The sequence below is a fragment of the Castanea sativa genome, chromosome 10, assembly GCF_040712315.1.
Source record: "Castanea sativa cultivar Marrone di Chiusa Pesio chromosome 10, ASM4071231v1".
NCBI lineage: Eukaryota > Viridiplantae > Streptophyta > Magnoliopsida > Fagales > Fagaceae > Castanea > Castanea sativa.
The window spans coordinates 12,311,712-12,455,890 of NC_134022.1; the positions used below are offsets into that span (position 1 = coordinate 12,311,712).

A 144,179-nucleotide genomic window follows, 5' to 3' on the forward strand; every position below is an offset into this window, starting at 1 on the left:
CCCTATGGTGTACAAACACAACAGCTTCTTCAAGAACTAGGGCAAACTAGGTTTCCGGTCACACTTGAGGAATTATGCTCTTGTGCAATTGTGCTCTTGGCTGTGCAACCTGATACGGCCCTTAAAATAATCATTTTATATGTCTAGAGTTGTGAGAAAAGAAAGCCCAAACATACAATCACGGATTGAATGAAAAACAGACCTGAAATTCTGAGTTTCATAAACCTCGATAGATACCCTATCTGTCGAGCTGCTGTCGAGCAACGAGCTGGAACAGCTCTTCAAGTCTCGATAGATGCTAGCTGTCAAGCTTTAATGATCAACACTTTTCACACTTAAATCTTGGACAGACTTGCATGACTTTAACACTTGAATTTGAACTCTTATTCCTTGAAGTATTAAATACATTCTAGATCTACCCAATTACAAGTAAAGTGCGTTTTGTCAAAAGATTAGTTAATTACATAAAATAGTGACATATGTTCTTAACATTGAATCACATATGTCCTAACAAAACTTATCTCCAGTAAGAGACACGATGGAAAGAAATAAGGAATAGCAGAAAGTATTAGCAGTAGGAATTGCGTGAAGGAAAGAAAAGTCAAACCAAAGGAAATGACAACATAGCAGGAAGCAAAACCACAACAGCTAGAAATGCATGAATGAAAATAGAGTAAAGAGAAACACAATAAGACAAAACAAAAGCAATAGAAAACACATGAAGGAGAAAGAAAAAAAAAATCAAAGAAAAGACAAAAGCAGCAAGGCAGTAAGGTAAGATCTGGGCTTTGCCCTTCTGCATCCTAACCATGCAAGGCCACAAGGGAGTAAGGCCCACGACCGATGAGGTGCAGAGGGCGTGGTTTGGTGGAAGGGGCAAATGACCTAGATTTGGTATTCAGTCGAGACTACTTTTAGGAATATGCTTTGCTAGGAAAGCATCTTTACCAAAAGTGGGAACCATTTGATGCATGCTAGAAAAGTGAAGAAAAAGAGAATTAATGACGGCTACCGTTTTGGGGAGAGAGAGAGAAGTAATGGTGTGTGGCAGATTGTCCTTTACCAAAAAGATGATGAAGTTTGTCGTAAAGCCAAGTAGTGGGAATGAACCCACTTGCACACGGCTAGAAAATAATGGCCAATACGTTGTGGGTGTTGGCTAAATGCTTGCAGCAGACAAAATGATTGGTGAAAACAAAGGTAAAGAAGGAAAACACCTAGGATTGATCTTGGGTATAAAAGGAACAATACCTATGAATATGGGAACAACTACAACAGCAAGAACAGTAGGAAGAACAACATAGAAATCAAGGAAAAACATATGAAGGAAATCTGAATGGTGAGTTGAAAGTGAAAGAAGAAAGAAAAGAGAAAGAACGTGATATTTGAGAGAAGAGAGAAAGTAGAGAATACATGGAAAAATTAGCATGCATCACTAGGAATCCTTTCCTTCCTTCAAAAAACACCAAAGCACAATCTTTGCAATCCCCAAAGGATGACTACTTTGACTCACATTCCAAACCACATAACTTTATAGCCTTATTTGGTAATAAGGTTGTGTGAGTTGGGATTGAGAACTTTTTAGCCAACATCTTGTTGCAAATACTCTTTACCTATAATTATTTATGCTAAAGCTTTCATTATTTTTTGTTATTACGTGCATTGCTTTTAATTCAAACTAATCATTATTCTGCCATATGTGTGTGTGTGTCTATATGTGAATACGTATAAGTATATATGCGAATATATCTATGTATATATTTGAGAATATGTTAACCCATGTAAACTAACATTTTCTTGATGAGTATTTTCTTTGAGTTTTAGAGTTTATGTGCAGAATGAGGAGAAATATTTTTGCAGCAGAAAATAGGGAATTGTCACTCACATTGTAGAAAAGTGTAGAAAACTAACTGTACAATAAAAAGTTAAGAAAAGTCAGTTTTGCGGCAAAAGTTGGAGAAGTGTTCTTTTTGCGGTAGAAATGGAGAATAAGCCCAGTTTGCAATGTCGTCCCTTGGACTTCGGACTCAATATTTGTGCACAAATTGGCAGCGGCGGAATGAGACCTTAAAGCCCATTCTGCGAGAGCGTCAGGCCTAACTTCCTTCTTAGAAAAAGCCTAGACTAAAAGTTGTCTAATTACATCAAGACACGTGTTTAAGGTACAAGAAGTATAAAAACTCCTTTAACAAACGTCATAGCGTCCATAAAAAACTTACCTTCCATTTTATTGCGAAGATCAATTTTGGTGACATTCATAACTGAAAATGCTAGCTCTATAGTTGCAATAAAAATTGGAGGAGTAGCACAAGAATAACCACTCTACAAACAAGGGGGTAGTATTTTAATTTTTTTAGTTCTCATCATCTACTCCACTAGTATGACCAATCTAGTTCAATTTAAGATTTTTAAAGGGCTTGGTTGTTTATTTTGTGTAAAATTGATTAATTGGTTTTTTTTTTTTTTTGGCTTTGTTATTGGTAAATTTTGTTGTTGGGCTAATTTTTTTTGGCTTGTTAATTTTGTTTTAAATTTTTTTAAAATTTTAGATTTATAAAATTTTTTTTGACATTTGAAAGGATCAATGATATTATTAAGGGGGCTAAGTGTAATTTTATTGAACTAAATTGTTAAAATCAATACATATATCTATTTTTTTAAATTGTTTATGTGCTGAGTGTATATGTGAGGGTGTATTACAGGGTGTGGGAACTATTTTACCAAAGAGGGAGCTTGAGCATCCAACATGCATGGTAGTGTAGAGTGTAGACACTTTTTTCTTTTTTTCTTTTTTAAGAAGAGTGTAGGCACACACTCTAGCCAAGCTATTCTAGAAGAATTAAGGATCCAACAACCGTCATTCAAAATTTTCAAGGAAAATGGACTTAGAACAGGCCCAAAGTTAATAAGGCTTTCAAGGTTCTAGCATTAAAAGATCATGATGTTTCATCAAAAAAAAAAAAAAAGATCATGATGCTGGACTCTCACAATTTCACATGCGCACAAACACAATATTGTACATCTAGTTGTAACTTAACGCCTCCCTAGTTGAAATTGGAGGGGAATAGAAGTTTTGAGGTACAAATGTAGGTCTCATGGGTGTTGTGTGTGATGTATCCCAATTCCCATTATTTATTAGAGTTGTGTTAACGGAACAGTAATGTGCCCATTAATGCCCAATTTTTGTCAATAATTCAGTTTTATGTCAGTATTTTGTCAATTTTATAGGTTTTATGGTCAGTTTTATATAATCTCTCATTTATCCAATTTTTTTATTAAGTGAGCCCTACATTATTTTAACATTTGCGTATTTATTATAGGGAAAGCTTATGGGTAAGAAACAGAGCCGGCTCAACAACTTTTGAGACCTTAGACGAAAATTTTAAGTGATGCTTTTTTATAATTAAATATTAATCAAATAATATATATATTGAATTTTTTTTTTTTAAATCTTTTTTTTTTTTTTGCTTTTTGAGATGCAAAATTACTAACTAAGTTTTTGTATTTAAGTTTTTCTAACATTTCTTTTTCAATTGATAATATAGCTAATCACTTTAAAAATAAATTTTAAAATATAAAATAATAGAACCTGATTATTGCAATTTTTCTAAAACTATGACCACTTTAAAGTCTAAACTTGCACAAATAAAAATTAATTTAATACATGGTTTAATAAATTAGTGTCACCATATTACAAATGAGTTAATATAATACACATCAAATTATTAATTGATATAATAATTTATAATATTAGATAAAGTGTCAGATAAAAAAAATAAAAATAAAAAGTGAGAAACCGTCCAGCTTGTACCCCACTACTCCTATCATCCTAGCAAAAAACGTGTGCTATCAATTATCATAGCAGAAAAGGATCCAAAGAGGGGCAGAAAAGGCATTATAGCAAAAAACGTGTCCCATACTCCCATGATGAGACTCCCATCAAACAATTGTGCAGTAAAAGTGTCAAACAAACTATATATATATATAGTTTAAGTTAAATAAATAGAAGACTCTCACTCTTCATTTTCGGAAAGACAAAGAGAAAGAGGGGAAAAATTGAAGAAGAATACTTCTGGTGACTAGTAGATTGGTACGCTGGAATCAACCAAAAAAATTTTAAGCTAGACTGATTGACTGAGTTTATGGAAAAAAATCAAGAATCAAGATAAAAATGAAGAAAAGAAAGGTAAGATTGTAAGAATATAGATGGAGAGGCACTAAGGCAGAGAGATAGAGAAATGAGAAGTTTTTCTTTTGTTTTGTAAATTTATAATCTCTATTTTAATATATTTCAAGGCAATTATATTGTATTATTAATGAATTTATCTGGTATTAATTTTGATTTTAGCATATTTCAAGAATGAGTTAATAAATTTGTCTCTTAAAATTTAATTTTGTTAGTTGAAGTTTACTTTTTTTTTCATTTTTAATCTTTTGCATACAATGGGGCATTTTAATGCATTTTATTGACTAATAAAATTGTTTAAATTTTTTTTTTATAAGTGGGCTATTTTTTTTTTTTGGAGTCATAGGTGATTGCATTAATTAATAGGTGATACCTGGTAAGAAAAAGAAAAGGATATTTAGCAAAAAAAGAAAGAAAGACACGTAGGATTTCTTTCATGTAGAAGGAAATGACATGCCCATTATTCATCAAAGCGAGCCCATAAAGACGTGCATGGGGCTTTCTTCTTATTCTTTCTTGATTTCTTCTACGGCAGAGCCCATAATGATTTTATGCTTTTATGCTTTTCAGTTTTCACTCTTCTTTTTTCAGTTTTTAATACGGCAGAGCCCATAATGATTTAGGGGTCCACTTCTATCTCTCACTGTCTCTGTCTCTGTCTCTCCTAGTCCTGAAGAATCCATAACCATAAGTATCTCTTATATAAATTTCCTTTTACTGTTAGTCCACGTGGCCTCCATCTCCATTGCAGTCCAGTCCATTCCCAAAAATACTGAAATACATTAATGATTTTATTTTGTGTTGCGTGTGGTTGTAAATTAAAAAATCAACTTATTTTATTATTTATTTTATTTTTACTATTATTTATAAATTTTACTGTATTTTTTGGTACTATTCATGAATCCTACGGTACTATTTCAGCAAACTTTTATCTTTATTTATAGGTATTTTCAATATAAAATTTTTAATTTTAGCAAAATAAGCAGATCCCTAACATATTTTTAGGCTAGTTGAATTTCACATGGGTCACAAGTATCTTTGTGGACGGGTCTTCTGTTATCTACTCAAATGCCTTTAGCTTTACTGCAGGCATTGCCTTCTCACCATGATAGTGAATACATTTCATCTCCATGTGGGTAATCTCTTTCGTACATACACACTTATTTTTCTTTTCTTTTTCTTTTTTCTTTTTTAATATTTCAATAGTTGGGGGGCTTTTAGCATTTCTTAACATAATTAAACTTTAAGCTTAATTGGTTACTTATGTGCTTGATAGGATCTCAAGTGCATTTTTTTTTTAGAAAGTATGTAATTTATTGTAATTCTAGAAAAAGAATTTTCGAAGATATTGAGCTCAGAGTGATTCTCATTTTTTGATAATGGGATGGGTGGGAGACTAGGATTAGGATTTACACAATTAAAGTGTATCACATGCTGTGCAAGAAATGAAAATGGCTCTCATAACAATGCAATTTTTTGGCTGAAGTTGTCACTTTAGCTTAAATTTATTACTGATTCTGTCCTAGAATTTCTACTTTCCCATGTCTTCTGGGCACCATTTTATTATTTCAGTATGTTTATAAGATAAGCTTCTACATTTCCAAAAAAAATCCAAAGTTAAAGCTTCTCAAGTTTCTTAAAAAAAAAGACTTTAGAAGATAATAAGAGACCGTTCGCGTACTCTTAAACACATATTTTCAATTTTTAAATAACATTACACATTTTTTTATTCATACATATTTTTAAAAAAATTAAAAATTATTATTTAAACACAGGTGCCAGGCTCAAACCTCTCAATTAATTATTTGCATATTCTAATGTTTTTGTCCATTAAATAAAAAGTCAACTGTCATCAGATTTGATCTTCAGTAAAGGAAATCCAAAGTAGTCAAAAGGAAGATATTATAATAATCACATTGGAAATTACACTAAAGCTTTAGCTTTAGTGTGTTTTGTTTTTTTCAAATTATATGCCCGCAAATTCCGGTCGGGCTGTCTCCTTGTTCTCCTCAGGCCTAACCCTTTAATTAAAGTAGTGCTTATCTAAGTAAAATCTAAATTATCTAAAGAGCATTCTAGAGAAGTTCGTAAATTGCTACTGCATATGATAGAGTATCAACCAAACCAATGACCAATAAAATATGAGAACTCTCCTCCATTGTCCACTACCGCTGGTTCAACTAAAAGTATATACCATGGCCACCCTCTTGGCCTCTTGTCTCCAATTAAAATAATTGGAGAGAATTGCAGAACAACTCGAGGTTTTGACTTATCAGTCTCATGGTGTTTTAAAAAGATATATGAATAACTCAACTTCTCATATTGAGCATAGGATTCAATTGATCTTATATCTGCAGGAATTTGACCTGTTTAAGTGTCACATTAGTGCGAAATTTTTTAATTTTTAAGTGGTCTGTTTTCATTTCATATTCAACACAAAAACGTGGAAACGATTTCCATCATGTCAAGTCCAAACAAAAACTGACAAAGACACTGGTGATTTGGAAAGATTGGTTAGGTAGATCACTTAAATTATTCTTCCCCCTTTCCACTTAGTGTAAGATTGTGTAATTTTCATGAATAACTAAATGGGATTTCTTTAGGAGGAATCACACTTTAGCAATTCATCATTTTTGTTGAGTTCTAGTTTATCTACCTGAAGTCTAAAATCATTTGCATTATGTTCATGGGTTTTATTTTTTTGATGATCATATGTTCATGGGTTTTAATGTATTCAAATTAAAAGGAGTATTATGTTTTCTGAACTTTCTTTTTGAGGCAAGTGATTTTAAACTTGCAATTAACAAATAAAATTCGATCCAAACCAAAGGTAGGCAAAATTCCAAACAATTGAGAGATCATAATTATAACAAACAAAAGTTTGATATTCTATAAGGCAGACATAAGCAAGATACAAACTTTAACATTAGGTTCATTTTACATTAATTTACACATTAAGCAGCAAGCAGAGACCACCCTAACACAACATCTAGTTCAGGAACAAACCTTACTCACGAAATATATCATGTCACATATACATATTAACCATCAAACCTCATTATAAGACAAACTTTTAAGGCTTTTCGAGGGCTGTAGTAGCTTGGTGTTTAGAAGCAAAACGATTAACCAATGCAAGAGCATTACTGATGACTTGAGCAACATTAGTGACCCTTCTGTTTACAGCAGCCTTGACATTTCCATCCATGGCATGGCCATCAAACCCATCAAGACAAGTGTTCTCATCAGTGAGCGCAGCACTTACCCAAGTCTGCACGTTGCTCATATGCCACATGAAGTCCTGACCTACAGCTCGACCCATATGGCCGAGCTCACGAACCGACTGGCTAAGCCGGTCCACGCTATCACCCATGTTCTCTATGCAGTCTTTGACAGCTTGATACTCCTTGCCCTTAATCCCTCTAACCTTAGTCATCTTGGCTACATACGCAGCAGCTGAACGCACCCTAGCTAAGCTCACTGACAAGGCTGTTTGAGCTAATTGCCTGTCACTTTGTTTAATTGCACTTGCATAATGTGAAAGACATTGAACACAAAGTGCAGGATAGCGAGTGGCCCTGCACGAGGCTTGGATGAAATCTGTGGGTTTGGAATGTCTGGCAACAGTGGACTCTGCCATGCCAGCCATGTAAAGAACAAAGCAGAGAACTAGGAAGAAAAGGCAAACTCTTGCCATGTTTCTGAAGGTTAAAGGTGAAGAGGTGGGCAAGATTTTTAGTTTTTTGGATCAATGAAATGAAAGAGTACGAGGGTAGTAGTGGGTTATATAGAGAGAGAATTTAAAAGGTGGTTGTCTATATTTTCTTCTGGGAATAAATAAAATCAGTGACATGCTTTCTTTCCTTTACCTCCTTTTTATTATTCCTCTTTCCCTTTTTTTCTCTTCATATATATCTCTATTATTGCTTCTCAAAAAAAAAAATATATATATATATATCTATTATTTTTATTTATTTCTCTGTTTCTCCTTTTTTTTTTTTATACCTCTTTCCCTTTATTCTCTTCATATATATCTCTATTATTTTTATTTATTACTATGTTTCTCCTTTTTTATGTTTGGTTGTAGGAAAGTAAAGCACATACGTTTCTTTTTCTTTTGGAACACGTCAAGAACATATAAGTGCCTAAATATTTTGGGGAAATTATACTCTGCCACCCCCATTTAAACTATACCATATATTATACTTTGCACCTCAACATTGTTTAATATACGTTTTGCACACTAAACTATAATATTTGTTATATTTTACGCTCTAAACTATGACATTTTGCACACCAACTTTTAGTTTGTTGTTAATTTAAACGAAAACTCAAAATTCAGAGTACAAAGTGTGATTAAAAATATAATTTAGGGTAGTAAAGATTAATTTATCTTTTGTTTCTTTTTTTTAAGTTTGAAAAGATGGACAATTGGGTCTTTTCAAGTGGTTTCATATTTTTCTATCCAAGTTAATAACAAACTTAATGTCAGAGTGCAATATGTAACAATGATCATAGTTGAGAACTTGCGGGTGCAAATCATGCATTCAAAATGTTCAGGCTATAAAGTGTATTTAGAAATATAGTTTAGAGTGATAAAGTGTAATTTTCATAACACTTTTGAGCTATGATGTGTTTTCCAAATACCTTTTTACACCCACTTGCATATGGTATGGGACGAAAGCATAACAAAAGTAAGATTTGGCAAACAAGCATAAGCTGAGTGTTGGGTCTGTTGACAAACCTTTTCTAAATTTATGTAACTATGCAAGTTATCATAGGCATGTCTAACGAAGATGGTATCAATCAAGTGGTTTATAGAAAAAAATATATTTAGAGTGTGTTTGAATACTGTTTATTTATTGAAAATTTATTACTAAAAATACGGTAGCAAAATATTTTTTAAATAACTTCACATGTTTTGTGCAACTTGATTGGTCCATAAACAGTGTTACGGGACTAGCCAAACGCAAACACAAATGCTGAAGAAGCAATACGCAAACGCACACGTAGAAGCAAAAATTTATCATGCTGTATCTGTAAGCAAACACAATCATATCCTCTCTAGGAAACAGCAGAAGTTATGGAGGGATTTGGAAATTGTGAAATCAATAGCGAGGGTTTAGTCTCTATGGGCGTGTCCTAGAACAGAGGGCTCGGGATAGTTCTTAGTAAATTATTGCATATTGCGCTCACAGTCACACATGGTTATAGTGATCCGGTGATATTAAATATATTATAAGGACAGTGTTTGAAAGATTAAAAATATCAACTCCAAAGTCACCTTTGCAGTTATTACATGTGTCTTCCTCTTAAATTAAAACAGCCATTAGAAATACAGTGCTAATTAATTATCGACACAACAAGCCGACTCCTATTCTGTAGGGCTTTTAAAGTAAAAGAGAGAGCTAGTAACCGATCTAGAGAGAGAGCTGGAAAGTTCTGATAGGCAGTTATTAAGCAAAAAAATTATTAAGGTACTTTTATATACATCGACAGGTTGCACAGACTGCTGTAAAAATATATATACACACACGTACGTAAGTTTCATAGTTAATATTTTACTTTCTAGCATTACATAGAGTTTTAATGATGTGACATTGAATATTCCTTTAAACTTATAGTACTTCATTTGAACTATGTAACGAATTCATATTAAATTGAGAGATTCTTATCAAACCATACTAATGGATGGTCCATCTTGGTCCAACATTTTTACCATAAAATCTAAGCGTATTTGTGGGTTCCAGTTAGTTCAATTGATTATTCTCTTATGGTTGAACAAGAGATTTAGGGTTCAATCTCCACTACACCAAAAATTGATTGATGTCTTAGTCTGGTGATAAAGAGTTATCATTAAGAGTGTATCTCTTTATGCACAAAATGACTAGACAATTCTTTTAGTTTCCCACTTTCATATGGGCATTTGAATTGAGTGTTCACACCTTTATGCTTTTTTTTTTTTTTTTTTTAATTCAGCAAAAAAATAAAGATAAGCAGGCTAGTAGTGTTCATAACACGGTTCCACTTGGAATACCGTTTGTCTTCCAAGGGGAGCATCAGCGAGTAATGGAACAAGTTAGTCTTACACCTAATGGTAAGATCTTAATCTCTTTTAACTTCCAAGCTTAGACTTCTCTATCAATACATCTCCAAGAACAGCTCTCCACAGACAAAAGTCAGAACGCATCTTGAAAAACATATGGTCTTGTTCAAGATATTATACATTTAGGGTTTTATTAATGTATGCCCTTAGAACATCCATTAGAAAACTATTTAAGAAAACCCTTATATGAAAAAATGAAAAAGTGATTAACTATTTTACAGTTTTTTCAAATCCCCATAAAACAATTTATAAAAATGGATGGTTAATATATGTCTTTAGGCCATATATTAACTGGACTCATATATTTATATAATTATATTGCTCTAAAATTTGTGCTTTTTAAGTGTTTTCCAGATCAATGACCACATTCTATGATGACTGGTGCTCAAAAAGGGTTCAAACCTTCAAATGCGTTGTTCCTAAAACAGTTAAAAATCCATACTATTCCACACAGCATCTGAAATGACCCAATTTTTTTTTCTTTTTTCTTTTGATAAGTGGCACTTGAAATGACCCAATTACTGGCAGTGTTCAAATTAGTCTTATCATCCAATGCCAATGCCATTCTTAAATAAGATAATTCTGTTTCAAGTTTTCTATTTTCTCTGGTGATTGATGAGACCAGCTCCATTGATTTTGGCAATAGTGAGGATAGATCTACAATGTCATTGTATATTCATTACTGTATATCAATTCAGGTCCTGATATAAAGTCCACTACTGTTTACAACATTTTGTAACATAATTTTAGCGAATGTGGTATGGCTGCAGATACCTCTCGAATCAAAATCATTATCAATCTAAAAGATTGAAAGGTATACTTGATAATTGCCAACTGGGTACTTGAGCACTAAACTGTCATGTACCTGAGAACAGCACCCCGAAGCTTTTCCATGAACTCTGCTGCTTGTTTCTGCAGGTTGGAAATCAACATTGAAATAAATATTTTGAGTTTAATTCAGTGTATATGGAAAACGAAAAAGTCATCATTAGGAAAATGCAAATTTTTATTCAAACATGAGGACAAGAAACAAACTATCTATATTTATAGCTAAATCTGTCCCAGTTCTGCTTCAAGTACCAGTTGTATAAGCATTGAGGAGGAATTTTTTTGGTGCATTTGGCATTGGAGTTAGTAAAAGTGTGGAAACTATAATATGGTTCTCTGGGTTCACAGTTTCAACAATATAGATTTATGTCATACACTGTCTAGCTTTTTTTATCTTCTGCATATTGTGTCTCCTCAAGGTCAATTCATATAAGTATAACAAAATCTTCTCCCAACACCATCTCCCCCCCCCCCCCCCCGGGTCTCTTATTCCAAAAATAAAGGCTCAAAATTGAAAATGACGAATTCCACATGTTTATATTAGTAGAATAATAGCATCATACATTATTATCTTATATTATTAAAGTGAAGTCAACTTCGGAGGAAGTGTTGAAAGAGTTAAAACTGACTCATTTGGATTGTGAATTATTGACCAAGTACAAGAACTCAGTAGACTGCTAATACTAGTCCCATAATTGGTCAGATGTTTCATTGTTCAAAGACAACTGCAATTTGTAAGTCTGTACAATTGGTGACCATCCCAGCAGTGTTTTCTGTGTACAGGATTGGCTATACCATGCATATGAAGCATTATCTGTTCATCAACGGTCAGTGTGGTGACAGAAGTATGAGTTTAGATGCCATTACTTCAATAAAGTATTTCAATAGTGCTCTCATACATCATCCCCCTTTTTCGCTTGTGGATGTAACTTCAAGAGAATTTGTTGCAAAATGTCTCTGTTTTAATATATGGTGAAGTGCTTATAAGTATAGCATGGTAAGGTGCACAATTAATTGTGAAGGATATCGGGATTTCTCTAATTCCCACCCTCCAGCCCCAGCAACACCTACCCCCCCCCCCCTCCAAAAAAATAAAAGCACAACAACGCCATGTTAAATTCTATTTGGACTACATGGACAGGAATTTCCAATAGTACCTGGTTACCCTCATGTGCATTTGCTATGTTTTCATCAAGAAGGGTCAATAAAGATCTATTGAGTTCATTCCGCTCAACCATCTCCAACAACTGCATGGTAAAAGTTAAAACTCATTTGAGCAATCTATGATACAAACTATAACAAAATAAGAGGCTTGATTATTGAAAAGAGTAGCACGTACAGTGGCTTTTAAATCCTTCGATGTCAGAATTTTGGTTAGGTTTTCTTTTGCTGCTATGAGGTCAGCTTGCAATTTATCATAGGCTTCTGTAACAAAAGATGTGGCCCAAGGATTGTGGGTTTATAGTGAAAGGCAACAACACATATCCTTCAGTACAAATGTTCATGGAGTCTAACATACCTGTTCCTTCCAGCAGTGCTTTTTGCAGTGCTTCTAGTTCAACCAATCTATCTTCCATATCCTAGATACAATATTAGAATTTGGATGTTGTGAGTCAATCCAATCATCAATGCAGGATATCCCCCAAATGTATAGTTTGAAAATGGAACCTGGGTTTTTGAAACAGCAAACCTAAGCTGACCCAGCTCAAATTGTAGGTGTGAAAAAAATTCCTGGTTCAATCTGTCAATATTAAAAGTTATCTCAGTATTTATTAATGGGAAGCTAGAGATTTGGAGACAAAAAATAATATAAATAAATAAATCATATTAATAAATGATGATATAAACATTAAAAACTTTCTTATAAAAGTGTCTTTCTGATCATTGTAGATTCTCTACTAACACTATAATCCATCATTCCACATAAAATAATAAAACTATATATGACCTTATAAATATGTAAATATTTTATGTGAATATTTCTGTTTCCTCTTTTGGGCCACACTTACTCATTAAAAAAAGAAAGAAAGAAGGAAAGAAAAACAGGCTATGTTTTTTCATCCATCTATTTTTTCTCAAGAAATTCCACATTTATAATATAAATTTTAGAAAGCAAACACATCCCTTTTCCAACCTTGTTTGGATGCTTAATATGAAGGGAAAGAAGAGTAATATTAGCATCAAGGAACTTTAAAAAAATTGATTTGACAGGTGCAGATAATTTAGGAAAAGAAATATCACAACCTGAGGTAACTGCTGGCCATATTTGCACTATGCTCTTAAAGGTAAAATTGCAATCAGCACATACCCGATGTGGGACTCAACACACCCTTCTACAATCCAATCCACAGAATATAGGGTATGACAAGAAATAAGAGAATTCTGGGTACTAAAGATAACTCTGAAATTAAATAACTCCATGTTTGCAGAATGTACTTGTAAGATCTTTGATTGTACAGAAAGCATATACTTGCACCCAAAAAAACTAAAGGAATTGACAAGATCACAAGCTACTCACAAAGAGCAAGAGCAAATCACAGCTATTTGGAATTCTTCATTAAGTTCAACAAATGCAGATCTTATATCTATGGTGTGGCAGTGTAATAGCCTTAATAACTCTTAACTCTTACAAAGAGTCTGAAAATCTATTGAAGCAAAACTTTCCACATATCCTTGTTGAGGAAAAGATCTCATCTTTTTAGTTACCACAAACCCCATGACAAAATAATTTGGACAAAAAGGAAGAAAATTTAATTCTTCAATCCACTCTTATAATCATGCTGCAATCAAAATGGAAGCGCACTGATTTTAGTATATGCTGGCCACCCTTCCCCTCTCCTTTGAAAGACTCAACTACAACCGAATGGTTCATAGCTGTTGTATTCCAATTAGAATAAATACTTTCTAGTTAAAAGGCATTGTTTCATTCAGAAACTTGTTGGAGAGCTTGCACTACCAGCAACTACTTATTATGTTTGATTCATTGAGCAAAGAAGCTGCCAACAAGTCTACAACAACCAACCTACATTGCTAACTCACAACACCAAATTAATATGATGATTTATAAACGAAGTACACACTGATATAATTTATAAAACAAAAGAATGCACAATGAACTGCACAATCGGAGGAATCAAAGTACACCACACTAATATGGTTTATAAACTATAAAACAAAGGACACACTCCAATTCCATCTATACACAGAGACGCAAAAATGAAGCTCCATATTGGGTGAATCAAAACCTCAAACAACTGGTACGCAATGTTATCTTCCATGTTATAAAGATGTAACACCGTAAAAGCACATACCGTGTTCTCAACCTTGCGATCTCAACCTCAAATTCCTGAGCTTCAGTGTTCAAAAAGTACTCAACGAGCTCATCAGGAGTATCCGGAATAACCCGAGACTGAAATAAACAACAAAAAACAACCATCTCAAAAATACAATATTTACATAATTTACAAAACCCAGTTCCTCAAAATCAATAACCCAGTTAATTTAACTAAGTTACCTGGCGAATAGCTCGGCGACGCTCCTTTTCTTCACGGACTTGGCGTTCAAATGCTTCACGGGTTTCGGAGTCTTTCTCAAGCCGCTTCTTGAACTCGCGCCTCGCTATGTGACCGGTCTGTGGTGGACCCAATATGCCTTCTGGGTCCTTCCTTTTCCCAAAAAGAGAAAGTTGAAATCATCAACAAGGCTATGAGAAATTAATAGAAGAATTGTATAGGAGAAAGAGTGAGAGAGGTACCCATCCAATGCAGGAAATTCTGGGTCTGGAAGAGTTCGGTGCACGTGATGACCGGAAATTTATGGTAGTGGCGGCGATGCCTATGCTGAGAGCGGCCATTGATGGCCCTTTGAGTGAGGGAGTTCTCAACCTCTGGTTTTTGCTCTGGGTTTGTGTTATCCGTTTGGAACGTGAATGATGCAATAAGTTAAAACCGTGTCATTTTGGGGCTGTTTTTTGGTCTTTTTATTCTTTTCAAATTGTAGTTATTTGATGGCGGGAATCAGAGCTATTGGAAATGTAAATAGATCACTTAGGTGGATTCAATTTTGATGGTTAAGATTTAATTTTATTTTGTAGGCCGATAAATTTGAAACTATAAATTAAAGAGTAAATTCTAATAACACTATATGTTTGTTTCATTGAAAAACATCATGTAAAGATAGTTTTTCATATTTTCTAGTATTTAGTAGCATTAAAAAAAATTGTCAATAGAAAACTATCTTTTAGTCAATGAAAAACCCTAACAAAAATAAGGCTAATTTTCTATAGGTTGTTTTCCATAAATTTTTTTGGGAAAACAATCTCTATCTTGCGTGGCTTACAACTCTTATTCTTTTGGTTGCAGGAAACAATATTTTTTCTCTCTCTGGTCTCTTCTCTCTTCTCTTCCCATAGATTAGCAAACTTGTCAAACCTCATCAAGCAAGACGGAAATACTTTTCATTGGAGAGAAACCCAACTGTCTTATAAATCGTGCAACAGTAGTTGAAGCCAATATTTCAGGCTTCGCAAGTTTCCCTCCAACTGTTGTGATAGCTTGCTGGAAAACAAACCACCGTGGATTGGAATTATTGGTTGGTGTCAGTAAAGGGCGGCCCTTGCAGTCTCTTATGGGTCCATTCTTATTGATTTGCCACATAAATAAAGTAATCAACTAACTATTTGCTGAGAAGATGAAGAATTTTTTTTAAAAAAATTCTAAACCTCGAGTTTTTGACTATAGAATGCTTCTTGATAGAAAATTTGAAAACATTAAATCTAGTGTTCCGCTTCTTAAAACTTAAAAGCAAATATAAATCAAGTGTTTGGACAATTTGGCATTTTGGAATTTATCAAACACTTTGTACTAGACTATTTTGCAAGTTGAACTATTTAGTCTATGTGGCATTTTGAACTATTTGAAATGGAACTTATGGTTATTTTGAATTATGAGAAGTATGGTTGATATATATATATATATATATATGTGTGTGTGTGTGTGTGTGTGTGTGTATGTTACCATCCATAATATATGAGCAAGATGAGTGGTAAAGATTATATAAATTGGAGAACTATTTAATTGTATCTGTTGTCAAAATTTTATTTGAAAACCAAATTCATACTTAGTTTTTTTATTAAAAAAAAAAACTATTTATATTGATTACATTGGTTGAGTTTACACAATACACATGTTATACATATTTTAAATTATATAAAAAATTTGAGCATACCAAACACTAGAAAATGCTCTCAATCTCATTTTCAAGGTCATTACCAAACACAAGAAAATGTGATAGTTTTCTAGAAAAATGCTTTTTGAAAAATGATTAATTTTCCAAAAAATATTAATGCTAAAACAAACAGAGCGTAAATTACCTTTGAGGTTTGGGTCCTGAACATTATTTGGTTCCTAACACCCTTTAAATTCGTTATTTATTTCCACATTCTCTTCTCTCTTCTCAAACCCTTCTCTTCTCTCTCAAACCTCTTTGGCTTTCTCTTTTCTCTATCACCCACGACGGCTAAAGACTCCTTCTCTCAAGCTTTGGCCATGGTCGAAATCCATGTTTAGTCACTACCATCTTGCACTCTTTTTTCGAATTAGTGCCACGGAGACAGTTGGCTAGGGATTTTTGAGCTTTGCCTCACCACCACTATTGTTGTTCCTCTCTAATAGCTCCAATTGGGTGCTACTAACACTAGCTTTTAGTGTTCCTCAACTGCCAATCTTTCTCCTCTTTCTATATTATATTTTCTGTTTTTTATTTATTTTTCTTTTGGTTTGGGTCTTGGTTGATTTAGGGATAAGGTTTTCTTGTAGTGATAAGGATTTGGTGATTTTTGAATTGGGTTTGAAATGTGGGGTTTTGGGTATGGTCATTTGTGAATTTGTGGGTATTTTTCTAATTTGGGTTCGTCTTAAAATTGGTCTAATATGGTGTTTTTGTTGGTGTTTGTATGATTATGAATCTCTATGTGTATTATATGCTTTGTAATCTGGTACAACTTATATTTCTCTAGTTTTTTTTAATAGGATTTTTTGCATTGGTTTCACTTGGTTTGTGCATTGATGGGTTTATTTGGTTTTTTATGATAGAAGAATTTTTTGTTTTGGCTGTCTTGAATCTATGTATAAGAATAATTGGGATGAGAGAGAGAGAGAGAGAGAGAGGAGAGGGACAATTGATGAGAGAATTAGAGAGAGTAAAGGGAAGAGAGGGCTTAAATGACTAACAATTCCTAACAGTGTTTAGAGACCAAATTGGGTTTAAGGACTAAGTTGACCAGTTTTAAAATTTCTTGAATTTGGTTGGCATTAGCCCAAACCTCAAGATAGTTTACTGGAATTTACCCTAAAATAAGCTACATTTGAATTCTCTAGAATTCGTTATCAAACTGGGTTTGGCAAGCCAACTCTAGCCTTGCATTAAAAATACATAGAATCTAACATAACTTAGGTAGACTTGGATGGATTAATAGAAGGCACTCCAATTGGTAACTTAGAAAGGCATGCTGCAAGTGTGAGAGGCTTATAGAGAGGCATGAGGTTCCTTTTATGCATGGATCACAGCCCCAAATCTGACTTTTTAGTGCTAAAAATGGGTTCACTAAGTTGTGTAATGGGACATCTCTCAAAAGAGTAATGCTAGAGACACATAAAATGACACAACTTTGTGCCACAACTCACATGACGAGTTGTGATTGGTAAAAATGTGTCCTCACATGAACCCACCATCACACATCTACCACTCACAATTTGCCACATGGCGAATTGTGCCATTTTATATGTCCCTTGCATTACTCCTCTCAAAATGTCATATTTTGGGCCCCTAATGATAATTGAAAGTTAGTGGCAAGTACTAAAGGTTGATGGGAGGTTTGGTTGGTTGAAGACGTTGATGGCTCTTCTTTTGAGGAACTCTAGATAATTTAGACCACAAAGAGAATCAAAGTATTGTTTTGAATCGTTGAAGAGGTAGCAAAACCATTAGAGACCATAGGAGAGATTTTTTTTAGATCAATAGCCAAAAAGGTAGTGAGAACGATCGAGACCAAGTCAACTGTCAGATTCGGGATGAGCTTAAGGGAAGTAGTATAGTTTTTAGAGAACACCACAACCGCAAACCTTGATGTCTCAATTGCCTTCATTAGTTCAGTCCAGATAAATTCCGATTTATACACATGAATCCCTTTAAGGTCTAAAGCAGTAAAGAGATGATTGGTAAAACTTTTGTGGGTATCTTCCACATGAAAACTAACGAAGACCTCATATTCATAGGTCAACGTTGGGGTCGATAAGTATGGGGCAAAGGTTTTTTTGCCATGGTGCCTGTTAATAGCAACTTTTGACTCTTTTTTTGTATAATTTAATTTTTGTCTTTATCTGCAGCTTTATATTATATTTTTAAGTTTGGGGTCAACTTTATAAAGAGAAAAAAAAAATATTACAATGACCAAAAGGACTAATTTTATGTCATTTTCATTTATTTATTTAATTTTTTTATTAAATGTGACCCACTTTTGTACAACCTTAATAAGCACCTGCGGTACTTGTAATCATTTGCCTTTTTGTTTTTGTCTTTTTTTATTTCTTTTTTGCTCTCTAGAGAGAACGCTTCTTGTGATGTCATTTTGACAATTTGGTATTTGGGAAAAAAAAATCTAAAATGCTAAAATGCAAAATTCAGTATTTACGTTTTACCAAAATTCATTTCAGTTCTCTAACTTTGTTTTTGTTTATTTCAATCATCTAAATTTCAAGTTTATTCAATTAAGACATCTCCATTAACTTTTATTATATACTGTGGTTAATTTTTCAATTTTTTAATCAATTTTTTCGTTTTTATATGAAGAGTAATGCTAGAGACACATAAAATGACATAACTTGTGCCATAACTTGCCTACATGGTGAGTTGTGAGTGGTAGAGGTACCTCTACCATGCGTAATGCTGGTACTACATAGAATGACACAACTTGTGCTACAACTCGTCCACGTGGCGAGTGGTAGAGGTGTGTCCTCACATGGACCCGCCATCACATCTCGACCACTTACAACTTGTCACGTGGGTGAGTTGTGCTGTAAGCTTTGTCATTTTATGTGTCCTTAGCGTTACTCTATCCAAAAATAGATAACATTGTAGCTCAAACAATCTAATTGTTTTTTTTTTTTTATCTTCTATGTTTGCACCCAAACTCTCTGTGTGTGTGTGTGTGTGTGTGTGTGTGTGGGTGTGTGTGTGTGCACGAGTGAGAGAGTAGGTATGTGATCCTTTTGAGAAGATTTCTCAAATCTTTAACCTTTTGATTTCTTGGATTGTACACAACTTCTTCATCTTCTCAAAAGCCAAACTCACACACCTAGTTGAACGGTGATAGATGGACTACTTTAAGAACCAAGCAATCGCTAGTCTTTTCTAGCTATGAATAGTGGAAGAAACTCTCACTTTTTTAATGGTTACAAGTCTTTTTCTTTTGATGAGAAAAATTCCAAATATTTGGCCCCTTGATGTTCTGGCCTTAGCATCTCGTTGAGGATTTCTTTGTTATTTTTATTTATTTAGTGCCCATAAAGATTCTTAATTTGATGGTTGTTGATGATGCGAAAAAAATTAGTAGGCTAGATGCTTCGAACTTGAAAGGACTACTTGCTGCTTTGGTGGTCTGAAAAAGAAAGAAAAACAATCAAAGGTGACCGGGGTTGCCGGCTAAGAACCCTCCGATGGAAAAGTTAGTTTTCTCTCTATAATTTCAGAGTTCCAACTTTTTGGGAAATGTAAACGTACCTTTGTTTTTGTCTGAATGAATGTTTATATAGTGTCCTAAGAACAGTTATCAAACTTATAACCTCCCTTGGATTTGAGGAGGTGTGAGGGTTCAAAGATAACTTCCACAACTGCTTGGGAGTTACATATTTCTCACCTAACCATTATTGGAAGTTACGCATGTAATAAGGAGTTGTACTACACGCTCAGGAATTTTTCCAAGTGTCTAGGGGTCCTCGTCCTGAGGACTTCCAACCGAGCGTACCTCGCATCTAAGGGAGGTCCCTCCTTTATGGACGACCCTTTCCATGGACGAAGTACATGATGACCCTAGACGACATGGCGGGGTTCTTGTGAAGCTTGACCGCGCAAAGCCTCATCCAAACATCTTCCTTCCTGGATGACCTTCATGGACGATTATTGGAGTTTACCTCCCATCAGTTGCCCCCTTGTATATGGAGGTCGTCTAGGAAGCATATAAAACGATGTCATTTTTTTTTGGACGCGTGTTTTTATGTTAGCTGGATGCGGGCCATGTGTCGTAGCTTCATTGGCAATTTGTTATGTCAATTTAATTTCTTGAGGGAAACGCCAAGTGGTGTGTCTTGATTGGTCACATAATTCGAGACACCATTTTTCAACGCCTATAAATAGCGGATTTCCTCTCATACCCTCTGCACTTTTTCAAATTTTCTTTTTTGACATCCTCGTCTTAGCGCCTCGTCTAGAAGTTTCTTGTGTCCGTAGTTCCCCTTCGTCTAGACTCAGGTATTTTTTCCATCCTCGTCCTCAAGTTTTTAGCTTTTCTTTAAAAAATGTTTGAGGTAACCCTTTCTTTGTCTAGCGATAGTGTTGCCAAAGCCATAGACGAGTATCATGACCCTAGTAGTTTTAGTGGGTCTAGCAATAGTAGTAGTGATTGCAATAGCAGTAGCAAGGGAAACACTACGGACGAGTATACGTCCGGCATTCCTGGGGTTCCCATAGAGGTACTTCAGGAAAGCCTTAGGACGAGGGCTGAGTCCTGGTCTAGGGCTGGTACTAGTGGTCCCTCATCTTCTGCTCAGGACGAGGAAGAGGTAGTGTATAGTTGTGCTGTCAGGGTTACTTCTAAGAAAGACGAGAGAAAGTTAGACATTCTTAAGACTTGGTATCAAATTCCTGAGGACTTGAATCCTAGGGTACCTGTGCGTGGTGAGTGGTGTTGTCAACCCCGTTTCGGTGTTGGTATTTATGAGGCTTACCTCTTAGGGGGTTTGAGGTTGCCCCTTAATGCCTTCGCCAAGAAACTACTTTCTATGTTAGGTCTAGGCATATGTCAGTTTAACCCTAATGCATGGAGGCTGATTGTCGCCATGCAAGTTTTATGGAGGGAAGTGTTTGAGGGGGATCGTCCTCTTACCGTGGACGAGTTCCTCTTTTGCTATAAGCCCTCTGAGATTAAAAAATCCCTTGGCTTTTACCAGTTCACAGCCAGAGGGAGAGATTATAGGCTGATTAAGTCCTTAGTCACCTCAGATAGGAAATGGAAGACGGAGTTTTTCTTCGTCTCTGGCTTTTGGGCTGGACGCCATATTGAGGTTGACAGGGACCCATTTCCTCCCTACATAGGAGAGTTAGGGAACCTTCGTCTTGAAGGTACGTCTATGGCTAAACCTTTATTTTTTTTGTTACTTTTGATTGTAGTCGTTTAATCACTTTCCTCTCCTTTCTTTTGTAGGTGCTAGACGACATCACTTGAGTAGGTTTAACCTTGAACGAGTCCAGAAAGCTCGTCTTCATCCTGAAAGGGACTTCCACTCTTTAGTCACTTATCAACGCCTCGCTACTTGGGGACTTGGTCCTGAGCCTTCCCCTCAAGCCTTTGCCCACGAGCGTACAGTCCGGAGACGTAAGTTCTTACTATGAGCAATTCTTTGTCATTTCTAGAAGTGGTTCTAACAAACTTCTCTGCAGGAATGGCTACCATGAAGGAGAATAAAGGGAAGGAGGTTATAGACGAGGATGTGGGGCCTAAGGTTCAGCCTCAACCTCGTCCTGCCCTTGGTGAGTCTCCTCGTCCTGTCCCAGAGGAGTCTCAACCTCGTCCCTCCACTGGGGACAAAAGGAAGAGCTTGTCTCTTGGGGTGGACTTGGAGAACATTCCAAGCAGACGCAAGGAAAAAAGGGCTAAGCATAGGTCGTCTAAGGCTAAAAACGCCCAAACTAAAGATGACCAAGCTGACCCTGTCCTCGTCCCCCAGGGTCATCTCGTCCAGATAGTAGATGTTGATTATGAACCCAAGGACCCCTTGTCTGAGTAAATCCCATCCAAGATCGTTGCTCCTGCCTCGTCTCAACCTTTTCAACAGGTTCCTCAGAACCTTCTCAAGGACGAAGATCTCGCCTGGGAAAGGTTCGAGAAAGCAGTGACAGACGAGGATGTGATGGCATGCTATGACATGTCTTTGAAGGATTTTGAACGTTCTGGCATTCATGACCTCTTCAAGGTACGCGTTTTTTTCGTATGTGCCTCGTCTTGTCAATTACATATAATCACATTCTAATAAAATCTTAATTGGCGCAGGCAATGTCAAAGTTTATCGTCGCGTCTAGGCAAGCAACTGAACTAGACAAGACGAGGATTATTCTAGAGAGGACGGTCCAAAAGGGGAAGGAAGAGTCCAAGAAGTGGGTTGAAGCGGCTGCCAAGGCCAAGGAGGATACAAGGAAGCTGAAGAGCAACGTCGAGGGGTTGAAGACAGACGCCAAAGAAAAAGACGCTCGTCTTGAGCTTCTCTAAAAGAATAATGACGAATTAAGTGCCCTCCTTGCAAAGGCTAAGGAAGACTCAGTTACGGAGTTTCAGGGGTCCAGACAATTCACTGATTTATTGGACTCCAACTACGCAGCTGGGTTTGAAGATTTCAGGGTGGAAGCCATGGAGAAGTTCCTTGAAATTGACTTCAGCCTCGTTAAGCTTAACCTTGGTGGGGCTGCTTCAAGTTTCCTCCTCTAGACGAGCTCAAAGGACGTGAATATTGAGGACGATGCCTCTACAAAGCCAGCTTAGGACGACCCTAATGCTATGCTCTTCCTGCCTGAAGACAAGATTTTTTATGTTTATTTATTCAAAGTGTTTATTTTGTTTCTTTGTTTTGGTCCTCTGTTTTTAGGACCTTCTTTAAGATGTATTTAGATACAATTCTCTCGTCTAGAGTAGTCTGGACGAGTTTATTAACAATTACCTTTTAAGGCTTACTTTGTAAGGGTTTTTGGGCGGTGGTCCTCTACCCTTTTTAATTTTTAATGAATGTCTATTTTTATCTAGCATTGAATTTTATTGTTTGGACGAGTTTATGCTTTGTTTTCACCATTAGATGTTATTGGCTTTTAAACAATGAGCATTCTAAGTGTTGTATGGTCGTCCATGAATTTTTATTATGGACGACCTACCTATGCATGGACGTCTTTGTTAGCCATTTTAATTTTTCTAAGTATGACTCGTCTCAGAAATGGTAACGATGATCATGCGTCCTTTTCCTCGTCCATGGCTAGACAGTTGGCATTCGTCTTTTGTCTAGACATTTGTGGTGTTCACCTCATCCTAGAGCACCTGGGCCTCTTAGCCATATGCTCGTCCATGGACAAGTTTCATTGTATGCCCTTTTCTCATCCGTTGACTTTCAGATGAGCATGCCTTAGCTTATTTTCCTTTGCTTTATCCTCGTCTAGAGGAAAGCTTATGAACGTTATATCCCTGCATCCAGAGATTTTCATTCATCTTAGGCTTTTGCCCCCCTTGTGGGTATTATTATGGAAATTAGATTTATGCATTAAATACATTAGAAATCCAAACCATATTATTATATGAACATTGTCCACAAATATGGCACGTGCTTATAAGCTAGCGCCTTATTAAAATACTTAAGAAAATACATAACCTCGTCTTTCACAAACCGGTCTGTAGACGGTGCAAAAGTTTAAGAACTAGTGCACTTTTTATTCTTAATGCACACCATAGTAGTAATAAAAACACAACAGTAAATATAAGTAAACACGTAGATCATAGCTGTAACTTCGTCCATAGCCGTAACCTCGTCTTTGCTTTCCCTCGTCTCCGCTCATTACTGATAGTACCTCCTCAGGTGCTCCATGTTCCAGAGATGCTCTAACTTCCGTCCGTCCAGAGCTTCCAGGTAGTAAGACCCATGCCTTTTGCAGTTGATTACCCTATAGGGTCCTTCCCAATTGGGTTCCAATTTTCCATGAGCTGGGTTCCTGGTTGCCAAGGAAACCCTTTTAAGAACGAGGTCCCCGACGTTGAAACGCTTGGGTTTTACCATGGCATCATGCTGCCTAGCCATAAGATTCTTGTATCTTGCTGTCCTTTGTTCCGCATCCATCCTTACCTCATCAATGAGATCGAGGTCAAGACGAAGTTGTTCTTTATTTTCTCTCTCCTGATACTTCATCACTCGATGGTTAGCCATATGAACTTCTGCCGATATGACGGCTTCACTTCCATAGGCTAGCTTGAAGGGGGTTTCTCCTGTCGGAGTTCTCACAGTCGTCCTGTAGGCCCAAAGAACACCTGATAACTCGTCTGGCCATATCCCCTTTGCCCCCTTGAGCCGAGTCTTGATGATTTTCAACAGGGATCGGTTCGCTACTTCTACTTGTCCATTTGCCAGTGGGTCGGAGGGTGAGGAATAGTGATTCTTAATTCCAAACTATTTGCAAAAGTCCCTGAAGGGTGCGTTGTCAAACTGACGTCCGTTATCTGATACTAGTACCCTGGGCACTCCGAACCTACATAGAATATTCTTCCAAACAAAATTCTTGACGTTTTGCTGAGCGATTTTTGCAAGAGGTTTGGCCTCCACCCACTTGGTAAAGTAATCAATCCCTACTACCAAAAACTTCATTTGTCTAGTTCTCGTGGAGGAAGGACCCAAGATATCCAGTCCCCATTGCGCAAAGGGCCATGGGGCCATCATCGAGGTCTGGTACTCCGATAGTTGTCTAGGAATGTTGCTATAGTGCTGACACTGGTCACACACCCTGACATAGGCCTTAACATCTGCCTGAATTGTAGGCCAGTAGTAGCCTGCACGGATGACCTTATGGATAAGCGATCTTACTCCTGAATGATTCCCATATGCTCCTTCATGAACTTCCCTCAAAACATAGTTTGACTCGTCCGGAGCCAAGCACCTTAGGTAAGGTTGGGAAAAGCCTCGCTTGTACAGCACTTCGTTTATAAGGACGTACTTGGTTGCCCTAACCCTTAACTTTCTAGCTTCGTCCTTGTCTTCTAGAAGCCTTCCATCTTTAAGATAGATTACTATTGGACTTATCCAATTTTCTCTCTCTCTCCTATTTGTTGTATGTCTGGAAGGTCTATGCTTGGCATATATTGGACCTTGTCGTACTCGTCCGTTATTCCTCCTGCCAAAGCTGCTTTCGCCAAGGCATCTGTTTCCATATTTTCCTTCCTAGGGAGTTGAACAAAACTTACTTCTGAAAACTTTCGTGTAAGCCATTTCACTTTGCTGAGGTATTTCTTCATCCGATCTTTCTTAGCATCACACATTCCATTTACTTGGTTGATGACTAGCTGAGAATCTCCTTTGACTATTATCGGCTCCGCCCCTAGGGACCTAGCCAATTCCAGTCCTTTGAGTAGAGCTTCGTACTCAGCCTCGTTATTGGTGGTTTGGTACTGTAGACGGGCTACGTACTCCAGCTTATCACCCTCTAGGGACTTAAGTATGACTCCAATCCCTCCTGCATATAGTGTGGACAATCCGTTTACATTGATAATGCACCTTTCAACACCCTCGTCTTTGTCCAGCTCGTCCTGGCTGAGGTGAACTCTGCAATGAAATCTGCTAATGTCTGCCCCTTTATCGCGCTCCTTAGAAGGTATCTAACGTCAAACTCGTTAAGTTCCACAGCCCACTGTATTAATCGTCCAGTAGCTTCCAACTTGTTCATTGCCTTCTTTACGGGATGACCCGTTAAGACGTTGATAATATGAGCTTGGAAATAATGCCTCAACTTCCTAGAGGCCATAATCAAGGCAAAAGCTAGCTTCTCCATCATTGGATATCGTCCTTCTACCCCTCTTAATGCGCGGCTTGTATAGTACACCGGTTTCTAAACTCGTCCTTCTTCTCTAACCAATGCCGAGCTTACAGCGTGTGGGGACACCACCAAATACAAATATAATTCCTCCCCAGGTACAGATGGACTTAGCAATGGCGCTGTCATGAGGTAAGTCTTCAGGTCTTAGAAGGCCCTCTGACACTCGTCTGTCCACTCAAATGCCTTCCTGAGGATTTTAAAGAATGGCAAACACTTGTCAGTAGCTTTCGAAACAAACCTGTTAAGGGCGGCAACTCGTCCGATAAGAGACTAGACTTCTTTGATGTTCTTCGGTGGTTCCATACTCAGTATCGCCTAGATTTTGTCCGGATTTGCTTCAATTCCTCTATACGAAACCATGAACCCCAAAAACTTCCCCAACAAAACTCCGAAAGCACACTTGCTTGGATTTAATTTTATGTTATACCGCCGAAGTGCATCGAAGGTGTCTTAAAGGTCGTCTAGATGCTTTCCCTTGTCCAGGCTTTTTACCAGCATATCATCCACATAAACCTCCACATTTCACCCGATTTAAGGATGGAACATATGGTTAACCAGTCTTTGGTAAGTCGTCCCCGCGTTCTTCAAACCAAAGGGCATTACCTTGTAGAAAAATAACCCTTGGCTAGTAATGAATGAGGTCTTTTCTTGATCTGCCTCATCCATCTTTATCTGGTTGTAGCCTGAGAAGGCGTCCATGAAGCTCAACAACCTGTGACCTGCCGTCGAGTCCACCAGCTGGTCGGAAAGCCTTGTTTAAGTCAGTAAAGTCCACGCACATTCGCCACTTGACGTTGGCCTTCTTTACCATGACTACGTTCGCCAACCAGTCTGGATAATAAACTTCGCGGATGAACTTTGCGGTAATTAACTTCTGAACTTCTTCTTTGATAGCATTATCTCGTTCAGGAGCAAAAACCCTCTTCTTCTGACGCACTGGTTTTGAGTAGAGACATACATTCAAACGGTGAGTAATGACACTCAGATCAATACCCGGCATGTCCTCATGACTCCATGCAAAGGCATCAAGGCTTTTCTTCAAAAACTGGACTAGAGTATGCTTTGCCTCTTCTTTCATGTTCGCTCTAATTCTAGTGAACTTCTCGGGTCTGCTCTCGTCCAAAGGTACATCTTTTAACACCTCAATAGGTTCGGCTGCGATCCTTCTCTCGTCTAGGCTTATTGTCTGGACGTGCTCGTCCATTGCTAGCATGGCTAGGTAGCACTCTCTAGCGGCTAACTGGTCTCCTTGTACTTGGCCCACATCGTGCTTGGTCGGTAATTTGACAGACAAATGATAGGTAGAGGTTACCGCCTTCCAACTATTCAAAGTTGGCCTTCCAATAATAGCATTGTATGATGATGCACAATCAATAACAAGGAAATTTACCTCTTTGGTTATTTGCTGGGGGTGCGCTCCAACCATCACTGGCAATGTGATGGTGCCCACAGGTTGCACCTTCATTCCTCCAAATCCCACCAATGGAGAATTCGCTGGTCGAAGTTGATCTCATCCTAGCCTCATTTGCTGGAAGGTGGGGTAATACAAAATGTCCGTCGAACTGCCATTGTCTACTAACACCCTCCTGGTCATGTAATCAGCAATAAGTAGGGTGATGACTATCGCATCATCGTGCGGGTGGTGAACTCATCCAGCATCCTCGTCCGTGAACGTAATGGCTTGCTCGTCTGCTTCCCTCGTCCTGGGAGATCGTCTAGACAGCTGGACGTTTTGCACCACTTTTAGGTATGTCTTCCTCAACTTAGACGACTGCGCTGTCGAGGTTCCTCCGATAATTACTCTAATTTCTCCAAGTGAGGGTTGTGATGACTCCTCCACCTTAGCCTTCAGTTTCTCGTCCCTCTGGTCTCGTCCAAGGAAATTCCTTAACTTCCCTTGTCTGATAAGATTCTCTATATGTTACTTTAAATCAAAGCACTCGTTTGTGTCATGCCCATGGTCTCTACGAAGTGGCAATAGTTGTTCCTATTGCGCTTGTTAGGATCTCCTTTCATTTTATCTAGCCACTTTAAGGATAAATCATCCTTGATCTGCATAAGCACCTGCTCTAGTGGCATATTCAGGGGTGTGTATTGCTGATTTCTCGCTGAGGAACTTGCCTTCCTACCATCCTTGTCTTTTTTCTCGACTACCCGAGCCTTCTTTGGACGAGGGCCCTGATCTGAGTAACGCTGGTGACCTGCTTCCAAGCGCTCTGCTCTCTTTCTCTTCTTGGCTATGATAGCGTCCTCGGCATTCATGAAATTCTGGGCCGAATGGACGAGTTCGGCCATAGTCTGTGGTTCCTGCTCGTAGAGCTTATGGATGAACAAGTCAGAGTTGACCCCGTTGTGAAAGGCGGCCAATAACAACTTGTCTTCCATTTCATCCACTGTCAAGGCTTCTCTATTGAATCGGGTAATGAAAGACCGTAAACTTTCGTTTTCCCCTTGCTCAATAGTCAGCAAACTAGAAGAGGAACGCTTGTGGCGTTGCCCTCCAATAAAATTATTGACAAACAACTTACTCAACTCCTCGAATGAGCCCACGGAATTTGGAGGTATTTTGCTGAACCACACTCGTACTGGTCCCTTAAGTGTGGTAGGGAAAGCTCTGCACATAATCTCGTTCGGGACCCCTTGAAGGTGCATGGTCGTCTTGAAAGTAGCAATGTGATCACACGGGTCACGATTTCCATCATACAAATCCAAGGAAGGCATTTTGAATTTCAGAGGTAGGGGGTGACTATTGATGGAAGTCGTGAAAATGGAGTCCGTTTGGTGAACTAAATCATCCACGGGGTTCGCCCGCCTCATGTTCTCTTTCATCTCATCCATGGCTTTTCTCATCTGGTCCATCTCCCTCTCCAAGTGTGGCACTCTTCTTGAAGTAGTACCCCTGGTCTGATTTTCGGACTCAACATTTTCTCCTCCACCTTCCTGACCCTGGGCTCGTCCTTCCGCGTGCCCATCATGGCGCTGCCTCCTTAGATTGATCTCCCTGTTCAACTCCTAATTTTGACGAGTTAATTCCGCCATATTGGCAGCCATGGACTGTATATGTTGAACAGAAGGCGGTTGCATGACAGGTGCTGATTGACGATCGCGGAGGGGATTACTAGAAGCATCTCTACTCTCCTGGTGGCCTGGGCTAGTAGCCCTTGATCTTGTTCGAACCATTTAGCCTTTTGTCTGGGAAAGGCTAACGTTGAAAACAGAACAGATAATCGAACGAAAAGAACACTGATTTCCCACAGACGGTGCCAACTGATGATGCGAAGAAAATCAGTAGGCTGGATGCTTCGGACTTGAAAGGACTACTTGCTGCTTTGGTGGTTTGAAAAAGAAAGAAAAGAAATCAAAGGTGACCGGGGTTGCCGGCCAAGGATCCTCCAATGGCAAAGTTAGTTTTCTCTCTATAATTTCGGAGTTCCAACTTTTTGGGAAATGTAAACGTACCTTTGTTTTGTCTGAATGAATGTTTATATAGTGTCCTAAGAACAGTTATCAAACTTATAACCTCCCCTGGATTTGAGGAGGTGTGAGGGTTCAAAGATAACTTCCACAACTGCTTGGGAGTTACATATTTCTCACCTAACTTTATTAGAAGTTACGCATGTAATAAGGAGTTGTACTACACGCTCAGGAATTTTCCCAAGTGTCTAGGGTTCGTCCAGGGGTCCTCGTCCTGAGGACTTCCAGCCGAGCGTACCTCACATCTACGGGAGGCCCTTCCTTTATGGATGACCCTTTCCATGGACGAGGTTCATGATGACCTTGGACGACATGGCGGGGTTCTTATGAAGCTTGACCACACAAAGCCTCATCCAAACATCTTCCTTCCTGGACGACCTCCATGGACGATCATTGGAGTTTACCTCCCGTCAGTTGTGGTTAGTATTTGATGGGAATGACTTGGATTAATGTATTTTGTATTGAATGGATTGGGCTCCATAGTTGAATGCTTTGCAATCTTGTCCTCTTCACTTTTGATGGATTGGGCTCCATCATTGAACATTAATGTTCAATGAAAGGTATTCTCAAAAAAAAAAAAGTTCAATGAATGGATTTTTATGTTTCGTTAGGAATTTGGACGAGAAACCATCATGAAGTTTGCTTCTTTCCTTGAAAAATAAAATAAAATCAAGATTCATTCTTAAAAGCTAAAAAACCCATGTTTCAAGAGAAAAATTGTTTAAATTGAGCGTATGTTAAGACGGTTAAAGAAGAAATAAAATTGAATGAAAGAAAGATATTTAAATGAAATAGAGTTTTAGAATAATAAGTAGGATGTAAGATGTTTTGAAAATTGATTTGTTATTTTTTTTTTTAAAGTGATTTGTTATTACATAAGAAGTACGTTTTTTATTCAAAAGTATATTTTTATTCTATATATATTAATAGCTAAAGCTCAGAGAAAATTAAATTAGAATTTAATTGGATTTTTAATTTTGCTCCATGTGTCCTATTTAATATTTAATTTTAGGCGTAAATGCACTTTTAGTCCCTACATTTTGGGGTCATTTTTATTTTGGTCCATACATTTTTATATCACCACTTTTAGTCCCTAAATCAATTAACGTGTTCCATCTTGGTCCTAACCGTTACTCACTTAACAGAAATTGCTGATGTGACAAATGGCATCCACTGTTGGCACATTAAATGCTGACGTGGCCAATAAAATAATATTAATAATGCCACATCAGCTTATAAATAAAAAAATTATTTATTTATTTTAACTAAATAAAAAAATTAAAAACAAATTGTTTAAAAAAGAAATTAAATTAATTAAATTTAAAAAAAAATTCTTTACATTATCTTCTTCCCAGTCATCATGAGTTCTTCCTAAAATCAAGAACATGCCAACATGATACACGCAAAAATCAAAAGTCACAGATTTACAAAATACAAAGAGGTTCAAAGATTCAAAGAACACAAACCCAAACTTAACCCTCAATCTCTAGCAAACCCAGAACATCATATGAAAAATCAAACCCTCCATACAAACATCAAACCCATTTCCCTTTTCAATTTCTCTTCGCTATCACTTGCTCATTCACCAAACTATTTTATCTCCGTTTTGTTTCATTTTTCAGATCAGTGATCACCTAAATCGAATCCCGATTGGCTGATCATTCCCAGACTTGAAAACAAGAAATCTATGTGCGGTTGATTTTGAAATAAGATGTGAGTGAATTATTTCCCTCTCATCGCTCCTCAGCTAGCAACTCTTCCAGCAATCAGAGATGAACAGCCCAGATTTTCTTCTTCTGCCAGTACTAAGTTCCATCCTATTCAACCCAACAGGCCAACGACAAGTAGTATGAGCGGTACCGTCGAGTCGTTTAGTGGCCCTAGGGTTGTTTCAAATCCGGTCACAAGGGTCAAGATCGTGAACCCTGTTGCACCCGATGATTGCCGTAGCGACTGCGACTCGTCGTCCTCGGTGGTTGATGATGATAACGACGACTACTGTGTTCTCACCTCCTCGTTTCGTAAGATCCAGCCATTCGATCTGAATCTACCTCCTCCGATGGATGAAGATTTCGGCATCGATGATGATCTTCAAGCCACCGCTTTGTGTCTCTGATTGCGGATCTAATGGTCAACTTTTTTTCTTTTTCTTTTTTTAACTTTGTATTTTGTAGATCTGTGCCTTTTGATTTTGTGTTATTCATGTTGGCAGGTTCTTGATTTTGAGGAAGAACTAGTGATGACTGGGAAGAACATAATGTGAAGAATTTTTTTTAATTTAATTTCTTTTTTAAACAATCTGTTTTTAATTTTTTTATTTAGTTAAAATAAATAAATATTTTTTTATTTATAAGCTGACGTGGCATTTTTAATATTATTTTATTGACCACGTCAGTATTTAATGTACCAATAGTGGACGCCATTTGCCACATCAACAATTTTTGTTAAATGAGTAACAGTAAGGACCAAAATGAAACGCGTTAATTGATTTAGGGACTAAAAGTGGTGAAATGAAAATGTAGAGACCAAAATAGAAATTACCCTAAAATGTAGGGATTAAAAGTGCATTTACGCCTTAATTTTATACCAAGTAAATTACTAAGTCTAAAAATCGAAAAGTCCAAATCCAATTAGATTCTAAATTGGTTTTCAATTGGAGTCTAATTTTCTGCCACGTGTCCATCTAAGTTTTTAATTTTTGTGGCAAGTGAATTATTGAGTGTAAAAACAAAAGAGTTTAAAATCAATTAAATTCTAAATATCTCTCTCTCTCTCTCTCTCTCTCTCTCTCTCTCTCTCTCACACACACACACACACACACACACACACATAATAAGAAACCCGTACATATTTTAGAAATGTATAGTTTAAAAAAAGTGTAAGTTAATACCATACATAATTTGAATCTCTTCTAAAAAAAATGTATAATTTAAATCATATAATTGTGATTATTTTTAATTATACTCGTACATATGCACGGGACTACACTTACTAGATTATAGCAGTACACTTCCTAATAAGTGAATACCATGTAGGAGGTTGGTGGGACCATCTATGGCAAAAGAGTATAAATTGAATTATATGACATTCACTTGATAGATTATTATTTGACAAATACAAATTTTCTGCACTACTTTTTGTGTTTCATCAATTACAATATGTCATGTGTTAGATTTATTTTCACATATTAAACTTTAATTGTTTTACAAGGAAAATAAAATAAATGCGTAGTAATATGTGATTGGTGGAACACAAATAGTTGTAAAGTATCCGCGACCTGGAGAAATTATATAGTCCTCATGGTGGACCACGTCATTTGTCTAAAATTCCAGCAAAAAACTCTTACATATTTAAAATTGCTGAGTCAGTATTCAGTTTTTATTTAAAACTCCATAATTTTAAACAGATGAGAGCCTTTTACTGGAATGATAGACCATATCACTTGTCCACCATGAGAACCTTATAATTTCTCCATGACCTAGGTGACTTGGTATTCTTGTTACAATGTTGGAAAGTATAATTGAGTTTCCGAGTCATTGAAGGCAATACACCAAGATATTAATTGCTAGAGAAAACCATAAAATATTAGTTAATAAACTAAGAGAGTATTAATTGTTAGAGGAAACTATGGGATTGTTGCAATCAATCAATATAAGATTAGAATTTAGAATTAAGGTTTTTTTTTAAGAGAAGATTAGAATTGAAGTTTTTTTTTTTCGGAGATAAAGGGATGGAGAAGAAGGGAGTGAGAAAACAAGACTTACAACACTAGTACTTACAAAAAGGCCTAAACTTTATAAGTACTAGTGAGATTTATAAACTAAAAACTCACTCTCAAACTGACCGATGTAGTACTTTAGACCAACTGAAGTTGTAATTGACTTTTGTGTGCAGTCTCCACAATAAATATGGATTCTATTGTAATATATTGGAGTATCAAAAACAGTGAAGGAGTAAGTGTTTATCCCTTTAAACTCACTTTTTGTAAATATAAACTATAAGATCAAATCATGTAAACTCTCATATTTTCTTTCTCTTTCTATATAAATATAGATTACAAGGTTAAATCACGCAAAATCTCGTGCTTTCTCTCTTTCTTTCTTCTTCATCTTCTTTCTTCTTTTTTTGCCTCGCAACATCACAAGTTTTTACCAAAAGAGATGAATATCGTTTTGAGGCCCACTAACTTCCAAACCTCTTTCTCAAAAAAAATTAAAAAAAAACCTTCCAAACCTCACATGTATGTCAAAGAATTTTTCCAAATTTTAAAACCAAAAGAAAGTTCTTGTATGAAATACAAATTCTTTCACTATGCCAGGAGCAATGCTATTGATAAGCTATTGATAAAGTACGTTGGTAATGGTAATACTAATGATACCGTCCTACTAATATTCTTATTGCTTCTCAAAAAAGGAAAAGAAAATAATATTCTTATGTAAAAAGAGTAGATAATGATTTTAAGAATAGGAAAAATTATTGATAAAAAAGGAACAAATTAAGGATTAATTACTATATTTAAAATTCAGATTAAATTCTAATTTCATAAGATTAGGACACATTTTATACTCAAAATATAACTATTTGCAATTATAATTTAAATAACTTTTTTTTAAGAAACAAATACACACACAACAGGGAGGGATTTAAAAATAACTTTAAATTCAAATATAAATTTAAAATCCATAAAATTTGGACACGCGTTTTTTTAACTTAAAAATAACTACCGGAGATTACAACTTAAAACTATTATATTTTTTTTTTTAATTTAAAAAAGGAAGAGTATTCGAACAAAGAGTGAAGAATCTAATACCATATTATGCTATTTGGGAGTGAGAAACTAATACTAAATTATGCTATTCAAGTAAAACAAAGAAGAAGAAGGCCACTATTGCCAATAATTTTCGAATTAAATTTGAGGGAAGCCCCAACTCAAAGTTCTTCTTGATCATGACAAGAAGAGCAAAAAGTCATTAGCAAGATTGTCAGTCACAAGTCACAAATATTCTCTTAAATTTTTTTATTAATTTCTTCCCGGTCATAAATCTCATTAAATAACAAAGTGGCTTTAATTAGTCTAAACAGCGTGCACGTGGCTCTAGTTAACAAATTGATATATTTTCCATTTAAATAATAAAGGGGAGCTTAACTACTTTGAATGAGCTCCGAACAAGGTTACAAGAATCCTAGTTTTAAAATATGTTTGTAATTAGACCTGGTAGAAGTTTTGTCACTCAAACTTGTCTGACTTGGTAGTTGTAGGGATAAAGGGCCCAAATGTGGGTATTGGGCCATGGGTTGTGTCCGAGAATATTAAGTAGTCCGAGGATAGGTAATAGTGACGGAGACCTACAGGATAGTGGTTCGTGGAAGGAGTTTGATCATGAAGAACTGGAAATGTTGTTCAAGGAGAAGTGCCTTCTTGGCTAAATAGAGTAGAGGTCATAAGTCCAACCTTTCGTCAAGAACAATGCAACAAACAATCATTCATGCAAGGATAAACATCAAGTGGGGATAAGACAAAAGAAAGTTGGGAGATATCTGAGAAGAAAGCTACTACCACCGCATTGAATGCTCTACAGCTAACTTTTGGGGAATACAAAGAAGGAAAATCTCATTACAAGGGAGGAGAGAGAATTGGAAGATAAATCACTGTACACCCAAGAATTGTAATTATGGTTCAGTTTAAGAGAAATATATAAGAATCACCTTCCTCGGACTTTGCCGAGGAGGATTTTCCTTGTTTAAACTGTTTGTTTCATGCTTTCTAATAACTACTAACCCATTGTGATCATCATACATTTAACTCATTGAAAGTTTAGTTTCATATCCACTCTCTAAAAATTCATTGATTTGGGTTCTTTGGGCCATTGACATTTTCTTTTGGGTTTTGGGAGCAAAACGTGTTCTTACAATAGTTAAGCTTCAACCTTGTTTTTTTAATTAATTCTATTTTTTATATATATAATTTAGTTAAGCTTCAACATGGTACAACTTTAAGCAATATTACACTATCTTATAACTTTTTATTGACTTAATATATTCATGATCTTATTGTTGGATTATATATTTTCTACATTCTTAAAACAAATATTAAATTTTATGTCAACCAAGTGTTATTTACTATTTCATTTATATGTTTTTTTTTATGCATATTTTTAAAATATAAAACTCAAAATTTATATATAATAGAGATGAGATAGTTATTAATCTCAAATTATCTTGAAATTTAATTTGCAAGCATAGAAAGAATATAATTCAACTGTGGTTTTAAAAAAAATTGTATCCAATAATATAAATATATATATATATATATATATATATATATATATAAAATGATAACATTAAATATAACCTGAAATTTTTTTTAAGAGATATTACAATATGCTGCTAATCTTGCAGCTCGAATTTTTTCCCTACCCCCAAGCATTTTGTGCATAGGAGGTGACAATTCAATTATAAGGCATTTGACAATATAACTTGTTGAAGTCATAAACCCAAACTTTTGTACATACAAAATAGAAGGCAAATTAATAAATGAATGTAAACCCATGGGTAGTAACCGGAACTTTGATTTAAGACCACTCAGCTAACAAATAAAATAAACCCAAAAACAAGAATATGATTTAGACTTAGGTAAAAAGTTGATTTAGATGTTATATATATATATATATATATATATATATATATATATATATGATCATTGTTGTTAACCTCTTACAATATTTTTACCCAATTATCAAGAAATCCTTTTACATCATCTACCAACCATGTAACAAGTTGGGATTACCTAAAGGCTCAAGCAGGCTGTTTCTTCCAAGAAATCTGTTTTCTATTCTTTTTTCCTTTCATCCATCATTATGATATTTTCCCTTCTAGTGAGGGATTATACATACATCATTTCAAGTCAGCATGATTTTACGAAAGGATAAGGGTGTTCCCATATGGTGGGGACCATTGATTCTTGAATTTTTATCATTCTTTCGTTTTCCCTTATTGACTACGGCGTTGTCCCTGATCTCGTGGAACCAAAATCAAAATCATACACATCAATCCTAATTCCTAACCTTCTATTCTAAGTTTAGATAAAAATTGTTCCTCAAAAAAAAAAAAAGTTTAGATCAAAATAGCCACATATATAATCTCATAGCTTGATGACGACTTCCATGGATGCAGAAATAGGGGATTTTGAAGGTAAGCTTCCTTGAAAAATAAAAAAGTGCTCTTCAAGTAATTTGAGCAAATGTTGAGATCTTTAACAAAATTATACAACATAACATTTTTTTTGTTTTAAAGAAGTAACTTCACGTTTGATCTTTAAAGTTTGTTCAATATTTTAAACTCATCCCTCAAATTTCAAAAATAACAATCTTATCCTTAAATAATGCAAAATATTTAAATTTGGTTTGTACTTCTTCTTTTCTTTTTGACAAATAAAGGTATCAAAAACTTTTCAAATATCTGAATCTAATTATTTCCTCAGGTATATCCGTCTCACACACATGAAATTATTAGAAGGAGGAATTCCTTAAGAGTAGCTTCAAATAGATAAAACCTCAAAATCTTATTGATATCATAAGGTCTTAGAAATCACTTAGCTAACTCCTTGAAATTGGTTCATACATGTTAATATATGTTAATATGGAGTTTGGTGTGTTTTTTTTTAAATGAGAGTTTGATGTGTTATCTAATTGGACACACAATTACAAAAGAGAGACATTAGATAATTAAAATTAACAGATATATACATATATATATATATATATATAATACTTAAATAACGACCATGATGACTCACTATTGTCACGTGGTATTGATATTGACAAACATTGGCTGATAGCAGGTAAATTGAATCACATGTTAGAATCGATTTCTAAGATTATAAACCTCTTTTTTTTAATCCATTTTTTATATCCTTTTATTTTTCCACCTTTTTTTTATCCACCAAAAAAAAAAAAAAATTCTTCAATTAGTTCAGGTCCATATAATGAACGCTAAAATTTTTAGTGTATTTAAAGGCCAATTTGGTGCCTTTAGAACTCTAAAAAGAGAAGAAGATTGAAATATTAAGAAAAACTTTTAAACCAATTATAGTGATGCTCTTTTTAAAAATAAACAAACACACGACGTACATGCATGCATGCATGCATACATACATACATACATACATACATACATACATACATACATATATATATATATATATATATATATAAAAGACAACACCAAAAAGGCCTATTGGTGCAGTGTAACTTTCGGGGTCTTCTGTGTGTACACGTTTTTATTTTTTTGTTAGGTTCCTTTTGCCTCTCGGACAGTTTTTATTTGAAAACTTTGAAGCCGGCATTACGCACTAGGTTTCGCGCGGCGTGAAAGGTTGAATTTTTTGTATGTGAATGCTACTTGAAATTTAAACAAAAAGTCCTTTTCCGATTTCTTGACTACAGAAAGGTCACAAAGGGATTTGTTATGCATTCACATTTCTCATTTCACACTTCTCAATTGGTGTCTACTTTATAGTTTTCTAATCATAAATTATAATTGTAATTTGTAAATTAAGAGAGAGAGAGAATAGGTAAAGTTTCTTGACAAGCAATAACTGTATTTTCCTTTTTCTTTTTAATGATGTGATAATTGTGACTTGAGAATTAGATATTGATATCGTGTTTAGGATTTATTTGGTCGCAATATTTTCTAATTTTTTAAAATTTATTTATTACTCTAAACTTTTGTACCTAATCCAAAATATTTCAATTTATTATACAATAGGAAGAAGGGGTCTGTTCCATATGAAATCACACTTAACAACTGCAAGTCTGCCACAAATATATAAGAATTTTCATGACTCAAGGATTAGATATTGGGATTAAGACCCTTAGAATATTTAGGTAACTTCATTGCATAGTTCTTAAAATCTTATATTTTCATTTTACTATTAAATGAAATTAATTTTATCACATCATCAATAATTTAAATAGATACTCAAATTACAATAGTTGACGTTCGTTTAAGTGTTAATAATGTGTTGATTAATTCTATTAAAAAAATTTAATATTGTGATAGATTCCAATATGCTTATTTTTAAATAAAGAGTTAGGATTTTAGAACTCCATTATATAGTTACCTTGAGAACTATAAAGGATCCTAATCCTAATATAGTAATATCTAAAAAAAATTAATTGAGCCTTTTTAAGTTTAGATTCATGAAGCTATATTATATATAAAGACACTTTACACAAAATTAAAGATGGAATGACATCTAGCTTAAAATTGAACTTAAATTAAAATTTATTTATTTATTATTATATTATTCAACTTTTATTTATCTTACCTCAAAATGTGAATAAAATTGATATTTCATGTTAATTTAATTCATTTAATAAATTTGTGTTTGTCTTACTTAAGAGAACGAAATGATTCTCTTCTATTCATTTTATAATTTTCATTCCTTCTATTAAACTCTCAAACATTGAAATATATAGAATATATCTTCAAAATTCATTCTTTATATATTCCCTTCTCCCACCAAAGGAGGGAGCTGTTACCTTAACCATTCATCATTGAACAAATATATAATCTCTCTCTGTTTTTTCTTTTTTTTCTCTTTTTTGTTGAGAATCAACATATATATAATCAGGGATTGGCAATATGGAAGGTTGTGTATAGGGGTGGCAAAATTGGACACGACTTGTAAACCCGATACGATACGATACAAAATTAGCAAGTTATGAGTTGAGGCTTAATGGATTAGTATCAAATTCGGGTTAACATGACTGATATGTTTAATGAACGAATTGGGTTAGTGTTCAATCCATGGAACTCGTTTGACTTGTCTAACTCATTTAATTAAATGACAATTTAACAATATACCCTTCAAATCTTAGATATATAAACTTATAGTTGTTGTGGTTTATTTTATTTGACATATTATGATTGATTATTTGTGATTTTGAAATATGTTTTAGTTTTGAATGATTATTTGTGATGATGTTACTCATTAGTTTTGAATTTTATATTAAAAATATTTATCTTTTTGGTTTTTCATAATTCAATTTGGTTAATACTTTTTTTTTTCATTTTGATAAAATCTGATAAACATGTCAATATGATTGACCCGTTTAATAAATAGGTCGTGTTAAGGTTGAAGAATCTTAACTCATTTAATAAACATGTTGGGTTAGTATTGATCCATATAGTTGGATACTCATAAGTCGACACGACACGATTCTGACACACAAACATGAATTGCTACTCTTAGTTGTGAAAACATTTACTTTGTATGAAAACATCCTTGCAACTAGGGTGTTCGCGGTGCGGTTTTAGGCCATTTTTAGCATTGTACTTTGCGGTGCGGTTTAGCTAAAACCATAACTGCACTGCACCTTATTTTTGTGGTCACATGTGCAGTGCGGTTTAAAGTTTAACCAAAACCATAATTGCACCGCACCTCAATTTTGCAGTTACATATGTGGTGTGGTGTATAAGATGTGGTTTGAATGATTTGAAGTTGGTATATTTTTCAAATTTTGGGATTTTTCTACCCAACTCAAAACTAATTTTTCCCTTTGTTTTGGATTAAGTTTTAAACTATTGAGCTAAATTTTCTTTATTTTGGGCTGACTTTCCTAAAAGCACTTACTAGGGTTATCAAACAACTTCTTTTTTTTTTTGAAAACTAGGGTTTTTAAACTATTGTTAATATATTTAATATTAAAAATAATTAAATATATTAATATATAGAAAGGGTGCGGTACCGCAAACCGCACTGCATCATGTGGTGGTGTGGTGTGGTGCACTATTACTTGCGGTGCGGTACGATTATGCCATTTTGTGGGCGATTTTGGTGTGGTTTGTACGGTTTATGTGGTTTGGTGAACACCCCTACTTGCAACATTTGATAATATGCTAATCAAATATTTATCCAAAAAAATAAAGCTAATCAAATGAAACTATTTTTTGCTCAATAATCAGACTCGTTTAGAGTGTTTGTATATATATATATATCAACCAGCTACCTTTCTTCTAGACCCTTTTGAAACTTCTCACCGAGAGAAGTCCACAAACAACATCTTAAACCAAAAAAGAAAATAAGAAAAGAAAAGCTGATAAATCCAAAGTCAAAGTTTCAAAGGACTTTTCTCTTCATTTTTCTATTTCAAACTTGAACTGGGTCTGATGTTGCTCCTATTTATTTATTTATTTAATTTTCCCTGAATTGATGTTGGTCCTACTTGAAACATGATTTTTTTTTTTTTTTAATTTAAGAAATAACGAGTCCATGATTAGCGAAATTGTTTGAAATGCAATTAATCAGGTCTTCGTTCTTGACCAAGTCTAACATATTTTTGCCCCCTCAAAAAAAAAAAAGTCTACATATCAATAGTTAATTTGTCTGTTTATAATGTTCAACCAAAAGCCTAAATAGCAGTTGCTTGTCGGTTTGCGGAAGACTACAATGAAAAAAAAAAAAAAAAATTTAAATTGAAGCACATGTAATTCAGCTGAAAGGATATAGTATATAATTATAACTCTGCGTAAAAACGTGGTCTAGTTCTCTCTAACTTGCAAGTTGCAACTGGTTTGTTCACTAATTAATATACCTTTAACAACTTTTATAGCTACAATTACGGAGACAAAATTTTAACATTTCATTAAAATCATTATAAAAAAAAAAAGAATTGAATTACAAAACTGTTTTCTATATTAATTAAAAGTTAATTGAATTACAAATCTCTTTATTATATGAATTTAATTAATAAAATTTTTCTTTATTTGATAGATAATGTATTAGATGACATTTTGCTTCATTCAATTATTATTAAAATTTTCTAGATGAATGAATAAAATAGGACGGAATGAATAAAGTAAAAGTGTTATTTCTATAATATTTTTATAACAAATATAAATAGTAAATTTTATTAGCATTAATTTGAACTTACCACTTAAATTATTTTTTGTCCACAAAAAACATTCAATTATAATCCACTGTAGGGGTATTGGGCCCAATAGCATATGAAGGATGGCCCAACGAAGTATTTTGGGCTGGAAACCCAAAATCCGAAGACATCAAAATGGCCGTGGACTATTTACATATCCAAACACGTCCGAGGAGTAGATTTGTCCTCGGATTTCAAGGCCGAGGACATAGAAAGAGAAGTTTGGTATCCCTGGGTTATATTATAATGAGTCCTACAATTATGGGGATGCACGGTATACGTGGAGGGCGAGAGAAAGAACGGTGGAATGTCTAAAAAATGCTGCTACCGCCCATACATTAAAAGCTTCTGTAAATTGATACACCGACCGTATAGTATGATGGAAGGATGGGACCAAAGAAGCTTCGGAACTTGGTCCCTAATCCCAGCGGGCGTTAGGGAAGAATGGATGGGACAAGTATCCAAAAAGGGGGATTGCAACCAGAAAAGTGGAAGGTGATGAAGGGAAAGGAAAGGATATAAATAGGCGGAAAGGCATACGAAGAAGGGAGAGACTTCGAGTAAAAGAGATAGAGCCAATAGTAAATGATAATCAACACTTGTATCCAAACTTGAGAAATATCATTAGAAACCATCCTCGGACACAATCAGGACGATTTCGTCTTACTCTTTGCAAACGATTCTTTGTTCTCTTCTGGGGCCCAAAGCCCGTTCTTTTTGTAATTGTCTAAACCATCCTTGAAATCTAAATTACAAGCCCATCCTCTACAAATTCATTGTAAAGAAAGGTCTTTCAAGCCCATTTTTCTCCCGAGTCGTAGTTTGGGAACTTGAATTGTGACCTTACAATTGGCGCCGTCTCGTGGGGATTTAGTCTTTAAGGAAGTTTAGGACATCATGGTAGGATCGGACCACAACGCGGTGCGAGTCCGTGGGCTCTCGCGTGAGGATCTCTCCTTGCATCCTCGATCACGGAGAGAACCGAGAGGGAAGTGTACATACTACACATACCATCGAAGTGCAAGTCATTCGCAAGGAGGAAGCAGAGCTCCTTATGAAAGAAATGCTGTGGCCATGCAGAAGGAGATTGACGGCCTAAAGAGGAGATTGCGCCACGAGAGGCGAAGGAGAACTCCTCCGACCTCTCGACCCCTCTTCGGAAGGATCCGAGGATGACAATTACGGGCAAAGATCAGGAACTCCCCAGGTGAATATGCCTCTTCCGAAGAAGACAATCCGCATGGGAGACGTGGCAGGCAGACTACCCCTGGGGCTTAGGAAATGACGCAATGGGAAGAGCATTGCACCAAATCTCCTGTGTCACCCTCGCCACAGATTGGAAGAAGGAAGGTTGCCTCGGCGCTTCACACAACCGGCCTTCACTCTTTACAATGGTCGGACGGATCCTGTAGAGCACGTAAGCCACTTCGGCCGCAGAATGGCGGTCTAACATTCCAGGAATGAAACTTTGTTATGCAAGATTTTTCCTTCTAGCCTAGGCACGTAGCCATGAGATGGTTTGACGGCTTAAGGGCAGGCTCCATTGATTCTTTCAAAGAGAGCTTACTAGGGCATTTGGTTCTCGCTTTATCACGTGCAAGAGAGTTCCTCGTCCATTGGATTCTTTACTATCCATGGCCATGAGGGAAGGGGAAACCCCGAAAACATATTCGGACCGGACCGGGAAATGTTCAACGAAATTGACGGAGAGACTTTGACGATGTAGCAATAAGGACCTTCAAGGTCGGCCTACCAACAGAGCATGACTTGAGGAAATCCTTAACGAAGAAACTGTCAAGAAGCGTACGCCGGATCGATGGATCGCATCGACGAGTACAAAAGGGTTGAGGAAGATCAGCAGGGGAAAGGGCAAGGCGAAGGTTATCCCACAAGAAAGGAGGGATTTCTGGGGTCGGACCGATACAACAACAATAGGCCTACGCGGGATTTTCCAGTGTGGCCGGCCACGTACCCCCAAGTGGTCAACACCGTCTTCGGGGAGCCGTGCGGCAAAGAATCGTTGGAGAAAATAAGGCATGAGCCTTTTTCAAATGGCCAAATAAAATGGCAGGGGACCCTTTGAGACGCAACCAAAATCTCCACTGCCATTATCACCTGAGAGAGGTCATACCACCGAGGATGTCGCACTTTGTGGAATCATCTCGGAACAATTGGTTAAAGAGGGAAAGTCAAGCAGCTTCGTACCCAACCAACGGCGAGGAAACCAATCGGGAGTGGCAAACCACGACGGTCCTTCATCCGGACCTCCTCTAGGCACTATCAACGTCATTTTTGCGGCACCCGGTAGGACCGGCTCGCCTCCTTTCGGGTAATGTCATTGCTCGAACATTGGCCGAGGAGTCACGGGATCAGCCCGAAGAGGATCAAGGCAAGTATCCTGCCAGGTCCTAAGTTTCTCTGAAGAGGACAAGATGGGGACCATCCAGCCTCATGATGATGCCTTAGTGGTAACCCTCGAATTGGGAACTATGATGTAAAGAGGGTAATGGTTGATCAAGGTAGTGGTGCAGATATCATGTACACCCCGACCTATTTAGAGGCTTGAAGTTAAGAGTTGAAGATCTTATGCCATATGACTCACCCTTGATAAGCTTCGAAGGGAGAGCCGTCGTTCCAAAGGGACAGATTAGACCGCCCGTGCAATTAGTCCAGGAGGTAGTAGACGTAGATTTCATCGTAGTCGATGCCTACTCTCCCTATACGGCTATTGTGGCGAGACCTTGGCTGCATGCGTTAGGGGCTGTTTCCTCAACCTTGCATGTCAAAATCAAATTTCATTCTCGGAGATCGAAAGTGGTGGAGTTACTTGGGAGTCGGTCTGTGGCTCGACAAAGTGTGTCACGGCTGCACGTCGCAATTAACCTGCCGACTCTGCCGTCCTCGGCTAACGGTGAAGCATAGCAATCAAAATCTCTTCCCCATAGCCGAGGTAGATGAAGCAACGTGTGAAGAATTGGAGAAAATTATCATAGACAATGATCCTGAAAAGTTCTTCCAGGTTGGAGTTCGATTGCCGCAGAAGGAAGAAGACAGAGCTGATTTTATTTTTAAAGAAAAATATGGATGTATTTGCTTGGAACGCGTACGAGGCCCCCGGGGTTGTAGATCCGAACTTCATATGTCATCATTTAAGGGTCAATCCAAATGGCAGTGCCGAGGAGGCAACCACCCTGAGGTCCTCAAAGGAACATTCGGAAGCCGTCAAAGAGGAAGTGCTCAAACTCAAAGCGGCAGGGGCTATCAAAGAAGTGTTTTATCCCGAATGGTTAGCCCATACCTGTGGTGGTGAAAAAGAAGAATGGGAAGTGGAGAGTATGTGTAGATTTCACAGATTTAAACAAGGCTTGCCCAAAGGACTCATTCCCGATGCCTCGGATTGATCAACCGGTTGACGCTACCGTTGGACATCCTCGGATGAGTTTTCTTGATGCTTTCCAAGGTTATCACCAGGATACCTTTAGCCGTCGAGGACAGGGAGAAGACGGCATTCGTCACTCCTACGGGAAATTATCATTATAAGGTAATGCCTTTTGGCTTGAAAAACGCAGGGCTACCTACCAAAGGATGATGACGAGGATGTTTGAGGCACGGCTAGGAAAAATATTGAGGTATACGTGGACGATATGGTAGTAAAGAGTAAAGAAGTTTCGCACATCGGAAGATCCGAGCAACACTTTTCGAAGCTAAGAGAGTATAAATTGCGGCTCAATGCCTCTAAATGCTCTTTCGGTGTGGGGTCGGGCAAGTTTCTAGGATATATGGTGACTCACCGAGGAATTGAAGTGAATCCTGCTCAGGTTAAGGCAATAAGCAGCTTACACCCACCTCGGAATCCTAAAGAGGTGCAAAGACTACGGTATGGACCGTCGCTCTCAACCGATTTATATCTCGGTCCGCGGATGCAGGCCTTTCTTTCGCTTATTAAATAAATGGAAGGGTTTTGAATGGACCGAGGAGTGTGCAGCAGCTTTCCAACAGCTAAAAGAATATCTCTCGCGACCACCGGTTATGTCTCGACCGAGGAGGTTGATGAGATTCTCGTTTGCATATATTGCGGTGGCTAAACATGCAAGTTCATCCTGGTTCTTATCCGAGATGACAATAACATCCGAGAGACCGGTGTACTATGTAAGCAAATCTCTCGCATGAGGCCGAGCTGGTTATTTGCCACCGGAAAAAGCTATCTTGGCACGTGGTACATGCTACACGAAGACTTCCCCATTACTTCCAAGTCCTCATACGGTTGTTGTTCTTACACAACTCCCTCCTCAAATCAATTTTGCGAAGTGCGTATATGGGAAGAATTGCCAAATGGGAACCGTCCTTAGGAGCTTTCGATATCAAGTATATGCCTCGCACCTCTATAAAGGGGCAGGTCATCGCGGACCTTGTGGCGAGTTTGCGAGCCTTCGTTAGAAGACTATCAGAAGGCATGGGTACAAAATCAGTAGGCATGATTTCGTGTGAAGGGCCTCCGTTATGGAAAGTCCATGTTGATGGAGCAAAGAACGGAGTGGGATCAGTATCGGATTAGTTTTGATATCCAGAGGGTATTACTTTTGAGAAATCCCCGAGATTAGGATTCTCGGCCACCAACAACGAAGCGAGTGCTGAAGCGGTCCTCGCAGGGATGAACATGGTTCATAAAATGGGAGGAAAGGCGGTGCAAATGTTCTCGGACTCACTATTGGTGGTAGGCCAAGTAGAAGGGAAGCTAGAAGCAAGTGGATTCCAATGCGAGAATACCTAACCTGTGTCAGGTTTATGCAATCTAAATTTGAGTCTTTTCTACTATTGCATGTATCCAGATGTGGCAATACCCATGCCGACTCATTAGCCACGCTCGCGACGTCCTCGGCACAAAGTCTACCACGAGTTATCCTCGTTGAAGACCGTTGAAGCCCACTGGACGGATGGTAACTCCACTCAAATTCTTCAAATTAGGACGACCTAGTTGGATGGATCAAATAGTAACATTTCTCGAAATGACATCCTACTGGAGAAAAAGCTGAAGCGGATAAGGTTCGCAGAAAAGCCACTCGTTTCTTATCTCGAGGACCAAAAATTGTACAAACGTTCCTTTTCGGGACCATATTTGCTATGCATACACCAGGAGGCAACGAGCTACTTTTGGAAGAGCTACACGAAGGGATTTGCGGAAGTCACACAGGAGGAAGGTCTTTAGCTCAGGGGCCCTTACTGTGGCTATTGGTGGCCAAATATGCGAGAGAAGCGCAAGATTATGCAAAGAAATGTGACCAATGTCAAAGGTTCGCTCCAAACATACATCAACCAGGTGGAGTCCTAAATCCTCTATCTAGCCCATGGCCTTTTGCCCAATGGGGCTTGGACATTGTTGGACCCTTCCCCAAAGCAACGGGAAACCGACGGTGGCTTCTCGTGGGAACGGATTACTTTACCAAATGGGTTGAAGCCGAGCCATTATCAAACATCGCAGACACGGAAGCAAAAAAGTTTGTATGGAAGAATATCGTTACCAGGTTCGGCATCCCTCATACTCTCATTTCGTATAACGGTTTACAATTTGATAGCAAAGCCTTTCGGAAATACCGCCGTGATCTGGGCATTACGAATAGATATTCCACTCCGGCTTATCCCCAAGGAAATGGGCAAGCCGAAGCCGTCAACAAAGTAATAGTGAGCGGACTCAAAAAGAGGTTGGGTGACGCCAAGGGGAGGTGGGTGGAAGAATCGCCACATGTCTTGTGGACGTATAGAACTACACCACGAAGATCCAGGTGAAACACCCTTCGCCATGACTTATGGAGCCGAGGCAATAATCCCCTTAGAAACCGGGTTCCGACTCAAGAAAAGCTCCTTTATTTCGGAATAGCAATGATGATCTATTAATGAGAAACTTAGACTTAGTTGAGGAACAGCGAGAAAGCGCCATGGTTCAACTAGCTTATTATCAACATAAGCTCAAGCAGGGATATGATTCTCATGTGAAACTTCGACCTCTTGGACCAGTGACTTAGTATTAAGGAAAGTTTTGGGCACGATGAAGAAGAATCTGCGTGGGGAAAATTGGGCCCAACTGGGAAGGACCTTATCGTATTACTTCGGTCGCAAGGAATAGGGCCTACAATCTGGAAGATTTGGACGAGAATGTTGTACAACGTCCCCGGAATGTAAATAATCTACGAAGGTACTATTACTAAATAAAGGGCACTTCGGCCGTTTCTTTGTTGTAAACTACATTATATTCGTTATCTTCATTCGTCTAAGTATCAAGCCGAAACTTGGTATGCCTCGGATCCTCGGACCACATACCTCGTCTAAATTGATATTCTTTACTAAGTGTTAAACGAGAACCTAAGTTACGTCCGGTCCTCGGATCATCTACTTTGGGAAAATTAACATTTTAAATTTATTCAACTAAGTGTCAAGCCGAAACTTGGTATGCCTTCGGATCCTCGGACCACATACCTCGTCTAAATTGATATTCTTTACTAAGTGTTAAACGTAACCTAAGTTACGTCGGTCCTCGGATCATCTACTTTGGGAAAATTAACATTTTTAAATTTAGTCATCTATGTATCAAGCCGAAACTTGGTATGCTGGATCCTCGACCACGTACCTCGTCTAAATTGATATTCTTTACTAAGTGTTAAACGAACCTAAGTTACGTCTCAGTCCTCGGATCATCTACTTTGGGAAAATTAACACTTTAAATTTATTCATCTAAGTATCAAGAAACTTGGTATGCCTCGGATCCTCGGACCACGTACCTCGTCTAAATTGATATTCTTTACTAATGTTGTCAACGAACCTAAGTTACGTCCGGGTCCTCGATCATCTACTTTGGGAAAATTAACACTTTAAATTTATTCAACTAAGTATAAATCTGAAAATTGGTATGCTCCGGATCCTCGGACCACATACCTCGTCTAAATTGATATTCTTTACTAAGTGTTAACATGAACCTAAGTTACGTCTCGGTCCTCGGATCATCTACTTTGGGAAAATTAACACTTTAAATTTATTCATCTAAGTATCAAGCTGAAACTTGGTATGCCTGGATCCTCGGACCACATACCTCGTCTAAATTGATATTCTTTACTAAGTGTTAAACAGAACCTAAGTTACGTCTGGTCCTCGGATCATCTACTTTGGGAAAATTAACATTTTAAATTTATTCAACTAAGTGTCAAGCTGAAACTTGGTATGCCTGGATCCCTCGACCACATACCTCGTCTAAATTGATATTCTTTACTAAGTGTTAAACGAACCTAAGTTACGTCTCCTCGGATCATCTACTTTGGGAAAATTAACATTTTTAAATTTATTCATCTAAGTGTCAAGTCAAAACTTGGTATGCCCTCGGATCCTCGGACCACATACCTCGTCTAAATTGATATTCTTTACTAAGTGTTAAACGTAAACCTAAGTTACGTCTGGTCCTCGGATCATCTACTTTGGGAAAATTAACATTTTTAAATTTATTCATCTAAGTGTCAAGCTGAAACTTGGTATGCCTCGATCCTCGGATCAATTACTCAATCCTCCTGGAGTATCAAATTTCAATTCAAGTTGTTGCTAGTAACTTTGGTAAAAGACGAGAAGATGATATTTATGGAATGATATGATCAGCATAAAAACAAAAAAAATATATGTATAAGAATCATCTAAAAAACAAACATTCATTCTTGTATTAAATTCCAAAAAAGTACTTTTGCACCTATACTTAGGTATTACACTGAGAGACAAAATAAAAAATAAAGAAAGGAAAGACAACAAGCAAGTCATCATTCGGCTTAATCTTCGAGAGGCCTTTGGAGTCTTTGAGGAGATGGAAGCCGAGCCGAGGACTCAACGGCAATTCCTTTGCCTTTGGGATCATCTATCAAGGTTATTGGGTTAGGCTTGATCACCCAACTCATCCTTCAAGATTCCCCGAAGATCACTTGGAAGCTGTACGTCTTCAATTGCCTTTTCTTGTGCAGGGGTCAAGTTGTTCAAGGGGCATCTTCAGGGAAGAGTTGAGTCTTCAGCCAAATCACCCCTTATCCTCGGATGATCCCTCGGGCCTTTCCAAGTGTCGAAGAATGGAAGAAGCGCGATTCAGGAGGATAGTAGACACTCTTTCCAAAGAGTGGAAGAGGCATCAACCCCAGCTGGGAAAGTGCCTCATTCCACACTTGGAGGCGAGTGCCTACATACCTCGGGAACCTGAGCCTTGAAGGTTTCAAGGACCTCCCCTTCACGCCTATATCATAACCGTCTTGTTCGGCTTGGTCCCTCGAGTTCTCGGCCTCTTCCTTTGCTTTCTCGACCTTTTCTTCTCCTCAATGGCTTCTTCTTTGCCCTCGATGGCTTCTTCTTTGGCCTTCTCAGACTCGTGCGGATCTTTCTTTAAGATCCTCTACGAGCCTTCGTGCTACTAAGAGGTTATCCCCGGCCTTGGCGAAGCATTAGGCACCGATCCTCGGCCTGCTTAGTCGTCGTTTTCGCATCAGCCTCTAAGCCCGCCTTGGCACTCTCAACCTTAGCCAATTTGCCGTGACCTCTGCAGTTTCTTCTTATGAAGGTCCGAGATCTTTGAGCGGTTTCACGCCTCGGACTCCTCGGCCCCTCGAGAGACTTATAGGAATTAATGGCAATTTCTTCCCTCTATGGGCAGATTGAACGGCCTTCCAAACAAAACATATAAACCTTAGACGTATAGATATATATAGGAAATAAAAACAAAAGTCAAGGTTTTAGAGAAAACTCACCATTGCAAGCTCCTTTAGCTTCAAAGTCATGAAGACGGTGTGGTCCCTTTTCTTTCTTCGGCTCAATCATATCCTCGGGGAGTAAGGTGCTTGCTCCAAAGCATCATGACGCATGCCGCCGTCCTTCATCGGAATTTCTAATGGACGCATCCACGGTAATGACCTCGTCGTCCATAGAAAGGTCGAGGAAGCCATCCAGGGGCGCGTACGACCGCCTGTTGGTCGGTTCTTCTTTCCGACCTAGTCTGTATGGTGCGGGCTTGCTTTGCACCCTTTTCAACCTCGGGCTCCTTGGATACAGAACCCTTTCCTACCTCCACAACTTCCTTCCCTTTCGGCTGATCCCTTTTCTTTGAGATCGGGCCTATGTTGGCACGTTGAGTTTGGGAGGATGGAGGGAGGAGGAGGAAGCCTCAGCTTCAAGGGCGTTTGTCACACCCTTTTCTTGAGTCCGAGGGCGCACCTCTTTTGGAGGTTCTTGGACTCTAGGGTCCTTGTCAGCGCCCTCAAGGACATCTTTCAGGCTGGGTTTAATCTTTCGTTGAATGCCCATAACATCAAGTTCTTCAGTAGTAACCTTTGAGATTGGGGTAGAAGTGCCGAGGATGGAAGTTGAGTCTTCTGGGAGAGTAGAGTTGATTAAAAACCTCGAACTCGTCCTCGGAACCTGGTACGTCAACTTCTTCTTCTTCTTCTTCTTCCTTTAAAGGCCAGTAAGGTAGGAAGATGGGCTTCACAGAGGTTAAAATTGTGGAGAAAGGAACTGTGGGAATCCCAATCGGAACAAATGGTGGCGGTTGGATTGGTTGGGTGACCAAGGTACCTTGAGGAATGGTAGTCCCCCCAGAAAGCAAAAAAACCTCCACGCAACGCTAATCCGAGGAAGACGAGGATCGCGGGCTTTAATCACGCACTTCGGCGCCTTGAAAGGCTTTTGATATTGGAGTGTAGCCGAGATCGAGATGAGCCGCACGGAGTTGACCGTCGGTGTGCACGAAGATCTCGGCTTGTAGGATCCTATCCAATCGCCCGAAATCCACAAGGTTAGGATGACGATCCGGCTGCGTGTGGATCTCCAGAGTTGTCCAAGTAAAAGTGGGTAAGAGTAAGTAAAAGACGAAAGATAAAAGTATGTAAAAAGAAACTTCACCTCGGAGTCCCTTCCCTTGTCGGACAGGGGAGGCCGTCGTGCCAATTTCCTGATATGATCAGGAAGTCATTTTTAGGCCCTTATTTGATTCGCAGACATTGAATTAGCGACTTCGGGTGTCTAGACTTTAGGTAATATTCATCTTTTTTGCTTAGGTGATGGAGGTTATAAACCCGGTTCACGTCGTGGTGAGTGAGCCCTAGGTTCATCTTCTCATTTAAAGCGTCTATGGAACCTAAGATCCTAAAGACATTTGGGGCACACTGGGTGGGAGCCAACCTAAAAGCCCTAAGATAATCCCTAGTCACGAGTTCCGCTGGGGATTTTCATTCCCCCCTTCGATGAACGCAATCATCGGGATTACAACTTCCCCGTTTTTCTTTTTGTATAAAACTCTTCCTCGTTCCAGTACCTAATGGATACATCCGAGGGAATTTTGTACTTAACCTTAAACTGCTGTTCTATTTTTTCGTTTGAATCCACAGGGACGCAAATCTACCCATTCTTTTTTGAAAAAAGGCGGGGTTGGAGAAAAAATAACTATGCCGAGGATGAAAGACACAAGTTGAAAAAGAGAAGATGGGAAAGAAAAGAAACAAAAGAAACAAAAAAGCTGAGCAAGGAGGGCAGAGTATTGAAGAACTTACTTTTAAAAAGGAAGAAAGCACGGTCACCTCGGACAGGGTACTTGATACGGAGAGAGAGTACGGGGAGATGAAAAGTGTGGGGTACGTACGAGGTTTCTCGTAGTGTGAAGAATTTTGAAGAAAATTAGTATTTATATGTCGAAGATGTTTTAAAGCGGGCGAATTCCCGCCTCAACCCAAGAATCGCTCTCGGCGTTGGATATGTGTCATATTAATGAAACGTGGGGGACATAGAGCGCAACAATCAATTCGGGGGCGTTTCGCATACCGAAGCATTGGGAACACGCGATGGGTGATTCGAAGTTATCTTCGTCAACAATGTTGCCAAAAGTCCGCAGGTAACAGTGTCTTTTTAAGTCGAGATTCTATTTTTCTCCCGAGGTGAAAAAATAAAGAAACTCGAGGGCTATTGTAGGGGTATTGGGCCCAATAGCATATGAAGGATGGCCAACAAGTATTTTGGGCGGGAAACCCAAAATCCGAAGACATCAAAATGGCCGTGGACTATTTACATATCCAAACACGTCCGAGGAGTAGATTTGTCCTCGGATTTCAGGGCCGAGGACATAGAAAGAGAAGTTTGGTATCCCTGGGTTATATTATAATGAGTCCTACAATTAGGGGATGCACGGTATACGTGGAGGGCGAGAGAAAGAACGGTGGAATGTCTAAAAATAAAGCCGCTACCACCGCCCATACATTAAAAGCTCGTAAATTGATACACCGATAGATGGAAGGATGGGACCTGAACATCGAGCTTGGAACTTGGTCCCTAATCCAACGGCGGCTTTAGGGAAGAATGGATGGGACAAGTATCCAAAAAGGGGATTGCAACCAGAAAAGTGGAAGGTGATGAAGGGAAAGGAAAGGATATAAATAGGAGGAAAGGCATACGAAGAAGGAAGACTTTTCGAGTAAAAGAGATAGAGCCAATAGTAAATGATAATCAACACTTGTATCCAAACTTGAGAAATATCATTAGAAACCATCCTCGGACACAATCCGAGGACGATTTCTCGCCTACTCTTCGCAAACGATTCTTTCGTTCTGTTCTATCGCAGAAGCCCGTTCTTTTTGTAATTGTCTAAACCATCCTTGAAATCTAAATTACAAGCCCATCCTCTACAAATTCATTGTAAAGAAAGGTCTTTCAAGCCCATTTTTCTCCCAGTCGTAGTTTGGGAACTTGAATTGTGACCTTACATCCACCATTACAAATTTATTATAAAAATATTATATAGAGTCCTGAAATTGAAAATGCTTAACTAAAGAAAAGGCTTAACTCATTATTGAAAAAAAGAAATTGTTTGGGGAAGGCAAAACGACCACGGTTCCTCGTCAATAAATTGAAAAGAAACCAGAACCGTGGAACCGACAAAGAAACAAAAGAAAAACGAAAAGCAAAACCCCAGAAGTCCAGAAGGAAAGTAGAAACACACACTACAAAGGCACCACCACCACTACCACCACCACCAACAACAACAACAACAAAAGAAATGGGTAACCAAAATTTGGCCACTTTGATGAGCATATTTGTGGTGGTATTGATGATGGTTACAATGGCAAAGGCACAGACAGCAGATTGTGCATCGAAGCTGGTTCCATGTGCAAACTACATAAACTCAACAACCCCACCAGCCAGTTGCTGTAACCCAATCAAAGAAGCCGTGGACACCCAGCTTCCTTGTCTCTGTGGCCTCTACTCCTCCCCTGGTGTGCTTAAGGCTTTCGGCATCACCGTTGATCAAGCTCTCAATCTCACCCGTGCCTGTGGTATCAGCACAGATCTCAGTAAATGCAATGGTATTTTTCTTCCTTTCTTTTTGTTTTCTTGTTTTTAACTTGAACTAGTTTAGTTGAAAAGTTGTTGGGTTTGTTCCACCTGCTTCATATCAGTTTGAAAAAATAATCTTAAATAGATTTCTCTCATTCTCTGAAGATTTTTTTTTTTTGGATCTGCTGGAATCTGAAATTTTTGTCTTTCAATTTTCTAATGTTAGATGTTACTACATAATTTGTCTTATTTCCTAATTTTAGTGTAAAATTTTTGTGTCTAAGATTGAGAATACTATTTTAAATATGGATTTCCTAGGTGGGTAGTCATGGAACTCTGTTAATTACCATTATATTAATCTGATTACAAAGTTTTAATTTTGTAAGCCGTTTTTCTACCTTTAAAAAAAAAAAAAAAAAAAACTTTCAGAAGTCACTTGTATTTTGATCCTCAATTTACTATTGTACATGGACTAATATTTTTCTGTTATTATCTGAATCTTCCTGCCACAGCTACAGCTCCATCTCCGTCTTCTGGGTCTGTACCACCTCCAGGTAACAATTTCTTGTCCTGCTTATGCTGCTAATTCTAACTTTTAAATGAAAGAGAAAAAAATGAAAAAGAAATATATACCTGTCACTGTAGTATGTATGTATGTTGTTCTTCATGTCCAAGTGCAACCATTGGTCGATGGTCAAACCTTTATTCATTGCATGTGTTGATCCATCAACATCTTGGAAGAAATAAAGGGTTAGAGTTAAATAAAGGTGGCTGATGGACCCGTCCAACTGTTGAACAGTGTACCTTATATAATTAAGGGTTTTACTAACAAATAGCTTAGGAAATTTTTTATCTGGAAAAAGCTATCAAATTTTTTTGACATTTTTTCAATTTTCGGTAAAAATTTTGGGAGTTTTTTAAATGCTAACGAATATCCTTAATAATCTATTAAAAAAAATTTATAGAAAAAAAATTAATTTTTTAATAATTTTTTTCATATTTTATAAAAATATTGTTAAATTTTTTTAAAAATAAATTGCTAACTAAATTTGATAGTTAATATATATTTTAACCGGACCATTAATTAAACCTTAAATATGTAAAAGCTGACTAGTACTGTTGGTGCGAGATCCAATGTACTTAGGGTGAATTAATCCAAGAAAAAAGTTGCTTTGGGTGCCACCAATTTTGACATTAATGAATCCGGAAACGTGTTTTTATAACTAACACAATGTTTGGATGGGGGACAATAAATGAGGAAAAGAGAGGGGAAGGTGGTTGGAACTAAATAGGCTTCATAATGAGTCAAGTCAATTCAGTGCAATATATCTGTTTCTTTTTCTTTCTTTAATCTTAGTTTTACAAAACAGAGGGAGCATTTGGTGCTGTTTAGTTGTAATCCTAAGCATGTTTTGAAAAAACATGGTAAAGAAGTTTCAAACAAGGAAAAGTAACTTTTAACACTTTTTCAGATGGTTCAAGCTAATTTGCGTAAGAATGACATAAACTTCCCTTTCTGGTGCTATCTTTGTAATGGTATACTAGATGTACCGGGTCTATTGTGTCTGTTGTTGCAATTCCTTGGATATGGAAACATCTCAAACAACTGCTTCAGTTGCTTTGTGGGGGTGTCAAATGAGAAACGCAGCCTTATCTGTCAAAATTTATTTTTTCTAAAAAAAATTTGTGCTTGAAAAAATAGTCTACAAAGAAATAAGGAGGTACTAATGTTCTAACAGCTTCTTTGCTATTTCTTGGATGTCCAGACTAGCTAAATCTCGTTATGTTAATTAGAACATCCAATAGATACATGAAATTTCTACTAATCTTTGTCTACATATTTTTGCCTACGATAATTTGGCTTCTAAGTTTACACATTATTTCCTTTGTTGGGCTCTTAATCATCATGTTCATTTAGTATTTATGGAGTAATTATTTTAGGTGAAAATTATACTCAACTCTCCTTTCAAATAGTGAGTTTCAATTAGCTCAACTGGTAAAGTCTCAACTGGTAAAGTCTCTAATGGTTGTATAAGAAATTAGGAGTTCAATCCCCGCCTACACTAAAAACTGATTGGTATCTTGGTCTGATGATAAAGAGCTATCATTAAGAGCGGATGCCATAGGTTGAAACTCTTTCTCAAAAACAAAAAAAAACTCTCCTTTCAAATATGTTTTCCAGCATCCTTCTTCCACTGTCTGAACTTGGAAGGGTGTGTCAATTGGGCCACTTAACTCTCTTATTTAGTCACAACTAGATACTTTGCTTCTCGTATGAAGCACAGGATAATGGTTATCTAATTTGAGGCATCATAGTACTGACTCTTGCCACCATGGATGCTGCCTGATAGAATCGTGGCCTTAAAAGTGTCTAGGTTTGTGATTAGAACCCTTTTGGTCACAAACGTCTTATAGACTGGCAATGAACTCCAGCTAACCGGGGATTTGATTACATGTTGAAATTGTGATGGTTTGTATTGCAATATTGACATGTGAGCAGTGTAGTTGGGTGGCCAAATCCACATCAGGTAGTAGTGCTAAGAATAAGCGGTTAAATATAAACTTTTTTGGGCAATTACGGATAACCAATCTAAGATCCCCAATAGTTTTGCTGTTGTAGATTGTAATTAGAAGCTCTCTAATGGAGGTGAGTAGTCTTCAAGTTTCGTCAAGAACAGTTTGAGTATTGATGCGTTTTACTGTTTTAAAATTTTTTAAAGACTTGTGTATCATTCTGCTGGTAGAATTAGGTCACGGTGGCTTGTTTTGATAAAAAAAAGAAAAAAAGAAAAAAAAAAGCATTTGATATTCTTGTGGCTTGGTGATATAGTTACTGCATTAATCTGAATATACAACAAGATTGCGGTATCAAGTCATATTTACTTCTAAAGTTTACAAGTGCATGACACATACCATCTCTTAATTTGTGGTTAATATTATAGGAGTACCTGGCAATGGAGCAGGCAGGGTTGCGTGGACTGGCTTTTCAACTTTATTCTTCTTCTTGGCTTCTATGATGTTCTATTAGGGCTACCTACAATAGGAAAAGATACAGTAATCAGAGTAAATAATGCTGAGATTGTTTCGGTATTAGGCAGCTGCCTTCCGAGATCTTATTTATGATCACTTTTATATGTTTTATATTGCTATTCAATTGATTTGAACAGTGTTATCATTCTAGATCATTTCCTAATGATATTCATGTCAATCTTTATTATTGTCCATAAATTGAATTTGACAAAATATTTAGCCAATAAAAAGATATAAAGTGGTATAGTAATTATAATAACTAGGGTCATCTTAACAGATATTTTTAGGGCAATTGTTAATAAACAATTATAGGAAAGTTTTTATAGCATTTTTATGGGAAATTGAAAAAATTGTCAAAATATTAATTATTTTTTTCTTTTTCTATAAACCATTTTAAGAATTTTTTTTTTTTTTTTAGAGTGATTTTAAGAAAGTTTTTATAGCACATTTGTTAAATTTTCCCTAATAGCTAACAAGATCTTATAAGTTGTTTTGCTTTCTTAACTAAATTTAAATCTATATTTACCAAAGGCAAATGCTAACGATGCTTTTAGGCCTCATTTGGGAGGAACGAATGAAATAGAATAGAAAGGAATGAACATAATATATTTAGAATATTTTTTCCTTTCCTTATTTGGGAGTTTTAATGGGTCATTTGCTCATTTGAGAGTTTAAGTGGAACGGAATGAAATAGGTGGAAGGGAATACTCATTCCTCTCTTTCTCTTAAAACCTCAAATTTTCATTCTCTTCGAAAAAATTGAAAGAAATAAGAGGAAATGGAATTAGATTTAATGAATTTTTTACTAAAACTTCCAAAATATCCATATACACTCAATCTTTTATTTTAAAAATATTTTATTTTAAAATAGAGGTTTAATAGTAATATTTTCATAAAATAATTTCATTATATTCCCTTCATGTTATTCTCAAATAAGAATACTTATATTCTATTTATTTTTATTTATTTCCATTCATTTATTTTAAAACATTTAATCTAGGTTACTTAATTCTATTCTATTTCATTCTTTTCCATTTCTTTCCTCTGCTTAAATACATTCAATTTCATTCTATTCCCTTATGATCATTCTATTCCATTTCCTTAGGAACTCCCAAAACTTTAGGCCCCGTTTGGGAGGAGTGAATGGAATGGAAAGGAATGAAAAGAATAATTTTAGAATATTCTTCCTTTCTCTTGTTTGGGAGTTTAACTGGGAGGGAATGAAATGTGTAGGAAGGAACACTCATTCTTCTCTATTCCCTTAAAACCTCAAATTTTCATTTCCCCCGAAATTGGGAGGAATGGGAGGGAATGGAATTAGATTTAATGAATTTTTTACTAAAACTCCCAAAATACCCCTATATATTCAACCCTTTATTTTAAAATAGGAATTTAATAGTAATATTGTTATAAAATGATTCCATTCCATTCCCTCCATATTACTCCCAAACAAGATTACTTACATTCCATTCATTTTCATTCATTTCCATTCATTTATTTTAAAACATCTAATCAAGGTTATTTAATTCTATTCCATTCCATTCATTTCCCTTACTTAAATACATTTCACTCCATTCTATTTTTTTCCATTCCTTTATGATCATTCCATTCCATTCCCTTCCCTTCCTTTATAAACTCCCAAACGGAGCCTTAGAGAAATAGAAAAAATTGTCAAAATACCAAATAAGTAATCTACCGAAGAAGTTTGGGTTATTGGAAAGGGGAGTTGTTTCGTGTATTGGCAAAGTGGGCTATCCAAATGAAAGTTGAAAAGCCTTCCATTCAAGCCCGTAATGCCATTGGCTGCAGGGCCGCAACGCATTGCAGAATCTTTCTTCGATTGTATCGAAAAATTTCACCTTTTTTTAAATTATTTTATAGATGAGTTTTGAATCAGATGCAAAAAAATAAACTTTGTCTTGGAGTACCCTTTAGGTACTGTTAACACCCTTTGTGTAGCCTGAAAGTGAGGAATTCTTGGCTTTTCCATGAATTGACTCAATCGATGCACATTGTAACTTATATTAGGCCCTGTGAAGGTTAAGTAGGGAAATTTGCCAGCCAATGTTCTATACATTGAAGCATCCTCATCCTTTAACAATCTACAAATTTTTTCATTGAAGCATCTCATCCTTTAACAATCTACACATTTTTTCCATTGGCCATTTAACTGGTTAAGAACCAAAAACACCAGCATCTGCAAGTAGCTCTAAGGTGTACTTGCTTTAGTTTCTTTGATAATTGACAAGGAGATATACCCTTAGTGGACCTAGCAATCTCAAGTCCCAAAAAACATTTTAAGGGACCTAGATCTTTTAGTCTGAACTTGTCATGCAAGAAACTTTTAAATGTGGTAACAGATGCCAAATCATTGTTAGCCACTAAGATGTCAGGAACATAATCAACAACGACAAGGAAATAAGTCAAATAACTATCTTGAACCCTATCAACCTTGGATTGCTCAAAAGCTTGGCTGAGAATGACATAAATCAACACTTGAGTCTCTCCTTTGCTGCCAACATTAGGATGAAAGCCAAGAGGTAATATAGACTACCTCACGATCAAGGACTTCCATACAAATAGGTAGGTCTGTAACGAGGTGAGTCGAGTCGAGTATTAAAAGTTTGATCTTGTTGATTTTTTTTAACAAGAGTTGAGCTAGAGCTTATTATCAAATAAGATTTTATATTCGAGCTTGACTCATTTTCTTGTCAAGCAAGTTTGAACTTGTTTACAAGTTACTTGATTAACTTATTCTTTGTCTATATATATTATGAATCTATGACTAAAATATTTTACATCTTCACAATTCTATGAATTTTTACTTCGAATATAGACTATTTATATTATCAATAAGCTACAAATAATAATTTAATACCATATAAATCTATTGACAATCCTATACAATCCAATTTCAAGTTTATATAAATATATTTTTAAACAAGTATACATATAAAAATATAATATTATATATAGTTAAATTGAGCACTCATGTTTACTAGTTTATTTATTGACACATTATTATATTTGAGTTTGACTAGTTTAATAATCGAGTCTTAACTTAAAGCTTGAACTTGACTTGTTTTCTAAATAAACGAATATAAACAAGCTCTTTTCTGAATCGAGCTCAAGTTATTTATAAACGGTTTGATTCATTTACAGTACTACAAAAAGGCATTATCTTCATCCAATTCGAGGACATGTTATTCTTGAATTGCAGCCACAGCAAAAATATTTCTAATATTTACAAATTTTGCTATTGGGGAGAATGTTTCAAAATAATCTAGACCTTTCTTTTAATTAAAACATTTGGCCACTAATCAAGCTTTATATCTCCCAAAAGTGGAATGATAATGGAGTTCTGAAGGCTTGAATGCACCGCTTTTGTATCCACAAATGCTTCTTTTTCCATTAATTTCTTCAAAGAGAGCTGCTGCCCAATACTCATCACTTGCATCTGTCTGTAAAATCATTTTTCCTGTGCCTGGAATCTGCAAAGGGGGAAGCTTTTTTGCTAAGTTCTTCAACTGTTGAACTACTTCTGTATGAGCTGAATTCCATACTGGAGGAGATTTTTTCAATAACTTGGACAAACAATCTCTGTGTCTGGAAATTTTTGGAATGAAATCTGACATGTAATTAACAATTCCAAGAAACTGCTGGCCACAAGTCCACATCGGGTTTTTAGAACAATTTTTCAAAACATTTAGAAAACAATTTTTGAAAACAAAAAACAAAAAATCCGAATAAAATGGCGTTTGCACTTCCCCTTTTTTATTAGTATAAGTGAAGAGGGTGTTTAGACATATTTAAGTTCATATTGCTTCCCATGAAAAGATTTCTTTGAAAGCAGCACATTCCAGTTAGAATATATTTTTTAAAGAAATTAAAACTATTATAATGGGAATTATACAACGTTTACTATAAAAAATTTCCTTGATTAATTTAGAAGATTCTTTTCAACTTGAAGTTTCATGCCAGCAAAGATTCCCAGCTCCAATGGTTGTTCAGCTTGCATTAGACGTCCTTGTTGATGTTGAATAATATGAAATTTTAAAGAAACAAAAAACATGAAGGTAATTAATCCTCCAGCTGAAAACGACATTTTCTTTTCTTTTCAACTAATTTATTTTTCCTTTTTCTATTTTGGGATACAAAATGATTGAAATACGCTGGCACCGGGAAACCGTGTGCCCTGCATCGATGCAGAATAGTTGAATCTAGATTCTAAATGCTTCTCATATCAAAAAATAAAATAAATAAATAAATTCTAAATGCTTCTGAACAGTTCAGCAATGGCCTCAACAATTCCGATGTGATTCATTAGAATAATATTACATGCAGTTCTTTAGATACTGTACACTGGTCTCCCATATCTCATGTATCGATCAATGTAAACCCTGCGTTGAATTTGATTAGAAAAGTTAACATATACCTAATAATGATTAATCGCAAAAGCATATTAGTCTCTATATTTCTTGGAAGAACATATAATGTCAATTGAATTTTGCCACCATACTAAAATAATAGCTACATGAAGCAATTAAGTGTCTGTTTGGAAATAATTTATCTAACTTTTTGCTAAACAATTTTTACACTTGAATGATTTCTTCAATTATCACATATTAAATTAGAGTAAAATAGCTGCAAATGGGTTTGTAACTAAATTTTTTCTATAATATAAGAATATATAACATTCAGAATATTTAGCCCTTTGTGATTTTGAGGGTTAGAGTACATCTTTAGGTTGTTGTGGGATTAAAGTCATTAAACTAATAAACTCTATCTTCTCCTCCATCTTGGTTATTAAAATAACATAAAGTGCATTATATTAATATATTTTATTACAACATGTTTATCAAATTAATATTAACATGATACTAATTATAAATCATAATTAGCTGCCGAGTTCAATAATTCATTTATACAATGGTGAAGTACAGCACCAGTCGAAGTCATGCTAGATTCTAGTTTTAAAATGTTTTTTAGAAAGGAGTTGTTGCCTTTACTTATGTGAACATAAATTCTCTGTACGTAACACTTTTTATATTCCACTTTATGTTCCATCAATTATAAATTCTCATGTGTTTTTTTTTTTTCCATATTAAATTTTGGCTATTTTATAAGGAAAATTAAACAAATATATGACAAATTATGATTGATGTAGTATAAAGTGGAACACAAAAAGTGGTATAAAAAATTTGTATTCTACTCGTGCTAACTTACCCAAAATATAAGTTAAATATAAATCTCTTTCTTTACTACACCTTATCTTCTATATTTTTCTTTAGAAACATTAATGATTTTTTATTGGTCATTATATATTGGAAATGAAAATGTCGTATTGAAATTGATAGCCTTGTAAAACTTGAATTTTCCATGTCTACTTTGAAAGTCTCAACTTCCTAATTAACCCTCAAGACATTTTTTGGTATTCTGATTGATTCAAAGACAAGTTTTGATCTAAAAAACAACACACTAATCGTGGAACCAAAATTTTGTATTCGTAGTTGTTTTTTGACATTTCCCTGAATTTACTTCAATGAGTTTATATTCAAGTGTATTTTGATTCTAAATTTACTTTACTTTATGAGCTAATTACTCTTTTCTTCCTCGTCCAGCTTGGCCTCCCTCACCTACTTTGTTATCCCCAGGTAACAAATCCTTCTAAATACTTAGAGCATTCTCATCAACAATTGTAAAAAATTTAGCATTTACAATTTCAAAACACTATTTTTACAATTTTAACACCTCATTTTACAATATACCAAACATCAAATATTCTATTTTTTTTTTTTTACAACTTCATTTAAATATTCTTTCTTGAATATTTTTATTCATATTTTATTATTATTTCTTACTCTCCCTCTGTCTCTCTCTCCCATTGTCTCTCCATCTTTCTCAACCCACGGCACAACCCACACCCACGGCTAGCCACTGCCAGCCACCACCGCAGCCCAGCCTCACCCTAATACTAACAGCCACAACAGCCACCACAAAACCCACCACCACCCATACCCAACTTAACCCATGACCCATCACCATCCACAGCCAATAACCCATCACCAAAACCACACCCACGGCCAAACACCACCGCCCACAACCTCAACCCCTAACCACCAAAATCACAAACAAAAACAAACCCAAAATCAAATCACAAACCCAAACCTAAAACCAAACCATAAAACTCATACCCACCCACCATCAACCACCACCGGCCCACTGCAAAAAACCATCAAACAAATACCCACCTCCACTGGCCCACCACAAACCATACCCATCCAAAACCAAATCACAAACCCACCAAAATATGCCCAAATCGGAACCCAAGGCATGAGATAACCCAAAATGCCAAATCCATAACCCACACAACCATTGCCAAATCTACCATCAAATCACAAACTTTAAAAAAAAAAAAAATCATTGCAATAGAGATCAGCTTGGCTTGATGCTCCGACTTGGGTTTCGTCGGAGAGGGAGGCAGAGACGTTAAGTAGAGAGAGAGAGAGAGTGGAGAAATGGTTGGAGGCTCAGAGCAAGAATGAGAGACAGGGAAGAAAGACAAGGAAATGAGAAAGACAGAAAAACAAAAGAAGAAAAGAAAGCAGGTCCCACTTGAATAAAAAATTAATATAAGTTTTACAATTTGTGAACAGTGCTGTCTCAACTTTGAGATTGCATTGTTCATCAATGCCAAATATTATGGCATTTAAAACACTTGATGAAAGTGATTTTTTAGAGTTCGGTGTGTCAAATATCAAATATTTGACATTTGACACACTTGATGAGAATGCTCTTATGCGAATGCCACCAACTCTCACTTTTCATCTTTGATTTTTTTTAAAAATTTAATCAGAACACAGAAATTGTCATTGCTCTACCGATCATAAAGGGATGGCAAATGGGTAGGTTAGGCAGGTTTTGGATTGAGTCATAAATTGATTGGATGCATAATTACTCATTAACCATTTATTATCCATTTTTATTTAAATTAAATATCCATCACCCACCCAACCCATTTAGTCTAGTAACCCACCTATTTAACCCAAAATGACTCAAATATCTCTTCACCTCCAAAAAAAAGAAGCATAAATTGAAAATTTTCACATTTAAGACAACGTTGTCGTTGTTGTTTCAAGCTTTAGCCTAAGATTTGTCAATTTCATAAATTACATAGAAATTTCTCTTACCTTATTCCAATTGAATTGAAAGGAAGATGAAAATTTTTGAGAAATTTAGATAAGGAACCCTAAGAGCATGGAGATTCTGAAAGTGCTTCCATGCTTGATCAAGAAAATGAGCAAGAGATAAAGAGGGATAGAAAGATACATTTGGTAGATGAGAAAATGTGAAAGAAAACTAAAAAAAAAAAACAGTGAGAAGAAGGGTGAGAAAGAAAAGGTATGGCAGTTGTGTAAGCGTGTATAGAAGTTAGTGGTTTTTATTTATTAGTATTTAAATTTTAGATGGGTAACCAATGGGAACCTAATGGTTTACCCATTAAGACTCATTTAACTAGACTATCATTGTCTAATGAGCCTTTAGTCATTTAACCCAAATGTTTGATTGGGTTGGGTCAAGGCTTAACCAAATTAGGCGGGTCATGGGCGAGTTAATGGATATGAATAAAAATTGAAACCCCTAATCATGATCAACTACATAGTAATGATATGTTGTTACCTCATCTAATGGCATGGTCAAACAAACTGACAAGTTCCTCTTATTTATCTTCTTCTTTTTTTCATATAAGAGGCAAAAGTTGCAAAACCCTTTTGTTAAAAATGCATAATTGAGCCAAGGGCTTTATAACTCAATTGACATCTCTTAGTATTTTGAACAGAGATGTCTACGTTATAGTTAACATACATATAGTTATATACTATTATTAATGATATAATTTTAATTTAAAAAGTAGCTAGATTAGATAGCCTCAACTAGAATTTTTTCTTTTAGAGAGTTTCTACCTGTGGCGTCTGCTTTTGATAATAGCTATTTATCATTAGATCAAGACACCAATCAGTTTTTTGTGTAGACGGAGATTGAATCCTTAATCTTTTATACAACTATCAGAGATTTTACTAGTTGAGCTAACTATAACCCACAACTAGAAATAATTAAGTTTCTCCAAATCTCATAACGTTGTGACCAATCTAACAGCTGCCCTAGGAAGAGATTCAGGGAACACAAGCAGGATAACATGGGCGGGAATCTCTCTTTTACTCGTACTTTGGACTTGTGTAATGCTTTATTAAGGCTTGCTTGCTGTTGTAGAGCCCATAACTCTAGTGGGCCATACTGATAAAAAGAAAGAAAAAAAAAACAGGTTCTGCAAACACTAGCATTTAGGATTTGTGATTTCACCAAAGTGAACATTTTTGAGAGAGCTGGATTTCTACGGTTGTTGTCGAAGTCATAGTGCCTACTACATTGTTCTCACAATTTAGTACAGGAATATGGTGGTTTAGGTTCCACCATCAATGTCAGATAATTGCATGTTCATGTGTGTATCATTTTGAAATAAATTCCTTGTTTTTCTAAAGCTTTCTAAACTAATCTATTTTATAATGTAAGTGGAAGAGTGGATGAATATGATCAGTGTTCTAGTTTGATGCAAAGGATTGTGAATTTCATTTTTCAGGCTGGCTTCTATTGTTATTGATTCTATACATACTGATGATGACAAAAAAACCACCAGTTAATCACGCGGTCCTCGCATGCTCGAAATAATACCTGCACAATACAAAAAGAGATGACCCAACTGAGAGCACCAGTGTGGTGCCAGCCTAATACCTTCCAAAGGTCAAGTTAGAACTTTACATAACTCTAGAATGCCAAAGTTGGGATGAATTATGCGTACCTTGATTTGTGAGGGTTTTGGGGTATTTATAGTAGTGTAGGGTTGACATCCATACCTTGGCCAAGAGGTTCTTTCCTTCTAGGAGAGAACCTTTTGGATTTTGCGTATTTCCTAGAAGTTTTTATCTTGTAGGGGAGATCATCATTAATGGTGTATATTGCGGAATCTTTCTTAATTACAATTCTATTCATACTAGGACTCTTTGAGTCAATCGTGAGGCGCAAGTTGTTTCCACTTAAGAGTTCTTGGAGATCACTTAAATGCTAGGGGGATGCCACGTGGCCCTTGGATCCGTCCACCTTGTATCCGTGTCCCTTGGACCCATCCACTATCATCAAATCAATTCTAGCACCGTCACGTTTATTTAAATGATTCTGTCGTCCCTAATTTTACCCTCTTCAGTTGCCCCCTCACTCCATGGGTCCGTGATCTCTGAATGGACGGACCTGTGGAGTGACGGTTCAATTCTTTTGTTAAGAAACCAAACCTTCCGTGATAGGTTGGCTGGGGGTCATTAATAACGCTGGACACGTGGCATTCACCTAGTAGCTCGTCACTCAAAACGAAGCGTCCCTTCGTATTCCATGTTGTTTCCTCTATATAAATCTGCCTTTCCACCCCTCATTGTTCGCTTTTCGTAGAAATCTTGAGATCAGAGCACCACCGTCGCCTTTATCAGATGATTATACCATTCAGCAAGATCATATGTTATCTATCCCCGTCTGGTGTCCAATTCTGACTTGTATGTATTATTCTTTCCTTTTTCCTTTTAGATTTTTTACTACCGTCGTCTATTTTAGATCCGTCAGTGTTTTAGGGTTTATAGTCACGTGTAGCTGACAGATGTCTAGTGCGTCAAGTAACCAATCGTTTGTCCGCGACGGGGTGGGCTACGATGAGGGATTCCCGTCAGGTCATAAAAACCTTGACACTTCAAGTGAAGAGAGAAATCCATCCGCCACCTCTCCTTCCTTAAAGGACGAGGGTTTGGAGATAGGCAGGCCAGAGGATGACTCTAGTGATGGCCTAGACGACACTGATCCTCCAATTCAATCCGTCATCGGTCCTGACGGATTCAAGGAGTTCATAATGCTACCTTTGTGGACGGTTAACGATTTTAGGTCCTTGGTCAAAGAATCGCACTTCAAAACACTTAGGGCCAAGTACCAAATACCTGACAACATTCCTTTCCATCTACCCGAAAAATTGGAGAGATGTTATTATAAGGGTGTTGAAGGTGTCGGTGTCTACGAGCAGATGCTAAAGGCCGGGCTTAGAATTCCCCTAAGTTCGCTCCATCATTGCCTCCTTCAATATCTAGGTTTGTCCGCCACCTAGATCTCCCCAAACGCCTGAAGGGTCTTTCTTGGCGTAGAGGTCTTATACGAGGCTATGTCCAACGGAGCACGAAGGTTGATGATGGAAGAATTTTTTCACTGCTATCGTCCAACTGAGATTGCACGAAGATTTCCCATTGTTGAGGCTCGTTCGTGACACCCCTGACTCCAATAGAAACTAGAAGAGTCAGTATTTTTTTATGGAAGGGGACGAGTGGATGTGTCGTCCTGGTGACAACGAGTATATGTCTATCGACACAACATGGGGCATAATGCCCCCGTCTAGTATGCATTCGTCTAGTTTTACTTATGTCTTGCTATATTTTTATGTTATTCTTAACCTTCTTCCTTTTAGCTTAGGATCGTCCACAAGTTTCACTTGAGCAGTGGAGTTTTCTGGAGAGAATTTTCAACAAGACCCAGCTAGAAGAAAGGACGTGGGCTAAGTTGGTCACGCTCAACACCCTTTTTTGGTATTGCGACGGTCCAGAACCCACCGTAGCCGCCCGTCGCTACGACGCTCGAGTTCACCAACGTAAACTCGTCTCTTAACACTTTATTTCTTGGTTTTTACATTATATAATATTGTATATTCGTCCACTCTTGCAAAAATGGACAACGCCAAGAGAAGGGCCTCCATTAAACAAGCAGCCAAAAAGAAGCACGAGGGTGGTCAACCATCCAAGGGGATGGGTTCAACCATCCCTTCTTCTAAAAGGAAGCAGTCGGAGAAATTTGATCGTCTTCCTAAGAAACCTAAAATTACCCCTGAGCCCGTCGTGGGACTTGAAGTCGAACCCAAGAGGACGGTCACTCCCCTTGGGTCAGGAAAGGGTAAAGGTTTAATGACAAGTCCAGCTCTCGTCCATGAGAAGCCACCCGTCCTTCTCCGTGAGGATTCAGAGTACGCATTGGAGAAGCTCTCATCCATTATTACCTTCAACGACTACGAGGATCTAAGCAACAATGCTACAGAAGCGATGGGGGAAACGAGTCTCTTCAGCATTGCTCAGGTAATTCCGCGTCTTTTTTTTTTTTAACACGTATTTTTTGACCTCTTTGCGTCCAGACGTTGTTGATGGTGAAGGGACTAATGGCTCGTTGCATGAACCATGAGACGACCTTGGACCGTCTCAGGAAAAAGGCTTATGTGACGGAGGACGAGTTGAACGGACTGAAGGCCTGGAAGAAGGGTATGGAGAAAAAATTTGCCTACTCCAAACAGGTTAGGGGGGAGCTCGAAAAGCAGACAGAGCAATTGAAGCAGATCCTAACGGATAAGGAAAAAGAAGTCACGAACACTAAGGGTCAGCTCTGTCAGGCTAAAGAGGGGGCGATATATGAGTATCGTGACTCCGATGCCCTCTTGGCAGAGCTTGGCAACTCATTTGCTAAAGGTTTTGATGATGCCCTCCGTCAGGTGAAGACTTCATATCCAGACCTAGACGTGCCCCATGTCACTATTGATGTTCAAGCGCAAACCCTAGTTCAATCCGTCCATTTTGAGAGTACAGATGATTTGTTTGCTGTCAACGATCATCCCGTGGACAAAGACCCAGCTCCCGTTGAAAACCAAGTCAAGCCCGTCGAAGGTGGCGACCGTCAACCTGATGACAAAGAGAATGTTGAAAACACTCCTCCCCAACAGCAGTAGTAGTTTTTTGGCATAAAACTGTATAGATATTAAGAACAGCTTTGACTGTTGTGTTTTTTGTATGTGGACATCTCCCTTTGTGGGCTCTAAGCAATTCAATTTCTTACTTTTTCATCCGTCCACTTTTATGTTTGGATAGTCAATTTTACTCTAAGGTGTTACCCTTAATAGTGTTTTTGTCGAACCGTTCTATAGACTTGTGTTTCTAGCATGCTACTAGAATCCGTCCACTTGTGGATTCATCCTATTGACGAATCCTTCATGTGGAATTATGGTTTGGAAAAACCCGTCCACTTGTGGACTCGTGATTCATCCCATTGTTGAATCCGTCCCGTGGAATTGTGGTTTTCAGAAACCGGTCCACTTGTGGACTTGTGATTCATCCTATTGGTGAATCCGTCCTATGGAAATGTGGCTTTGAGAAACCCGTCCACTTATGGACTTGTGATTCATCCTACCGATGAATTCGACCTATGGAAATGCGGTTTTAAGAAACCTGTTCACTTGTGGACATAATTCTAATATAACTACTTTAACTCATCCAGTTATGGACTGTTTTAAAAAACCAATGTGGTTTAGCCCATCTTATGGATCCATCGCTTAGTTGTCGTCTTGTTGGATGAAACCGTCCATTATGCGATTTTACCCCGTTGTTGTCTCTATTTTTTGAACATGCATTTTGTGGGACATGCACAATGTTTGGGCTGTCCACTCTTTCTTCGAGTTATTGTTGAGGCCGTTCATCCTGGGATTTTATTACCATCATCCTTTTGGACGACCTTCCTTTCAAATTTAGCGAAGGCATAAACACGTAGAGATAACCCGATATTTCTGAATAACTCCTCTTATTGTGGTAAACACGTATTTAAAATTGTTCCGTAAAAAACTTGCCCATTGGGCTAAACGGACTATAAGTAAAAAACTTCAACTGAAAATAAAAACAATAACTAAAAAGCAATAAACTAGGGTTGAGGAGTGTGATTTTATCGTCGTCTTTGATGCCGTCTACTGGTAGTACTTCTTCAGGTGCTCTGTGTTCCATGGGTGATGCAACTTTTGCCCTTCTAGTGTCTCCAGTTAGTATGTTCCCTTCCTATGCCATGATGTAATTATGTACGGCCCTTCCTAATTTGGTCCTAGCTTTCCCTGGGAGGCGTCTTTTGTAGAGCCGGTTACCTTTCTTAAGACAAGATCTCCAACCTGGAAGTCTTTGTGTCTAACTTTGGAGTTGTAATGCTTCGCCATGAGGTTCTGGTACCGCGCTAATCTTTGCTCGGTTGTTACCTTGACTTCGTCCACTAGATCAAGTTGTAAGCGCATTGCTTCATCATTCTTGCTCTCGTCGTGGTTCCCTACTCGGTAGCTCATGAGCCCTACTTCTGCTGGGATAACCGCTTCGCTACCGTACGTCAGCCGAAACGGTGTTTCCCCTGTTGGTGTCCTTGCCGTTGTCCTGTATGCCCATAAAACACTCGGTAATTCATATAGCCATATGTCTTTTGCCCCCTCAAGCCGAGTCTTAATGATTTTGAGCAAGGATCGGTTCGTGACTTCAACCTGTCCATTGGCTTACGGGTGGACAGGTGAAGAGTAGTGGTTCTAGATCCCCAGTTGCGAACAGAAGTCTCTGAATGCATCGTTGTCGAATTGCTTCCCGTTGTTTGAGACGAGCACCCTAGGTATGCCATACTTGCAAATGATGTTCCTCCACACGAAACTTTGTACATTCCTTTCCGTGATAGTAGCCAAGGCTTCCGCTTCCACCTATTTGGTGAAGTAGTCAATGCCGACCACTAGGAACTTCAGCTGTCGTATTGCTGTTGGGAAGGGACCTATGATATCTAGCCCTCATTGCGCAAACGGCCATGGGGCCGTCATAGGGGTGAGCTCTTCTGTTGGTTGCCATATAAGGTTGCCAAACCTTTGGCACTTGTTGCAGGCTCTAACATATACATCATCGTCCTTTTGCATGGTTGGCCAGTAATATCCTGCTCGGATCAGCTTATGCACCAAAGACCGCGATCTAGAGTGATTTTCACAGATTCTTTCATGGACTTCTCTCATAACGTAGTCTACTTCTTCAGGGGTGAGGCACCTTAGGTAGGGTCGGGAGAAACCCCTCTTGTATAGGACATCTTTAATCAAAATGAATCGGACCACTTTAACCTTCAACTTCTTTGCGACCTTCTTGTCGTTTGGTAGCTTGCCATCCTTTAGGTAGGTGACTATTGGGGTTATCCAACAGCGTTCATCGCCTATCTCCTGCATGCTGGTATTGTCTATTAGTGATGAGAATTAAACGAAAGATAATACCTAGTCGGGGACTATCATAGGTTCTGCTGAAACTGCTTTAGCAAGCCGGTTGGCACATTGGTTCTCCTCCCTTGGGATTTGAACCAATTTCATTTGGAGGTTACTAATTCGACCCTTCACTTCCTCGAGATATCTCTTCATTTGTTCATTCTTGCACTCATAACTGCCATTAACCTGACTAGTTATGATTTAGGAATCGGAGTATACAACCACACTCCTAGCTCCTACTGCTATTACGAGGTCCAGTCCTCTTATCAAGGCTTCGTATTCTGATTTGTTATTGGTTGTAGGAAAGTCCAGACGAATCATGCACTCGATCTAATCTCCTTCTAGGGTGTGGAGTACTATGCCGGCCCCACCTGTGTAGTACTCCTCGCTTGGGATTTGAACCAATTTCATTTGGAGGTTACTAATTCGACCCTTCACTTCCTTGAGATATCTCTTCATTCGTTCATTCTTGCACTCATAACTGCCATTAACCTGACTGGTTACGATTTGGGAATCGGAGTATACAACCACACTCCTAGCTCCTACTGCTATTGCGAGGTCCAGTCCTGCTATCAAGGCTTCGTATTCTGCTTCATTATTGGTTGTAGGAAAGTCCAGACAAATCATGCACTCGATCTTATCTCCTTTTGGGGTGTGGAGTACTATGCCGACCCCACCTACGTGTCAATTGGAGGATCTGTCTGTATGGATGCTCCACATGGGGACTTCCTCTGCCCCCTAGTCTTCCATGAGGGTGAACTCAGCGATGAAGTCAGCTACCACCTGTCCCTTCACAGCGGTTCATGGTTGGTACTGTATGTCGAACTCACTTAGCTCGACGGCCCATAATGCCATCCGTCCCGCAGCTTCAGGGCTACTCATAGTTTTTCGCAGGGGCTTATCTGTCAGGACAATTATGGTATGTGCTTGGAAGTATGGCTTGAGTTTCCACGGTCACTAATACGAAGGCTAGCTTTTCCATCTGAGGGTACATTTCTTTTGCTCCTCTGAGCGCTCGGCTTATAAAATATACGGGCCTTTGCACCTTATCTTCTTCTCTAACAAGAGTTGCACTGACAACTCTTTCCCCGGGTTGACTTCGATATCCCTTTGGGATACCATAAATCCCAAAAACTTTTCTACCGTTACCCCGAACACACATTTGCTCGGATTTGATTTCATGTTGTAAGACCGAAGAGTGTTGAAGGTCTCTTGGAGGTCGCTCAAGTGGTCAGACTCCTGGATGTTTTTCACTAGCATGTCATCTACGTAAACTTGCACATTTCTTCCAATCTGGTGTGCGAACATCTTGTTCATCAATCTTTGATACGTGGCTCCTGTATTCTTGAGTTCGAAGGGCATCACTTTGTAGCAAAAGAGCCCCTGGCTTGTAACAAACGAAGTCTTCTCCTGCTCAGCTTCATCCAACTTGATCTAGCTGTAGTCGGAGAACGCATCCATGAAGCTTAAAAGTTCATGTCTTGCAGTTGAGTCTACCAGGGTATCAATACGGGGAAGCGGGTAACTGTCCTTAGGGGAGGCCCTACTTAGATCCATGAAATCTACACACATTATCCACTTTCCATTGGCTTTCTTGACCATCACCACGTTTGCCAGCCAATCCGGATAGTACACTTCAAGTATGAAATCTGCTTCTTGTAACTTCTGCACTTCCTCGGCTATGTCTTTGTCTCGCTCCGGGGCAAACACTCACTTTTTCTGACGGACGGGGGAGAATAAGGGTGATACATTCAACCTGTGGACTATGATCGACGGGTCGATCCCCGGAATGTCCTCATGACTCCAAGCAAATACGTCCTGGTTTTTCTTTAGGAATATTGTGAGTGCTTGCCGTACTGGCTGACTGGACGAAGTACCTATTCTCGTGGTCTACTCGGGCCTAGAATCATTGAGGGGTACTTCTTCCAATTCTTCCACTGGTTTGCTACCGTCCGCTGTTCTTCTATGTTCATGGTTTGGAGATGGTCGTCCATCTCCATCATAACTACGTAACATTCACGCACTGCCACCTGATTTCCGCGCAGCTCTCCTACTCCATACTCGGTGGGGAACTTGATTATTAAATGGTAGGTCGAGGTCACGGCTTTCCATGAATGGAGAGTGGGTCGTCCTAGGATGGCATTGTAAGTAGATGAGCAATCAACCACGAGGAATGCCACGTCTTTAGTGATCTGCTAGGAGTAATCACCCACCGTCACGGACAATGTGACAGCACTAAGGGGGTAGACCATTGTCCCTCCGAAGCCGACGAGTGGGGCATTCATTGGAACCATTCGCTCCCTTCCAATCCCCATCTGCTGGAACGCGGGGTAGTAGAAGATATCAGCCGAGCTTCCATTGTTAACCAAAACCCGGTGCATATTGTAGTCTCCCGCTCGTATACTGATGATAAGCACATCGTCATGTGGGTGGTGTAGACGTCGTGCATCCTCTTCCGAAAACTCGACGATTGGATTATTAATCCGCGTCATCTTCGGTATAGAGCCCGTTAGTTGGACACTCAAAACCATCCTTAGATATGTTTTACAAGCCTTTTTGGATGACCCCGCAGTCACAGTGCCCCCCATAATCATTCTAATGTCTCCTATTGGTGGTCTGGGGGCGCTTGTTTTCCCGTCGTGAAGCCTGGTCTTGTGGTGGATCCATCTTCTCTTTGTTGACGAACCTTTGTAGCTTTCCTTGTCTGATAAGAGCTTCAATTTTTTCCTTCAAGTCGTAACAGTCAGCCGTATTGTGGCCGTGATCACGATGGAAACGACAATATTTGTCTCTTGACCTTTTGTAGGGATCTCCCTTCAGCTTGCCAGGAAAAGTTAGGGCTCCTTCATCCTTAATTTGCATCAATACTTGATCAATCGGGGCAGTCAGCGGGGTGAAGCTTGTGAATTTCCCTGTAGGTGGCTTAGAGTGTTTGTCCTCTCGTCGTTCTCTAGTCCTAGCCATTTTTCGTCCTCTGTCTGGCCGCACATCTTCCTGCCTTTCCCTTTTTCTAGGCTTCTCTTCTTGGGCTAGTAATGCGTCTTCCGCGTTCATGTATTTGGTCGCCTTGTAAAGAACCTCTGACCCAGTTTTTGGGTTATTCTTGTATAGAGAGAATAGGAACTTACCCTTCCGTAACCCATTGGTGAACGCTGCCACGAGTATTTTGTCGTCTGCTTCGTCAATTGAGAGAGCCTCCTTATTAAAACGAGCTATGTAAGATCTTAGCGTCTCGTCTTCCCGCTGCCTAATGTTCATCAAGCATGTGGTATACTTCTTATATCTATGACCCCTGATGAAGTGTGAGGCAAGTTGGGCGCTTAACTCCTTGAAAGTACCAATGGAGTTGGGCGTTAGTCTGCTGAACCAGATTCTTGCAGGTCCCTTTAGCATAGTAAGGAAGGCCCTGCACATAATCTTGTCCGGTACCCCTTGAAGATGCATTAGGGTCTTGAAGGATTCCAAGTGGTCTAAAGGGTCCTTAGACCCGTCATAACTCTCTACTTGTGGTATGCGAAATTTCAGGGGAAGAGGGAACAAACTGACGGATGCCGTGAAAGGCGAGTCGATTCGCTGGACCGGGTCATCGAGATCACTAGATACCCGTCCTCTGAGGGCGTTCATCATAAAATCCATTCGCTCCTTCATCATCTACATTTCAGTGACTATGTGAGGTGGGACGGCTTCAGAGACAGATGGTCGGCTTGTGTCCTGCCGTTCTGGTCTGCTTAGAGTGTTGCTATCCTCAGGCCCTTCCTGGTTTCTTCTCTCAGCATTGGTTCCTTCCTAGTCTTCCTCCTGCGTACCAAGACCTGCATTCTTTTGCCGCAATTGCTCCTCCAAAATGTGATTCTGTTTGGTTAGGCGCTCTACTACTGCTGCGAGGGTTTGAACTTGTCTTACCAAGGCCATGGTACGTAGTTCGTCGCCCTGATTATTATTGGTTGTTGCCATTGAACGGGTGAGTACCATGCAACTTTTGTCTAGGAAGCAGTATGTATGGCTTATTTTAACGATTTTTCTCACAGACGGTGCCAACTGATGATGACGAAAAAACCACTAGTTAGTCACACGGTCCTTGCACACTCGAAATACTACATGCACAATACAAAAAGAGATGACCAACTGAGAGCACCGATGTGGTGCCAACCTAATACCCTTCGAAGGTCAGAACTTTACACAACTTAAGAATGTCAGAGCTGGGATGACTTATGCGTACCTTGATTTGTGAGGGTTTGGAGGTAGTGTAGGGTTGACATCCATACCTTGGCCAAGAGGTTCTTTCCTTCTAGGAGAGAACCTTTTGGATTTTGCGTATTTCCTAGGGTTCTTTTCCTTGTAGGGGAGATCATCATTAATGGTGTATATTGCGAAATCTTTCTTAATTAGAATTCTATTCATACTAGGACTCTTTGAGTCAATCGTAAGGCGCAAGTTGTTTCCACTTAAGAGTTCTTGGAGATCACTTAAATGCTAGGGGATGCCACGTGACCTTGGATCCGTCCACCTTGTATCTGTGTCCCTTGGACCTGTCCACTATCATCAAATCAGTTCTAGAACCGTCACGTTTATTTAAATGATTCCGTCACTCCTAATTTTACCCTCTTCACACACACACACACACACACACACACACACACACACACACACACACACACACACACACACACACAAGACTTCTATTCTTATTACATTTTCAAGGAAATGGTCCCAACATATTTCCATGCCCAAGCATAATTTGCTTTGCTTACCCAACTTACTTGTGCATCAAATAGAAAATGATCATTTTAATTTAATGCTATGTTTGGAAGTTTGGAGGGAGAGGAGAGTAGAGGGGAGTAAAGGAGGAGAGGAATAATTAATCTTTTCATAATTTGTAATTTTGTTAATATGGTAAGGGTAAATTTGATAATTCATTTGGTCAATCATTTCTATGCTCTACTCTCCCTCTAAATCTCTCCAATTTGAGAGAATTAAAAATGAGAAGTTAAAAGTAGTTAGAACCCCTCCAAATCTCTCATCTCCCCTTTAAAAACATCCAAACGAGGTAATTTAATTTATTCTCTCTCCCTCTACTCCACTCCCCTTTACTCCTCATCCATCCAAACAAGCTATAAACTTGGTTTGGGTCCAGTACTCTAGTACCTTGGACCTACCACAATGAATCGTGACATTTGTAACCTTTTAATCACATGTTATCATCTTGATGAGTTCAATGTGTTGAAGTATTATATCCAAGACGTGTCCTTTAATTTAAAATATATTTATTTCATGGTTTAGATTCAAATAGCTTATTTAGTAGGTATTTTTATTGCCAAAGTCTTAGGTAAGTATCGGAATAATTAATTAGTAATTATTGATTAGTAATTATTGACACTAAAATTTTCTAAATTATACTTATATTGTTGAACACATTACTGAGTACACATTGCATCCATGGTGAACTCCTATCCATGGGAAGGCACCTCAGTCCTCAATCCTCACTCTTACAAAGTCGGTTTCCTCAATATTACCTATGTATGTAATGCAATACACCCATCTTCCTAATTCTATGTGTGAATCAATTGATAAGACATAAAAGTCACATATTTCCTTCAAGGGGACTCTAATAACCAAAAACACGCGAAGTTACTTTCTTGGAAAGTAATTAATCACTAGAAGTCTAGAACCAATTCTAAAGGAGGTTTGAAAATTCATATGGTCTAGCTCAAAAATTTTTTTTTTTTTTTTTAAATGTCGCATTCCTCAGTAATCTAGCTCGAAGACTTTGGCCAACCACCCAAATGGTCTAATGGCTCCTTCTTAGTTACTAAGTACCTAGGGGTTGAAGGAGAGGGGAGCGGTTAGGATGGTAACTAGGACATTCTAAACACGCAAAAAAACAAAAAAAAAAAACAAAAACAAAAAACAAAAAACGAAAACAACTTAGAGACTTTGTACAAGTCCACTCTCTATGGGCTAAAGTGAAGTCCTTAAACAAGGATACTTTCCCAATGATTCGTTACTCAAGGCCCAAGACCCTGCAATGAGCTCGCACACTTGGAAAATGGGCCATGGACAACTATTTTTGTTCTGGTTTGACAATAGGCTTCCCAGTCTGGACTAGAACTAAGAAATATAACTACAAGTTTTCTACGGCTCTTTCTCAAATTAAAAAAAAAAAAAAGAAAAAAAAGAAGAAGTTTTCTACGGCTCTCATAACTGAAGAAGAGCACAATCTTACGAGATATCAGCAATAGGATCTCATTTGAAATTCCTAATTTCTATAAACAAACCATCCAAGCCCATTCCTATGCCAATAGTACACTATCCTCTCAAGGGAAATTATGAATCCATTTGGTAATGTTATTTTAATAACATTATTTAAGTATTATGAAAATACGTATAAGTGAAAAAGTGTTGTGAAAATACGTATTGTGTTATTTAAACAATAAAAATTGTTGTTCAAACAACGTTAACAAGCAGACACTATATTTATATGGAAAGCACCGTACCCTGCTAACTAAGCTCTGTGTGTTCCTCCGGAAATGAATGCATGTAAAATTCCATCACTGACAATTGTCCTACGTCTCCACATACTTAATTTAAGAGCATTTAGCAAACACTCTGCAGTTACTATTTTAGTAAGCAAAACACTAAAATAGAGCATTACTCGAATATGAATGTGTAAATTTTTTTAGCATCTATGAACAGTAAGGTTGTATATACAACCCTACTATTCATAGGTTATAAAAATAAAAACTAATATTTTAATGGAGTGATAGAGGAAGAGAGGAAAAGAGGGAAGAGGGAGATGAGAGATAATTGATTTGTTTATATTATTTGTTGGTATAGTTTATATTATTTTAATGAGTTGTATGTAAAAATAGAAATTGAGATGTTAGGTGAGTTATAAAATAGAATGATAAAATAGATAAAGTAGGTTTTAAGAATGTGTAATAAACACTTTGTTGTATCTCTAGATGCTAATGCTTAACAGTGTATATGGTGGCATGAAGGACACCTCTGCTCCGACATCGTTAGTAAAATGGTTAAGAAGCTCTTCAAGGTCTTTTCTTTTTGAATCTTCTAACTTGAATTCATGTCCCAAGGCCAGCCCAATATAATTTGGGGTCTAATACAAAAGATTTATGTGAATCCTTTATATATATAATTAATTAATGCTAATCAAATCAAGGTTAATATAATGAATAATAATAACTAAAAATTAAGGTTAATTTCATATAAAGAATTGAATATCATACTTTAACCATAAATTTTAACAAAAAATAATATATACATTTAATTTTTTTTTAAAGAAAATTACTTTATTTTGGATATAGCTACTTTTAGGTATTGTTTGGTGAGGGATTTTGTGGGAGATTAGTTTACAAAAAAATTAAAGTCTCAAACTATTAGGGAAGATTAATCATCATTGATGATCTAACACATTTGCAACTTTTTTTTTGGAAGCATTTTAGGGTTTCAATTTGGATTAAATTTATATTTGTCTCATATTTTGAAAGCCTTGTTAGAAAATTTTTTAAAAAAATGTTAAAGGTACTACAAATGTTCACAATATGATATGATAATAACAATGATTGATAAACTTCAATAACATAATTAGTGACTATTTGAATTACATTTTAATGATTAGGGACATGTTGGTTTATAAGCCTATAGTAAAATGCGTGGTATTCCTAGCATCACTGATAATTAAAAAAAAAAGTGCACAATCATTTGAAAAAATTATATACTTTTTTTTAATAATATTTTGGTCCTTTTACAATGAAAGGAGGCTCACATTCAAGTTTGTGGACTTTTTTTTTCTTCCTTTTTGGGATAATGCAATTGTTACCACAATGTGGTATGGGCAGCGGTGAAGTCAAAATTTTTTTTTCAAGAGAGGTTAAGCTATATATATATATATATATATATATTGCATTTATTTATTGCTTATATATGGAATGTTTGTAATTTTGATTTAATTTATGATATTTTCATATGTAAACAAAAATATTTATGTAGGGGTATTGGGCCCAATAGCATATGAAGGATGGCCCAACGAAGTATTTTGGGCTGGAAACCCAAAATCCGAAGACATCAAAATGGCCGTGGACTATTTACATATCCAAACACGTCCGAGGAGTAGATTTGTCCTCGGATTTCAAGGCCGAGGACATAGAAAGAGAAGTTTGGTATCCCTGGGTTATATTATAATGAGTCCTACAATTATGGGGATGCACGGTATACGTGGAGGGCGAGAGAAAGAACGGTGGAATGTCTAAAAATAAAGCTGCTACCACCGCCCATACATTAAAAGCTCTGTAAATTGATACACTGACTGTATAGATGGAAGGATGGGACCTGAACATCGAGCTTGGAACTTGGTCCCTAATCCCAGCGGGCTTTAGGGAAGAATGGATGGGACAAGTATCCAAAAAGGGGGATTGCAACCAGAAAAGTGGAAGGTGATGAAGGGAAAGGAAAGGATATAAATAGGAGGAAAGGCATACGAAGAAGGGAGAGACTTTTCTGGGTAAAAGAGATAGAGCCAATAGTAAATGATAATCAACACTTGTATCCAAACTTGAGAAATATCATTAGAAACCATCCTCGGACACAATCCGAGGACGATTTCTCAGTCTTACTCTTTGCAAACGATTCTTTGTTCTGTTCTATTGGGCCCAAAGCCCGTTCTTTTTGTAATTGTCTAAACCATCCTTGAAATCTAAATTACAAGCCCATCCTCTACAAATTCATTGTAAAGAAAGGTCTTTCAAGCCCATTTTTCTCCCAGTCGTAGTTTGGGAACTTGAATTGTGTCCTTACAATTGGCGCCGTCTGTGGGGATTTAGTCTTTAAGGAAGTTTAGGACATCATGGTAGGATCAGGACCACAACGCAGTGCGGAGTCCGTGGGCTCTCAGCGTGAGGATCTCTCCTTGCATCCTGATCACGGAGAGAACCGAGAGGGAAGTGTACATACTACACATACCATCAGAAGTGCAAGTCATTCGCAAGGAGGAAGCAGAGCTCCTTATGAAAGAAATGCTGTGGCCATGCGAAGGAGATTGACGGCCTAAAGAGGAGATTGCGCCACGAGAGGCGAAGGAGAACTCCTCCGACCTCTGACCCCTCTTCGGAAGGATCCGAGGATGACAATTACGGGCAAAGATCCAGAACTCCCCCAGGTGAATATGCCTCTTCCGAAGAAGACAATCCGCATGGGAGACGTGGCAGGAGACTACCCCACTAGGGGCTTAGGAAATGACGCAATGGGAAGAGCATTGCACCAAATCTCCGTGTCACCCTTCGCGCGTTGCAGATTGGAAGAAGGAAGGTTGCCTCGGCGCTTCACACAACCGGCCTTCACTCTTTACAATGGTCGGACGGATCTGTAGAGCACGTAAGCCACTTCGACCGCAGAATGGCGGTGCATTCCGTGAATGAAACTTTGTTATGCAAGATTTTTCCTTCTAGCCTAGTGGCCCGTAGCCATGAGATGGTTTGACGGCTGCGGCGGGCTCCATTGATTCTTTCAAAGAGCTTACTAGGGCATTTGGTTCTCGCTTTATCACGTGCAAGAGAGTTCCTCGTCCATTGGATTCTTTACTATCCATGGCCATGAGGGAAGGGGAAACCCTCGAAAACATATTCGGACCGATCGGGAAATGTTCAACGAAATTGACGGGAGACTTTGACGATGTAGCAATAAGGACCTTCAAGGTCGGCCTACCAACGAGCATGACTTGAGGAAATCCTTAACGAAGAAACTGTCGTGAAGCGTACGTCGACCGATGGATCGCATCGACGAGTACAAAAGGGTTGAGGAAGATCGGCGGGGAAAGGGCAAGGCGAAGGTTATCCCACAAGAAAGGAGGGATTTCAGTCGGACCGATACAACAACAATAGGCCTACGCGGGATTTTTCCGGGCGAGTGGCCGGCCACATACCCCACAAGTGGTCAACACCGTCTTCGGGGAGCCGGTGCAAGGCATGTTGGAGAAAATAAGGCATGAGCCTTTTTCAAATGGCCAAATAAAATGGCAGGGGACCCTTTGAGACGCAACCAAAATCTCCACTTTGCCATTATCACCAGGAGAGAGGTCATACCACCGAGGACTGTCGCACTTTGTGGAATCATCCGGAACAATTGGTTAAAGAGGAAAGCTGAAGCAGTTTACCGTACCAACCCAACGGGCGAGGAAACCAATCGGGAGTGGCAAACCACGACGGTCCTTCATCCGGACCTCCTCTAGGCACTATCAACGTCATTTTTGCGGCACCCGGTAGGACTGGCTCGGCTCCTTTCGGGGTAATGTCCGCTTGCTCGAACATTGGCCGAGGAGTCACGGGATCGCCCGAAGAGGATCAAGGCAAGTATCCCTGCCGTCCTAAGTTTCTCGAAGAGGACAAGATGGGGACCATCCAGCCTCATGATGATGCCTTAGTGGTAACCCTCGAATTGGGAACTATGATGTAAAGAGGGTAATGGTTGATCAAGGTAGTGGTGCGTATATCATGTACCCCGACCTATTTAGAGGCTTGAAGTTAAGAGTTGAAGATCTTATGCCATATGACTCACCCTTGATAAGCTTCGAAGGGAGAGCATGTCGTTCCAAAGGGACGGATTAGACTCGTGCAATCGGGTCCGGAGGCAGACGTAGATTTCATCGTAGTCGATGCCTACTCTCCCTATACGGCTATTGTGGCGAGACCTTGGCTGCATGCGTTAGGGCCGTTTCCTCAACCTTGCATGTCAAAATCAAATTTCATTCGGAGATCGTGGTGGAGTTACTTGGGAGTCGGGTCCGTGGCTCGACAAGGTGTCACGCCGCAATTCGCGTCGACATAAGTACTCCCCGTCCCTGGCCAACGGTGAAGCATAGCAATCAAAATCTCTTCCCATAGCCGAGGTAGATGAAGCAACGTGTGAAGAATTGGAGAAAATTATCATAGACAATGATCCCTGAAAAGTTCTTCCAGGGTTGGAGTTCAATTGCCGCAGGAAGAGAAGACAGTAGCCGATTTTATTTTTAAAGAAAAATATGGATGTATTTGCTTGGAACGCGTATGAGGCCCCCGGGTTGATCCGAACTTCATATGTCATCATTTAAGGGTCAATCCAAATGTAGTGCCGAGGAGGCAACCACCTCGGAGGTCCTCAAAGGAACATTCGGAAGCCGTCAAAGAGGAAGTGCTCAAACTCAAAGCGGCAGGGGCTATCAAAGAAGTGTTTTATCTGAATGGTTAGCCCATACCGTGGTGGTGAAAAAGAAGAATGGGAAGTGGAGAGTATGTGTAGATTTCACGGATTTAAACAAGGCTTGCCCAAAGGACTCATTCCCGATGCCTCGGATTGATCAACCGGTTGGACGCTATCGTTGGACATCCTCGGATGAGTTTTCTTGATGCTTTCCAAGGTTATCACCGGGATACCTTTAGCCGTTGAGGACCAGGAGAAGACAAGCATTCGTCACTCCTACGGGAAATTATCATTATAAGGTAATGCCTTTTGGCTTGAAAAACGCAGGGCTACCTACCAAAGGATGATGACGAGGATGTTTGAGGCACGGCTAGGAAAAAATATTGAGGTATACGTGGACGATATGGTAGTAAAGAGTAAAGAAGTTTCTCGCACATACGGAAGATCCGAGCAACACTTTTCGAAGCTAAGAGAGTATAAATTGCGGCTCAATGCCTCTAAATGCTCTTTCGGTGTGGGGTCGGGCAAGTTTCTAGGATATATGGTGACTCACCGAGGAATTGAAGTGAATCCCGCTCGGGTTAAGGCAATAAGCGGCTTACACCCACCTCGGAATCCTAAAGAGGTGCAAAGACTAACGGATGACTGCTCTCAACCGATTTATATCTCGGTCCGCGGACGGATGCGCAGGCCTTTCTTTCGCTATTAAATAAATGGAAGGGTTTTGAATGGACCGAGGAGTGTGCAACAGCTTTCCAACGGCTAAAAGAATATCTCTCGCGACCACCGGTTATGTCTCGACGAGAGGTTGATGAGATTCCGTTTGCATATATTGCGGTGGCTAAACATGCAGTTAGTCCGGTTCTTATCCGAGATGACAATAACATCCAGAGACCGGTGTACTATGTAAGCAAATCTCCGCATGAGGCCGAGCCGAGTTATTTGCCACCGGAAAAAGCTATCTTGGCCGTGGTACATGCTACACGAAGACTTCCCCATTACTTCAGCCTCATACGGTTGTTGTTCTTACACAACTCCCTCTCAAATCAATTTTGCGAAGTGCGTATTATATGGGAAGAATTGCCAAATGGGAACTTGTCCTAGGAGCTTTCGATATCAAGTATATGCCTCGCACCTCTATAAAGGGGCAGTGTCATCGCGGACCTTGTGGCGAGTTTGCCGAGCCTTCGTTAGAAGACTATCAAGAAGGCATGGGTACAAAATCAGTAGGCATGATTTCGTGTGAAGGGCCTCCGTTATGGAAAGTCCATGTTGATGGAGCAGCAAATCGAGGATTCAGGTATCGGATTAGTTTTGATATCCCCGCAGGGTATTACTTTTTGAGAAATCCCCGAGATTAGGATTCTCGGCCACCGACAACGAAGCGAGTATGAAGCGGTCCTCGCAGGATGAACATGGTTCATAAAATGGGAGGAAAGGCGGTGCAAATGTTCTCGGACTCACTATTGGTGGTAGGCCAAGTAGAAGGGAAGCTAGAAGCAAGGGATTCCGAGAATGCGAGAATACCTAACCCAGGGTCGGGTTTATGCAATCTAAATTTGAGTCTTTTCTACTATTGCATGTATCCGGATGTGGCAATACCCATGCCGACTCATTAGCCACGCTCGCGACGTCCTCGGCACAAAGTCTACCACGAGTTATCCTCGTTGAAGATCTGTTGAAGCCCACCGGACGGATGGTAACTCCACTCAAATTCTTCAAATTAGGACGTGACCTAGTTGGATGGATCAAATAGTAACATTTCTCGAAATGACATCCTACTCCGGAGAAAAAGTGAAGCGGATAAGGTTCGCAGAAAAGCCACTCGTTTACGGTTATCCGAGGACCAAAAATTGTACAAACGTTCCTTTTCGGGACCATATTTGCTATGCATACACCCCGAGGCAACAGAGCTACTTTTGGAAGAGCTACACGAAGGGATTTGCGGAAGTCACACGGTGAGGAAGGTCTTTAGCTCACGGGGCCCTACTCGTGGGCTATTGGTGGCCAAATATGCAGAGAGAAGCGCAAGATTATGCAAAGAAATGTGACCAATGTCAAAGGTTCGCTCCAAACATACATCAACCAGGTGGAGTCCTAAATCCTCTATCTAGCCCATGGCCTTTTGCCCAACGGGGCTTGGACATTGTTGGACCCTTCCCCAAAGCAACGGAAACCGACGGTGGCTTCTCGTGGGAACGATTACTTTACCAAATGGGTTGAAGCTGAGCCATTATCAAACATCGAGACACGGAAGCAAAAAGTTTGTATGGAAGAATATCGTTACCTGTGTTCGGCATCCCTCATACTCTCATTTCGGATAACGGTTTACAATTTGATAGCAAAGCCTTTCGGAAATACTGCTGTGATCTCGGGCATTACGAATAGATATTCCACTCCGGCTTATCCCCAAGGAAATGGGCAAGCCGGAAGCTGTCAACAAAGTAATAGTGAGCGGACTCAAAAAGAGGTTGGGTGACGCCAAGGGGAGGTGGGTGGAAGAAGCTGCCACATGTCTTGTGGACGTATAGAACTACACCACGAAGATCCACAGTGAAACACCCTTCGCCATGACTTATGGAGCCGAGGCAATAATCCCCTTAGAACCGGGTTCCCAACTCGAAGAAAAGCTCCTTTATTTCGATAGCAATGATGATCTATTAATGAGAAACTTAGACTTAGTTGAGGAACGGCGAGAAAGCGCCATGGTTCAACTAGCTTATTATCAACATAAGCTCAAGCAGGGATATGATTCTCATGTGAAACTTCGACCTCTTGGACCAGGTGACTTAGTATTAAGGAAAGTTTTGGGCACGATGAAGAATCCTGCGTGGGGAAAATTGGGGCCCAACTTGGGAAGGACCTTATCGTATTACTTCGGTCGCAGGAATAGGGGCCTACAATCTGGAAGATTTGGACGAGAATGTTGTACAACGTCCCCGGAATGTAAATAATCTACGAAGGTACTATTACTAAATAAAGGGCACTTCGGCCGTTCTTTGTTGTAAACTACATTATATTCGTTATCTTCATTCGTCTAAGTATCAAGCCGAAACTTGGTATGCATCGGATCCTCGGACCACATACCTCGTCTAAATTGATATTCTTTACTAAGTGTTAAACGGAACCTAAGTTACGTCTGGTCCTCGGATCATCTACTTTGGGAAAATTAACATTTTAAATTTATTCAACTAAGTGTCAAGTGAAACTTGGTATGCTCGGATCCTCGGACCACATACCTCGTCTAAATTGATATTCTTTACTAAGTGTTAAACAACCTAAGTTACGTCCGGTCCTCGGATCATCTACTTTGGGAAAATTAACATTTTTAAATTTATTCATCTAAGTATCAAGCTGAAACTTGGTATGCCTGGATCCTCGGACCACATACCTCGTCTAAATTGATATTCTTTACTAAGTGTTAAACGAACCTAAGTTACGTCGTCCTCGGATCATCTACTTTGGGAAAATTAACACTTTAAATTTATTCATCTAAGTATCAAGCTGAAACTTGGTATGCCCGGATCCTCGACCACATACCTCGTCTAAATTGATATTCTTTACTAAGTGTTGAACGAGAACCTAAGTTACGTCCGGTCCTCGGATCATCTACTTTGGGAAAATTAACACTTTAAATTTATTCATCTAAGTATCAAGCTGAAACTTGGTATGCCCGGATCCTCGGACCACATACCTCGTCTAAATTGATATTCTTTACTAAGTGTTAAACAACCTAAGTTACGTCCGGTCCTCGGATCATCTACTTTGGGAAAATTAACACTTTAAATTTATTCATCTAAGTATCAAGCCGAAACTTGGTATGCCCTGGATCTCGGACCACATACCTCGTCTAAATTGATATTCTTTACTAAGTGTTAAACGAACCTAAGTTACGTCCGGTCCTCGGATCATCTACTTTGGGAAAATTAACATTTTAAATTTATTCAACTAAGTGTCAAGCTGAAACTTGGTATGCCTGGATCCTCGGACCACATACCTCGTCTAAATTGATATTCTTTACTAAGTGTTAAACAACCTAAGTTACGTCTGGTCCTCGGATCATCTACTTTGGGAAAATTAACATTTTTAAATTTATTCATCTAAGTGTCAAGCTGAAACTTGGTATGCCTGGATCCTCGGACCACATACCTCGTCTAAATTGATATTCTTTACTAAGTGTTAAACAGAACCTAAGTTACGTCTGGTCCTCGGATCATCTACTTTGGGAAAATTAACATTTTTAAATTTATTCATCTAAGTGTCAAGCTGAAACTTGGTATGCCTCGATCCTCGGATCAATTACTCAATCCTCCTGGAGTATCAAATTTCAATTCAAGTTGTTGCTAGTAACTTTGGTAAAAGACGAGAAGATGATATTTATGGAATGATATGATCGCATAAAAACAAAAAAATATATGTATAATAATAATCTAAAAAACAAACATTCATTCTTGTATTAAATTCCAAAAAAGTACTTTTTCACCTATACTTATGTATTACACTTTGATACAAAATAAAAATAAAGAAAGGAAAGACAACAAGCAAGTCACCGTTTCAAGCTTAATCTTCGCAGGGCCTTTGGAGTCTTGAGGAGATGGAAGCCGAGCCGAGGACTCAACGGCAATTCCTTTGCCTTTGGGATCATCTATCAAGGTTATTGGGTTAGCTTGATCACCCAACTCATCCTTTGAAGATTCCCGAAGATCACTTGAAGGTCGTACGTCTTCAATTGCCTTTTCTTGTGCGGGGTCAAGTTGTTCAGGGGCATCTTCGGAAGAGTTGAGTCTTCGCCAAATCACCCCCTTATCCTCGGATGATCCCCTGGCGCCTTCTTGTGCAAAGGTCGGGAATGGAAGAAGCGCGAATTGCAGAGGATAGTAGACACTCTCCTTCCAAAGAGTGGAAGAGGCATCAACCCCAGGCTTGGGAAAGTGCCTCATTCCACACTTGGAGGCAGTAGTGCCTACATACCTCGGGAACCCGAGCCTTGAAGGTTTCGGTGACCTCCTTCACGCCTATATCATAACCGTCTTGTTCGGCTTGGTCCCTCGAGTTCTCGGCCTCTTCCTTTGCTTTCTCGGCCTTTTCTTCTCCTCAATGGCTTCTTCTTTGCCCTTGATGGCTTCTTCTTTGGCCTTCTCGTACTCGTGCGGATCTTTCTTAAGATCCTCTACGAGCCTTCGTGCTAGAGGTTATCCTCGCCTTGGCGAAGCATTAGGCACCGATCCTCGGCTGTTTAGTCGTCGTTTTCGAGATCAGCCTCTAAGCCCGCCTTGGCACTCTCAACCTTAGCCAATTTTTTGTGACCTCCGCAGTTTCTTCTTATGAAGGTCCGAGATCTTTTGAGCGGTTTCACGCCCGGACTCCTCTCGGCCCCTCGAGAGACTTATAGGAATTAATGGCAATCTCTTCCGCCCTATGGGCGATTGAACGGCCTACAAACAAAACATATAAACCTTAGACGTATAGATATATATAGGAAATAAAAACAAAAGTCAAGGTTTTAGAGAAAACTCACCATTGCAAGCTCCTTCTTCAAAGTCATGAAGACGGTGTGGTCCCTTTTCTTTCTCACCACAATAAAATCCTCGGGGAGTAACAAGTGCTTGCTCCAAAGCATCCGCGACGCATGCCGCCGTCCCTTCATCGGAATTTCTAATGGACGCATCCACGGTAATGACCTCATCGTCCATAGAAAGGTCAGAAGCCATACGGGGGCGCGTACGACCGCTGTTGGTCGGTTCTTCTTTCCGACCTAGTCCGTATGGTGCGGGCTTGCTTTGCACCCTTTTCAACCTCGGGCTCCTTGGATACAGAACCCTTTCCTACCTCCACAACTTCCTTCCCTTTCGGCTGATCCCTTTTTCTTTTGAGATCAGCTATGTTGGCACGTTGAGTTTGGGAGGATGGAGGAGGAGGAGGAAGCCTAGCTTCGGGCGTTTGTCAGCACCCTTTTCGAGTCCGAGGGCGCACCTCTTTTGGAGGTTCTTGGACTCTAGGGTCCTTGTCGGCCGCCCTCAAGGACATCTTTCGGCTGGGTTTAATCTTTCGTTGAATGCCCATAACATCAAGTTCTTCAAGTAGTAACCTTTGAGATTGGGGGTAGAAGTGCCGAGGATGGAAGTTGAGTCTTCAGGAGAGTAGAGTTGATTAAAAACCTCGAACTCGTCCCTCGGAATCTCGGTACGTCAACTTCTTCTTCTTCTTCTTCTTCCTTTTACGAAGGTAGGAAGATGCAGCTTCACCGAGGTTAAAATTGTGGAGAAAGGAACTGTGGGAATCCCAAACTGGAACAAATGGTGGCGGTTGGATTGGTTGGGTGACCAAGGTACCTTGAGGAATGGTAGTCCCCCCGGTAGCAAAGCCCTCCACGCAACGCTAATCCGAGGAAGACGAGGATCGCGGGCTTTAATCACGCACTTCGGCGCCCGAAAGGCTTTTGATATTGGAGTGTAGCCGAGGATCGATGAGCCGCACGGAGTTGACCGTCGGTGTGCACGAAGATCTCGGCTTGTAGGATCCTATCCAATCGCCCGAAATCCACAAGGTTAGGATGACGATCCGCTTGCGTGTGGATCTGCAGAGTTGTCCAAGTAAAAGTGGGTAAGAGTAAGTAAAAAGACGAAAGATAAAAGTATGTAAAAGAAACTTCACTGGAGTCCCTTCCCTTGTCGGACGGGGGAGGCCGTCGTGCCAATTTCCCGATATGATCAGAAGTCATTTTAGGCCACTTATTTGATTCGAGCGGACATTGAATTAGCTCGACTTCGGGTGTCTAGACTTTAGGTAATATTCATCTTTTTTGCTTAGGTGATGGAGGTTATAAACCCAGTTCACGTCGTGGTGAGTGAGCCCTAGGTTCATCTTCTCATTTAAAGCGTCTATGGAACCTAAGATCCTAAAGACATTTGGGGCACACCGGTGGGAGCCAACCTAAAAGCCCTAAGATAATCCCTAGTCACAGTTCCCATGGGGATTTTCATTCCCCCTTCGATGAACGCAATCATCGGGATTACAACTTCCCCCGTTTTCTTTTTGTATAAAACTCTTCCTCGTTACGTACCTAATGGATACATCCGAGGGAATTTTGTACTTAACCTTAAACTCGTTCTATTTTTTCGTTTGAATCCACCAGGGACGCAAATCTACCCATTCTTTTTGAAAAAAGGCGGGGTGTGGAGAAAAAATAACTATGCCGAGGATGAAAGACACGATGAAAAAGAGACGATGGGAAAGAAAAGAAACAAAAGAAACAAAAAGCTGATAAGGAGGGGAAGAGTATTGAAGAACTTACTTTTAAAAAAGAAGAAAGCACGGTCACCTCGGACAGGGTACTTGATAGACAGAGAGAGAGTACGGGGAGATGAAAAGTGTGGCAGGTACGTTACGAGGTTTCGTAGTGGTGAAGAATTTTGAAGAAAATTAGTATTTATATGTCGAAGATGTTTTAAAGCGGGCGAATTCCCGCCTCAACCCAAAGAATCGCTCTCGACCGTTGGATATGTGTCATATTAATGAAACGTGGGGGACATAGAAGCGCCAACAATCAATTCGGGGGCGTTTCGCATACCGAAGCATTGGGAACACGCGATGGGTGATTCGAAGTTATCTCGTCAACAATGTTGCCAAAAGTCCGCAGGTAACAGGTCTTTTTAAGTCGAGATTCTATTTTTCTCCCGAGGTGAAAAAATAAAGAAACTCGAGGGGCTATTGTCAGGGGTATTGGGCCCAATAGCATATGAAGGATGGCCCAACGAAGTATTTTGGGCCGGAAACCCAAAATCCGAAGACATCAAAATGGCCGTGGACTATTTACATATCCAAACACGTCCGAGGAGTAGATTTGTCCTCGGATTTCAAGGCCGAGGACATAGAAAGAGAAGTTTGGTATCCCCGGGTTATATTATAATGAGTCCTACAATTATGGGGATGCACGGTATACGTGGAGGGCGAGAGAAAGAACGGTGGAATGTCTAAAAATAAAGCTGCTACCACCGCCCATACATTAAAAGCTACGTAAATTGATACACCGACCGTATAGATGGAAGGATGGGACACGAACATCGAGCTTGGAACTTGGTCCCTAATCCCAGCGGAGCTTTAGGGAAGAATGGATGGGACAAGTATCCAAAAAGGGGGATTGCAACCAGAAAAGTGGAAGGTGATGAAGGGAAAGGAAAGGATATAAATAGGAGGAAAGGCATACGAAGAAGGGAGAGACTTTTCTGAGTAAAAGAGATAGAGCCAATAGTAAATGATAATCAACACTTGTATCCAAACTTGAGAAATATCATTAGAAACCATCCTCGGACACAATCCGAGGACGATTTCTCAGTCTTACTCTTTGCAAACGATTCTTTGTTACGTCTATTACTGGGCCCAAAGCCCGTTCTTTTTGTAATTGTCTAAACCATCCTTGAAATCTAAATTACAAGCCCATCCTCTACAAATTCATTGTAAAGAAAGGTCTTTCAAGCCCATTTTTCTCCCAGTCGTAGTTTGGGAACTTGAATTGTGTCCTTACAATTTACATTAAGTAAGTCTTTAAATTAAAAAAAAGAAAGAAGAGAGTATGCCTTGAGTCTTTATATATATATATATATATATATATATATATATATATAAAGATAGAAATTATACTCTAGCCTAATCTAAGTGTATATATGTGTGAAGTTCCCTCTCAGAGACTTGAACCCTGACTTTTGCTCCTCCCCCCACATCCGACAAGCACTTATACTTGTGGAGTGATGACCATCATAACAAGAGTGTGCGGTGGTGTATGTCTTGAGTCTTGACATGTCTAAAAATATGCATGACAATTTAATAAAAATAAAACATAATTAAATTACATATGATATAAATTAAATACACTTTAATTTAATGAGCTATGTCTGACATAAGAGTAATTAGAGAGAATAAAAAATGCACTAATCAATTATATAAATGCATTACATATTTTTAGGAAAAATCTAAAGGGGCCATTATTTACAAATTATTTGTGTGGTAAATTGTTACTAGTTCTTAAATGGACCTACCACTAACATCATTTTTTTACTTACTAATAAGTGATAAGTGATAACCATCCATCATATCAGCAATTTGTAAAAAAGTTTGGGTTATAGTCTTTTTCATTAAAAAGCTAAAGGAAAAAAAAAATTATAACAAACTAACTAAGACAGAATAGTGTCATTTTTTTCCCACAAAATCTTGGGTGGTTTGTTAAGTACATTTCTGTATAATTTATAATTTTAATGTTACTTGTAGGGGAAATTTAAAAAGCATGGACGCTTAAAGAGAATTGTAGACATTTTTTCCACTCTTGGGTTGACTTAAGGATTCGGTGAGTTAAGTAATCACTTAAGGCCTTCGTATGAAAGAAGGATCTCAAATTTTATCTGATGTGAGTATATTTTTACTTATGAAAATACTAATTAAGTCTCAAATATTAGTCAATAACTAAAAATCATTCTCTCTTTAAAAGACCCCCCCCCCAAAAAAAATCAATATTAGTTCTCAAAACCCATATTTATTTATTTATTTTTGGTATTTGGCATTTTTACTCTAAAAACTCTATGTTTCTTTAATTCTGTATCTTTCTTGGCCTTTTTAGACGATAACTCACTTGATTTGTAGATAACGAAACTTAACTGTAGTTACACTTTCAACCAAACCTATATTTAAGGGAAATTCTACGATACCCCCACAAAAGGGGGGGGGTACAATACCCACTAGTAAGTAACCTGTTATACCAGATTACTTTTTTCTCACATTTGACGGTTCTATCTTCACATTATGCAGTTCTAACATCACATGTGGCAGTTATTTTCTCACATTTAGTGGTTCCCTTACTTTTTTCTCACATTTGATGGTTTCATCCTCACATTGTGCAGTTCCAACATCACATGTGACAGTTCTTTTCTCACATTGTGCGGTTCCCTTACTTTTTTTTTCTCACATTTGACGGTTCCATCCTCACATTGTGCGGTTCCAACATCACATGTAACAGTTCTTTTATCACATTGGGTGATTCCCTTACTTTTTTCTCACACTTGATGGTTCCATCCTCACATTGTGCAGTTTCAATATGACATGCGACAGTTCTTTTCTCACATTTGGTGGTTCCCTTACTTTTTTTCTCACATTTAATGGTTTCATCTTCACTTTGTGCAGTTCTAACATCACATGTAACAGTTTTTTTCTTACATTTGATAGTTCCCTTACTTTTTTTTCTTACATTCGACGATTCCATCCTCACATTATGTGGTTTCAATATCACACGTGACAGTTCTTTTGTCACATTGGGTGGTTCTCTTACTTTTTTTCTCACACTTGACGATTTCATCCTCACATGGTGCAATTTCAACATCATATATGACAGTTCTTTTCTCACATTTGGTGGTTCCCTTACTTTTTTTTCTCTCATTTGATGATTTCATCCTCACATTGTGCAGTTCCAATATCACATGTGACAGTTTTTTTCTCACATTTGGTGGTTCCCTTACTTTTTTTTTCTCACATTTGACGGTTCCATCCTCACATTGTGCGATCCCAATATCACATGTGACAATTCTTTTGTCACATTTAGTGGTTTCCTTACTTTTTTCTCACATTTGACTGTTTCATCCTCATATTGTGCAGTTCGAACATCACATGTGATAATTCTTTTCTCACATTTGGTGGTTCTCTTACTTTTTTCTCACATTTGACGGTTTTATCCTCACATTGTGCAGTTTTAATGTGACGGTTCTTTTGTCACATTTGGTGGTTACCTTACCTTTTCTTTTTCTTTTTTCACATTTGACGGTTTCATCCTCACATTGTGCAGTTTCAACATCACATGTGACAGTTCTTTGTCACATTCGGTGGTTCCCTTACTTTGTTTTATCACATTTGACAGTTTAATCCTCATATTGTGCAGTTTTAACATCACATGTGACAATTCGTTTGTCACATTCAGTGGTTCCCTTACTTTTTTCTCACATTTGACAGTTTCATCCTCACATTGTGCAGTTCCAACATCACATATAATAGTTCTTTTGTCACATTTGGTGGTTCCCTTACTTTTTTATCATATTTGACGATTTCATCCTCACATGTAATGTTAAAACTACACAATATGACAATTTTTTTGTCACATTTGACAATGCCATCATCACATTAAGTTGTACCAACATTACATATGGACGTAGCTAACCCAAACCAACCCTACCAAATTACCTAATAACCGGAGAATATATATAACAAAAATACTCCTAAAGTCTTTATAATTCTGAAATACCCTTAAATATACAAAAATTACCAAAACACATTCTAACTATTAAAAAATTACCAAAATAACCCGAAAACTCTCAAAATTATTGGGATATCCTTAAAACCTAAAAAATGATTGAGATGACCCTAAAATCTAAAAAATGATTGAAATACCCTGTAAACCTAAAAAATAAACAAAATACCCTTAGTACAAAACAAAATTACCTAAATGACCATGAAACCTAAGAAAATGACTAAAATGACCTTGTAACTTAAAAAGTGATAATAATGCCCTTAGAACCTTAAAAAAATGACCTTGCTCACTGGCACTTTTGACTCTTTGACATGTTGGTAAAGAAGCTAGCAACTAACCTTGGCCTCATCTTTTGTGTTTCTCAACAACTTTTGCTTGGAATGTATTTTTTATCTATGCATTTACATTAATGTTGAAAGCCAATCAAGGACCATTTTAAGTTGCTAGGAGGAAGCAATCACAAAGCACGTTGAGCTTGATTATGCTTCCAAACTACCAATCACAACTTATGTCCTGATATAAGTGATCATGTTATAAATTAAAAGTGCATTGTATCCGGTCAAGTCATATGCTGATTCAAATTTCACAATTACTAGAAGCCCTTTAATCTTATTGGAAAGGCTTAGTGAAAAATCCCATTTGTAAATTAGAGAGCTGGATGATCATTCATTCACAAGATTGTTTGATTAAATACCAGATCCAAGATTTGGGGCATTAAATAATGCCTACTCTATACCTATAAAGATAAGCTGAAAAGTACAATATTTTAAACAGGGTGAAAATGATGTCATGCACATAGGCAATATTCTCATTTGATCCCAGTTGGGTTGGGTAGCCTAGCAATATTCTCATTTGAGGATATAAGGATGCAAAAGCAGTGTGGTAGAAAACATAATCTCACAAGATCCAGCATCTTAAACCAAAAAACTCAAATCTTCCTGCCAATCTAGTTTTTTATTTTTTAAAGATTCAATCGTATACTGAATTGTTAGGCTTGCAAGGTGTTGTCAATACCAAAGCCTTGGGTAACAAAATGAGAAATCAATTACATCGGCTAGTGGTTATACAACAAAACAAATTCTACATCTTTTATTATCATTCTTTTCAAAATTTGGCATTGCCAAAGTTTAAAAATTACAAACACATTGGCAATAACAATTTTGCTCATAACCACCCCCCTCCCAAAAATAAGGAAACAAGGAAAAAGAAAAAAAAACCGCTATCATTCTTCACAGTTAACCAAGTTTTGCAACTTTCTGCGTATTTGTGTGTAATCCCAACAGGCCAAAACTCATCTATGATATATGGAACTTGTAAAAGATGACCTTGAAAAGTTTTAATTTGTGGATCGGTATACAGATACACAACCCTTGTACCACCATTACTTCTTCTAATCCTTTGATGCTGAGATCCAGACACCCAGTGCATATCTCAAAACTGATGGTGTTATCTCAGTTGTCTGCCAGGTAAAGGTTGAAACTAAGATTTTCTACTAATCAAGGCAGATCTCTTCCTCAAGTATTGTGCTTTATATGCTGCACTAGAACCCACTATTGTTGGTGCCACTAACCAACTGCACGGAATTAAAAGGACTTGAGTTATTCAACATTATCAAATTCAACATTCAGACCACCAAAGTTGTGGCTGCATTACCTCAAATATGTGATGTATGGCTGAGTTTCCTGGGTTCCAAATTCTGGCTGAAGAAGAGCTGTAACTACTAATACCAACTGGAAAACTGTATTAACCTGTCAAGAATAATACTCTCCATGTTAATCAACCTGATAGAGTTTAAAATCAATCAACCTAATTGCAAGCTTGCTGTGCTAATTATCTTTTACTACAGTGTATGATATCAGTTACACTATGTTGATCAAAATGCTTTTTAGAAATTAAGTGCTTAACTAACTAACTAAATATTTCATAAGAAAATTCATCGGAAAATAAGAAGAGGAGTTTTTAAAGCTTTACTAGTTTACCATATAACCTATTCCATAAAATCCCAAATCCTAGACCGCATTGCACAACATAGATACACTAAACATTCTAATGCATGCATCATATAGGTTTTAAAAAAAACAAAAAATAAAAAACTCAAAGCTTACCTTGCTAATATAGAGAGGCTCAACTTTTGGGGGACGGGTACCGTCTAGATTGATGAAATCAAACCAACTCTTCCACTGAAAGAAGGAAAAACTTGACAATGCCAATCAACATTTCAACTTGATAACTAACAGACAGTCAATTGAAGAAAAAAAAAAAAGTCCTATAACACACGATCTCAAGTTAAACTATATTACCTCCCAACCCAAGCTACTAGCCCTTTGATATACTGCACCACCGACAAGGAAGACATCTTGCAACACAACGAGTCCAACAAGTCCAGCTTCACAACGCAAAAACCAAATAAGAAATCATTTCCCCCAAAACATATACACAAGATGATGCATACAGATCAAACTTACGTGCTCCACAGCATTTTATTATAGATGCAAATATCTACTGCCATGTGACATCTACTAAACAAATTACATTCATTTGTAGTGTTTATCCATGCATCTTGAAACAGAAGGATAAGGACATATTGCATTTTGATTGGTAAGTTAGACATGCACCTTATGGCTCTTCAACCCTTGACCTTACCCATCCATCCCATTATAAAGGGAGGATGAAGTGCCATTTAAGCTAAAACTCATTGGCATAAAGGGCATATTTTTAAATTTCATCTGTATTAAATAGGCACTAGTTCAAGCAGCAAATTTGAAAACTTAGTAATTTTAAATTGGCTATGTACATTAGTGACATCTAGTTTTTTAAATACTGGAATAAGCATAGCGGGCAATGTTATGGGCAATGTTTATAGGCTGGTGAAGAAAAGAAGAGTAAATAATATGGGCAATGTTTATTTCATACGGACAAATACCAATTGTAGCACATAACTATCATGATTTCAGTGCAAGAAGTGTGTGCATAGTTGTGTGCAATAACTGTTTTGCACTAATATTTACCCAAATAACAGAATATCAAGACTCAAGCAGGCATATGGGCAATGCATTGGAGTGACTAGGGACAAGTTGCTGCAAAAGTCCCGGTGAATCAACTTAAGCCTGGTCTCAAGTTGATAACCACATCACTTCAAAGTGCTATATGGCAGTGAGGTTTTTTCTTTTATCAAGAAAATAAAAAAAAAGGGAGAGAGGTAATATGTGCCTTGAAATTGGACATGAGCAGGTCTATGACATGAGCAACTAAATTTACCTAGTGAGACAGTCATAAAAAAAAAAAATATATATATATATATATATATATATATATATAAACAAAAAAACCTTGCCATTGAGTAAGTACTAGCATAAAAAGTAGCAGTCCGTTTCACTCTAGTTGACCATCCAAAAATGCTATTGACTGATTCAACATGTCAATATAAAATAACAGGATGTTTCTAAAAATTTCGTTATTTTGATCTACAATCTCTTTATTTATTTATTTATTTTTTTGATAAATCAGAAAATTTTATTAGCACAGACACTAGAAACAACCTGAGATGCAAATAGCAAGCAAAAGTACAAAAAACCCAATTATGTACTAGCCAAAATGCAACACAACAGCTCTCAAACTCTAAAACTCTAAAAGTAGAAAACACTCAAAACAAAATTCGAGATTTGATTCCGAGATGCTGCAATAGCTACAGAATTACAACTTAGTTGTACACCACATAGAAAAGAAATGAAATAGAAACTCTATACCCGTGTCCTCCCTAGGACATAAAAGAAAAAAATTATTTCTTTATAAAAACCCTTCCCCTTTAAATACATAGCTATTGCCTTTTTCCTCTGCTAACCAATAAAATAAATACAAATAAAATTTCAACACCACGCTAACAAGAACCCACACCCCCTGATGAGCAGAACACAGAGCCACAAGTTTTGGAAAAACTGAATCCCTGAAAAGCATTTCAACAAGCACTTTCTGTGCCACTTATATGAAAGAACAATTTTTTTTCTTTTTTTGAGAAACTATGAAAGAACAAAATTGGTACCTCACCAGCACAGAAATTTGCCAACATTACAGTGAAATGAAATTTAAGAGCAAAATTCCAAAATTTTCTCAAAAATCAAAAAAGAAAAAGGAGCACCAAACAATGATAGAGAAATTAGGATTTTGTTTGATTCTTACCTTAAACAAAATCAAAACGAGTTGATCCCTTAAAAACCCTCAGTGGTGAGTAAATGAGGGCTCTGATGGGATGAAGTGAAGTTGACAGACATGGGAGAAGAAGCAGCAATCAGAGGTTTTTTTAAGAGAATGAAAAAGGGAGCACACAAGAGAGAGGGGATATGAAGTTGAGAGAGAATCACCTGTTTTTCGTTTTTTTTTTTTTGGCTTTTATATACTAACCTAGTCTCCCGGTAACAAGTTTGGCACTAAACTTAAATCAACGGTCACAATTAAAATAACACCAATTAATGGTATAAATTTGGGTGAGCACCATACCCACTAAAAAAATAAGGGGCACCAGTAGAATGACCTATATTTAAATATTGCCTCTCTTATTATAAAAAGGAAGTTCCTCCTCGAACCACACTATATCCTCACTCCCATGCCATGTTGGGCATATCGTGCTAGGAAATGGCTAACTTGATTGCCTCCTCTTCTAGAGAAATTATACCGTCCTTTTGTGTGCCACGTCACTTGTCCACCATTTCACTAAAAGACTCTCACTTATTTAAAATTACTGAATCAGTAATCAATTTCTGTTTAAAATTTTTTTCTATCTTTGCAATTTTAAATAGATAGAAGTCTTTTAATAGAATGGTGGACCACGTCACTTGTCCATTATGAGGACCTTATAATTTCTCCCCCTTCTGATATGTGCAACTAATTTAGAGCGTAGGTTTCTCCCACTTTACATCTTGTAGTAAATGCCCAAAACTATCAGTCTTCATACTTGGCATATTGTAGGCACTGTGTGATTATCAAGTTGTCTCCTTCTATAATTAACTCTGGTACCCCTGCTTCCATTGCTAGCTTGACTATGCCATACATGCCTCCACTTCTTTCACCTCCAAAAGTCTGTTCACTTGGTGTGACATTGTCGCCGTTAATAAGCCTTCATGATTTTGGATTACCACCCCAATATATACATGGGCAACGTAATGTATTTAGGAGTCTAAAGTGAAAAATGAATTAGAGCCTTTAATATATTTAAAAATGACTTAAAAAAAATATATTACTTAAACTCTGTTCTTTTGTTTTAAATGAAAAATTACTAATTATTGTTCTTTTGTTTTAAATGAAAAATTACTAATTATTGTGAACCACTTAGAATATTTTTTTGAGAAAGTCTATATACACAAAAAATTTGACAAAACTTTTCATACATGTTGATGTGACAAGTTGATAGTGATAAGTAAAAAAATGATATAGTAGTGGACCTAGACGAGAACTAGTAAAAGCTCTCAAACTCAACTGTTGTGAAAAATATTGTGAAATGTTTTGTGTATTACTCATTTTTTTTAGAAGTGTTACATCTACAACATTTTCATAACAAATCTTAGGTGTTAAGTTGTTACTGGTTCTAATTTGAACCCACCACTTAAATTACTCTTTTTGTCCACTTATAATAGCCAGTAACAACCTACAACTTAAGATTTGTTATGAAAAATATTGTGGACGTAGCATTTTTCACTTTTTTTTTTTTATTTTTCGTTTGATAAAAAAAATTATTTATTATTGAGAGAATTTCAACCTATTACCATTTTTTTAAGAGAGTTTCAGCCTATCACGTCTGCTCCCGATCATAACTTTTTATCAATAGACCAAGACACTAATCAGTTTTTGGTGTAGGCGAAAATTGAACCCCAGATCTCTTATACATCCATCAGAGATCTCTTTACTAGTTGAGCTATCTGGAACCCACAACCTATTACCATTTTTGTCCTCGAAGATGGCTCCATCATAGTTTGCTTTACACTTTCTCCATTCTAGTGGACACCTGTATTGTGATCCCACTCGATCGAGACGTGTTTTCAATTGGAACTTGGACATGACTGAGCTCTTCAATGTAGTTTAGGATGGCCTCCACCATTCTTTTAGGTTCCATTCTTGCTTTAGTTTGTCCTTCTTAGTTTTCTTTTTCTTGGTAATTGCCTATTGGCAGTGGTAGGAGTCACACATCACATATCCATATCTTTTGACACAAGAAGAGAATTAGAGATGGGGACGTGGATAGCATAAGTTTCATAAAGTAACTAGTCACTAACTTGTGTGATGCACGGAAAAACATTGCATAACTGTATAATGTATTATGGAACAAATGATATATTAATCAATAAGTTTTAATAAGTAAGCGTCTATGATTTGGCCCATGGATCTGGTCAAATTCGACTCAATTACTAACACATGACATGAGGAAAAGTAAAATCTATTAGGTTAGACTAAGTTTAATTCATATTTCTTAATCCAGTAAAATGCATGGAAATTTTTTACATTAATGTATAATGTATTATGTATAAAGTCCAGAGCTGAAATTATTAAAATAAAATGAAAAATATATGACCATACAACATAAAAATATAAGGGAAAGACCTTTAGAAGACTAATCGATGGCTATAGTTGATAGGGTTAGTTATTGCAAAAAATAACCCAAAAATTCAAATGTTAAAACTTTAAAAAAGCTAAAATATAAAAGAAATTGAATATTGAAACAAAACAAAAAATATATGACTATGACTACTCTACAGAGAAATATAGAAAAATAAGTGTCACCTCAAAAGAATAATTTCAAAAAACCAGATGTCAAAACTTCCAAAAGACCAAAAAAATAATAAAGAATAAGATGCAAAGCCAAGAAATTGTCAATATATATAATAGGGGTGTCATATGGGTGGGTTTGGGGGGCATAACTAAGATGAGTACATAAAATCCATTTACCCATTTAACTAATTACTTCTAACTCAAACCCAACCCAACCCAACCTAATTATTATGGATAAACCTTAACCCACCCAATTACCCAATAATCAATATACCAAAATGCCCCTTAAACTTGAAAATGACCAAAGTACTCATAAAATCTTTCAAAATTACCAAAATGCCCATAAACTAAAAAAAAGACCAAATATGACGAAACAAAAAACCACTAAAAATTACCTCTAAAACAACCAAAATACCTCTAAAACCTAAAAAATTCACCAAAATTCCCCAAAAACCTAAAACAACCAAAATACCTCTAAAACCTAAAAAATTGACCAAAATACCCCATAAACCTAAAAAGTGACCAAAATACCCCTGAAACTAAATAATGACCAAAATATCCCCGAAATCTAAAAATGACCAGGATACCTCCCCTAAACCTAAAAAATAATCAAAATAGCCCCAAACCTAAAAATGACCAAAATACCCATAAAACCTAAAAATGACCAATATACTCCCAAAACATAAAATTACCAAAATACCCCCTAAACCTAAAAATGACTGAAATACCCCACCTAAACCTAAAAAATGACCAAGATAACCCCAAAACCTAAAAATGACTGAAATACCCTACCTAAACCTAAAAAATGACCAAGATAACCCTAAAACCTAAAAATTGACCAAAATACCCCTTAAAACTAAAAAATGATCAAAATACCCCCAAAACCTAAAAAATGACCGAAATACCGCCGAAACGTAAAAAATTACCAAAATACTCCTGAAACCTATAAATTACCCCTAAACCTAAAAATGACCGAAATACCCTCTAAACCTAAAAAATGACCAAAATACCCCTGAAACCAAAAAATTGACCAAAATCCCACCTAAACCTAAAAATAGACCAAAATATTCCCTAAACCTTTAAAATGACCAAAATACCATTGAAACCTAAAAAATGGCCAAAATACTCCAGAAACCTAACAATTACCAAACTACCCTCTAAACCTAAAAAATGGTCGAAATACACCCTAAACTTAAAAAATGACCGAAATACCCCTCGAAACCTTAAAAATGACCAAAATACCTCGCTAAAACTATAAAATGACCAAAATGACCAAAATGCCCCCTAAATGTAAAAAAATGACCAAAATAATCTCAAATCTATAAAATGACGAAAATACCCCTAAACAATTAAAATGACCCAAATACACCCAAAACCTCTAAAATGACCACAAATAACTCGAAAGCTCTAAAATTACCAAAAATACCCTGAAACCTCAAAAACGACCAAAAAAGCTCTAAACCTCTAAAAATACCAAAATACCCCTCAAAATCTAAAATGACTAAAATAACACTAATCCTATAAGATGAACAAAATACACCCGAATCCTCTAAAATTACCAAAATATAGGTTTGGGGTATTTTGGATGTTTTGAAGGTCTTTTCGTCGAATTAAAGGTTCTAAGAATATTTCAGTCATTTTGTAGGTTTCAAGGGAATGTTACTAATTTTTTAGGTTTTAAGGGTGTTTCGTTAATTTTTAGATTTTGGGGCTATTTCTGTAATTTTTTAGGTTTTAGGGGTGTTTTGTCATTTTTTAGTTTTAGGGGGGATTTTGGTCATTTTTTAGGTTTAGGGGTGTATTTTTATCGTCTTATAGGTTTAAAGGGCATTGTTGTCATTTGATAGGTTTTGGGGGTATTTTGATCATTTTTTAAGTTTTGAGGGTATTTTAGTTAATTTTTAGGTTTCAAGGGTATTTCGGTCATTTTTTAGGTTTAAGGGTTATTTTGGTCAATTTTTAGATTTATGGGGTAATTTGGCCATTTTTTAAGGTTTAGGGGTTATTTCAGTCATTTTTTAGGTTTAAGGGGGGTATTTTGGTCAATTTTTAGGTTTTTAGGGGGGTATTTTAGTCATTTTTTAGGTGTATGGGGGTATTTTGGTAATTTTTAGGTTTTGGGGGTATTTTGGTCAATTTTTAGTTTCAGGGGTATTTCGGTCATTTTTTAGGTTTCAGGGGGTATTTTGGTATTTTTTAGGTTTAGGTGGTATTTCGGTCATTTTTTTAGGTTTAGCTAGGGTTGTATTTTGGTCATTTTAGGGTTTAGGGGTATTTTGGCCATTTTTAGGTTAATGGGGTATTTCGGTCATTTTCTAGTTTTAGGGGGTATTTTGGTAATTTTCAGTGGTTTTGGGGGTTATTTTATGGCCTGTTTGGGAGTTTAGAGATGGAGGAGAGTAGAGGAGAGTAGAGGGGAGGGGAGTAGTGGGGAGGAGAGTAGAGGAAAATGATTACCCTCCACCTTGTTTGGATGTTTTTATAATTAGTAAGAGGGAAGGGAGTAATTAGCCATTCCCCTTGTTTTTAACATTGTAATTTTATAAATATAATAAGGGTAAATTAGGTAATTTACTTTATCAATAATTTTATGTGCTCTACTCTCCCTCCAAATCTCTCCAATTTGGGGGAATTAAAAATGAGGGGGTTGGAGGTAGTTGAAACCCCTTCAAACCCCTCCCCCTCCTTCCTTAAAAATCTCCCAAATAAGGTAATTGAATTACTCCCCTTCCCTCTACTCTACTCCCCCTCCTTTTTTAAACATCCAAACAGGCCATTAGAGTTGGGTGATTTGTAGAAATGATACTTGAATCATAAGTGGGGGTCTAATTGGGTAGCTAGTTAAAACCCAATAAACATTAATGTTAATTGGGTTAATACCCATTTAACCCAATTAATAATTGAGTGGGTTTGGGTTGATTTTGCCACCCCCTTATATATATATAACTACACAATAGAGAAATATAAAAGATAAGGTACCGATTTAAGATATTACAAAAATGAACCCAATAATTTAGAAGTTGAAACTTTCAAAAGGTCATAAAAATTAGCAAATCAAAAAATCCAAAGCCTAAAAATTATTGAAATAAATCAAAATATGTAAGAGTACACTACAAATAAATATAAGAAAGAGAGAAGGTACCCTCGAGAAAATAATTCATGACTATAGCTATTGAAATCTAGCTAACAAATTCAATGTTGCAAAAAATGAACCAAAACAATTCAAATGTTAAAATTTTCAAAATGCCATAGAAATGAGCAAATCAAAAAATTCAGAGCCTAGAGAAATATATGACTGCACAACAGAGATATATAAGTGAAAGATTGGTGACCCTCAAAAGAATAATCCATTGCCGTGTTTGTAAAGATAGCTATGGCAAATAGTGGAGCTGTTGGTAGTGTAGTAGCGAGAGAGAACAACATGTTTAGAGACTTTTGCTTCGTTTAGGATTTGAAGTCTAAGAAAAGAACCATGCTACAATAGAAGGTTTTTCCCCCTCAAAGCCAAAGCTTATCTACAAAAACAATGAAACCCAATCAATCGCATTTAATTTCAAGCATTGCTTCAAAAAAAAAAAAAAACTTCTCAATCATACATCAATGCATGCAATTGCATAAAGGGTATTCAAAATACTGTATAGATAACATAAGGAGAGGATTCCTGTCAAGTTTTGCATCATCTTCTAATGTAACTCTACCTTTCCGGCAATAAACACTAGTTATTTTTAACAATAATTTGAAGCTTCAAACAACACAATATGAAACATATGAAACTTTCTTTGTGTTTAGATTATAAAGGTACAAATATGTGCACAAAAACTAACAAAAAAACCAAAACAAATAAAAAAAATTGAAATGTTGGTGTACCAAAAGACAAAGGAAAAGAAGGAATTAAACCACAGAACAACTTTTTTGTTGTTGAATAAAACACCGTACAATTTACTTAGTATTTAAGAAGGATGTTTATGTTGAGAGGAAGATTATTCTTATTTTCATCTTCTTCAGGTCAAGGACTCAAGCTGTTTGTTGATATAGCTTAAAGAGGCGATGTCAGCAAACATAATTAAGATAATCACAACTGAGAGGGTAAATTTTCTAACCACGTCCTCTTCCTAAATGGAGGAGTCTTGAGACAATATAATGCCAAAATAATGCACTAAATTAATAGCGGCTTGATAATCCTAGAAGTCAATAAATTAACAACACTATGTCTAGTGAGAACCATCTATCTTTCAAAGCTCCCACCACTCCACGGCACATATATAATACGAATGATCAAATTCATGAGTCTTATTGCACAATATTGAAAAAACATGAGAAAAGAAACAGTATAAAGATACTGACCACAATCTTTATTAATAAATTTTCCAGTCCTTTCAATAAAAAGATACGTTAGCTTGAGGTTGGCACACCAAACATTAAATACCTAAACCCTTAAAGAAATTAGGCAAAAGAGGTTGAGATAGATCTTGATACCACAGGGAAGAGAGGCTTGGATGGGATGGGAGTGAATGGAAGGGAGATGAGAGTTAGTTCTATTATTCTAGGTTTAGGGTTTTGTTCGTTTTACTTTTATCAGTTAATTTTCAGTAGTATCGTGTTCTAATTTTTTTAGCATGTTTTTATTTAAAATAGAAAAATCATAAAAAAATGATTGATGATGTGGAAATTCATGAGGCATCTAAAGCTTATGTGTCAACATATAATGAAGTCAACAAAAAATCTCAAGTTTCGGTTTTATAGTATATATAGATAATAAAAAATTAATAAAAAGTAATTCACGGTCCCATTCATATTTATCTCTTAATGTTAGGCTTTTTGTTTTTTGTTTTTGTTTTCTAAATAAAATTTAAGCTTCAATTTCTTTGCTTCTTTGTACATACATATATGCCTATATTGGTAGCTTGTATATACTTCTCTCATTGGTTTTTTTTTTTTTTTTAAATTTATTTTTTAGAGTGTGTGTGTCTATATATATATTTGGGTTCAAGTTCAAGTTACACTTGGGTGTAAGTAATACTATACCACCTAATAACTTGTTAATGGATTTATATTATGAAAATCCAATTGTTGAATTACATGTTTTATATGTTCTTAACATGCATGCCAATTTTCATTCTAATCGAATGTAATTTACTATTTGATCCATAAACTAATATTTTATGCATTATTTTAAACTACGAAAATTTGAATTAAACAATTGATTGATGACATAACTATTGATATTTGGTCATCTTTAAATTTTGTAAGCATGAAAAATATATGAAGATAATGTAATTCAATGGTGGATTTATCAAAATTTACATTTAGTTAAAAAATATTGGGTGGTATAACATATTTTATATATATATATATATATCATAATTTTGACAAACACATTTATAATAAAATTTTATTCATATATTGTGGGGACACAATTTTTAGATCAAGCCCAAAATGTAAGGGATCTTGGCCCAGTGAACCCAGTACAATAAATTTGTAGAGAGTGGGTCAAAGAGCTAGGCTTTAGTGCTTGGATAACAGTTAATATGGTTTTGGATGATGAGCCAACAAGAATTGAACCCGGTTTGTGCGAGAAAGTTGGTTCTCGGCACAGTCCGAGGAGCTCTGTTCTAGTGTATATTGGATGACTATGGTTACAGGAGTTGTTGAGATTGCTATAGTGCTTTCTCTTCTCCTTTTTTCATCTATCCTTCTCTGGGATTTCTACCCTTATTTATATTACTTCTCTCCCTTCATCCTTACCCTACACGTGGACTACATGTGGACAGTTGATGGTTGTCCCATCAGCCCCCTCTAAAAGTCTTCTGGGGTGGCTGTAAGGCTGCCATAATACTGTTCAGAGGTCACTTCCTCATTAATGCGGTGGTAGCAGTTTTTCCTTAGATATTTTTGAGTCCTTATCCCTCTTGTACGTTCATGATACTCGTTGCTATCATTAGAACTTCTTGGAAGGTCATCCTTGATCATTAGGATTTATACTAGATTTGCGTTTGACTTTATCCGAGGAGATAGTACTCCTCGGACTTAGACCACCCATGCTTCTCGGCCAAAACCACATGCTCTCGGCCAAATCCCAAAATCCATGACCCCACATATATATCAAAAATATAATTTCATCAATTTTTTCTAATATTTTATTAACCTAGTCAATAGCCTTTTTTTTTTTTTTTGTTAAGAAATGATAGCGTTTCTTTCAATTGTATTGAATAATTCATTGAGTAATATCATGTCCTGTTTTAAATAATTCATAGTAGGTTTGAAATTTTTTTATAAATATGAAGATATTTTAGTTTTTTATTATTATTTAATTTTGAAAAATAGAAATCACTACTCCCTAGACAATGATAGTTTGAAAAAACGGGATTTTTTTTGATAAGAAACGTGTAACTTTTATTAAGAAGAAGATAAAAATATTATATCTTGAATCAAAGCTAACTCAAAGAAAAAAAGTGATCTTAATATTGAATGTTTTCTCAAACATGATATATCTATATATATATATATATATATATATATATATATATATATATATATATATATATTAGTATGATATGATATTGTCATATTGATAGGTTAACTTTATTTTCATAGCTAAAAGTTTTAAAAAGAAGTTAAAAAAAAATTTGGTCATAATATTACTACTATAGTCCCATTAACATACTAATATAAAAGGACACTATCTTTTCCAAATGCACATGTAATTTATAGTATTAATAATACTTGTTACAGTTGTATTTGAAATTTTTTTTTTAATATTAAAACTGATAGAATTCTATTTAAAATTGGTTTTGCTATGAAAAAGATTAAAGTGAATTTAGCTATATTAGCTCTTAAAAAAAAATCATATAGTTTAGCCAAAAAAAAAAAAATGGTATCATATACTTTACATACACTTTCTTACTATTTTTTTTAGGTGGCAGACTATGATTAATTAATTAAGTTTTTTTGAGAGGGATTAGGACGTTACATAACTTACCATTTTTTTTATGAGAGGTGCTACGTCTATAATATTTTTACAACAAATCATAGGTGGTTAGTTGTTATTGGTTCAAATTTGAACCTAACACTAAGATTACTTTTTTGCCCCAACAATAACAACCAGTAACATCTTGCCACTTAGAATTTGTTGTAAAAATATTGTGGACATATCATTTCTCTTTTATTATTATTATTTTTTGACAGAAAAAGGTAGAACTTACCATTGTTTTTTAAACCGCACATAGTTTGTCACGTAGAACAGGTCAGTCTATGTGACAAAAGTGTGCGTCGCTTATGCTCATACATATCCAATAGAGAGTAGTAGAAGTCTAGTCTAGTCTAGAAGGACCTACGTATAAGTCAGTCTTCTTGCCGCTTTTCCGTTTACATAGAAAAGAAAGCTGAAAGAAAAGCAGAGAGACAAAAGAAACCCTCCGAATCCGAATCGGAATCCGAATCCGAATCGAATCAAATCCTAAACCCTCTCTATTGTAACTTCCTCTTTTACTCTCTCTCTCTCTCTCTCTCTCTCTAACACACAATCACACAAGACAGAGTAAGACAGAAATGGAGGCGGCGAAACTGAACCAGTTGAAGCAATTCATCGAGCAGTGCAAGTCCAATCCCTCCCTTCTCAACGATCCTTCTCTCTCTTTCTTCCGCGACTACCTCGACAGGTATATATATATATATATCTCATCTTTCATCAATACAGACCTCACTCTATAGCTTCTAATTTCAATCCCCTATTTTTAATATACCAAAACGGTCCCGTATTTCAGTCTCGGCGCTAAGATTCCTTCCTCTGCGGATGGCCACAGCGACTCCAAATCTGTACTCTCTCTTTCTCTGTGTTTTCTAGGGTTTATCACGCGCACAAAGATGTGTATTTATATATATATATATGTGTGTTTGTATGAATGCGATTGCAGAGGAGCTATGTGGTGGAGGAGAGCGACGAGGACATGGATGCCGGTAAAGGAAATGCCGACGATGAGGCAGAAGAGGAGGACGAGATAATCGAGTCTGATGTTGAGCTTGAGGGCGAGATTGTTGAGGCTGACAATGATCCTGCACAAAAGGTGCTTTCTTTTGTTCTATTTCAATCATTTTTTTGTTTGTTGTTGTTGTTGTTGTTGTGTATAATTGTGTTGATGGAGGATCTGGTAATTTGTAGATGGGAGATCCATCGATCGAGGTCACTGAAGAGAGCCGCGATGCCTCGCAGTTAGCTAAGGCCAAAGCCATGGAAGCCATTTCTGAAGGTATGAAATTAAGTATGACATTGATATAGATTTGTATATTGTGAAAGTGTATAATTTTCATTTGTGTAATGTAGTGAGGCATTTTGTGAATGGTGTGGTTTTGTGAAATTTAGGTAAGTTGGAGGAAGCGATTGAGAATCTCACTGAGGCGATTTTGCTCAATCCGACTTCAGCTATTATGTATGGGACAAGAGGTAAAGTTTTTGGATTTTGTTTAAATTTGTGAGTTACTTATTTTGTGATGTTCTGGATTGTGTGGATTAGTTTGTGTTGTTGGGGGTATGTGTTGGTACCCCCGTCACTGTCTACTAGGTCTAATTGGGCAATAGAAGCCATTACTAGGTCCCAATTGTAACTTGGCTTTTTTGGTTTCCGAAAGGTTAATAATTGGGTTGTGTATAAATTTTTTTAACAGCTAGTGTCTATATCAAGATGAAGAAACCGAATGCAGCTATACGAGATGCCAATGCAGCTTTGGAGGTTGGTTTTATTTTCCTCATATGTTGTAAATAGAGACTTTAAAAAAAATGGTGTGCATCAGGTTCTGTGGACCAGGAAGATGATTGTTTTTTCTTGGTACTGGCATTCTGATTAATACATCTAGTGATGCATGGTTGGATGCACAGTTTTTCCTATTAAAATTTATGGCGTGATTTTAATTTTGAATTATTCAAGTTTATGCGCTAAGTGAAGCCTACATATTCAAACCTTTGTGTTCTAGAGCTAGTTGCAATGTGCAATGCGATGTTCTAAGAAGGTGAGTTTGACATTTTTTGCATAATTTTAATTGCAGATTAACCCAGATTCTGCTAAAGGCTACAAGTCCCGTGGCATTGCACGAGCAATGCTTGGTCAGTGGGAAGAGGCTGCTAAGGATCTTCACCTAGCATCAACGATAGATTACGATGATGAAATCAAAGCTGTTCTTAAGAAGGTTGCTTCTGTGTGTGTGTGTGTGATTTAAATAAGTGGTCATGTGATAGGCTGAGTCTTAGTTTTGGGTGTTTGTGGTCATATGGCTATTTTGGTATCAGTTTGTGTGGTTTTTGTACTGTATATTGTATCATATAGTGTTAATGAGGTACACTTAGACTTTCGACTTGAGTTGGAAGAGTTAAAAATATTTGTGCAGAATATATGCTTATATCTTAGCAATAAATTAATTTTCTCTTCTAATAGAGAATCAATTTTTCCCTTGGGAGGTAAAAGATTGTAAATGAGATCTTATTGTTATTGTTAATGTTCTTAGATGCAATTAAATAAACATATGTATTGTTTATGTAGAATTTTTTTCATAGCAACTATAGTGAATTGCTCATTTATCTAATCCACTGTCAGGCCTGTCTGGATATCTTACCCGCTTACCTATATGACATTGGTTTGATGGAAAGCCAGCATTTTCTTTTTCCTTCAAAGAAGTGTTTCCTAGCTTCTTATTTTAACATAAAAATTGAACTTCCTTACAATTTTCATTTTATCTTGGACAAAGATTGAGAAACTGTCTTATCTGTAGCTGACTATATTTTGGGTTTATGAGCTGCTTTGTGTTGCCTATTGAACAATGAAGTTAATATTTAACGTATCTAGAAAGTGAAAATTGTTTTCCTGTATGAGGCATATTATATTAATGTATTTGAGATGCTATAACTATTTGCCAATGCATATATATTGGCATAATTGACACGGCTAAAAATGCCAGTATGATAGAGTTTTTGTTTTGGCTGAAACAGTGCAGTAGAGTTATTGCATAAATATTTACTTATTTAGGCATCTCTCTCTCTGTGGCATCTCATTGCAACTTCTGCACTGTCTAGGTTGAACCAAATGCACACAGGATTGAGGAACACCGTCGGAAGTATGAAAGGCTGCACAAGGAAAGAGAGGAGAGAAAGATTGAACGTGAAAGACAACGTCGTCGTGCCGAAGCTCAGGTAACCTTTTTTTTTTTTAATGTTTAGCTTCTAATAAATTTATACAGATATTCTTTTGCTACAAAACTGAGAATTTTCTTGTGCATTCTGTTGAAGGCTGCATATGAGAAGGCCAAGAAGCAAGAGCAGTCATCTTCCAGTAAACCTGGAGGCATGCCAGGCGGGTTTCCAGGGGGGATGCCTGGAGGCTTCCCCGGAGGTATGCCTGGAGGCTTTCCAGGAGGCATGCCTGGAGGTTTCCCAGGTGGCATGCCTGGAGGCATGCCAGGTGGCATGCCTGGAGGTATGCCAGGTGGTGTGCCTGGAAATGTTGATTTTAGCAAAATATTGAATGTAAGTTTCATGGGACTTGCTAGATTCCCCCCCACCCCAATATGTACCTTTAAGATTTTTGTTTATTTGATTCTTTTAACATCTTTCTTATGAGTATTATTGATGATGCTTTCTAGCTAAGTAGTGAGTAGTATATGTGAAAATTTTAGTGTTTATTGCAATTTCATCTTTGGCACCACCACTGAAAAGCAGACAATGTGAAAAGCTATGTACCACATTTGTCCTTTGTACTCATCCAGAGGGTTATATTGCATAATTGAGTATTTAAATTAAAAATGTTTTTATACAATGGGTGTTTGATGTGTATTTGCTTTTCATATTTTGTGTGTAGGACCCTGAACTGATGGCGGCATTTAGTGATCCAGAAGTCATGGCTGCTCTTCAAGATGGTACTTTTTCTACTATCATATTTATTTTTTTTATTTTATTTCACTATGATTATTTCTCTTTTTCTTGATGTGGTTATTTTTAGTCCTTTGTCAGATTCCCCCCCCCCCCCACCATCTTGGATTGAATAGATTTAACTAATATATATATATATATATATATATATATATATATATATATATATATATATATATATATATATCCTTTTAAAAGAGAGCTGGATCAAATAGATTTAGATTCTAGTCTATTTAAGTTATTCTGATTTTCCCCGATGATTTTATCCATTAATATCTCAAGCGTCTGCTACCAGTTGATACACGATTTTTCAGTTAAAATGCAAGTGCATCACCCCTACTCTTTCCTTCCTTTACTGTAAGCGTAAGCCCTTGCTAGCTTTTTGGGGGCTCAGTTCTTTTGTATAGTATATGTGTGCATGGGTTGTGTCCCGGTTGGCACTTGAAATGAAAGAAACAAGACTGTAATTGGGAAGATTGGAAATGGGCAGAATAACTCCACCACAGTAACCCTTTCCACCTAATTACGATCAACAAGAAAATAAATAGAAGTCCAAATTTGCATATAGCTTGAATTCCAATAAGATATATATATGAAAATTCCTTCTCAAAACCTAAAAGGAAACGTGCATGGTAATACACTATGGAGTGATAAGAAGCTTTTAAAGTCACCACTCTAATCATGAGAAATTTGACTAGAACTTTTACTTAGTAGGTGAAATCAGATTTGAGATTGCCTCAGTTTTGCCTTTGCAATGTGTATGGTATAATGCTACTGATAGTAGGGAGTGAATGCTAAGACCTCCTCATTAGTGAGATGATATAATTCTTTTGTGAGAGATTTCATGTATCTTGAGAAAAGAAATCCTTCTTTCTTTTGTGTGCTGGCCTTAGTTGTCTTTTTTTTTTTGTTTTTGTGGGTAAGTGCCACCATCAGTTGTTCATTGGGGATGTTGTAGGAAGAAAGTGGTTTTAGTAGGATGATTTACGAAACTAATATAATTAGATATTGATACATTGCATGACATATTTGAAGTTGATAAGATAACAGTAGATCAGCTTATTTTGGTTGGTTAGTAATGGTTATTACAAAAAAGACAGCATAGCAATGAGTTGGTATATCTCTTGAAAACATTCTCTACTGCCAAAAAAGGAAAAAAAAAAAAAAAACAACGAGACAGAAACCTGAAGTTGCTCAGAGAAAGCTACAAGGAATTATGTTTATGCAATGAGGCATGATGTCGAATGGTCTGATCAAATGTATGGCCTATACAAGTGTGGAATTCCAGTCAAAATAGGATTTAGTTAGATGACTAAGTACTAAAAATTTTCTGTGCATTGACATTATATTATACATGTGCTTTTAATCTTTTCATGTTGTATCTCTTTTGTCATCATGATTTAAATATTGAGTTTCTAAAAATCTTATTTTCTTAATTTACAGCTGAGTTAATTTTCATATAATACTACTTTCTTTTGAGCATGACATTGTGCATTGAATTTTGTCAAATTATGCTCATCAAAGGGCTAACTTTTCCATTCTGTTTGTGTGAGAAACCTACTAGATTTTGCATCATTGATATTCTTAAGACTAACCTCTGCCCTCAGAATGATGCTATATAGTCTGACTGTCCTCTCTCCTGTACTTGGCTTATGATTTGCAGTAATGAAGGACCCTGCTAATCTTGCGAAGCATCAAGCAAATCCCAAGGTAGCTCCTGTAATTGCAAAGATGATGAACAAATTTGGAGGACCAAAGTAAAAGATTTTTTACTATTGGGGATGATGTATGTGGATGATCAGGTTTCTGTAATTTAACGTGTTAACACTTAGGTGAAATTATCAGTTGGAGCATCCTTTTGGTGTGAATAATAAAATTTGGTGGTTTTTGGATTTAAAAAAAAAAGTTTAATAGAATTTTGATTTTGATGATCTGACGTCTATCTTGTTGTAGGGCTGTATGCACAGAGAAATGTATACTGTAAGTCTGTAACAATATACATGTTGGACAGACTCTATGTAGCTTCCGTTTTTGGTCAACATTTTTTTTAGATGGATTACTTAATGGGCGGGGCTGATTTTATGCAATGACATTTAGTCAGTCGCCCACGTCCAGCCCGGCCGAAGCTTGGACCTCTCTAAGCCTAATAGAGGCCCAAACTCTGCTATACCCATAATATATTTCCTTCCCTTTTTTATTTTTGGTGAAAATACGGTTTTTGGTTTCTATCTTTTGGGCCGATTTTTCATTTTGGTCTCTATTTTGATTTTGCTATTATTTCAGTCCTTGAAAAAACAGAAAATCAATTTTATTTTGGTTCTCGCAGTCAACCCACTAACAAAAAATTCATACATGGCAGGTAGAGTGTTATATTTGCACAGTAAATGCTGAAGTGGTTGATAAAATAATAATAAAATATTTTAGTTGGCAAATGACATGTCAGCATTTTAATTAATTTTTTTTAGTAAAAAGTCAAGTCAGAAAACTTATAAAAAAACCTTTAATCTAATTTAGTAAAAAAAAAAAAATTGCTACTTTTCATTATTTTTCGTAAGAACATTACAACTTGTTCTTTTTGTTATTCCCAGATCAAATCCAACAACTAAGAACTTAAACCCAGATCACAAGAAGGCAAAAAAAGGGTTAAATTAACTAATAACAGGAAGAATGAAGAACAATGAACTCAATCCAATCATCAAACCCAAATTAATCCAAATTCATCACAATCACCCAACACCATTAACACAATCCAATTACCCAAATTCATTAAACCTTGGAAAAATCATCAAACCTCAAACAAAACTCAAATTCAACACAAACCAATTGCCCAGCACCATCAGATTTACTACAAACCTCAAAGAAAACCCAATCCAATCAACCTAAAGCCAAAATCATCAACAAATCCAACTGACCAAAGAGAGACCAAACACAAACAAACCAATCAATCCACACCAACAACAAACCCACCACAACCAGCGAATCCTAACAAATCCATAACCACCACCACCACAGCCACCAACCAACCACCGATTTGTGTTTCACAACACCCATCAGTAACACTCCAAAATTTTCCAGTTGTTTTATCACATCAAGACTCCATCGCCTCCATGATCAAAACCTCGAATCAGTGTCTTGATCTGCTAGTTGTTGGTCGAGATTGGGTGTAAGGTTTTGAGCAGAGATGAGATTTTGAGATTAGAGAGAGTTTGGGTAAGATCGGAGGTGTGTGGTGGAGAAGAAGATCGAGCTTGTGAGCTCCGGCCATGGAGCTACAATGGGGAGAGAGAGAGAGAGAGAGAGAGAGAGAGAGAGAGAGAGAGAGAGAGAGAGAGAGAGAGAGAGAGAGAGAGAGAGAGAGAGAGATTGTTTTAAAATATGATGATTGATGAGGTTGAAGAAAAAGAAAAAGAATTAAAAAGATAATGATTTTTCATTTTTTTAAGAAATAATTTTACTTAAATTAGATTTATGGTTTTTTTTTAATTAATTTATTTTTTATAAAATTTCTGATGTGGCTTTTTGAAAATAAAATAAAATGCTGGCGTGTCATTTAAAAAATGCAAACTAAAATATTTTATTATTATTTTATTAGCCACCTCAGTATTTATTGTGCAAATAGGACACTCTGTTTGCCAAGTGAGAGTTTTCAGTTAGTGGATTGATGGCAGAGACTAAAATAGAATTGATTTTCTATTTTTAGGGATTGAAATAGTAGCAAAATCAAAATAGGGACCAAAACAGGAATTGACTTAAAAAATAGGAACCAAAAGTGTATTTTTGCTTTTTTTTTTCCTATTAAAATTTTCTTTTAAATCAAAATTCACAAATCAAACTGTGAGGGCCTCGGGATTGAGAAAATTACCTTATGAAACAATTAGATGTAGTGCAGCTTCTCTTTCAAAATACGTGTTCCTCATATGTATAAAGTGGATATCACCTCTTTGGATAGAGGTGTTTTGCCAATGGCTCTTCTGGTCGATAATATGGAAGGCCAAAAATTAGCTCTAAACCTCCAACCCATTATGTAGCGAGCGATTTATAAAGGCTATCTGTGTATATTATTTAATCAAGTAATTTGGACTTATTAAAAAGTCTTGTGACTAAAAATATACATAAATGACCTTTTCAATTGTCACATAATAGATTGGAAGAAAATAATTTTAAACTGGTTGGAGTTGAGCTTTTTTCAATATGGAATACGCTGACATGAAGATGGTGGTAGAAAAAAAAATAGAAGGAAAATTTATATATATTGTGTGTAAGGTTAGGTGCAAGTTATATCAAATTATCAATCACAACATACTAATAACTTAGGATTAATATTTTGTTGAAACTATTATTGGGTTATACGATTGTTCATTGTTCTTTTTAAATATGAAGATGATTAAAGATTAAGAATTATTTTAAATATGAAGATGATTAAAGATTAAGAATTACTTTGTTTAAGAGTTACTTAAAAGCTTATGTTTTATATATGCTAAATATGTTCATTGTCCTTATTTTTTCATTGTACTATGGAATCAAAAAAATATGATTTATTAGTATTATTATATATTCTAAATATCGAATAACTAAATAAGTTTTAGATATATTAATAAATTACATTGGATTAACACACACACACACACACACACACACACACACACACACACATATATATATATATATATATATATATATATATATATATATATTGATGCTATATTGGCAAACATTAGAAAAAATTATCTTATAAGATAGTTTCAAAGAATAGTATTTGAGAGCACATATTGCAAGCTAGTTGTCTTATGAAGTACCACATGCCATCTATCTTCGTTAATAATATGATTGTCTGTCTTTAGAAGAATAATAAAATGATTGTTAAAGTGTCAAATATGTGTTTGGCAAACATCTCTGTTTGTAATTGATTATTAAGGCTCAATATAGAAACAAAATCGAACATAAAGGTTCAAAATAAAAATTTTGAAACTTAAAGGGCTAAAATGAATACAACCTCAAACTTAAGGGTAAAAAGTACATTGTAGTCATAGAATAATTAAAAAAATATATAAATAGGAGTTAAATTTATAACTTTCACTCAATTATCCATAGTATAGTTGTTGTATAAGAGATGCTTATTTATTTGCTTTTTTTTTTTTTGATAGTTAGGTTTGGGGAGTCTTAAATCTTGGATACTAGAAAATATTAGTTGAATTACAAGACTTCTAACAAAGAAATGTTTATTTGATGACATAAAGTACAACAAAATCTTACCTTTATAAACAATAAATGTGTGAGCATCAATTTTTATTGGGTGCTGAACTGCATATACACTAAAAGTAAGTAATTTATAGGACGGTATTATAAAACTTATCTATTCCAGTATATTAGTTATATTACATATTGTGAAACTTATGGTGTGCCTTTATATTAGAATCCATTTTCCTCCCCTTGTGTGTGTGTGTGTGTGTGTTGTTTAGGGATGGCAATTTAAATCCGATCCGCGGATACCCGGTCTAGCCCGACCCTAATGGGCCGGGTTTTACCCGGTCCGATAAAGAATAGGGTCGGGTATGGATTTTTAAAAAAAAACCCGAAGCGGGTCTGGGTCGGGTCCGGGTTTTATAAAAAAAATCCAGACCCGACCCGGAACCCGACCCGGATAAATACCCGGTATAATACATTACTAAAATACCCCTAACCCCTTATATATATATATATATATATATATATATATTCTGATTTTGTATTGAAACCCTAGTCTCTACTCTCTACTCACTGTCACTGCACACACACACTCAGCCAGCCGCCTCTCTCACACTCAGCCCTACCCTCTCGCCTCTCTCACACTCAGCCCTGCCCTCTTGCCTCGCGGCCTCGCCTCAGCAAACAGCCCTCTCGCCTCGCAGTCTCGCCTCGCCTCGCCGTCTCGCCTCGCCTCGCCGTCTCGCCTCGCCTCAGCCCGCAGCCTTCGCGGCCTCGCCTCGCCTCGCAGCCTCGAAGTCGCGGCCTCGCCTCGCATCACGGTTTTTGTGTACCCGTGGCGTTGAATCAAATCAAGACCAGCCCGAAGTAGTGATGTAAAAAAAAGCTTGTATATTTGATTGATTGTGATGTAAATTTGATTGATTCTTTCAGAGGTAAAGTAGTGATGTAAAAAAAAGCTTGTATATTTGCTCATTTAATTTCAGGACTTGGATTAGTTGTTTTTTTTTGTTTGTTTGTTTGTTTGTGTGTTAGGCTATCCTGGCTAGTCTTTTGACTCTTTTGGATCCATAGCCAGCCTTGGATTCTGTGGTTGTTGCTGTTGTTAGATCAAGGGGAGAGGGATCATGTTGCACTGAGAAAAAAATTTAATGGGCTTCAAATTTTTTTTTTTTGGTTGGGCCAAATTTGGGCCCAATAAGTTAAACGGGCCCCGTGGGGCCCGCGGGGCTCGGCGGGGCGGGTCTGGGCCCCAAGAAAAAAACCCGATTATTATTCGGGTCGGGTTCGGGTTTTGGGTCTTGGCCCGCGGGTCGGGTCCGGGTATGCAAAAACCCGGCCCGAACCCGACCCGTTGCCATTCCTAGTGTTGTTTATCAAAAAAAAAAAAAAAAAAAAAAGTTTCACACATTGTGAAATTGTGGTTCTATAAGACCAACTTATATCTCTAGTATATGTGTGGCGGCCGTGGTATATCCTGTCAAGTTTCAATCAAGGACTTCAGTATGAAGTTCCAAGTGTGGTGTTGACTTGCTGCGCTAGTCGACAACGTTATGAACCTAAAAGTATTCGAGGGGGACCAAGTGGTGGCCCTAAAATATGGCAGCGGTGTACTGCACTGTTGCTCCAATCAAGGGCTGTTGTATGAACTATGAAGGCTAAGTGTGTTGTTGAGCTGGTCAAGAAATGTAATGACCCTAAAGAATCATTCTTTGACAATGAAATGTTCATGTACCTATCATTGTGACATTTTATAGACAGTCATACAAGGTTAAAGTCACAGTTTAGTAGTATTGATATCCTTTATGATGTTCGTTATGTCTTATGTTAGTTTTTAACCCGCTTACTTTTCTTTCACAATGATTTACCTAACAAAAAAGAGAAAATAGATCACTTAAACTCATTTCAATTTGAGTGAGTTCCATTTATAAAAAATGTCAAAATTTTTACCAAATTAGCAAAATTACTAAGTAAAATAAATTGATGTGACATGAAGGTTATTGGCGTCACTGTAACAATATAGAAGTAAATGTTTAATGCTTGGTGACATATTAGTTTGTAAGGCTTAATTATGTGATAACACTTGTAGTATCTCTAACTCTATAAATTGGATTGCTAGGTTGGCTCTTTGAGGTTGTAGATGGAGGATGTGAGCTGCAGAGGCTATTGTATTGCTAGGTTGCTCTTTGAGGTTGTAGATGGAGGATGGGAGATACAGAGGGTAGAGCTGGATAGGGGAAGGGTTCGTTTGGCGGGTTGGAGGGACAAGAACCAATGTTCGACCCAAAAAGACCAACTCTATGGATGATAGACTTGCTTCTGACTAAACCAATGAGCAAAACCGGGCGAAATGGGTTGGGTCTGCCCAAATGGATTGGGTGGGTTGAAATTTTGGATAGTCTACATAAAACCTATGATAATACTTGTTTTTTTAAGTTGGAGAAATGAAAATTTAAGCGGTAGACGTCTTCGTTTTGAACATTAGGAAGTATTAATTGAATTATAATAAGGCTCTTGGCATCATAAAAGGTTTGGTAGTCAAAAAAGCGTCAAGTGATATGTCATAAATTCATAATGTTGGGTAAGAAAGTAGAGTTTTTCTCATGATTCTACCAGTTCTCTCCTTTTTGGGAAATGCTTTTCTTTTACCGGAAAAAAAATAATACAAGAATAGACATATCCGTTCATTTGGCAGAAAAATAGGTCAATTTTCATTCATCTGTCAATTTTAGGTACTGTATAGTGTAGACATGCTCAAAATCTAGGTCCGTAGTACCAAAGCAAAGCTCCTCCCCGTACTGCTTAAGCAAGACTCAAGCTAAATTGCTAACATTGGGATTGATTTCGAACAATCCATTTTCAGACCTCAACTTTAACTTTATGACGTTGATACTTTTCTCCAGTCGGTCAGGCAAGGAGATGGACTAGTCATTGATTAGGGAGTTGCCCACCAATGATTCGTCATCTTTGATTTGAAAGAATTGCTAATTTCAACCAATTGTACTTTATTCATGAATTCATTATTTTGATTCAAATCAACCCCGTAGGTGAGCTATCTAGCTCAGCATTAAGTTCTGCGATCACTTATTAGCACGACCAAAACTCAAACCACGACTTAATAAGATAAATATAAAAAAAGTTGTGAGATCAAATTTTGCTTTCGTGGGTGTCATATATGTTTGTGGGGGAGGGCTTACATCTATATATCATGTAGTTTATTATCGTTTTCTGACCAGGAAAAGGAGAAGTAACTTTTCCATACCAATGAAGCCAGCCGAAGAAAATGAGAGCATACATTGTATCTTTCTCATTGAAGTACATACAGAAAGTATAAGCTCTCTCCTAGAGTCTATATCAATAACCTTAGCTTCTTGTTTGGTCATATTTGATTAGGAATTTTAGGTCCACAATTAACAAATAGACATCAAACTAAATTACACTCCAGCTTTCCTACCAACTCTTTTATCTTCATTAGACATTTATTCTACCTATGATGTGTCTTGTAGGACACAAAGGAACAAAATTTGGGCATTATCCCATATATCAAGATATTCTGTCCTTCAGATGTCTTATCCTTTTAGACCACTAGTTACGGTGTTGATTGTTTGGACCTATCAATTCCTAAAAAGTGGTCTTACTTCTAATGGAATGCTTAAATGTTTAAGTGGACTGAGACTTCTCAAGATGGTGCACGAGATTCGCTTAAGACTACGCTCATTTGCTAATCTCATTTGATCATTTCTGAAAACTTTAATTTTGGCTTGGACCTCAATGGCTTTTCTGTCTTTGATAAGCTTTCGTTTGGTATTTTCTGTATTTATTAATGTATTCCTTAATGACGACTGCATTACTCTCTAGTGACGTGATTAGATGCTTTAAGGAATTTTAAATTTGACTACATCATACAAGTATATAATTCAAATGTTGTAGAGAATAGTTGTCTCAACGTTTTTTTAATTTCTATTCGGTAGCTAGCAAGTCACTTTGATGTGTGCTTTGATGGTGCTTGAGTTATGATGATGTGACTTGGTCTTTGGCTGCTCGCTATCAACACAAAGTGGGACGGTTCATATAACACTGTAAAAATAGTTTTTAAAACATGAAAAAGGTTCAAAAGTTATTAACATTGTGTCGCAAAATAAAATTGCAACTCAAAACAAACGTGGGTTGCTAGCTAGGAGTCATCAATAAAATATTGAACTTCTTTGAAAAACTGATACCGTGCATGTATACTTTTGTTAACGTATACTTGAAATAAGGCATATGATCACTGACATTCTTTGTGTACAAATGATAGTTCTGGAATTGAATTTATCCATGGGAGATCTTTGGTTATAGTTACGAATGCTCTTATACTACGTTAAAATTAAAAGGAAATTAAAAAAAAATTATAGAGAGAGTGGAAGCAACAAAGAGGAAGATAGAAAGAATAACAACATAAGAGAGCTACGTGGTTTAACCTAATAGCCTTCGTCAATGAGATAAAACCCCAATGACTATATCTTTGATATATGATAAAGTACAATTATGTGTGTGTTTGACAAAAATTATAAAGCCAACTTATTTTTGCTACTATTTATAGGCCCCACTGCACTTTTTGATATTATTCATGGGCTCCACTGTACTATTTCAGCTAACTTTTGCTTTTATGTACGTTCAACAAAAAGTTTTCAGTTTCAGCAAAATAAGTGGATTCTAAACAGACAATATAAATGGAAAGAATTAAGGAAAATCGTTAGTGACATTTGCGCTATACCTCAAAAGGATCAATTGAGTTATAATGGAGGCTCTTAGTAGCTTTTAATAAAATTTAGATCTACCTAGTATATGCCCAATGTAGGACGCAACATACATTTAAACAATATCCACTCGATCTGAGATATCACAATCTCCCCCACTTAAATTCTTGACATCCTCATTAGGGTCCATTTTGTGGGATTTTGTCTTTGAGCCCACATGGGGTTACAAGACCGACTTTGATATTATTTGTAATGATCCAAGTAAAAGACCACATCTGCACTATCTCTAAAGGATTAGTTTTGTCACAATGGAGGCATTTTGAAGTTGTTAATGAAGCCTAAATCAACCTAGTATATTCTTGATGTGGAACTCAACACATACCCATACTCCACACTTAAACAATATCCAATCAAGTTGGGGCATCACAACAAAGAACCCTAGTTGGGCCAATACATAACAAACCAATATAATATTGCTTTGATAGTTGTATATTGAAGTGGAGTGATTGGTTAAGTGATCAAGTCCCAAAATAGGTAGTAGTGAAAAGAATAACTTATTAATATAATTGTTAAACTAAAAAGGATGGTAGTATATGTATTAAACTTCATGTAAATTGTATAAGGAGCTGCCTTTATATAAGAAGGCATACGAGTGACATAAAAGTGAAAAGAGTAAAGTGCAAGTAAAGTATAACGGGCTTTGGCCGTTGAGCTTGTACTGCAATAGCCTCCTTTAAAATTATATTGGTAAATAAGAAACTAGCTTGAGTTTGGGGATAAGGTCATGGAAGTGGCCTAGTGAAGGAGGTTTGCTGAAGATGCTAGCTAACTAATCCAACAAGAAGATAGAATGAAACAACAGTATACTTTGAAGTGGATGATGACGAATGAAATGACAATTTATCTCAATATGCTTGGCAAGCTTATAGAAGAAATCACTGTGGACAATCTAGATGACACTTTGATTTCATAATAAACTGAAATTGCAGTAAAAAAATCAACTCCAGGGTCTCGTAGGAGGTAACACAGACAAGGGAGCTTGTGATGTAGAATAGATAGCACAAGCCTTCTTAGAGCAGTAAGGGTGCTAAAGTCACGGCGTAAGATCAAAGGGGGGTGCCAATAGAGGCCATTAGGGCGATGGTATCGAATTGCATGAAATTTGGTAGGTTAAAGGGAAACAACATGCATTTTGATCCAAGCTTGAGAATCTCTTGAGCGTCGCCTTAATTTAGGCTAATTCATTTGTTAAGACCCTGAAAACAGTGTTTTTGCTATTTATAGTAATACTTATTTTTTCTTAATAACTTTTAGTTTAAAAGTAGAATAAGGCCCCGTTTGTTTTGGGACATCTCATAGAGATAGTATTTCAATTTATGCAATTATCTAAATTTTGCTATTTTTGGCAAAAATTACAATTTTGCCATCTAATTAGGTGATTAGTGCAAATTAGGGTTTCTGGGCATTTTCCTAGCCACCTTAGGGTTTCTTTTATTATTTAAACATATTGTAACTTTTAGGGCAGTTCAGTTTTTTCATATTTATAAAAAATATAAATTTTTTCTATTTCTTTCGGGTGGATTCTATAACCCTATCACATTGTGAATTCAAGGAATTCCTCATGGATTCGAAGTTTACATTTAGAAGCTAACATGTTTAGTTTCTTTCCCATTCAGAAAGTATTGAGTTTGTTTTCTTGTAGCTTCCACGACATTAGCTTGTTAGTGGTGTCTACGAGTATGCAATATTCTATTTTTGTACTAAAGTAAGCAACTATAGTCTACTTGCTACACCAAAATATTAGGGAGTCATTGAGTAGAAAACAAAAATTTGTGCTGGAAAGATGATTTGTAGTATGCATTTAGTACCGATGTAAGCTTGAAATGTTGGTGGCGACTAGAAAAGGAAGTGAAGTCCATGAAATAACATGCCCTTCAAATATCAAAAGGTTATGAAAACAATGATAAAAAGAGTTGATCATGGTGTTGTCAGGCATTGATTGACAATAGGGTTGCCCAAAGGTTAGCTCGGGTTGGTTTTGGACTCAACCTAAAACCCACTTGCTTAGGTCAGGTGGAAGATGACAGGACCTGTAATCGATTACCAATCAACACGGTTCGAGTTAGATCGGGCTTAGGCAAAAGATTGGTCAATTCAGGCGAAACCAATTAAGGAGCGGCGGTGGCAAAGATCTGAGCGGCGGAGAGCAAAACTTCGTTGGAATTGAGCAGAGAAGAGCACGATATCACCAGATTTAAGTGGAGAAGAGATCGACTTGGTTGAATCTAGCCAGATCTATGCCAAATGTGGTTAGATCTTAGCGTATTTGTGCCAAAAGTGGTTGGATCTTAGTGGAGGAGGGACAAACGTGGCCAAATCTAAGCAGAGGAGGCCTCATCGTTGCCAGATCTAGGTGGATTCAAACTTAGTTTGATGGGTTTCTTGGTTGGATTGAGTGGACTCGAGTTTTAGAAAAGGAAACCACCAGTCGATCTGCCAGAGTTGGTTTTGGAGGGTTGAAACTCGGCACCCGTCGCAGGCATTGGATTGGTTTCTGTCAGGTTGGTCAAGTTGATTGGTTTGCTAGGTTGCCTGGACAGCCTTAACTAATAATATGAACTGCATAGGAGATGTTTGGTCGATTAACATTTAGATAGACAAGACTCCTAACTAGTAGCTTGTAGAAGAGGTTATTTATCATGAGCGTTCAAGCAAGTGTTGTAATGAATGAGTGTATTAGTTATCTTGCCGTCTGTGATACCAACTCAAGAGATAAGGTTAGAGGTGTACTTGGCTTGATTATTATAGGAAACATTAGATGAAGAGGAAACTTCAACCAATAAAGTGCTTAAGATCCTTGCTGCCTTGTACATTATTACTAATGATAATAATGTCATCCACATATAGCAAGAGAAGAAAGCGTCAGATGTTACTGCTGAATCATAAGATTGGGCCAAAAATTCATGATTTGAGATGATTAAGGGTCATCAAATAACTCATGACCCACAGTCCGACCTAGAAACCCGGCAGTCCATTGGGCTAATGGGCGGTCCAGCCCGTTGTTATTGAAACCCATGAGTAGCCCACTAACCTAGTGGGTTAGGCCGTGGGCTAGTTTTTATGCCCATGGGCACCCGGTGGGTTAGCCTAGTAGCCCAGCTCGTTGGCCCAACCTGTTGCCCAGTCCAATAACTTAGAATTTATAATAAAAATATATAGGAGGTGTATGAAGGATTGATCTTGAGATATTGTAGAGGAATTTTTTAAGAGAACTCTCCCAACCACTAAGATACTTAAAGTAATTGTGCTAAACTTAGTTTACTAAATATATATTTTTCTAGTAGTCTAGCAAATTTGAATTAACCATTTGATATTTTTTTTTATTAAATATAAAAATAAAAAAACTATTTGAAACCTTAATAAAAAAAATTAAATAAGTTTCCATCAACAAAAGAAAAAATTAAATAGATTTGACTTTAAAAAAAATGTAATTAAGTACTAAATTCTTTGATTCTTTCCTTTAAAAAAATAGATTGATTATTCTATTAAAAATTGATTCTTTTTTTTATAAAAATAATAAAATAATATGCTAACACAATCCCATGGGTAGTCCATTAGGCCCAACCTAGTAGCCTAGTCCGTTAAAGACAAAATGGACATTGCCCATGGGCAGGGTCGTGGGCTGGAGTTTTCTCTTTCGTCCCAGCCCGACTCGGTCCGTTAACTAATTAATAGCTGATTATGCTCAATCCATTCTGCCCCTGGGCCAAGTAAAAATGGGCTGGGCCAGCTTTACCCGGCCCATTAACGACCCTTAGAGATGATAGAGCTGAACTTGGCAAACAATACACCCATGGAGCTTGCTTAAGTTCATAAAGAGCCTAGCGTAGTTGACATACTTTGTGAGGAGGATGAGAGAATCCTAGAGGTGGTTGTACTTAAACTTCCTCTGTGATCTCTCCATTAAGGAAGGTGCTCTTTACATTTATTTGAAATAATGACCTATTATAGGAGGTAGAGATTGCAATGAGAGGGCAAATAGAGAAAGGTTGGCTATTGGGGTAAATAATATAGTCAGTTTCATACTCTTGAATGAATTTCTTGGCTACCAAATGAGTCCTGTAATGATCAAGATTGTCGTTTGAGCAAGTCTTGATCTAATACACCCACTTGCAAATTGTAGCGAATTTGCCAACAAGCAGATCAACCCCAAGTCCTTAACTTAAGACATGTATCCAAATGTTTTTCATAACTTGTTGTCACAAAGGATCAGAGGAAGGCTCATAGAAGGTTTGAGGCTCATCAGGGTTCTTACCTAATGGGAGAGATGAGGATCAAGAGGGCAACATCTAAAATAGGCATAGTTGAGGGAGAGGGAGGAGACTTGTCGGAGGTGGGTGTAACTGTCTCATAACTCATTATGGTAGGACTCAATCGATGAGAACTCAAGGAAGAGGTTGGGAAGGGGATCAACATAAGGATTTCCGACTGATATAATTATAAATTTATGATTGTTGCAAAAGTTTAAATTATTAGGAATTGCTGAATTTAATCATTTAATGTAGCAGTTAAGGTGTTAAAGATATGATCGTTGAGGTATTCAAGAACTCATGCTACCGGATTGGTTGAGCTTATACCAACAAATTTTCTACCCTTCCAAGCAATGTCTCCCTTTGCTCCCTTGTTACACAACATGTTCATAAAATAAATAAATTACTCCATCTTGTAAGGTTATCTATCAACGTGAAGTTTTGGGATAAGAGAACTTCTACGTGGTTCAGTTTGCATTGATAGTATAGCTGGGAGATCATGAGCAAACAGCAAGTGTGCATTTTATAGGTGAAACTGCATTTAACATATTGAAGAACAATAGCAATTATGCTTTCCCTAACAATTCCCATATAAAACACAAATGACAAAACTCAAAATATACGTACAAAAAAATAAAACAAAAAAACAAAAAAATTATTAGTTGTAGTGGCTTGCAAGTCATATAATTTTTTCCATATTATGAGCTCAACATCTGGCACTGCGAGGAACATCAAGGTAGGCAAGGAAAACTTGGATAAGATTCGTTATATATATATACAATTGGTTTAAGAAGTAAAAGATCAAGGGTAGAAAATCAATCAGAGAGACTTCTGCTTTTAGACACCTAATGAAGTGCAAAACTTGGGTATTGTGAAATCGAGGGAAAAGGGTCCACATTTGAACTATACCCACCTACACTCCACAGATACAAGTCAAAGACAAGAAAATTGGATTAGCAACTACCCCCATTCTAGCCATTCAATACTATAAAATCTAACAACTTGACCATATTGTAGAAATTTCGTACATAGTAACGCCAAGGTGTTTGAATTAATTTGATTTTTTGGCATGGTGTTCGCATTTGCTTGATTGACACGTATTGCTGCAACCCTGAGATTTTACCATGTTAGTCTTAATCAACCAGGAGGGTTAGCAAAACTTGTCTTTTCTATATGTAAAATCAAAAATTTTTTTTTTAGTAAACTGTAGATTGTAGAATTGAAGATAATAATATTGACATTATCGATACTTCGCAAACTGGATTCTGAATCTAGCCAATTAGTTAACCTAGAATTGGATCTGCAAAATCGAACAATCTGGAATTATGTATACGTGGAAGATGGCCTATAATGGTACGTACCAGTATTAGTATAAATGCATGTGGTTCGTGTCAAAGACACTAAAACAACATTTAGGGTATGTTTTGCTAAGATTTGCACGCATGTGTATAAGAGTACGTGTGGAAGGGATTAAATTAAAGTATGATTTTTCTTACGAGCTCATCTTGTGGTTTTCATCAAATCTAAGTTCTGGCAAATTATTATTATTGTAACATTGTGCAGACTGCATGAATTTAGTCACCTAAGCTCTAATTGATATACTAATTAATATAAGATACAATTTAGGAATTTTGGATAATAAATGTGAGAGAATGTTTGAGGGTTAACCTAATATAGTAAGGGTGTATTTAGATAACCGCTTATGTTGCTGAAAACTGAAAATTGAAAACAGTGTAACAACATAATTTTTAAATGTGTGAATAATATTGTGTAATCAATTTTTAATGAAAGTTTTGGTAAAAAAAAAGGTTTGTGGGTCCAGTGAATAGTGCACGGGACCTACTGGAAAAGACAAAAACACGTTTTTTTTTAAAAAAAAAAAAACTGAAAAACGCCAAAACATGAAACTCAGTATCCAAACGGATACTAAGAATGATTTTCTAAAATGCGTCAACAAACAATTTTTTAATTTTTAATTTGTACGTGAGTGGTGAGAAAAGAAGTTTTGATTTCTGTTTTATGAGGAGTGATTTCAATATTTAATTATTTCAATTCTTTAAGATTTAAGAAAGCATGTCTACACTGTACTAAGATAAAATGTAGTTTCTTTGTCTAGTGTAACATTTAAGTGCGTGGATTTGTATTCTTTTGATTTTGATTTTGATTTTTTTTATTTTTTGCTTTGATTGAAATTTTCGTGTGTATTCTTTTGAATTTAATTGTGCGAGTATTGTATAGTCGTATATTTAATCTCACATTGGATTTAATAGTAAGATAATCTTAAACCACATAAATGATTAAGAGACCCCTGAATATAATATATAAAAATTAGTTCTTTTAGGATATTACACATGCAACGTATTAATGTTAACAAATGTGATGCCTCCCATGGGATTGGCTAGTTTAGATGTGACTAGTGCTTTCTTTAAGATTCACTAGTTCCACATCGAGCATATGGCTTGATTTGAGCTAGCATTTTTCCTTAGATCCCTTTTGTATATATAATTAGAGTTTTGTAAGTTTTATTAAACTATAATATGTATTTTTAAGTCCAAGATAAAGACTCAAGTTCAACTCAAAGAAAGAAAAGTTTCTAGATTCTAGAAAAATGTTCAAGAAGTTCTGATTGATTGAAAATTAATTTGCATTGATCGAGAATTATTCTAAATCGATTGAAAATCACTCAACTTGATTCTAAAAAGGCCTAGTAATTCTTCTATTTCAACCCTAATTAATTCATGCCCTATTTGCTAGACTATATAGTTAAGGACACATTAGAGACGGCCAAAACGAGAGAGAGAGAGAGAGAGAGAGAGAGAGAGAGAGAGAGAGAGAGAGAGAGAGAGAGAGAGAGAGAGAGAGAGAGAGAGAGAGAGAGATTTGCTACACAAATAAAGTTCAAAGCTTGTTTTTTCTCTCTATTTCACCATCATACCAGAGTTCAAGAAGTAGACCTAAATACGGTATTCTTGGAGATTACTGACCAAGGCTAAAGTCATGGCATTATCTCAGTGCTACTACTGTGGAGTAAAGCTTCAAGAGGTTCTAACTTCTAAGAGTCAGTTGGAAGTTTTAGAAGTGAATACATGTGCATCAACCATGAAGACATCCATATATTGATAAGTTCAAAGGTTTTGATGCAGTATAATATTTCTACTATAAGTTCATCTACGGGTTATAGATACTAGGTATAAAGAATTTATAGTAGAGTATGAAACTTCTCTTAATATAATGAATTGGGGAAGATTTTACTTGCAGTGGTTTTTCTTTGGGTTTTCCACTTTGTCGCCATATCGCTGCCTCATTGTGTTGATTTAGTGTGATTAGTGACATCATATTTGATATGCCATATATGCTTTAATTGCTTAACAGTTAATTTAATAAATTGGCATAATTGGATTTGATTAAGGTGTTAATTTGCTGCATAATGAACAGCCGGGTCTATATGTTCCAACACTTGAGATATGGTCACGTGACATGTCATCAAGATCATATGACGGTTTTTATTTTTTTGAAATAAAATTAAATGCAATATATTATAATCCATATACAAGTTAAAATGTATAAGGATTTTACTATATATATATATATATATATATATTTAAGATTATGAATTAATTTGAAAGTCATGATATTTATAAAGTTTCCAATTATGAATTTTAATTGTTTAGAAATTATGGAACTAAAATCGATTAAAATACACAATTCCTAAAGAAATTTTCCCATAAGGAAACTTCAAAATTATTGATTACATGCAGTACTGAATTGAACTTGAACTTCAAAATCACAAACTTCAAACTAGTTTGTGATTTTGTGTGTCTCGTGAGTGAATTGAACTTGACAGCAAACACTTTCAAGTTGGGACAATTATCATCTCTAGAATAGCATTCCAAAATTAGGCTCAAAGTCACATTGATTTTCTAAATATTAATTCCAACTCATTTTCCAACAATTTTTGTGATTAGAGGTTAAAAGAATAGTCCATGCCTCAACAAACTCATCAAGTTGATAACAAGATTAGTTGGCTAATTTAGTTTTCTTCAACATGAAAGCAAAACCATAGTTGATCTTAAGGCTTAATTCCTATAAATTAACAAGCGGTTCATGTTGTGTGTGCATGCCAACACTAATAGCAAGCAATTTTTTTTTTTTTTTTATAAATTTTTTTGGCTAAAAGACTAATTAGCAATGTGCAATGGTACGATAGCTTATTTTACAACAAGGACACGTAAACGTGGTGATGACGAAATGGGTGATGGAATGGTTGAGTAAGAGTGCAATCTGGGGGAGTGGGTTTGTGTAGGAAAATGGGAATAAGGAAATTTTTTTTGGATGCTTACATGTCTTGCGCTGCCCTTGCCCCTTGGGTCACCAATCTTTCACAATCATGCATTTTGTGTAGCGGGACACACCAGAACCCCCATTTTAGTTCCCACATCCCTTTCATTCACAACCCAATGGTGGTCCCACAGACCTCTCTCTCTCTTCTGTGCCCATAATATAATTGCCTTTTGAGTGTCCTCATATTATATATACAACAATTTTGGCTGGGAAAGGTGAGGGCTTTATATAAAGGTGGGTGTGGGGCTTTTGGGTCATTACAAGCTGCCTAAGTAAGAATTGTATTAGACCTTGTAATACTAGAGAGTGCTCTACTGCTATGGGGAGGCAACCATGCTGTGACAAACTTGGTGTAAAGAAAGGTCCATGGACAGCTGAGGAAGACAAGAAACTCATCAACTTCATTCTCACCAATGGCCAGTGCTGTTGGCGTGCCGTCCCTAAGCTCGCTGGCCTCAGACGCTGCGGTAAGAGTTGTCGGCTTCGTTGGACAAATTATCTTCGCCCTGACCTAAAGAGAGGCCTCCTTAGTGAAGCTGAAGAACAATTGGTCATTGATCTTCATGCGCGTCTTGGCAATAGGTCATTACTCAAATTTCTTTGTAATTTATTTGCTTCTTTATCACTATGCATTAATGTTGCGTTTGGAGTATTTTTTAAGCTTAAATGATGATTTAATTAATGATGTTTGGCGTATTATTTTTTTTTTTTTCCTGTGAACAAGTTTTTTTGACCTTGATGATATTTCAAATCTATTATATAATCTTATTGTGAGGTGCAAGCTTGGTTAAAACTTTCTTGTCTTCAATCATAAGGTTGAAAAAGATAAAAATACATTTTAAAATAAAGTACTTAATTGACAACTTATAAGTGAAGCGTTTGAAAAAAGCACACACCTTTGGTTTACAAAGTTTGATTTCCACAATACTTAAATTTAAATATGGGATGAGGAAGCTTGCGGTTCAAATCATAGTACTTAGACTGACGCACGTTATACTGTCTACTTGGCTGATGTTATGTGTTTGAAAGTGGACTTCTACCAACTAGGATAGCAGCCTATTGACTATACTCATGGTGATTATTTGCTTATTAATTTAATGTGTATTTTCCAATAATACATCTATTATCTTAAAGAGTCAATCAAACAATTTGCTTGCTTAAGATTAAAGAGAGAAAACCTTTTCATCAAAGCAAGTCATATTAATTGTACGTTATCAGCATTATTTAGTACAATATTTCTTGTGCTTATTGGTTTTATTCTATTCTATTCTTAATTAGGTGGTCCAAGATTGCAGCCAGATTACCAGGAAGAACTGATAACGAGATTAAGAATCATTGGAACACACATATCAAGAAAAAGCTTCTGAAGATGGGAATTGATCCTGTGACTCATGAACCCCTTAATAAAGAAGCTGTGTCCGACGAAACTCCATCCCATTTGCAACAATCTGGCAACCAGTGTTTGCAGGAAAATGATAGTGTCATCCACTCAGAGGAAAATTCAAGCTCACCCACTGAAAATTGTTCTAGTACTGATGATCATGATTCGCTTTTGTTAGATAATATTTGCAACAATGAATCTTTAATGAACAGCTTGTGGATTGACGAAGCTCCCTTAGTGAATTCATCTTGGGAAAACCAGACAAATGGAGAAAATATTGATCACCTGCGCTTGCCATCTTTGGAGGATAATTATTCATGGTTGTTGGATTGTCAGGATTTTGGTATTCATGATTTTGGTTACGATTGTTTCAGTGATGCTGAATTAAACGTGTTAAGCTCATTAGAGATGGGAGAAAAGCACTAGATCGTAGACTATATACTATACGTCTCTAGCTATACCCTACTGGAAAAATATCACCAAGAAGACAAGGAAGTTTAATTACTAAGCTTCTAATGTGTACATGTTTCGAAGTACCATGTCTTTTTCAGTCCATGTGCTTAGTGTTTATCTGTTATGTTCCAGAATATTCTTGGATGGTGGAAAGTGAACCTTGCCTCCTGTGATGTTCCGCACCAACAAGATCGAACAGTACGTATAAAAGCAAATCATTAAAATGTGATATTATTTGGTTCCTAAATGTTTGTACTCTTATGTTGAAGATAGGGACACGGGGGACACTGTCCAAATGTTTAGTGGGATTCGTAGATATGAATCCTTTTGTATATATGCTGTATTCTACGTTTAAAATAAAGGGAAAAGGTCCTTTTGTTTTGTTTAAATTAAACTCATGCATTCAGAAATTAACGAATAACTTTTGCTTTCTTCTAATTTGTTTTTTGAGAGAGAGAGAGAGAGAGAGAGAGAGGTGATTCTGAATTTATGATGATGGTGACAACAATAGTGATGATGTTCATGTTGGAAGAGAGCACGGGTCATATGAGGTCGGTCAGGAAAATAGATCAGGTTAATGTTAGTCGGTTTTGTCAATGAGGGAGAAAGGTGGCCTCAACAAGGAAAAGGAGTAAAAACGACACATGTTAAAGTAAAAATAGCTAGGGGAGTATCTACGGCTGTGTTTAGTTAGACTGAAATATAATTTGCATTTACCTCGTGTGGGGTGACGGAAAATGTTGGTCAATCAAAATTTATTTTTGGATTGAATGTAAAATAACGACATTTATGGAGAAAACTAGTTTACACTTTCATTTTTCGTAAACTATTTTTCTATAATTTCACCTAAAACTTATAAACTGAATCTTTACCCTCCACCTCTCGCTTTCACTGTCTACCACCCAACCACCACCCCTTACTAATGTTCTCGTGGCCAACCATTGTCACCAGTGGTCGTGGCCGCAGCTATCATTGGTACTTGATCACATTTTTTAAATCTAAAATTTTCTCTTTTTTATTTTTTATTATTATTATTTGTAGATGAGAAAATATGTTTTCATAGCATTTTAAAAAATGGAACTTTGGTGCGATGGTCATTTCACAAGTACAAAATTCTTGTGGGGTGAACTCGAGCCCCCTAGGTTCAATTGTTTTTTAGTTATTATATATTTTATTTTTGTAGTTGGCCCTCTTTTCAAAACCTTAGGCACCTTCTTTTCAATAAGCCTAACTAGCCTCATCCAAATATCAACTATCTAACCCAAAAACTTAACAAAAGTAATAAAAAATTCACAATGATGATTGTATTTTAGCAAAAAAAAAAAAGAAGCTATTTTACCACAAAAGAATCAGAAATTTATGTGTTATTGGAGAAACTAAAGCTAAATTTTTTGCAACTCCAGTAGACTGGTATAATATCAGTTGACTATAGTAAGTTGTTAAAAATAAAATACAATATTTTATTAAGATTATCTCTTCCTTCAATTATAAAACTCAAATTCTCTCTCTCTTCTTTTATTATTTTAATGAGTTGTTTATATTATTTTAAATGAAGTGATAAAAAAAAAATAACATTTGATATTAGATGTATTGTAAAGTGAGGTGGTAAAACAGATAAAGTAGCTTTTTGAGGTGCTAAAAGCTAAAATATTTAGCATTACCATTGTGAATGCTCTAATTTCAAAAAAAAAAAAAAAAAACCTAGCCAACCTAGTATTAAAAAAAACATTATTTTGTTTTTGTTTTTGTCTTTGTTGGTAAATGATTGCATATTAATATATTTAGAAACAATGATTTTGTATATTTATAATTTTTAAATACTATATGAATGCCTATTTAGAGTTTTTTTTTTTTTAACTTTATACTCCGGCCCCTATTAGTTTAAAATCTTAGGTCCATTCCTGAGGGCAAGAGTCGGGGGTCAAGTCTTTAGAAGGAAGACTCACATACATACATATACTTAAATTAGATTAGAGTAGAATTTCTATCTTGTATAAAAAAAAAAATACAACCAAGCACTAAAAAAATAATTTCCAAAGTATTTTAAAAAACACAACCAAATACTAGAAAATAAATTTAAAAAAAAAAGTATTTTCACTAGAAAATATTTTACAATCCAAATCAAGAAGGGGTTTCATTTGCCCCCAGCCCCGCCAAAATCCCCGTATACATTATTTCTCTCTCTTTTGTTACCTAATTTTGATATATTATTTTGTATATATTTCTTTTATATATCAATCAAGTTTCAATGAAAAAAAAAATAGAAAGAAAATCTTATAAATAATTTTTAAGATTCAAAAGATATAAAAGAAAAAAAGGGTTTTATTGCCCAAGGTTGTGAAACACCAATATCCGACAACCACAACGATGGGATTTATAAGTTCTCATTACCATTTTGTTTCTGTACTTATGAATTTAGTAGCCTACAATCTTGACTCGTGTGAAACAATATTTAAACATGGCAATTGAGAAAAAAAGTGATAAGCCGACATCCCTTTTATGTTTGTTTCAAATTATATAGTATTTCCAAATTCTAATGTCCTACATACGTGACAATTTGCTTGCAATGACATCAGTTTTTCATTTTTTTTTCTTTTCAAAGTATAATTATAAAAAGAAAAGTTCTTCATGATTATCTACCAAACAATGATATCATCCAATTCAGCTGCACCCAAATAAAAAATTTAAAAAAAATAATCCTATTATCACAAAGAATAAATTAAATACTATTATAATCAAGAAGAATATATGTTGGACGTATCAAAAAAAAAAAATATATATATATATATATATATGTTGGGAGTAAACATTTTGGAACAAAATTCATTGCGCTTTTACTGTTTATTTTGGTGATACATTCTAAATGAGTGAGCACGGAGTAAAACTTGAGTTGCAGGTTTTTCCCGGATACTTTTTTTTTTTTGGGTCAAAGATCATTGCCTTAGTGTATTCCCATATGGTGCTTAGTTCCTTTTTTTTATTTTTTATTTTATTTTTTATGAAGCTCATATGGTGCTTAGTTCCTTAAACATTAAATTATATATATATATATATATATATATATATAAATATATTCAAATCGTCCATGAAAAAAAAATCCATATTCTGCTCGCCACAAATATTCATTTTCTTTTAAAAAAAAAAAAAATGTTATAGTAAACCTTCAGAAGCAGCGAGAACTGTAGATCTTTTATCATATTTTTCAATGGTTTTATTCTTTCAATTTTTCTCCTTCTCTCTCTGATAATAAATATTTTGATGGAATGACTAAAATAATATGGAGTGAGATGTGGGATATATTTGAAAAGTTGGTAGTTAAATTAGACAAAATGGATTTCTCTGAAAATTGTCCAAGAGTTAAAAGATGAGATGCAAATGCTCCTTACCCAAAAACCTATAATTGAAAAGTTGCGTCTTAAATCTTCAAAGAAATTAAATATAGCTTTAGTTTACCATAAAATATCCCGTAAAAAAAGTGTACTAGGAACTAATTTTCATAAAATAAATATATTTTTTAATAAGTAAGAAAGATAAATATAATCCTATTTTCAATAGTTTAAGGCAAGGTTTATAGCTTCACAAAACTTTCATAAGAAAATGAATTTATAGACCATAAGTGAGTTTTCCTTGGTGGGATAATTGGAATAATTGGTAATACCAAAAAAAAAAAAGAATTTTTATGGTAAAAAAATTAAGATTTTGAGGTTTGAAGAAGACAATTTATAAATATGAGGAATCCATATATGAAAGAACTAGATCGTATGAACTCTCTCTCTCTCTCTCTCTCACATTTATTTTGTTTTTATTCTCTCTCTCATTGTTATTATTAATAATGACAATCAATATTACTTTTTAATATTATTCAATTTAGTTTGGAGTATTAAACTTTTTTTTTTCAATATTATTCAATTTAGTCCCTTTAATTATTAAATTAGTTTTTGCAATTTAAGTTTTGTCAATTTAGTTCAATAATTTGGTACAAATGAATCAACTGGTCATTTGTCCAAACTTTTTAGCAAACCACACTATTTAACAGATCCCTTTTGTTCGATGAATGTTATTTTAAAAATAAAATAAAATTGTCTAAATGACTTGCTAATCGAATAGGACAAAGAACTAAATTGATTGATACTTAAAAGACTGAGGGACTAGATTAAACCATATATATTAATTTGAAAATCAAAATAAAAGTGAAGGGGCTAAATTTAGCCTTCTTATTATTAATACTAAAGTACCCCAAAGCCCAAATACTTGTTTATATTTTCTATTATTATTGTAAAAAATAACGATTTAAAGTTCATTAACACAACTCTAAAGTTTCAACACAAACTATTCACACAAGTAAAAATCTGTAGGTATCATCAAGTTATTCACTCAAATCTACAAGTATTGATATTATGTAGTTCTTAACAAAAATCTAGAGATTTTTATCCAAAATAAAATCACACAAGTAAATACGAGTCAAAAATCTAAAATAAACAAGTCACTAACACACATACTAAAGTTCATTAACAAATATCTAGAGATTTGTACACAAAAAAGAAAATCACACAAGTAAATACAAGCGAAAATCTAAAGTAAACAAGTTATTAAAACACATCTACAAGTAATGATATGAAAATATCAACACAAATATAAAAAGTATTCTCTATTAACTTGAGTTCCATCTCATTTGGTTATTCTCTGTAAACTTCGGGTAAAATTTTGCATTGGCCAATATTTGTCATCTCATCAAATAATGGAAAATATTTTTTTTAAATTATTTTTTTAAAATATTTTCTATAAAAATAAAAAGAGCATTAATTGTAGGTTTCAAACTTCTAGTTAACTCAGCTAATTAAATCTTTTGTTGTTAAATAAGAAATTTGGACTTCGAACTCTACAACTAGTGTCTTGTTTGATGATAAAAAGTGATCACTATAGAGTAGTTGCCTTAAATTGAATCTCTCTCTCTCTCTCTCTCTCTCTCTCTCTCTCTCTCTCTCTCTCTCTCTCTCTCTCTCTCTCTCTCTCTCTCTCTCTCTCTCTCTCTCTATATATATATATATATAGAGAGAGAGAGCATTAATCATGCATTATCTATCACGAGTAGAATGTGTATGCATGTAGTACTTACTGTCGCTATACGAGTTTGATATTGTTTTTATTTTTTCTTCTTTTCAACGACACTCCCTCAAGGCATGAGTTTAAGATAATGCAAGCATGCTAGTAAGATTCCATGCACTTCTTGTTGTGCTACGCACTAACAGGATGCTACAACTATAGTTAGTAATAGTTTAAGCGTTCTCTTTGAAAAAAAAAAAAGAGAGGATAATTTAAGCAGATGACAAATTTTAAGGGGTGCATATTTTCCATTGGTGATTCTTCGTCACCTTTGTCATCATTCAATCGAGGGACCTTGGAGGACAAATATATATATATTTTTTCTTAAAAGATAAAGCATGCTATCCGCACTAAATTAATTGCACTTTAAGCAAAAATCTTGATCGTGTGGATCTCTCAACCCGGTATATATGACCAATAGCTTAGTTCTAAAGTGGTGCTTATTATAAGTTTCAAAAAGCACCAAGGGCAACTCATTCTGTAATTATTCTATTTAGATCAATATTATTTCATGAAAGTAACATTTCTCATAGTTTTCTTAACCTATCACCAACTGATTGGTATCTTTTTTTTTTTGATAAACTGATTGATATCATTTCTTGAAAGTAACATTTCTCGAGTTCTAATTGAAGTTTGGATGTTCCTTAAAAAAAAAAAAAAAATTTGAAGTTTGGAAGTATATGAAATTGAAATTAATTTAATACTTTTTTTTACTGTTTCTCCCTTTCTGTATGATTAAATGTTCTATTTTCAAAGAGAACTAGATAAGAATAACTCTTTTTTCTTTTTCTTTTTTTGCCCCCTTAAGGATCTCAAACCGGATAATTTCAAAGATTTGCTATACTATTCCCATTTTTGTTAAAGTATCAAATCCAAGTTGTGTCACTCTCTATGCATAGACACGTTTAATGAAAAACATAATAAAATATATATTAAAACTTCTTACTTAAGTTGAATACTATTGATCTTTTTTTTTTTTTTTTTTAATATTTGAAAAAACCTCGTTAGTATATAATTTGGTAGATTATAATTGTGATACAATAAATTTATTTCATGATTAAAAAATAATTCAAAAAAAAAAAAACGAAATTGAAGTTATTATGAATTGAAGGGGAACAAACTATATATTGTATACTTTTCCATTGAAATTATATACTAGAAATAATATTAAGTTTTTGTAAGAAAACTTAGATATTTTGAATGAGCTTTAAATAGAATTAGCTAAAAGTTGTTTTTTTAGATGCATTCGAAATAATTTTAAATGAAATAGATGTACTTTTATTTGAATTTTTAAGGGACACTTGATATAAGATTAGAGCAAGAGAAATCTAATTTGAATAACATTTGATACAAAATTAAAGAGTAATTAAAATTTAATTTGGGTCCTTTATTGAGTTCTTTTTACTCTTTAATACATTATATAGATATTGGAAAAGTCAGGAATTTGCTCTTAGAGACGCCAAATAAAATAATGAATAAGTATTTTTTTCTACATAAAACTATATTCTTACTTTGTTCAGTAGTATGAAAAAGTAATATTAACAATTTAAATTTTAAATTAAATACTTCATAACCCTAATATGTGTACTACAAAAAACAAAATTTATTATACTTGAAAAATTGTGTAAATGTTGACAAAAGAATTTGATATTTTTAACCTATATATCTTTTAATCAATAATATGTTGGTAGTAGACAAGCACATAAATAAACAATAATATTAGAAATAATTTTTTTTTAATTTATATTACAAGCCAAAAAGTGTAGGACTAATTTTTTTTAATATTATTATTATGAGAATCTACTAAAGACAAGTAAGGACTAAAACCTTTCCTTGTTTTTCCTTTATTATTTAGGATGATTGTTAGGAGTTAATAGAACCGATCGAACTGAAAATTTATCTTTTTTTTTTTTTTGAGAAACAAACTGAAAATTTATCTAATTGAAAGATTGGTTGAATTAGTGGTTCAGTAGTTGAACCATAAGTTTATTAATAATTAATTACTATATCATATAATTATAAAAGTAACTATACTAAAGTACAACTAAGTTATTCAAGTAAATAAAAAATAGAAAAATTATATCATATGACATAAATTTAGAAAATATCAGAAAAAATAAATAAACATACTATCCGATTCTTAAAAAAAATTCAAATTAATTTTTAAATCCAAAATTGAACCAAAGTAGTAAAAATGTCTTCCTCTTCTTCTTCTTCTTCTTCTTCTTTTCTCTCTCTCTCTCTCTCTCTCTCTCTCTCTTTTTTAGTTGAGAATGTTGTGACAATTAAATATTAACTACTGTGCAAGGTAGAGGCAGTGTCGGTGAATACATTTAAGATGCTACAGCTGTACAACCTAGTAGGTTTGAGTTATGGATTAAACACCCATAAAAATTAAAAAGTCCAAAAGTAACTTAATTTATATCTGTCAAAATCATGGTAACTTTTGCTTACTTTATGAATTTTTATTCAAGTAATGTCTTTTAATCATGGTGAAGACGATTTTTAATTGGCTTTTCATAAAAAAATTCAGTTAAAATGTATAACTTTTTTTTTTTTTTTGGTTTAAGATAGTTTCAACCTATGACGTTCGTTCTCTATGATATCTCTTTATCATCAAATTAAAACATTAATCGATTTTTAGTGTAAGCAGAAATTAAATCCAGATCTCTTATTCAAATATCAGAAACTTTATTAGTATAATTGCTTAAATATATTACAATTCATAATATTCGGAAAATATCACGAAACAAAGAAATTGCAATTTAAACAGTAATACGGTCCGCCAGTATGAATAACAAGATAACTTTATTTATAATAATTTTATGAATTTTCAATTAATTTAAATAAGTTTTTTCTTAGAATCATTAATTTAAGTAACTAGTATATATAACTTTCACTGTTGAAATTATGACTATATATATATATATATATATATATATAGTTGGGTTCAAGTTACATTTAGTGTAATTTTAAGAAATATTACACCATTCAAATAGTTGTTATAAAATTTATATTTTGAAAATTATACCGTTAATATTGATGTCAATTTTCATGTGATAAATAGATTTTAAATTATTTTTATATATTAAAGGATATATGTTAAAAAATTTGTACATAAGACTTTAAACTTTTGGAGGTCATTGCTGCCGGCACTAAGGGCTCTGCCAATGCAGATATAGACATTAGATAAAACAAAATTCATGAAATTCAAAAATGCTTAACAAACAAAAGTCGGCAATGTGCAAACAAAGTCGACAAAACAACTTTAGGTGCAAACAAGGCACGGGTCAAGTTTTACAGCAACTGGTTTTTGAAAGTCTTGATAAAAACAAACGTACAGTTGTGAGTTTGGATACAACTTATTTTATTAAAAATTAAAAATAATAAAAAAGTTATTGTTCATGCGTGTTGTACTGTTTACATGCCTAAATTCAGTGCAAGAGTTGCTCAGCTGAAGAAAAAAAAAAAAATCGCAAAACATGGCTGCAGACTCACTACCCAAACAATACCTTAGTGTGTTTGGATAGATTATTTTCTATCAGTTTATTTTACTATTTAGCTTATTTTTGCTATTATTTTTAAGCTCTACTATACTTTTTGATACTATTCATAAGTCCTATTGTATTATTTCAGCTAACTTTTACTTTTATCTACGATATTTTTAGTAAAAAATTTTTAGTCTCAGCAAAATAAGTGAATTCCAAACAGAGTCTTAGGTCTATTTTTTGTAAAAAAAAAAAAAAAAAAAAACGCTCTTCTCGTGCAGACAAACTAGTTAGTGGGATTTCCATGTACCGACAAGGCTACAATATATATTGTCATCCTGAACCTCTTTTTCTCTGTTTTTTTTTTTTGCTAAGCCTTGTCATTCTGAACTTTTTGGAGAAGCTTTGATGAGTACTTTTATAGAATATCAACTATGAGATAATATAATCAATATCTAATCTTCACTAGCTCGTGACATTTGATTAGACCTTTAATTTAGCAAAATAATTTTTCGTTTCAAGATTTACAATTGACATAAGATCGTTAACCAAGATGCACAAAAATTCAACGGTTGCAATTTAGAACAACTTGATACATGGTCACATAATCATGATATATGGGCTATTGTCAATATAAATCTCTGTAAATTTAAGGCAGTTAATGGGATGAAAATTTTACATCCAGGTTACATAAGCTGTGAACATTTGCAAAGTAATATGCTGTAAATCTAAAACTAAAGTAAACTGAAAGGACTCCGCAAGTATGAACATCTCCCTGCTATAGTCCATAAAATAATGCCACATAAGAATAAAATGTCTTTGTTGTGATGGTATTACGTACGTTGGAGATCTGAGTCCAGCAACTTGCAATTTGGTCAAGAAAGGAGTGGAAGATGTTATTTTCCCAATAATTTGTGAAACAAATACTTTGAATAGAATGAACAAAATAATAATAAAAAAACAATGTGCAAAAAGGAAGGGGTGAAGCGAGTGAAGGGGACCCTGCACCTAAGATTCCCAATCCCAAGTGCTCATGGTGGCCTAACAAAAAGGACAATTGCTGAGTGGAATGTTGCATCATGTGATTTTTGTGGCTTTGAATTCAAATGGGTCATGTTTTGTAAGCAATAGATTTCAAGTGGATGCCACTCCTTTCGAGTGTCTTAGAAAACATTAGAGACCATACCGTAAAAGGAGCAATAAAAGTGCCCAACTCCTATAATGTGGACATACCATATGACAAGTAAAGTGGAAAAGAAAAGTGGAAAAGAAAAGAACAAAAGGGGTCTCCATTAGCGACTCTTTCTCTATTATGGGTGAAAGAAGAGACGAAGCATAGATTTTGGGAACCCAAGAGCCTAGACTTTTTTTTGTTTCCCCATCTTCTTAAGTTCCTATTGTTGGTTCTAAGTTTGTAGCCAAACTTTGTTTTAATAGTCTAATGGTTATGGGCTCACTCTTAAGAGTTTGGAAGGTGAAAGTCCTAGTTTTGAATCCCGCAATGGAAAGCACTTGGAAATAAAATTTCATACTCTCAGCTCATGCTCAATAGCGTCTTCGAAGGGCTTAAGGGTTTGGAAGGTGAAAGTCCTAAGTTTGAATGCCGCAATGGAAAGCACTTAGAAATAAATTTCATACTCTCAGCTCATGCTCAATAGCGTCTTCGATGGGGTTGGGTGCACAGTTATGACTTATTCAGATCCCTTGTTTCCACAGCTCCTAACTTAGTGGATAAGGTGCTGTTATGGAAAGCCAAGAACTGGGGGTGGGTATTGGGTGGTGTGGAAATTTGATTGGTCACAGTAAAAAGTTGGATGGTATGAATTGATTGGTCACACTAAAAAGTTGGATAGTATGAAAATTTGATTTGTCACACTAAAAAGCATCCGCCACATTTGAAACTTTTATAAGAATTTGACGATGGCTCTAGTAACATAGCAAAAACCAAATAATAATAATAATAATAATAATCTTATCAAAAAAAAAAAAAACCAAATAATAATAATAAAATATTGGCAAACCAAATAGTAATAATAAAATATTGGCAATGGGCAACATTTTTTTCTTAATGGACAATTATTATAGAAAGAAAAAAAGTGTTATGTTTACAATATATTCTTAACAAATCATAAGTAGTAAGTTATTATTGGTTCTAATTCTAATTCACAACTTAAATTGTTTTTTTTGCTCACCTGTAACAGCTAATAATAACCTGTCACTTCGAATTTGTTATAAAAATATTGTGAACATAACATTCCAGATTATTAAAAAAAAAAAAAAAGAGGGGAGGAGGGATGAATCTCGTATCATTCTCATTTTAGTGGGGCTTTCAATTGACGCTTTACATATTGGGCCTTGAAATTTAGATCAGCACACCAATACAAATCCAATACATAAAATCTCATAAGATTTAACAAAGAGACTCGAAGATCCTCAGGCCCAATATCTAAAAACCAAAAATTTGTTCTTCAAAATTCCCAGGACCGAGAGGGAGAGAAAGATCGGCTCGGCTCCAGGAGGTTTACTCGGCGGCTTTGCTCCAGGGGGTTTACTCGGCTCCGGCCAATACACCTTTGGGTAAGTTCAGTATTCTCTCAATTTCTCTCAAACTATCGGGTTAGGGATTTGATTTTGTGGTTTGTATTTTTTTTTGGCCAAAATTAAGACAAATTCTTGAAGATACTTCTGTAGCAAGAACACGTGTTGTTTCGATTTGTGTTAATTTAGTTATGGAGGTTTCAAAATGATGGAACAACTATGCCCAGAGAGTATCTTAAAGTGATCTTTTATTCTAAGCAAGCAAGGATATGTAGTAGTCACCTCATGTTGGTTTCTTGTGATTCATCTCATATTGACAATTTTATGTTAATGTTTGAACTGTTTAACCTTGGGCTAGACTTGGGGTCTTAATGCGGTTCCTTTGATTTAGGAGTTAAAACTCTGGCTTTTTATGTTTGCATTTGGCTACCGATTGATGTCTTCGTCCAATGCTGAGCAAGCAAACGCCATTAGTTGAACCTCTCTAAAAAATTTGTTGAATGGGAAATGCTAGTCCATTCTGTCTTCCAACGTAGTAAGTGAAAGTGTGTGGGTCACTTGGTCCATCTAATGGCTCAATGTTTTATTTGCTGTTTTGAACGAGCTCTAATTCAAATGGCACCTCCTTCATTTATTAGAGTAAGATGGTGGTGAGGTCATGACCTATTAAGCATGGGTGCGAGACTTGGCAACTTTTGAAAAAGTAGGGTGTGGGTGCAGTGGGGTGTGGTGGTTAAAAAATTATTAAAAATATTTTTATTTATATTTTTATATATTGCTAAGCATACTTTTTCACATTATATAAACATATACTAAATTTAAGAGTAATATTAGATAATAACTAAAACATAATGTTCATAAATTAAATATAACCCACAAGTTTGAAACTAAAACATTCCATGATGTTTGGAAATTAGAATACGAGGAGGGAGGCAGAGAGGCAGTGAGAAGAGAATAAGAGATTTTAGGGTTTTTTTTGTTTAAAGATGTTCAAGTTCAAACAGTGCGTTTTGCACTTTTTTTTACAAAAAAAATTTTTACTTGAATTTTGGCCTGATTCAAAGCCAGTTTTAGCCTGAATCGGTTGGTTTCGGCCAGTTGATATGATCCGATTCGTCTCGATTTGGCGCGAATCAGCGCGTATTCGGAAACGAAAAAAAAAAATTCCGACATGGCGCCAACGCGCGGACAGCAGCGTCGCCCACCACACCCTGCATTGGTCGCAGGTGCGGCACCCCTGTAGCCGCGTCAGTGCTTTCTAGGTCATGACTTTAAGAACCACTAGGTTTTGTGTAGCTTTCCAATAAAAAATGTTTTATTTGTTGTTTTTGGAGTGTAAGCATTTGTCCTTTTAAAATTACATTAAAAAAAGAAAATGAAAAAAAAGAGCATCATAGGTTTTGCTTTCTCTTTGTTATTAGTTCTATTAGGGTACTGGTTTTTCAAAGTTGCTTATGCATTTGAGAATTGTGAAGTACTCAAGAAAGTGGTTTTCCCTTCATTGATTGGGGCATTTGGTAAGATCTTGACAATAGACAACCTTGTTGTAAGGAATATGGTATTGGTCCATTGATGTTGTATGCT

The 144,179-nt window shown here is 36.4% G+C and overlaps 8 protein-coding genes and 1 long non-coding RNA gene across 10 annotated transcripts in view; 5 read left to right on the forward strand and 4 right to left on the reverse strand.

Annotated features, from left to right (window-relative positions):
* Positions 1 to 7,050: 7,050 nt before the first annotated feature.
* On the reverse strand, positions 7,051 to 8,044 carry LOC142611833 (pectinesterase inhibitor 9). Its single transcript, XM_075783973.1, has one exon. The coding sequence runs from the start codon at positions 7,878 to 7,880 to the stop codon at positions 7,260 to 7,262; it is 621 nt and encodes a 206-aa protein (XP_075640088.1). The 5' UTR covers positions 7,881 to 8,044; the 3' UTR covers positions 7,051 to 7,259.
* Positions 8,045 to 10,941: 2,897 nt separating this feature from the next.
* Positions 10,942 to 15,077, reverse strand: LOC142612748 (uncharacterized). Its single transcript, XM_075784900.1, has 8 exons — positions 14,872 to 15,077; positions 14,632 to 14,778; positions 14,429 to 14,526; positions 12,786 to 12,858; positions 12,637 to 12,697; positions 12,457 to 12,542; positions 12,275 to 12,364; positions 10,942 to 11,201 (listed from the first exon to the last, which is right to left on the reverse strand). Exons 1-8 carry the CDS (start codon positions 14,968 to 14,970, stop codon positions 11,139 to 11,141), a joined length of 717 nt encoding a protein of 238 aa, XP_075641015.1. The 5' UTR covers positions 14,971 to 15,077; the 3' UTR covers positions 10,942 to 11,138.
* A 10,964-nt stretch (positions 15,078 to 26,041) lies between these two features.
* LOC142612044 (ethylene-responsive transcription factor 3-like) lies at positions 26,042 to 31,593 on the forward strand. Its single transcript, XM_075784175.1, has 2 exons — positions 26,042 to 26,098; positions 31,225 to 31,593. Exons 1-2 carry the CDS (start codon positions 26,042 to 26,044, stop codon positions 31,591 to 31,593), a joined length of 426 nt encoding a protein of 141 aa, XP_075640290.1.
* Positions 31,594 to 53,263: 21,670 nt separating this feature from the next.
* On the forward strand, positions 53,264 to 56,968 carry LOC142612810 (non-specific lipid transfer protein GPI-anchored 7). Its single transcript, XM_075784969.1, has 3 exons — positions 53,264 to 53,769; positions 54,253 to 54,294; positions 56,683 to 56,968. Exons 1-3 carry the CDS (start codon positions 53,463 to 53,465, stop codon positions 56,766 to 56,768), a joined length of 435 nt encoding a protein of 144 aa, XP_075641084.1. The 5' UTR covers positions 53,264 to 53,462; the 3' UTR covers positions 56,769 to 56,968.
* Positions 56,969 to 73,514: 16,546 nt separating this feature from the next.
* Positions 73,515 to 74,555, reverse strand: LOC142612045 (uncharacterized). The gene has a single exon (XM_075784176.1). The coding sequence runs from the start codon at positions 74,553 to 74,555 to the stop codon at positions 73,515 to 73,517; it is 1,041 nt and encodes a 346-aa protein (XP_075640291.1).
* A 19,862-nt stretch (positions 74,556 to 94,417) lies between these two features.
* On the reverse strand, positions 94,418 to 97,755 carry LOC142613996 (uncharacterized). Its single transcript, XR_012840339.1, has 5 exons — positions 97,567 to 97,755; positions 95,691 to 95,776; positions 95,496 to 95,570; positions 95,044 to 95,138; positions 94,418 to 94,963 (listed from the first exon to the last, which is right to left on the reverse strand). It is a non-coding gene; the product is annotated as an uncharacterized LOC142613996 (long non-coding RNA).
* Positions 97,756 to 107,387: 9,632 nt separating this feature from the next.
* LOC142613100 (FAM10 family protein At4g22670) lies at positions 107,388 to 112,963 on the forward strand. The gene is made up of 11 exons (XM_075785296.1): positions 107,388 to 107,804; positions 107,910 to 107,961; positions 108,060 to 108,209; positions 108,305 to 108,392; positions 108,506 to 108,586; positions 108,808 to 108,872; positions 109,186 to 109,326; positions 110,207 to 110,323; positions 110,420 to 110,656; positions 110,988 to 111,045; positions 112,722 to 112,963. The coding sequence occupies exons 1-11, from the start codon at positions 107,695 to 107,697 to the stop codon at positions 112,817 to 112,819; spliced, it is 1,197 nt and encodes a 398-aa protein (XP_075641411.1). The 5' UTR covers positions 107,388 to 107,694; the 3' UTR covers positions 112,820 to 112,963.
* Positions 112,964 to 129,824: 16,861 nt separating this feature from the next.
* On the forward strand, positions 129,825 to 131,855 carry LOC142612531 (MYB-like transcription factor ODO1). Its single transcript, XM_075784611.1, has 2 exons — positions 129,825 to 130,214; positions 130,911 to 131,855. The coding sequence occupies exons 1-2, from the start codon at positions 129,952 to 129,954 to the stop codon at positions 131,437 to 131,439; spliced, it is 792 nt and encodes a 263-aa protein (XP_075640726.1). The 5' UTR covers positions 129,825 to 129,951; the 3' UTR covers positions 131,440 to 131,855.
* Positions 131,856 to 142,493: 10,638 nt separating this feature from the next.
* The window catches only part of LOC142611557 (uncharacterized), a 7,508-nt gene continuing 5,822 nt past the window's right edge, over positions 142,494 to 144,179 (forward strand). Inside the window, exon 1 of one of the 2 annotated variants that reach the window (XM_075783619.1) lies at positions 142,494 to 142,634. The gene's annotated coding sequence lies outside the window, so the exon portion shown is untranslated. The remainder of the gene's footprint in view (positions 142,635 to 144,179) is intronic. The other variant, XM_075783620.1, reaches the window with a different exon arrangement.

What these genes read in the sequence shown, in the direction of transcription:
- LOC142612531 (XM_075784611.1), top strand. Translation starts at nt 129,952, where the DNA reads ATGGGGAGGCAACCATGCTGTGACAAACTTGGTGTAAAGAAAGGTCCA. An exon ending in CATGCGCGTCTTGGCAATAG is followed by an intron (nt 130,215 to 130,910) that starts GTCATTACTCAA and finishes ATTCTTAATTAG; the next exon opens with GTGGTCCAAGATTGCAGCCA.
- LOC142612044 (XM_075784175.1), top strand. Translation starts at nt 26,042, where the DNA reads ATGCCGAGCTTACAGCGTGTGGGGACACCACCAAATACAAATATAATT. An exon ending in CAAATATAATTCCTCCCCAG is followed by an intron (nt 26,099 to 31,224) that starts GTACAGATGGAC and finishes ATCGCTCCTCAG; the next exon opens with CTAGCAACTCTTCCAGCAAT.
- LOC142612810 (XM_075784969.1), top strand. Translation starts at nt 53,463, where the DNA reads ATGGGTAACCAAAATTTGGCCACTTTGATGAGCATATTTGTGGTGGTA. An exon ending in AGATCTCAGTAAATGCAATG is followed by an intron (nt 53,770 to 54,252) that starts GTATTTTTCTTC and finishes TTCCTGCCACAG; the next exon opens with CTACAGCTCCATCTCCGTCT. An exon ending in TGGGTCTGTACCACCTCCAG is followed by an intron (nt 54,295 to 56,682) that starts GTAACAATTTCT and finishes TTAATATTATAG; the next exon opens with GAGTACCTGGCAATGGAGCA.
- LOC142612045 (XM_075784176.1), bottom strand. Translation starts at nt 74,555, where the DNA reads ATGGATTTTATGATGAACGCCCTCAGAGGACGGGTATCTAGTGATCTC.
- LOC142613100 (XM_075785296.1), top strand. Translation starts at nt 107,695, where the DNA reads ATGGAGGCGGCGAAACTGAACCAGTTGAAGCAATTCATCGAGCAGTGC. An exon ending in GCCACAGCGACTCCAAATCT is followed by an intron (nt 107,962 to 108,059) that starts GTACTCTCTCTT and finishes ATGCGATTGCAG; the next exon opens with AGGAGCTATGTGGTGGAGGA. An exon ending in TCAAAGCTGTTCTTAAGAAG is followed by an intron (nt 109,327 to 110,206) that starts GTTGCTTCTGTG and finishes TGCACTGTCTAG; the next exon opens with GTTGAACCAAATGCACACAG.
- LOC142611833 (XM_075783973.1), bottom strand. Translation starts at nt 7,880, where the DNA reads ATGGCAAGAGTTTGCCTTTTCTTCCTAGTTCTCTGCTTTGTTCTTTAC.
- LOC142612748 (XM_075784900.1), bottom strand. Translation starts at nt 14,970, where the DNA reads ATGGCCGCTCTCAGCATAGGCATCGCCGCCACTACCATAAATTTCCGG. An exon ending in AGCACTGCTGGAAGGAACAG is followed by an intron (nt 12,543 to 12,636) that starts GTATGTTAGACT and finishes CTTTTGTTACAG; the next exon opens with AAGCCTATGATAAATTGCAA. An exon ending in CGAAGGATTTAAAAGCCACT is followed by an intron (nt 12,365 to 12,456) that starts GTACGTGCTACT and finishes TTTACCATGCAG; the next exon opens with TTGTTGGAGATGGTTGAGCG.